The sequence below is a fragment of the Melanotaenia boesemani genome, chromosome 18 (assembly GCF_017639745.1).
Source record: "Melanotaenia boesemani isolate fMelBoe1 chromosome 18, fMelBoe1.pri, whole genome shotgun sequence".
In the NCBI taxonomy this organism is placed as follows: Eukaryota; Metazoa; Chordata; class Actinopteri; order Atheriniformes; family Melanotaeniidae; genus Melanotaenia; species Melanotaenia boesemani.
Window position 1 is genome coordinate 5714348 of NC_055699.1, and position 144179 is coordinate 5858526.

Sequence of the window (144179 nt, forward strand, 5' to 3'; positions counted from 1 at the left end):
TAATGAATATAATCATCATCATCTTCTCATTTTGAGTATTTTAGTTCCATCATAGGTTAATGCATAGCTCAAAGTATTATTATGCTTTTAAACGATGATGATCCTCCCAGATCATCTTAGAACTGTAACTTCACCATGTATCACATGAAAATGAAGAAAAAGCTCAGCAAAATTTAATTACAAGAAAACATAGTATTGCATGACCTTTAAAATGTATCTACTTTTCATTTTTTGTTATTCTGATCTGGTGCTCATGCTGCAGTGTTTACCACATATTCAGTAATTACTCACATTGCAGGATCATCCTACGCATAGAAAGCTAAACGTTTCATTGATATATGAGCATTTCAACCACTAATTATGTCATGACATGCAAGAGGGGATTGTTTGATTTCCTTTTAAAACATTTTTATTAACTTTAAAGCCAACTCGTCAGCATCCAGTCTGACTAAGGAAATGAATCTGGAACTATGCTATTGTTTACAAAGGTTTAATATTTTTGTCAGGTTTTAGGAGCATCCCAGTGGTGTAACCCACACTCCAACTTGCACTTTCAACCTTGAATAATTATCACAAAAAGAATACTTGAAATATTTCTGTAAAGTGGAGAAGTCAGGACTATAGTTTTGAATAACCTTGATGAGTACACCTGCCATCTGTCACACTGGCAGGAACTTGTGATTTCTAGGTGAGGATGAAACTCTTTCATGGCATGTGATAGTGCCCACCAACTCAGAATATCCTGCTGGGATGGCTGCTGATTTGTGTATCATGTGGATTATGTGAAACAAAGCTGCAGAAACTGATTAACAGAGTCATATTTGACAGGTTTGCCACTTCTCTCCAGAGATACAGATTTAGGTAAAGCTTAGCTCAAAGCTGATTAGAAGTTAACTAAAAGATTTTTATTTTTTTATTTAATCTGGTTTTAAAAAAAATTGATCCAACTGTAAATGATTGCTGTGCAGCCTCTGCCAGTCATACATGGACAAAGATCCCCATTTTTGGATGGATCCACATCCATTACATGAAGCTGCGGTAATGTCTTGGGGAGTCAAGTATGTCCAGTCCAGGCTTTACCTGAGCAAACTAGCATGTTGCTAGCACCTGCCAACCCAGGTCTTTCTGCCTCAGTGCCCAGAACTCGTGCTGAGTTTGGGAAGAGGAATTCAAAAAACAGTCAAGCTTCAGGCCCTCGTTAGCCTCCCCAGTTTAAACTCTTCTTACAGACATGTTTACATGGTAAATGTTCTTTGCTTTAATATTGTTTTAAAGTGTGTTTTTATATTGTTAGGTGTGGAAAATTGGTCCTCAAGCATTTGCCTGTTAAAATAAGTGGGAAAATTTTCAGAATTCCCCACCCAATCAAAGTCCTCCTGGTGTGAATGCACACTTAAAATACATAGAAGATAAAATGACAAAAAACAAATCTGACAATAAAACAAGAAAACTATGTAAAATAACAAATTAGTTGATCATAATGCAAACCAAATAAAATCAAAAATTAAAATTTAAATAATACTAAAATAAACTCTCCTGCTAAGGCTAGTCAGAAGACAGTTTTAGTAGAGATTTAAAAATGGACATGAAAGAGGCCTGTCTAACCTGCCACTGCAAAAGTTCTGTCACCTCAGCACCTTCTCAGCATATCACTGACATAAGCTTCAGTTGACATCTATAAACAAAAGAAAAATAAACTTAAAGAAACCCAATAGTTAAAATGAACAAAAAATAAATTACATTTAACTAAAAAATATTTCTTAATATTTGAAGCGTGGTTATGACATACAGACACAAACTGAAAACATATAGTGCAAGTAATAGATGTGCTGACCACAACATTAAAATGTGGAGCTTTGTTAATGTTAAATTCTTTTTAATTCTCCTTTGGTAGTTTGATGCAAACATTGGTTTATTTTATTTATTATTTTTAATTTCCTGTTGACTTTTAATGTCTACATTTAAAAAACAGTAATGAGAGCATCAACAAACTGAAGTAGACCTCAGAGCATATGTACGTGTTTTTAGTGAGAGGTTTGGGAAATACCAGATGTTCTGTGGAAGAGTAGTTCCAATGTCACTAATAATACAAAGAGCCTTGGTAAAAATAGATGCTGACTAATACAGCTCCTGGGTTCAGCTGCCTTAGTGTATCCTGTGTGGGTGTGAACAATGCTATAACTCAATAAAGGCAAGTTTATTGGGCTTGCATGACCCAGCTGCTCTGAAGGAAAAACGTCAAAGCTTGACAAATCCTTTTAAAGCCATGCATCGTCCTTTTACTTTGTTCATTTATAAACAAACAGAAGGTCCCGTTTTCTCCGTATCCTTAAGACAAGTGACAATTTGTCAGATTTACGAAAGCCAATTAAAGAATAGAACCAACGGAAAATTAAAATGTGCATTGCTAATATAATGTAGACAGGGACCATGTTAGCAGATGTGTACAGTTAAATGACTCTGCAACCTCTCATTTATCATTGAGTCATGAACATTAGTTGGACTGTGGAAGATGATATAAAATATATGAGCTTGAACTGAATTTACCCTCAGATTCATCACCAAGCAGTCGCATGATTAGGAGTTATACTGATGACTATTTTGGGGCTTATCATAGGAGCAGATAAGTCACACTGGTAACACTTTGCATCCTGCTGGGAAGAAATGAGTTGCTTCTCTTTCAGTGGAAAAAAAGTTGCATTGTCATGGAAAGCCTTAATTGTCTAACAGTGGGGAAAGCCATTACACAGACGTTGCATTTGCAATATAAACAATTGGAGGACATTACATAACAGTTTTAACCCAATAGAGTCCAGTTTGACATATTTAATACATACAGTTTCTAAGACATTTTGCATCGCTTTATGGTTTAAACTTTATGACTCAAAATCCTGTTGAACACAATCTGATACTTATCTTCTGCCCCCTAACAGATACCAGGAAGCAGAAGATTACATATCACAAAGTAATAAATGGTATATATTATTATTATTATTATTTATTTTGTATTTTGGTAAAAGCCCAAATAAAGATCTCATATTAGAAAATGTGACTTTTCTTACCTTTCTTTTTATTTTTTTTTTTAATTTTATTTATTTATTTTTTATAGGTAAGGCCTTAAAGGGATAAACTCTGCAGTCAATGTTTATGATTCCTGACTCGGGGAGTCTGGCATCTCAGATTTCCATCATCATTGGTTGAAAAACTGTTCATCAAACTCTGTTGCCCCCACAAATGCAATTTTGTCTGAATAGTTTTACATGATGAGTGGACTTCAAAACATGTTGATTGCACTAATGGAGACTAGTGGGATTAAACATCATCTAGTACAAAAACCTCATCATGTGCAAACACAAGTGTAAATGAAAAAAAACACCACAAAAGTTTGGTTGTCCATGTACAATTTCTCTACTGAGTCTGGTAACATGGTGACAAAGATTACAGCCATTTTCTGAGTGTAAATGCAATCCTATCAAAGGAATCATTATTAATGGACCTTTTCATGTCCAACTCTTCAGGAAGTGAAGGTTATCTCACTTGACTTCAAGCTGTTTTAGTGTCACGGAAATTTTTTTTAGAGCAGATTACGTTTTTAATTCTCAAAGGGCACCCTGCTTCATCCAGACTAGCCAATTTTCCACCTGTGAAAAACAGGCTTTAGCACTCTTTTTTTCCACACTCTTTATTTTATTAGTTTCTTTTTAAAGTGAAACAAAATGGTAACCCTATAGACATTAAAAATAAACAAACAAAAACACATGAGGGGGGCATCTTCTAATGCTTGTACTAAGGTGTTAGATGTCGAGCGTCCTATAGATCTGAACAATGAGTGGTGTCTTCTAGTCTTTCGGTAAAGGCAGTCCATTTCTCCCATTTTATGTAAAAGGATGCTCCTCTGGTCCTCAGGCTAAAAGTCAGCTTTTCCATTGAACGAATTTCCTTAACTTTATCCATCTACTGATTTTAAACCAGTTCCTTGTAACAGTTTTTTTCCCTTCTCTTTTTTAAGCTACTAGAAGTGTTTTACGTAGGTACCAGCCTTTCTTATTAAAATCATTTTCTTTCAGGACCCAAATACAGAGTCATAAGTTTACTGGCAATCTTGTAACCCAAGCTGTTACCCTCAGTTTGACACACATTTTCCCAAAAGTTTTAAGTTTTGGACAAAGATAGAGGAGTGATTGGCGCTCACGTTTCCGCTCTGCCTCCTGCATTGTTCCTGTGATTGGGAAAGTTTGCTTTTAATATGAGGTGTAATGACAATCGTATGAGGTTTTTCCAACCAAATATCCTCAACTTCTTTCAAATTTGTGAAAGAATGATGTCCTCTCCTCACTGAATGCCATTTGTCCTGTGATGATATATATTCAGTTCTTTCTTCCATTTTGTTTTAATGTGATTTGTATTATTCCCTTTTTAGATCCAGAGATCCTGATAGATTTTTTAGATAGAGATTTTTTATTTCTTTTCTTCCTGCAGGTTTTGGTCAAAACTTCTATAACTGGATTACACTCCTCAGAAAGTGTTGTTTTAATTTGTTTATAGTGATAATCCCTTATCTGCAAGTATCTGAAGAAATCCTTCTTTTCAAGTCCAAACCCCTGTCGAAGTTCACTAAAACCTTTAAAGAATCCCTTGTGAGTCAGTTTACTTATTGCTGTCATGCCTTTGTCTCACAATGCTTTGAATCCTGTGTCTTTGAATCCTGGTTTGAATTTAGGATCTAAGGCAGGCCAGATTAATAATTTGGTGTCTCCCTCCATGTTGTATTATTTTACCATCTTGGTTCAGATATCCAGTGTTTGTTTGATAATTTAACTATTGGTGTGTTGGCTCAGTTTTTTTCTATATAATCTGATAATGTCTGGAAAAGAAGGGTGCCCATCCTGACTTCTATCCTTCCATCTTTCCTGGATGGGATATGTAAGCCAGGAACCTCCCTTGCACTGCATAGAAGTACTGTTTCAGGTTAGGCAGGGAGAGACCTTCCTCCTCTTCTGGTAAATAAAGTGTCTCATATCTGACCCTTGGCTTTTTACCATCCCAGATAAATCTGGATATAAGTTTGTCCCAGTCTAAATTGAATTTTTGGAATCATAAAGATGGACTGGAAAAGGTACAACAGCCTTAGTAATACATTTACTTCAATTCGTGTCTCTAAATCCATGTTATGGGCTGACCAGCACCCAATGTGTGGGAAATTTCTTGCCAAATTCACACCTAGATATTTAATCGCTTTAGCATTCCATTTAATTCTGTATTTCCCTCTGAGTTCTTGGCCAGGGGAGTAATTGAATGTTAGAATTTGTTTTAGAAATAGCCAGAGTATAAGTCCTCTGGTATCAACATGAATTTGGGGAAGGCTCTGTCCGTATCCACGGTTATGTCGTCAGCAAAGAGTTCCTGGTTCTCTAATTGAATTCCTTTGAGACTGTCTGATCTTTTATGCCAGCAGTTCTACAAACATAGCATACAAAGTAGGGCTAAGACAGCATCCTTGACAGGTCCATCATTGTAGGATGTCTGTCTGTTAGATCTCCATTAATATTAATCTTTCCAGTAGGTTCTTGGTAAAGGCCTTGAATACACTGTTATTGATTGTTAATCCCTAGTTTTTGCTATAATTGATAGAGAGCTCTCCAGTTAACACAGCCAAAGGCCTTTTCTGCATCCAGGCTCACCAATACCGATCTCAGGCCCTGTCTTTGAATCTGGTCTAATATAAGGGGGATACGCCTGATGTCATCCTGGGTCTGCTACACCCCTGAATTAGGGTGGAAATAATCACAAGAATGATAAATACTACTTCCCTCATGCAGTGGGTTTATTGCAATGCTGTACAAGTAAACAATGTCCAACAAATATACACTGCTGTTTTCTTGCCATGATAATCAATGAACAAGAATATTGCAAAAACAAGATATGTTGTATAAAAACTACAAATAAAGTTGTGAACAAAAACAGAAGGCTTCTCGAGGCAAAGGCACATGTCGAGGTAAAGCAGTTATGTCTCAAAACAGTATCAAACCTTGATTTGACTTCATCAAACTAACATGAAACAAGCTATAATATGTTTAAACACTGTAATATTTATAAAGACATTCATATTATTCATTACCTGAATTAGGGTGGAAAGAATCACAAGAGTGATTAATACTGCTTCCCTCATGCTATGGGTTTATTGCAACGAGGAAACAGTGAACCAATTGATCCCAGAGCAACAGGATTTAAGGCCTTTTAGCTGCTCACCCGTTCATAATGACAAAATCCTTATAAAGGAAATATGAAACTAACAGATCTTTAATTACTATTTAACTCTTAAATAAATTATGTTTTACTATTTATTGCAAACCTTGTTACTGTTTTTAACCATTTTACCTATTTTAAAATGAAATCACCTAAAGAAGGTAAAAGGAAGGTAAAGGTACAAAAAGTGGTTATTGGGAGGGTATGCCTATATTATATCAACCCATCACATCTGCCTGCCTGTTATAAAGCCTGACTGATTTTCATTAATCAAGTCTGTCATAAAAAACTTTATATCTTTAAGACAATGTTGAAGTAAAAATGTTTTAGTCCACATTAAGAACTGAGATAGGTCTGTATATTCTTTATCTTTCACTTCCTTTGGAATAAGAAAAATTGTGGCCCGCTTCCAAGAGGGGGGCAATTTACCTTCTCTCAGAGTTTGATTGAAATAATTTAGGAGTAGTAGAGTTAGTTTTTTCCTTAAATGCCTTGTACCATTCACTGGGAAAGCCGTCACTGCTTGATATTTTGTTTGATTTTAGTTTAATGATTGCAGTATCTAGCTTGAAATTAATTTTCTATTGTGCACTTTTCTGATAAATGGTAGGTCCAATAAATTGAGGTATTCTTTCATTTCATGCTCATCTTTTGCTGGTAATCCTTAAAGGTTTTTTCTATTTCCGGAGGTTCAAATAGAAGTCATTTTGTTACTGGTTCTCTAATCTTATGTATTGTGTGGGAGCCATGCTGAGCCTTAAGTTGCCTTGCCAAATATTTAGTTGCTCTACTGCCTGATTGATAGTAAGTTTGTTTGATAAATCTTAGCTTTTTTATCACAGAATGTTTTTTTAAATAACCTCAATGATGTGAAATCACAATGAAACTTACGGAACACACATGACTCATTAAAAGTTTGAAGCAAATAAAAATGTAATGAAAGTCTGAAAAAGCATTCATATTCATGCCCACTTTCAAGTCACCCACTTAAATGTGGATCCCAGCTGGAAGTGAATGAATATGCTGTCCTTCGAGTGTGTGTCCTTGTTGCACCCCTACCTGGGTGCAACAAGGACACACACACGAAGAGAAAAACTATATAAAAAAAAAGGCTTTCAGACACTGAAGGGCAGAGCTGTCAAAGGCAAGGCTTATTCATCAAAGGACAAAATTCTAACCTTTTTCATAAATATATTTAACTTTTATTCAGTCCTCACAAATGAAAATAAAGCCAAATTAAAAAAGAAAGCTGTTGTGTTTGTCCATGCCGGCAATAACAACCTTCAGCATGAAAAATAAAGACCCTTGGTCCTGAGAATGACTGCATGTGAACTGTCAAAATTAAAAATCATTAACACAGGGAAAAAAAAAACATTGTGAACTTGTCATATGACAGACAAATTTGTTGTTAACTACTCAAACAAGATTAATTCATCCAAACACTCAAAACAGTGAATACAATTATGTGAGAAAATGAAAGGAAATTGAGCAATGCTCTCTGTGTCTGCAAAACACCCTGATTGACAGATCTGAGGTCAACTCAAATGAAACTGAGGTATCTAAGCATAGCATTTGTATGGTTCACACTCAAGTTTTTACCAGATAAATGCTATGCTTAGATACCTCAAAACGCACAGCCCAAACGGAGCAGAGATAATTTTAACCTTGTTTTTAACAGGTTTTGATAATAAATCCCAAAATAAACAGTAAAAAATAAATACATTAGTTCACCACAGGTGCCACAACAAGTGGGATGAGAGACTGATACTTGTAGCAGTGTATTGGCGTATCCACTATCGAATCGAGTTAAACCAGAGGATAGCAAGCCCCCAAATCCGGCGTTCTAGCCTCTGTAGAGGCGTGGTCGCATTTGCACGATCACACTCATCTCTGGACACTCCTCATTCCTCATACTTAGCATGCTGACACAGTCACTGAGTCGTCCAGTGGATTTATACACCAAAAGCTACTTTTGTTTAGATTTTTTGTGTGTTGTTGTTGTGATACATTTTTTTTTTATTTTTTTTTTTTAGTTATTTATTTTTTATTTATTTATTTATTTTTAGGAACTCCTTTTGATTGTCAGCTTACCTGCAAAAGCTGCTGTAGGAAATTCTCTGTTGTGTTTTTGTACAGGTGTAGCAGTTGGTTGTCTGGTGATAGTTTGGATTGAAAGGCTGTCGACTCTACCTACCGTATCTTTGTTTACTCTTCCTTTTTTCTACTTTCCTTTTGAGATATATATATATATATATATATATATATAATCAGATTAAGAGGATCCTTATAACCATAAAGCTCCTCTTGGCAAAAAAATTTGTTTGACACAACACAGCCTGACCATCATTCTGCTGCTACCATGCTAGACAGGACAAGTTAAAAAAAAAAAAAAAAAAAAAAAAAAAATGCTCCTGTGCAGATATTCACATCAGGTGTACTTCTAGGAAATCTGCTCATGTATTTAGTAAACTACTTGGTTTGCTACCTGCTCCAAACATGGGGCAACAGAAAGCTGCTGTCTGGAAAAAAAAAATCTTAAAAGTTTCTCTCTCTGAAAGAAGTAGGTGTCTATGACTGTCCAAATAACTGAACAGTCCCACATCTTTAATGTCCTCATCCTCAGTGGCTCCATCTAGAGAAAATCTAAATGACATAATTTATAATGGGTGAAAGGGCTTGTAGAAAACCAAATCCTGTTAACATTATTATAAAATGTTATTAAATAGATGTGTTCATATATTAATATATTAATTAAATAGAAAAGCTTAAAATGATTTCAGTCTTTGGTTATTTGAATTGAAATAAAAAATAAAAAAAGGATAATTTGGTTTTAGCAGTATTAATAGTTACAAAACCTGGACTCACAGTCATAATGTGTTTTATTACAATTATTTTATAAAGATTCCAGGTTTCTGTTCACACCATGCAGAAGGGAAAATGTGTTGATAAAACGGTAAAAGCCCAGATAGGGAGATTAACACTGGATGACCAGACTGGTAAAAACTTTATGGAGATGTTTTTTTTTTTTTTTTCATTACTATTATTATCGTATTATTATGTTTTTTTATTTCTCTCTTCGGATCTCTCCTATTTTATTTGTTTGTTTTACACATGTTTGTAAGGTTTTCATTGTTTTATGTACATTTTGTGTTGTTCTGTACACAGTGCTTTAAGTGGAACAAAATAAGTGGTGGTACTCCCTTAATGACTTGCTGTCAGTTTGTCATACAATACAAATATGGGACAAAAACATGGGTGATACTTACATGTAGATCTATAAATCGATCTATAGATCAATAGTTTCATTGCATAGAAATGACAAATAACAAACTAACAAAGGGAGTTTTAAATCAAATACACATTTGCCAAATTCAAAGTGCCATGGAGACACTTTTATTAACTTCAAGCCTCATGGCATTAAAATGGGCATTAAAAATAAAACTGAAAAGTAAATACATAAAGTAAAAGCTCCTTAAAAACATAAACAAGTGATAAGTCCCGTTTAGACTTATTTAGTTTATTAACAGACTTTTTTAAAGAGAAAGCAAAAATAAGCAGGAAAACATTAGCTATGAATGTGAGGAAATTTCATTAATCAGGAATGTATAAGTCCCATTTTTAGTACTTTAAATAATTACACATACACTATAATGTTAAAAATCTTTTAAAAATTAGTTCTTACTCTTTAAAACTGTAGTCTGCATCTAAGAAATAAGACAGTGGTGATGATTTACATTAGAATTAAGACATCAGCTTACTTAAAAAAGGCTCCAGCAAGTCTTGGATTCTTCTTTGCTTGATTGGTGCTTCACAAGCCTTCTCATCAGCAGATCTCCTTCCATTCGCTACTGCAACATGACGACATACAGCAAGCGTTGTGCGTCCAAATAATAAATTTCTTTTGAGGCGACTTTTTTTCTTTTAAATCAACAAATACAAGCTGTAAACTGTGGTGAGGTCGGAGGAGGGTATACTGACTGCTGAGGAAAGCCGATAAAAGTCCCGGTATGCATTGTACGCTGTTGAAAAAAGTCCCGGTATGCTAAGGGATAACATTTAAAAGTGCCGGTACTGCGTATTGGTGCATACCGGCCCACTTAAAGCACTGTCTGTACATAAAAATGTACTATACAAACAAACTTGCTTCGTCTTAGTTGCACATCATAGACAACAGTATGCTTAAAAGCCTAGCTGTGAAACATGTAGATAAAAAAGTAACATTATTTAAGCAAAAGGTGTATACCACAGAAAGTATTTTTAAAAACATCTATAAAAGGTAACATAACAGTATTTTGCTACAGCACACCTACATTTCTGTACCCAAGTCCAGGAAGTTTGTCTTTCACTGACTTCCTCCAATTGTGCAAACCTCTGAAAGAAATCTTTTAGCATTTACTTTCATGCTTTTCGGAAGTCTTGAAAGTTGTTGTGGTCATGCATCTAAGATGCTTCATACCACTTTAACTCATTGTTGGGGCAAAGTGTGACACCGTATGTCAATGTCAAGTTCGTTTGTGAAACACATTTAAAACAGCCAACGCAGTCCAAAGTGCTGTATATAGGCAATACACAGTAAATTTAAATAAATAAATATTGTGGTAATAAACTAATATTGACTCTAATGCATCAACCTCTCCAGCAGACATGATATTGGCTCATCAAATTACATCAGAATGAGTCTATTTTGCCAATCTGTTTAACTTTGATCACAGATGCCTATTTAGATGAAAATCTGTCATCATAGATTATTAACTCCTACCTGGGTTTGCTTCTTAGGTTTCTTTGGATCTTGCTCATGTCCCATGGTGATTTTAAGTTTTAAAACACTGACAAATTGGCTCCTTTGGGTGAAATTTCACTGAGACTCCACAGATTCAAATGAGTAATTAGCATACATGTTAATGACTACTGTAAGAACATATACCAGCATATCTAACCAGTAATGAAGATAAGTTGTCAGATGAACCTGTTGACATCAGACAAAGTTGGGAATAAGGAGAAATTGTTGCACAGGAGAGCTCTTCCAATCTCTCTCAGCTTTTATTAGACAATCAACTGTTGACAGTGTCCAATTTGCAGTCCAGAATTTCACTGCACATATTGTCTTTGTGGCTATATTATAATGTGCACAATTACAAAAAATATCAACATTGGCCCTACAAACCAGTATAAAATATCAACTTCATTTCTTTCTGTCACAATTCCATCACTTAACATTTTTTTTACTACTACTGCACTTTAATTGCATTTCTAATCTGATATTATCTTCCCCTTTACAATAGTCTTTCCCAGCCTAAGAAATGAAATATAACTGATATTTTAAAATTCTGTCAAACTGGACGCAATGGACACAATTCAGAAAAAAAAAAAAAAAAAAAAACAGTCAAGCCACAGCAGCTTGTACTCCAGTCAGTATTTTTAAAATTTATTATTGACACACAGACTTAATTAATATTAGCTAATATATTAATTAATATTAATTAAAAATTATGATTGATAACCAGTGCCATCGTGAAAGCAGGAGTGCCTAATTTGTCCAAACTATACTGATGAAAATAAAGCAAAATCAGGTGTAAGTCCAGTCTGCGTAGTGGAGTTGCGCAGCCAGGTCTGAAGGTTGAGAACAGTCCATCTGATAAGACCACCAGAGACTGGGAAGCATTCATATTAGCTTAAATGTTGGACAGCTGCTTCTACTCTGATTTTACCTCTTTTATGCTGGAGTACACCACTGTTGAGAGGGAATTCACTTTGTTTTGGGAGAGTTTTTGTTATTTGGCTTCAGTGTTCATAAATAAATCAGAGATTCTGTTTTAAGTCATTGTAAAGCTGTCATTAGTGCACTGGTCACCGTGACCCTTTGTACATGGACAATACAAAATAAAATACAATTAATCAGATTAAGGATATTTTATGTTTCTAAAGCTATGTTTTATAGACCATGTTATTTTATTTTATTTATTTATTAAAGGTCTCATAATTTTTTTCAACAATTCCATAAGGGTGTAAGAGGTCCAACAACATTGGTTTTAAAGTGTATTACCACAAATTCAGCTATAGTCCTTGAGTGGTGCCTGCCCATGCCCCTCTCTGGGAGAGGATCCTGCTCCCGCTCTGTGGTTTTAGAGGACATGCTCAGCTAATTGGGGGAGTGTTTTTTTCCCTTTATGAGGTCACAAAAGGGAAAGATGTCGGACTCACCCATTCGAGCACACATTTGCTAAATATGGAGAAAGCAAGTGAGAGAGGTGACAGAATTTTCTCATTTTGAGGCCTCATACACAGGCTATGAGTACACATATGACTGTTAGGAAACCTTTAGAAAGTAAATTTTGCATCATAAGTAAGTTTTTATGTCTAATAGTTACAATCTTACCAGTAGGGGGTGCTGCACCACCCACAATAGGCTGCAGCAACCCTACTTCCTGCATCCCTATATACATAATAAAACATTACAATGGTATATTTGGTTCAATGATTGGAACACTTGTTGTGGGAGACATTGATTGTGACCTGAAACCTTTTGATTTGTCCAAGCTTACATCATACTCCAGAAAGAATTGAGCTTTAGCTGTTTCTTGATTGCAACACCTACCCAGAAGAGCATATCAGAAGTTTTAACATCATTGGTGCAGATGATGTGCTGCAAGAAGCTCTGCAGAGTTTGTTTCATCATGTGTAAAATTAGGTGCAGCCTTGCAAATGAAGGTGTACTTTTTCATTCTAAGCTTACCTTCCTGTCCTTTTCCCCTTTCTACCATGCAATAACAGGTGTGACTAATATCTGTATGTCTCCTTTAGAGGAAACCCACATAGATTTTCCCTGACTAGTGAAACTGCTTCACTCTCAGGCTCAATTTCAACCATTTTACATGAACACAAAGCTACACGGTACCTTTAACTAAAGTGCTTTATGAAATAGGAAATTCTATGTGTGATGTTAATGTCTTTAAATGCTAGATAATAACACTTTATCAATATAACTTTTTTCAACCAATGTGCATATTGCAAAGAAGGTAACATCTGTATCTGAATTCTAAAGAGAATACAACAATGCAATCAAGTATTCACTTGTCAACAGCTTCAAAAAGATCAATAAACACACCACACACAACCTCCCACATCTAACAAACACTTAGATGTTGTTTATCTCTGGGAGTGTGTACGTACAGGTTTTGAATTGCGTTGCTAAGCTCTATGCTCAATTGGAAGCAGGTGCAGCGTAAAGACCTAATCACATTTGCGGCTCATTACCCAGTGACTGTGTGCACATATTTGCCTCTCTGTGTCCTTATTAATCAGGCACAGACAACCCTAAGTGCTCCTCTCCACTTTTCCATATGACTAGCTACAAGCAACAGTAGAGCACAACAACTTGATGAGACCACCTGCTGCTCTCTGCTTTACCAACACCTGCAATGCAAACGCTCATAATTTCTCACTTGACCTCTAACCGCTCACCAATTGGCAAAGCATCAGCTTCAAAATCACTCGATTGCTTTGGAGGGATTACAAAAACAATCTGTGAGATTTCTTACATCTGTATGTAATAAACACTGACAAGGTCATTTTCTTAATGATTCACAATTACACACTGATATTATAGTTTGTTATTTATAGATAATTACTTATTCCTTCTTCATTGCGTGACAGGTCAAGCTTCAAGTTAAGTTGTTTAGTATTTACATTTATTTCATGCAACTATTTTGGTGCTCTTTTTAATTTATTGGTGTGATGTAAACAAACATAAATGTTTATGAATGTTTATGATTTTTTTTTTTTTTATATTTTATTACAACCTGAAAATTGAGGAAAATGTTTGATTATTCCTTCAATGTCCACATAAAGGAAAGAAAAACTGGAAAAATGTTAATTTGATTCGTCTGGCTGTCCAAAGGAAACAAAAAAAAAAAGTTTTCTTTTCTCCATTTTCTAAAAATGGTTGCGATAACAGCAAATAATAAAGTAACAACATTCAAATAATCTAGAGTAAAAACGGTAATGGAATAACAAATGCCTACTTTTGACATTACATACCCAAACCAAACTGACTACGTATATATATCTGAAAAAAGGTAATAATACAGTGTTTTTCAGGCTCATCGTACATTGTCATATGAACAAGTGTACAACTTAAATTGTTAAATGTTCACTTCCATAGTATAGGCCTACTAATAATTGAATGATTCCCTTCACCTTTGCAAAGAATGACAGCTCCATTATTATATGTCAGTTTGACCTTTAGGGTTTCTAAACTAGTAAAGAAACAAAATGCAGACAGCATATATGGCACGTCCACCGAAAAAGACAGCAGCACAATGAGATGATATCATTAAAAGTCTGTAAATTCTTACAAATGATGGAAATCCATGTGAACTCAGGCATTTCACTGAGTTTCACACAGATGTTGCACAGGTGACAAAAGATTATTATTATAAAAATTATGCAAAATGATCAGAGAGTCGACATACCACAATTTCTGATGACCAACAGATGAGCTGGTAAGATTGTGCCCACTATCAGCTTGTGTCAGCATAAAACATATGTCCATTAACCTGTCCGTATAGACTGAAACAAGAAGTCTTTAACAATAGCAAATTTAAATTTCCAGAAACTATGACTGTTCTTTCATTTTGACTGTGCTTTAAACAGAAAGTGATTGTCCGGAGAAAGTTAGTTCAGTACAGAATGTGCTGTGTCAGTCTGGTATAAATAATCTCATACAGTAATTTAGCATGTCTGTGACATACCCACATTATATTTACATTCTACCTTGTGTCACTCCTTCCCTATCTACTGAATTCTTTCTCTAACCCAGTGAAACTGCTTTCATTTATACATTTAAATGTGTACCTCTATAACAGACCTCTTAAAGACAGAGTACGGTTAGCAGCCTTGATCCCACCCTTCCAAGCTGGAAAGCCACATCTTCAACTAAAATTCTCTGAGTTTCATTTGGTGAGGATTTTGGCTCTGGTTAACTTTGTTTAGGATGAAGGTAAACTAATTTAAGATCTTGTGATTTTCATTGTTGCATGAATCAGTGTTTCATACAAGCTGAAGCAGCTGAACAATTGATAATTCAATTAGGTTATTTTTTGGGCAAAACAAGTCATCTAAAGATGCAAACTGAGATTTATATCATTATTGTTATATCATTCTAAAAATCATCAATCTTATTAATCAAGATAATAATTTGCAAATTCATGATACAAATAAACAGATTAATGTTAGTGTAGTTAACACTATTGCAGAAAGTTCCTTGCCTTTCCAGGTTCTCTCTGTGTAATCCCGCTTTTTTCCACAATCCAAAAACATGCATATTAGGTTAATTGGTTTCTAGGAGCCAGATGAACATTTATGTTCTCTTCTGTCTTAGGCCTGAAATGCACTGGTAACCTTCCCAGGGTGTACCCCACTTTTTGCCCTGTAGCAGTTTGGATAAGCTGCAGCCACAACCCTGATTAGAAGAAGGCAAGTATGAAAAATGGATGGATGGATAGTAAAAAAATAACTGTTTAGGCCCTAGTGTTTCACAATGTTTTGATTTGCAGGACTGAAAGGGACTTTCTAGTACCTTTTTATTGTTATTGGTAGAGAGTACCTCCATATCTCCCCCTCTCTAGTGCTTGTAAATTAATGACATTTCATAAAAGATGTGCCATTAACAGTGAGGTCATTTGTTCTAACAACAACATTCTCAATAACAGGGAATAATTGCTGAAAAATCTATGAAAATGAAACAAATGATCACAAGCAGTTTGACTCCCAGGAGTCTAATTTAGATCTATTTTGTAATGTTTTTGACAAGGGTTTTGCACAACTCTGACACTCAGACAAGTCATTCAAAATGCAGAGAAGGCAATGATTATTTAAAAATGACTTCTTACTGTATGTTGTACATAACAGGAAATCATTTAGTTGATCATAAATGTACCCTGAGATAGTATTCATCTGTACTTTTAGCCAGGGCATGCTTTGATGTGAGATTTTCATGTTACCAAGAATCTTTATCACATTATTGTATTTTTATCAAATTATTGAGTGCAGTCACAGACATGAGAATAATTATGAACTTCAGCACTTAAAAACATTAATCGTCTCATGTGACATGAGATAAATTGCTGGAAAAGACACAATAGTCTTAAGGATGTAATTCAATATTAGTATTTGGATAAGCATCTTTCATTGATGCTCTGTCTTGTTTGCAGAAGGAGGGCTCACTGCAGGGCTTGGTTTCCATTGTTCAGCTGTATTATCTCATATGCTGTGCATGTCACCACTGTCTCCGAAGGCTTTTGTTTCCGTTTTCAGTGTGGCCCCAGAGATACATATGGCACAGTCTAAAGTACCATAAGTGGGACACAGAGACTCAGAGTCCCAATAAAGGAGGAGAAAAAACAATGGAAAAAGAGGCTTAAAATCTGAGATGCATATTTCTTTTTTATCATATACAGCATCCCAAAAAGTCATCTGTCTCTCCTGAGGGGATTTCATGAACATGTTTTATATTCCTCCCCTTTTTCTATGCCACACAGTGTCCAAAAATAAGAAGTACATCAAGGCTTTTCTATTATACGGTTTCTCAATTTTTGTGATTCTTATGGTTCAGCAGGACACTAACATGTTAGTCAGCTATTTGTGTGTCATTTGTTTTTATATGTTCAGTTGGCAGTCCTATGTTTGCAGCTCATTGGCTATCATGAAGGCTCATTGTCCATTAATGTTCACTCTTCATAGGTCTGCTTAACCTTTAGTACAACAAGCTCACTGTGGATCATCCCATCATGTCATTGTAGGAAATGTGTTTAAACTGTCTCACTATGACAGCTGGAGACAAAAAAGGGGGGTTATAAATCTTAATTTAACATGTCACCTAAGCAGAAAAAAAATCACACTTGATTTTACTCAACAATTAATAGTCTCATGTAAGTTTATTGTTTGACTGTTTTAATTTCTGTCATAATTTTTATTGAAGTAAAGAAAAATCATGACAAGTGTAGCTCATGCAGTAGTTGGACCAGGTGGAGCTCTGGCAGTGTGTCTGAATTGGCACTCAAGAACCTTTGGGAGGCACTCTTCCACACTGTCAGGCACTGAATCTCTATCAAGGTTCATTCTTATTCAAATTGCACCGTGGCAGCTCATAAACATAGCATTAGATTATGGAAATGAGGGGTCTGCATCTATTCTCATTTAATTCCTTTTGGGAGACATTTAATTTAAACAAATAAATAAATAACAGCAGCATCAGGTGTTTATTAAGGGTATTGTGTAAATTTAGCCAGGCAAGCTGAATAATAATCACTCCATTTGACTATGCGCGTTCAATCGCCCATCACTGAACACTTCATTAAGGCTTTAATAGTCTTTTAAATATGGGAGACACTTGACTTAAAACGGGTATCAGGAGGATTTTGTTATTTGTCATTCACAGTATCGTGCAAGCAGTCAAACAACCTGTCCATTACCTGTAGTTAAGCTCTGTTGTTATAACAAAAAAAGGAAAAAGAAATAACCAGTAATTCAGATAGCAAATGTCCTTCTAGCTTGCCATAACTAATATATCTTATGTTTATAATCACCAATGGACATGCAAGTACATAAAAGCTGCATCAAAGATTCCCAAAGTTTGTTTTATTCTACCATTGTTGATGTCTGTCTTACTAACTTACAACTTATTAGCAAAGCAATATACATGATTACATGCAAGCAGTGGTTTGTATGCAACATATGCCTCATTGTGGGTATGTTTAATTGATGTATCAACCTCCACCTTGTCATTGTATCTAAAATCATGGATTCTATATGTAAAAAACAAATGGACTGTGGTCACTGTGGCATCATTTTTTGATCTGCAGGCTAGAGAAGACACAAAACACATGGGAAAATAAACCTCCCACACACTGCTGAATCTAATTTGCATTTACAAACATTTAGTTTTCCAGCAATAAAATTAGAGGACTAGATTCTTGTTAAAAATATTAAATAAATCAATGAAACAGACTTTCTTTTTACATAATAAACAGCTCAGCTTCGCAATGTTCAGCACTGTAGATAACTTTCACTGCTCATTATTAACATAAATACATCAATAATCTATATTCAGAATGCTCTTTGGTAAGTTTATATTCATGAGCATCATTCATAAATCATTTCATTCAGTTCAATTCAGTTTTATTTACATAGTATAAATTCATGACAAAAATAATATGTCTATCAAATTCATTTCTTTTGTTGTTTTTTTTTTTTTTGTTTGTTTGTTTTGTCTTTTTAACTGCAGGACAAATTCCTGTTTAATAATTCAATATTTAGCCTGTGTTAGATTGGGTATAGAATATTATAAAAAAATAAATAAATAAAAAAAAGTATTTCCATCTTCTAAAAGAAGAAGAAGAAGAAGAAGAAAAAAACATTTATGCCGACACTTAAAGCTGGATCCACTTGACAGACTCAACAAAAGTAGAATATTTAATTTATGAATAGCAAAGTCAGTCTTGTAATCTTAACCAATAATTACACTTTACAAATAATAGAGTGTCTGAGTTAATGAAAATGATCTAACAGTGATATTATGTGTGATATGTTCAGCAGCATTGATTGCATTTCTCACAGAACAACACAGATGCTCAATGCAGCACAGATGCTTTCATTATGATCTTGTCACTCAATAAACTTACAGATCCCAGTCATGGAGTGTTACGTCCTCATTGGCTGACGGCCATAACATAGAGGAACTATGGTAGAGTAACTAATGTTCAAAACTACTTCAATGTTTTTTTTGAGAAAGGATACAACCCAACCAGATAATCCTGTTTAATTTTGTGCAACTTACTTCTCCTAATTAAAACCATAAATGAAAGATCGGCAACTGGCAATGACCTAACATATGAAAATACTGTCAATAAAAATATAATTGTGACTTACAACACTTTAAAAGTGTGGGGCTTAGTTTCATAGAGCTGCAGACACGTGTACCAGTGGTTGCTGCCTTGTTAGGTCTCATAATGAATCATCCCCGATACTGAATGCAGTATGACACACACACAAAACAATATTATTGTTTAGTCACTTATTATGTCTTATTGTCTGAAGGTACCAGTCTATTATTACTAAAATGAATACCCAGCAACTGTGTGCTAAATAACTGGAAAACTTAAAGACTATAAATATATATAAAACGTGCTGGGCACGTTAACGCGTTAATCGCGCATTAACCCAACGCTTAATTTACGCCGTCAACGTTTTTAATCGCGCGTTAAGGTTTTTTTTTTTTTTTTTTTTTTTTGCTAGCCGCTGGTTTTGATGACAGAAACATGCCGTCCATGTCTCCCTTCCCTGCTGCAGCGGTGCATCTGATGTAATCAGGAGAGAGCGGGTTTATCAAAATGAAGAGACTTTTCTGTCTGGAACTTAAGAAAGAAGAAGAAGAACCGACTTTCTCTTTGTCTGTCTAAACCCATGCAGATGGCAGAACATCATGTTTTTTGGACTGGAAACTGCTCCCAAAAGACAACGAGAAACTTTTTAGTTATTTATTTATTTTTAAATAAATGTGACTTTAATTTATGAAAGACAGCAAAGGTAAGACATGTTTTCTGACTTTTACAAACATAAAGCATGAATCAGGCCTTCTTCTGTCACTGGAACAGTGCACACAGTTACTGATAACTGAGTACCAGTATAAAAATAACAGTTAATTGGCCTTATTTGTGATGGACAGACCTTGCCCCATTTGGCCCGCCCCTAGAACCGACCCTCAGTTCAATCCAAATATAACTGAATAAACCAATTTATTATAATTGTGTTCATTTATAGTCAATTCATAAAACATTATGTAGCTTAAGAAACCAATTTTCTATTTCCTTAATGTGAAGAGCTACTATGAAGTAATACCCTATTTTGTTAACCCTGTTGCAATGCTATACATGAGCAGAGGATCAACTCAGGCAAAGCTGATTGAAAAAAAAAAAAAAAGGTTACTCAGGTCACAAGTTCAGCGAAAAATACAATAATTTCCCACACGGCATTTAAGACAGATAGCCTTCTTATGGCAGCCTCAGGAATCACCTCCTGCCAGCTAATAGACAGAATGCAGGTTTCTGGCGTTTCGGCTTTGGAATTTTTTATTTGTTTGTTTGTTATTACAGTGGAGGCTGTGTCTATTTTTCTCAGTAATAAAAATAAGCAATAATAATAGAACTAATCTGATGATGTAGTATCATTACTTGCTAAAGACACTTTTAAAGGAAAACATTGGATCGATCGTCTTGCAACAAGCTTCATTTAAAGTAAGATAATATGATTATCTCGAATTGTTTGGATATGTTTTCTGAACTGACCAGCAATGCACATTCTCACAAAGTTGGTTGTACAAAAGTGTATAAGATTCTTACTGTACAACTTGACAAGTCAACACATGGGAACAATGGTGATGGCTAATGTGATTGACAGCAACAGGAAGATTTTGTGTTGAAGCAAAATGGATGAGTCACAAAGCACTATAGAAGCATGGCATGGGCTTATGTTGTTCTAGACATACAGCCCAGTTATGTATAGTGGAGGAATTTAAATTAAAGAAAGACCCTGCATGTAACAGCCTGACTGCTTGTCTGGTGAGCTTGTTGGGCCATTATGAAAGAAAGGAAAATTAACTGGTACTAAAATAAATAAAAAAATTAAAAAAAAATATTACAACATGTCTCAGAGTTAAACTGATTTGATATGTTCCATGTGATTAATATCAATATTTTAATCTTGTTAACATACCCATTAAATGCATTTTGTGCTCTGCAATCAATGTTTTTGCTGGGGTGGACCCAAAGAAATGAAAGGCTGGCACAAGCTCGAGGAAGATGACAGTAACGAGGCAACAGAGAAACAATGGGTCTCGACTGGCCGAGTAAGCCAAAAGCTTTACCAGCCAATCAGTAGATGGTGCATTTCTAAAATTGTTAAATACATAGAAAGTAAATACATTTACCATTCTGATCATTCTGCCTGTATAAGTTGTCTTTCTCAACCATTCAATCTATTAGAAATGGCTAATTAAATCAGGGAAAGGCAAAGTAAGTTTATTTGTTTGTCACATTTCATGTACAGGATAATTCAAGTGCTTTACATAAAACATTAAAAACATTACAGATGGTGTAAAGAAAGCATTCAAAGGTAGTAAAAGGCAGAAACAAATATCAAAAATCGAACTTGGTCGGTGATTTTTAGAGCCAATGCTGATCCTCTTCTCATTGCTACTAACAATATATATATATATATATATATATATATATATATATATATATATATATATATATGTATTTATATGTAAATAATTTTGCATTTATTAATAGAAAACTCTCCTGTTTATTTGCTTCAGACACTGACACAGTGCATCAGTATTCTTTCATCTATTTATTTTTTTGTAAATATTTTATTGTGTTATTTGCCTCTGCATCTAAAAAATTAGTCAGCATTTTGTTCAGCTTTGGTTGTTTTGTAAAATGTGTTATACAAATAAATATGATTTGATTTAATTTATTCTGCTATTATGAGAAAACATGTTTCCACAGAGACATGCACTATTATATGACCGGGGACATTTGATGTATTTTATTGAGAAAGATGCAGCAAATGTGGAACCTAATAATGTTGCCCTTTAGTTTTCTCAGTGTAGATGTACCATTTAAAAAGAACCACTCCCTAGAGAACATGTCCCTATATATATATGATGAAAATACAGTGTAACTTAAGATATCTACCTTATGTGATTGCACATTGTGTTATTATACTTAATATGTAGTAGAAGTGTTTATTAATCCTGAATGGAAAAAAAAAATAGAAATTGTTTGAATTCTGTTAACTGTCAATGCCATTAAATCTAATAAAAAAGTGTGTCCAAACTTTGACAGGTACTGTATAATAGAATATAAAAGATAACGTCTATTATAAATAGGTGTATAACCACCAACCTTATTGTCTCAATACTATTATTGTATATTAGGTGTTGCTGTTTCTGAAATATTTACTTTGGGGAAATTAAATAAGAATGAAATGCTTACATTTGTATCCCTCGTCATAAATAAGATATTGCATACTGGCTTTATGGTTGAGTTCACACGCGGTGTTGGAGGCAGCCTGGTGTGTCAGAAGCTGCCTTTAAATCATTGTCTGCAAGCATCTATCATTCTGTTTGTTTATAAGACCTTGTTGGTGACTATAGGCTCAGTGAAATATTATTTTCTGTTTTGCATTGCTCTTGAAATGTAATCAGACACAAGTAGAAAGCATTCATTTTCTCACTGCATAACTAAGTGACAATATTTAGAAGACGCAATACTTTTCATGTTCATAGCTCATATAATAACTGCAACAAAGTTATCCATTACTTTGGTTTTGTTGCTACAATTTACCAATAAAATGAGATTTAAAGTCTCCTTCCAGCAAATATGTAGTTTTTAACTACATATTTGCAGGAGGGAGACTTTAAATCTATATATAAATACATATATATATATATATATATATATATTTTTTTTTTTTTTTTTTTTTTTTCATTCATTTTCTCTTTACTGCTTTATGCATTACAGGTCACAGGTGAGCTGGGGCCTAACCTAGCATTAGCAGGTGAGAGCCAGGGTACACCCTGGACAGGTCAGTCCATCGCACCCTCCAACACAGAGAGAGACAGACAACCATTCACACACACACACACACACTCACTCCTAGGGAGAATCAAGAATAACCAATTGACCTAACATGCATGTCTTTGGATGGTCAGAGGAAGCTGGAGTACTTGGAGAGAACCCACACATACATGTGGAGAACATGCAAACTCTACACAAAGGCCGCCGCCCGCCAGGCACCCCCACCCCCTACCCCCAGCCGAGGCTTGAACCAGCGACATCTTGCTTTATATATATATATATATATCTATATATATATATAGATATATATATATAGTGTGTGTGTGTGCCTGTGTGTAGAGTATTGAAGCTGGGCATTTCTTCTTTGGATCTGCAGAGCAACACCAACACCTTAAGAAAGGTGAAAGTAGACAGGCCACATGTTCTGCATAGAAGATTTCATGAATCAATCCTAAGTACCACTTGCTAACCTATAAGAAACCAACAGAGGAGACGCTAGCAACAGCTAACTAGGGAAAACAGCATTAGCCAGAAGGAAAAGTGTTTATTTCTGAGCTAGCTACTTTATAATTTTGACCTAAACATAGTTCATTTAAAGTCTGATGGCAGGTATAAGCTGTGCCTCTAGTCAATAGGTGAGTTTAGTTCCTATGTATTTTCTCTCAGTTGCATTTGTATTGGCAGCTACCAGGTGCAGGTCATCAGGTGGTGGGTGGAGAAGTGAAGGGTGGTGGAGTGGTGGAATATCTATGTTTTTCAGGAAAACAGAATTTATATGCATTTATATTCTAGTAAAAAGTCTAGGTAACAACTTTTATTGAGACACCCACATGCTAAATATTGTAGAAGACTGATGAAGAGAGAAAATGTGGTATACTGATGTTTGTAGGACACAATGTAATCACATTCTCCAGTCAATGGAGAATTTCTTACACATCCTAGCAACAATACCTTTCTAATGTTAGTCAACTGCTGCCATGGGAACTCTCCCTCCTCAGGGCTGAATCTCATAATTTCTTAGAATAATATGCCCCCAAACCATTTTTTATCTTTTTTTTAAGCTTAACACCATGTTTTTTTATTTTATTTTATTTTACTGTACATCAAGAAGATAACAACTTTAAACCAATGATAATGGTGACTTCAACTAAACCACATCCTATCTGCTATGTGTCTGGACTTACCACTGCACTGTTTTCAAGGCGTTTCTAAGTCTTAATAACATAAATTGTGTGTGAGGCTTTTTATTTTCAGGTTGTGACAGCTGTCAATTCTTCAAACACTTAGAGGAGGTTGATCTTTCTATTATTTAGGGAAACATGTTTTGTAGGCAGATCGTTTATTGTAATCATTCTTATCACCCAGATAAAAGAAAAAAACAACACATACTCTGGCAGTCTTTTATATATTTTTACCCAAATATGTCTGTACTATTACTTTTCAGGAGGTCAAAAGAAAATGAAAAATTTAAAGTTGTATGAATTAAACATGGCCAGTACCTTTGGTACCTGTTGGTGGTGGTGTCCAGAATGTTTGATTGGCATTACATAGTGAATCAGTCCATCAAGATTTGCTATTTAGCACAGTACAACAGCAGAATATAAATGAGACAGGAAGCCATAAGATGCTGTGCTGTATGAATATTTTGCAAAAGCACACAAAATTAGATGCAAATGGTTTGACAGAAATGTTGCATTTTAATAAGCTCGGTTTTCTATCAATGTATGCTGGGTGGAAGATAAAAATGGCAAACCTCACCAAACATGCAGCTTCACCAAATTCAATTAACAGAAATAATGGCAGAAATCAGAAGAGTTCATTAAAGTGTAAAATACTACAAGACTTGGTTCCATCCTTGCTGACACTCTGGATGTACTATTATGTACTCCAATCACACAACCTTGCTCAACATCATTTTCCTTGACAGGTTCCTACTGTATACCGCCGGGGTCAGATTAACAAGATTCACAGCACTTTGTTTACTTTGCACCCTCAACCTTGTATAAGCCATCTGTGAACTTTTCAGTCAGTCAGGGGATCACTGCCAAACAAGGCTCAGCTGTCTGCCACGGGCTAGTTTTCTGCAGGATTTCGCTTTCTTCTTCCCTCTTGGACTTCTTGTCAGTGTCAAAAAGGCCACCCATGTCCAGGTGTGAAGATGTCCTGCCAGGTGGAAGATGTGATATCAATTTGTTGTGCTCATATTGTCAGTGCTCTGTCCATTCGGGACTTTTTTTTTTTCTCTGAACTGTAAACCAATTATCTATACTGTATGTATGTAATTTGCTCAGATCAACAGTATATATAAAGCATTACCATATAAGGTTTTTGAATATACACATTTTACACATGTTAATATAATTAATCTTTTATTTCTTTATATATACACTACGAGTCCAAAGTTTGGACTCATTGAATGTAATGGGAAAATGTGTCCAGACATCTAACTGGTAGTAACTGGTACTACATATATATACAAATATAAAGGGTCTATCTTTTCTTTAAAAACAGGAGTACCCCTAATGACTAACCAACAAAGAAGCACTTAGAAGCAATTATTATTGTATAAGAAAATGTATGGCTAATTTTCTGAGAGCAAAAAATAAGCCTACACAATAAAAGCAGCTCGATCTACGACATACGAATGGATACTAATGGAAGTTGGGCTGCTGCTGTCTTGGTCAGGGATCCCATGAAAGTGATTTTGTAAGAGATTTTGTCATCTCAGTGGGACTTCCTTGGTAAAATAAGGGTTAAATAAATCAATAAATATTAAATTAATATCAAAATATTTAAATTTCCCATTTAATATTGTTAGAGAAAGTCTAACAAATAAATAAATAAACTGCATCACAGAATGTAATAGCTTCCAGTCGAAAATAACATAATTTAGAGGTACAGTTAATGCTGCAAGATTTTAACTTGATGTTAGATGGAAATAAAGAGGCTCAGGCTGAATTTTTCTAATCAGACCAAGGAGGGTCTAAAGAAGTCTACTATTACTGACTATTACTATTACTTTTTTAAACCTAAACGATTTCAAACACCTATGATTACATTATTTTTAATGTTTAAGTTGACAGTAACTTCAGACAGTCAAACATAAACTCTCAAGCACAGTGATCTTTTTGTAATATTTTTCTTCTATAATTAAACATTTTTCTATTCTAAAATTATAATTTTCTACCAGCTTTTATGTCTTGAAAGTATAAAAATGCCTTTTGTATTGTTCCAGTATCAAAGAAATGCAAATGACCTGAGCTCATCGGTAATGTGAACGCATTTTATCCCAATATTGTTTAAGAACTGTGTAAGAAAAGCTCGGCATCAACATGCAAATATGAAACTGTTTAAATTACTCCAACAATACATGATTAGTGCAAATAACTTTGATCCTTAATGCTAAAATAGAAAATGAAAAACTGCCATGGGCAATAACTAAAAGAAATAAGATGAAACATACACATGATGTTATATGAAACTTGGTTATGTCTTACCGAATCAATCTTTAATCATGGCCATGATGGTTATATGTTCTGTTAAATTTGCCTTTCCTTACATCTTCTTTAAGTCTGTCAGAACTAAATATTACATATCGAGATGCAAGTTGTGCTCCTTACCTAAAGTAAAAGTGGAGAGTGATTATCCAGAGCATGATTAATGTCTAATGCCAGAATACCTTGTTTGTATCAATACATGCTGTCATTGGAATATTCCCCCCCCAGGGTAAAAGATGTGATGCTGACAGAAGCAACAGCACATGATGTATTTGAAATAAATGGCTGTCATGGAAATAAATTTGAAAATAACTGCCAGACAGCCTGTCAGTTTCAATATATCCCAGTTGGTCTTTTGTATTACAGTACCTGAAATGTTCATTGAAAGAAAAAACAACCTCCTTGTGTGTTAGTTACAAGCTGTGGGTGTTTTCTGACAGCAAAGGACTTTAAGGACATATTGGCTGTTATGTGGCATGAGGGTATTATACTTTTTCTCTTTTTTTTCTTTACATTTCCCTTATGGCTTGCTTCAATCCTCAAAGCATTTTTTCTGTCATTTCACAGTGGATTTGCAGCTGCATTGTCCAACATGTCAATTATTAAACCTGCACTAATACTAACATAACAGTTTGTAGAATAAGATATTGTTAAGGATCAATACAATGTGGCTCTCTGTATTTTAAAATGCTGAATGATTACACATGATGAAATGACATGGATATAGACATGAAACTATTATAGAACCAAAAATCCCTGGCCTTTCTCCTTGTACCAGAACAGATTGGATGTAATAATGAAATGACAAATGTCAGGTTTTCTTTTTGGCCTGTGTTGCAGAAATGTTTGCTGCCAAGCCAAATCTACACCTGGGCCTTCCAAGGGTAAGCAGAGAAGGCTACAATGGGTTTCATATTCAATAAAGCCACTTAGTCAATGTTGATCTTTTATCATGACCTCTTGACCATGTCTACCTAAAAACAATTTAGCATGTAAACAAGCATAATAATAAGAACAAAACCAAGTTACAATTACTGACATAGATATTTGACAAATCTTTGCACCTGCAAGCTTAAGTTGTGGGCATCTTAAGCAGTGGCAGCTGCTATGTACAGCTGTTGCGGCAGAGTGTTTGACAACATATGGATTCCTAAATTAGAAGTATGTCAAGAAATATAGCAAGCCAAAAACAAATTAACTTTGAAACACTGTGCAGTGGTGAAACATCCTGGAAATAATGGCATGACTAACAGCTTGTAGCACCGCTTCATATGTGCTTCACATGTAATGCTACATTTTCTGGAACTGAACCGAAACAGAAATCCAGCTGATTAAAAATTCTGCTCTGTCCTTTCTCCTTATTTATGCATAATGCTGATACAGACATTCCACTACTCTGATTAAATTAAAATTAGGCACTGTAGGTATTATGTACAATTAATGAGGAGAGATTCTTGGATTTCTAGAGATGTGTATGTGATATTAAAAAGCAAAGGGAGTACAAAAGGTATATGAGGCAGATTTTCTTCAGATTGAGTTCCATAAGAAGTTTCCTAAAAAGCTAAATTTAATGTCCAAATATGGCTTCTGGGAAAAAAAAAAAAAAAAAAAAAAAGGTGAGATTTCTCACAACTATCTGGAAGCTTCTCAGTAACATGATGACTAGTGAAGGTGAAAAGGAGCTCACCACATTGTGAGAGACTGTGTATAATAGTGCCTGCCAGTTGTCCTTGGAAATAATCTTGTTATTCCAAATCACAAATTTGTTAGTTTCAGAGGACCCAAGATTCTAGATTTAAAGATTGCTGCGCCCAGTACCACTTGTAATCTAATGGTGCCTTTATTAAAATCCTCTATAATATATTTTGTGTCCATAAGTTATTAGGCAAGGTAAGGCAAGGCAGTTTATTTGTATAGCACATTTCATGGACAGAACAAAACCATTACAGATAGTAAGAAATAGTAAAAGGCAGCATATAGCAAGAATCACAATAAAATCATAATGTGGGTCAGTTCTTTTATACATTACCGTTCCAAAGTTGCGGGTCACTTTGCCATGGGATTCAATAGGGAAGTGACCCCAAACTTTTGAACAGTAGTGTATGTTGCCACAAACCAAACATGTCCAATATGGAAGAAATTTCCTTGACATTACCATCCGTCATGTTATCTATGTGAATGTTAAAATCCCCAGTTAAGATAAAATGGTTAAAATCAGAGAAAACCAAAAAATAATTCAGAAAATTCAACAATAAAATTAGCAATTAAGTAATAAAACAACCCCTAAATATTCATAAAACTAAAATGAGGGGGTACTGTTTCATTAAGAACGGTAGCACTTGTGTGTTCTGTTAACCATGTTTCTGTCAGAAAAAGAAAATTTAAACTGTGAGAAATGATGAAGTCATTAACTAACAGTGACTTGGTTGGACAGAGATCTAACATTAAGTACAGCTAGCTTTATAAAGTTTACACTGGTCTCTGTTGTATTCTGAGTTAAACAGTTAACAGATTACATCGATTCACCCCACAAGCTGACCGTGTTCGATTCCTTATTTTATGAACTAACACAGGAATCCCACTGGGTCCAGGCTTGATCTCATAATAGCTGTCAGTAGTAGCAAAACTACAGCAAGGACCCTGAACGCATCATGGCATGTCATCTTTGTGGTGATTCTGCTGTAAATAAGAAAATCGCGCTGTTTTGATGGGTTTGTTAGTGAAAACTTGCTCCAATATCTGTGGTTTATTAATCATTGTCACTACAATTAGCTGGTGTTCTCATTGTGCACATTTTTACAATGAATTTGTGCTTTTTCTATTTATAATTTTATAATGCTGTTTTTTATACCACTTTGTAGTTGCTCACAAAGTGGCTGTTTTGGAGGTGTCCATTGTTTCCAAGTTGGTGCAACTGGAACGCCAACTACCTTGCTAATGACGTCACCTTTTCTCAGCCGCTCGGAGTTCCAAGACAAATAAAATGCACCATAATTCAACAGTTTATTAACTATTTTTCCTCAGTGTTTTGCTGAAAAGCAATTGGGGATTTTAATAATCTGTCAGTGGTGTGTATGGGGGACCGAAATTGCCAAAATGAAAAATAAATACAGAAATATAAAAATATATCAATTAACAAATTGATAATTTAATTAGTAATTTTCAACTGTTTTAAACTAACTTAATATTTTTAGTTATTTAATCAAAATATGCTTGGAAAAAAAAGAATAAAAAAAAAAGTCTAAATAAGTAAAATGTTAGATGACAATAAAATGCAGGAATAAATAATTCTAGGGATAGGAAAATGCAAAAGGAAAATAATACAGAAATTAATACAGGCATAAAAATAAAAGGAAAAATAAAAATCACACAAAAAAATAAATAAATAAGATGAACTAAAAATTACATGGAAAAGTGAATTACAAGGAATATTAAAACAAAGTTAAATTTAAAAAATTGACAGTGACAAAAGAAATATAAACTTCTGTCATGTTTTATAGGTTTCTTATTGTAATTTATTTTTAATTCTTTGTAGAATTTATTGGCACAGCAATCTGTTTACTGAGCCATTTTTAAATTTCTGTATTTATTTTTTATTTTGGCTGTTTCAGTCCTTTAAGGTTTGTACCTGGAAGTTGCAAGACAGTTGAAAAATGACAAAAAAGGACGAATTAAATGTCTTAGCAGGCAAATGGTATCTACATTACTGCCCCTATAAAAGTGAACTAAAAACAGATTTTATTGAGTTTTATTTATTTATTTATTTTTTTTAAGTTATTACTTTAAAAGGTTGAGAACCACTAAGCTACAGTACGTGATGGTTAAAACATTTAGAATATCTAGAGAAATCTCTGTATGTCAGTGCAAAGATGAAAAACAAAATTGAGAGTTTGTGATTCTGGGCCCTCTGGCAGCACAGCATTGAAAACAGACAAATTTCTGCAAGAGAAATCATTACACAGGCCCAGGAATGTTTCTCAAAACCCTGTTTAGTTTAGTTTTTCCCACCATCCACTCATTTAAATCTGGCCACTTGAAGAAAATCCATCTATAAACAAGACCCATATGCTACTGATATCTATATTATATTATATTATATTATATTATATTATATTATATTATATTATATTATATTTCTAAACTAAGAAAAATTCTCCTGTTGTCTTCTTCAACTGAAAATAATTTATGAGAACGGTATCCTCCATATTAAAGAGAAGAGAGAACATATGGCTTATTATTCGCACATTATTTAAAAATCAGCATTTGTAATGGTACGGGGGGGTTTTGTGCACATGGTACGGTTAAATTTAACATCTTTAAAGGGGTCATTAATGCTGGATTATGCATACAGGTGTTGGAGTCACAGGTAGTGCTGCCATCCAGATGTTACCAAATGCAGCCCAGTCTCACTGAAAATGCAGCAGTGTCACCATCCATGGTTGTATTTTTCTGCATAGGTTTGTTGTTTTCTGTTATGCAACATTCACATGGGGCAACAGGAACAGAGATGCATATCAAAATGTGTAAACCATAACATCTAAGTATCAGTGTGATGGTAACCTAACCAATCACATTCAATCTCAACCTAACCATTTATTTAAATAGAAACGGAAGTAATTGTGAGTGAGAAGGATTCAGAGAAGTACAGTGACTGCTGAAAACATTCTGCATGATGAGTCTTAGGCAACTGTGTTTTAGCACTTTCCAACAGGTTCGGTCCTGACAGGTCCTAAGTTTTATGTTCAGTTTTGAATGAAAAATACTTTATAAATACAGTCTCATCGATTGATTGATTAAAATGCTGATTAATAATGATGATCCGCTGGAGAATTAAAATGTAGGCATTTTTCAATGCAGGGAACAGAATAACAGAAACATGTTTTCTGCACTCATTTTACACCTTTATAGTGAAGCCACAATGGTTTGTACTTTTCTCCCCTATAGGTACTTCACATCCTGATATAAAGCCAGTTTGCCAGTTAATTGTTAATTGTTTTAAAAACTGGAGGTCATGCAACACTGTGGTACACATCTCATTTCCAAATGATTCCAAAAGATTTGCTAAGCATTTTATTTTTGCTATAAAGTTTAAGAATTTTGAAATTTCATGTATTGCATTTGTAATTTGCTGGTTCAATAGTTCCAAATAGTGTTTTTCTCATGGCAAACAGTTTAATGGAAGGAAATGCACATGTGCATCAACTAGGGCTTCCACTTCTTGGCCTGTGTATGTTAGTTCATTGTAGACAGGGGCAGACTGGCCATCTACCAATTTGGGCATTTTCCCAGCGTGAAGGCTAACACAGTTTTTTTTATTGGTATGACTGGTCCATAAAACTCAGTAGATCGGCAGCCCAACTAAGAGTGGGCCAGCCCACTCAAATTTTTATACACCAGCCCCTATTCTTGTAGTCACTATGCCTGAATAATAAATTCATCCAAATAGTCTCCACTGAACTTTCTTTCCTGACCACCAACCCATGAAACACATTAACTTGCAGCCCATTGGTTCTTTTCCTGACCAACACCAGGTTGAGCCAATCAGATACTTTGAACCTCTTTGGCTCTGCGCCAGTGGATGCAGCTACCTGTAAGAACTGAGGAGAAAAAACCAGAGAGAAGACATAGTGAAGCTGCGTGATAAAAGAAAGAAAAAAGACACTGACAAATTTCCAAATATGACTGAAATCTTTGCCACAACACAACCTTCATCAGCTGCCATGGATGATGATGATAATAATGACAGAAGATGTGGTAAGCTGCACTGCTTCACATAAGTTCTGTTCTGAGTAAACCCTGTAAGTCTGATCTATAGGGGCCAGTTAGCAAGCTGTTTACAAGTTATGTGATGAAAACACGTCAATAGAACAACTGTTTTATTACCACGTTAGTTTATGAAATTAGCTGATGAAGTCAGGGTTTCCAGCAGGAGAACAGCTGGTTAACTGGATGCGATCACTGGTTAACTGGTTGTGTTCACTTGTTAAAATAGCAGTTTTTTAATTTAGTTCTTTTATTTTTTTTTTCCTGAACTAAATTGTCTTATTGAAAGTGAGAACATCATTCATCAACATTAACAGTGACTCAGCAGTTTTCTGATTTTCTTTATTAGCCTGTTTGTTATTGGTTGTGGGGTGATAGTCGGATACTGTTGAGTTACAATGTGTTAGAGGCAGCTTCTGTGTATGTGTTGATAGACAGTAGATAAGAGTGGTTATTTATTTACACTTTTAGCAATATGTTATGTCAATATAGTATAGGGTACGGGTGTAGCTATTAGTCTTTTTTTTTAGAGAATCCAATAATTCTGGATGTGACTGCATCATCATGGTAAACATAAATAAATAAATCAATTTAATCTTTATCTGGTTGGAATAATATCTCCACAAGAGAAGAGCAGGTAGCACACACAGTGATGCTGTTTTTATATTTTGTTCAGAAACAGTTTTCATTGGTTCCATCATTTTTCATATCTGTTCTGTTTTCTTTCTCTCTCAAACACAAAGTAAAATGAATGCTGCTCTAATTTTCATCATTGTGCTGAACTATAGATGTTAACTTTATTAAGAAAATGGAAGCATTTAACATGTCTCCTCTCACTGATAGCTGCTAACTCACTTCATTGTTTTAGTGGTTATAAGGTGCTGCAAGGTTAATTTTCAAAGATTTGTGGTGTGCAAGATTTAAAATGGGCCGGTCTGGGCCAAAATCTCATGGACGTTTTTGTCGTGATCCACCCTTGGTTGGTAATAATTCCTAAAAACAAACCTCATAAATGAACATTAGTTCATTTCTAGACAGTATTGTCTTTATATTCATGTTTTGCAACAATCCAAATGGGTTTTTTGAAAACACTTGCTGCTGGGTAAAAAAAAAAAAAATTAAAAAAAGGCCAATTTAATCAGTTTAAGTGAGTGTGTACTATACATTTTCATTATGCTTTGCACACACATTGATTTGAAGCCAGTATGCTGCCGTTATGCTTGGAAGACGACCATCATAATTGGTGCTGGCTCTCTCTCTCAAATGCTGCCTGAAGATACCTTGTCATTACATCTTTCCATTGCCATTTCTATTGCTCTCTCCCACTAGTGTAAACACCTAACTCCTGAATGATTTGATTTTCAAGCTATTCATGTTCCCATTCATTTCTCCTTTATTGAAAGCAACAGGTCTTTCACCAGGGCCTGTCAAAAGTCCCTCTGGGAAATGAAGAAAGTCACTAATTGGAGTCGAACCAGACAAGACAGGTTGAGGCAAAGTGGATTTTTCGCTTTTGTTCAGTATGTGAACAAAAATATTCAACAAAGCAGAAAATGGACCTCAAATCTAACACTAATAAAGCAAGGAAACCTTGAATTAATTAATCCCCTGCCATGTATTGACACATCTCTGTAGGAAATTTTAATTATGGAAAAATGTAAAATTGACTGAATGAACTGAATGCAATCTTTCAAATTTTAACTGCGATCATGATGAGGAGAGTACTATTGATGGCCTTGAAAGGTTACATGATTTCAGAAGAGAAAAAAAAAATGCTAATTCATTTCATGGAAGTAGCACATTTGGAGAATTCAGATGTCAAGTAAAAAAAAAAAAAGAAAAAGAAAAAAAACTAAAGTGGAGCACGGCTGCTTTTTGCGTGACAGTGGCCATAGAAATACAAAACCCCGGATACACAATCTTTTGAAGGGAATGAAATGCCTGAGTTGTCATAGTTATAAACTAGAGCATCACGTTTTGTGAGAATGGTCTTGACAAAAGCTTGCATTGGAACAATGGGATAGAAAATAACCTTCAAAATCATGATTGTTTTGACAGCTGACAAACAGCAAAATGACAAGTGTAAGGATGTGCAATAGACTGCTCCATGCGATTAATATTTAGACACTTGTCTAAACAGACTCAATGAGTATGCAACCAGATTCGCTCCACTTAGTTAATAAAGAGCAGTCAGGTATAAACTGGGGCTGGAAGTACCAAAAAAGCACGTAAAATGCAATGCCAATGGTTCATGCGAAGAAAATCTAAATCCTCATTAATAATGTTAAAAAAACACAAAAAAGGGAAGAAAAAAAATAACACTTTTTGTGTAAACAAAACAAAAAGGTCACATATACTATGACCTCCACTCGGTACACCTGAGCTCTGCATACATGATTATTGCACTATGCACATGAGCCCTATGATCCTATAACAACCTTATATGGAAAGCTTAAAAGAGATGAGAAACACAGTGACAGTACACTGAACGCTATCCTGTTGAAATATGTTAAAAAGTACATTCAAACATGAATTAACAACTTCTACCTTTAAAAGCATACCATCATTCATTGACAATGTGCATTTATTCTGTAGAAATGATGACTGGAGCTAAAACATAGCATATCGGTGATCAGCAAAACAGCGAACACACAAATAAAATTATGATCTGCGGTGATGATGTGAGTTTAGTGATTCTGTTGTTCTAACTGACCACTGTTTAACACTGGAGGAATGTTAATGCACCTGCTCCAAGCAAACCTTCTCCACCAACATCACCTGCTGCAATTTCCACATCCAGACCTTCAGATGGACAGTGGGGAAGTGGAAACCAGGTGAACAACAAACACTTACTTTACATGGAATGGTTATCTGTCATTTATGCACTATATCTACATCACACTACACAATAATTCACATTTTGACATGCATCGATTTAGGTTTACACTCATGTATGAGAGCAATTCAATAGCCATTCAAAATAAATGTCACAGTTTAACAGAGCCGCTTTTTGCTTTAAAAGCTGATCAGCATACATATATCCCCTACACAGAGTGGCATGCAAGTCTGTTTTTGTAGCTCTGAAATGTGCACCCTTTATGTCAAAGATTACTGAGATGACCTTCGCTCTTACATCCTTTACATTTTTCCAAATATTTTACAATATCGTTTCATGGGACAGCACAGAAATTAAACTTTGACATACATAATATCAAACTATAGAAACTAAATTTAGTTATTCTGTATATCACGTTTAAATCCTGTATGGTTATGTGGAACAGTCTGCCTGAGGACGTGAGGGGAGCACCTAGTGTGGATATTTTTAAAAACAGACTCAAGACCCACCTTTTTAGTTTGGCATTTTAATCATTACTTTTATTATTACTATTTTATTTATTCATTTATTTATTCTTAACACACAGGCAGTATTCAGCTTCTATTTACTTATCATTTATGTATTTGTTTTATTGTTTTGTATTCTCTTATTTCACAGGTTATCTTATTTTATGGGTCTTAGCAATATTACTTTTATACCCAGGGTTGATTTTTAGATTGTTTTAGATTTGGTTTTACAGTGTTTTATCTCAGTGTTTCCCCACACCACAAGACCCCAGAATTTATGACAGCGTTTCCTTGGTCCTTTTAACTTGCTTTTACCCTCTGTGTTGTGTGTGTGTTTGATGGGAAGGGGTGGGGGGTGGGCTTGCTGCTCTTGGGTTGGGGTTCTGGGGGATTTTACTCTCTGTAAAGCACCTTGAGTTGCTATGTTTATGTATGAACGGTGCTATATAAATAAAGTTTGATTTGATTTTGATTTTGATCTGAATGAGGATACATTTACTTTTAGACATGATTGTGCATTTCTTGCTAATATTTAATTACTACAATTTTTCATCATAAATCAATGTTTTCTGATAAACTCTACACATTGTTTCTATTACAATATGAGTGTAGTTGTACTGATGATGATTCTCTGTACACATCTTAAGAAAACACACAGGCAGCAGAGATATTTTTACTTTACTTTTTCAACTTAATGTTACATTAAAATTTATACTATTTTGAACTCAAAGTGATGTTCAGGTGGTCACATTTTTGATAAAATTTTATGCATGGCACCTATGTAATTAAGGCTTTTTCATGTATTTCTCTTACAATCTGTGTTGTCTGGCCACTACATTTGTGATAAAAGTAATAAATATGACCATGAGGTTCATTGCACTTTCACCAGGTTCCTATATACCTAACACACCAGTGTAGTTCATTTCTGGCAGAGATGCATTCTGCACTTGTATTGTTTGAGGTCAGCTATTATATTCAGCCATCTTTCGCACAAAGCTATTACCAGGTTAAATAATATATCAACAGCAACACTTAATACTTCATAATTTCATAAATAAAAAATGTGATCACAACAACTTAGACCTTGCAAAAGGACTGATCGGAGAGCTGTTCTTTTTTTTTTCTAATAAATCAGCCTCCTTTTTTGTACAGGAGTCTGCAAAACTCAATTCAAATAATCAAATTCTGACAAGTCAAAGGGTGACTTGAGGCAAAAATGAAAAAAAGAGAGAAGAAAAACTGAGCAAGGTCTTTTGAGAGTGTTGTCCTTTGTTGTTTTTATAAGAGTCCATTTTCAGTATTAAAATTAAATTGTAAGCTAAAATTTGTGCTGGGGGAGGAATGTTGCAAACTGAAGAAATGCTGATTGTCACTTTGTGTAGACTGTTTGGCACGGATCCTTGAAATAAAAGAGAGGCACTTCCAATAAATCCCAACATTTAAAACCACAGACAGAACAGCACTGATCATCTTGATAAATGGTAACATTCTGCTGGAAGTCCCTGAATCTGTTATTCACTGGGATATTACTTTACTCAAATCATACAAACATGGTTGCACAGCAGTCCATCCAAATGGTACTCCTTGATGCCAGTAGCCAGCCCAGTGATTTGTCCAGCAGCAATCCAAAAACTGTTCAAGGAGCTTGACAATGAATTCAATGCAATAAACTGGCTTCAGGACTCTATATCCCAACCTCATCAATAAGCCATGACTTAGGACAGAACAAACCTGATACCCCATTCCCAAACCCTCGCAACAAGAGGATCTGTCAAAGTCTTGTTGGACACCACTTCCAGAGATCCTTAGAGCTGTTTTAAAGCCTGAACTGGCAAGCAATTGCACGTCATAGCCAAGAATAACTTCTGGGCCTTAAACAGGGCTATGATCAGGACTCAATCTGGGCTTGGGGCCTGGGACTTTGACCCAATAACTATATCATGATCAAACAGGATTAATTGTGATAGGCATGGTTTAGCCATTGGGGCACAGGGGCAAAAGTCTATTAACTCGTTTCTTTCAGGTAAAGTGTTCTGCCCTGTCCTTTCTGACAGTAGTTATTTTTTGTTTTGTTTGCTGTACATGTACATGTACTATTGGTGAGTAGCTGCACACCTAGTATTGGCTATAATAGGGAATTATGTGTGCATGTCATTCTGAAATCTTTTCATTTTAGAAAGATTCAGATTCTGATAATGCAGTCATTCATTGCTGCATTGGATGTAAACTGACGCTCTCTCATATTGCTTCATAATAAGTTGAGTAATGTACACAATGATGCAGTATTCTCCTCCTCCAGCTTTTCTAATTATTAAATAAGAGCTGATCTTAAACCAGATATTTTTGTCTGTTCTACAGGTGGCTGACTCGGCAATTTCCAATGTGCTCTTTTTCTCTGCTGATAGAAGCGGAGCTCACCTGTGTGTGCATGCAGCACAGTATGTACAGACATGATATGATGTAATTACATGTCAACATGAGAATAGGACAAATAAAACTAGGCTGTTTAGTTTTTATAGTAAAAAGAATAAATATAAATCTGTTCTAGAGGAAAGGGGACCTTAGATTGCTTCTTTTGTGATCTGGTACAACATTAAAATAGCCTAAATATAAAATAAGATAATATTTTAATATAAAATTATTGAATTAAAAATATATCAGATATTAATTAAATAATTATAGAAAATAAAATAAACTTGATCTTCTGAGGTTGGTGGGAGTTGCTGTTGGGAGGATGGGGCACCCCTCTGATATAATGGTTGGGTAACACTGAGTTTTATTAAATAAATGAGTCCAGGTACTCAGTTTAAAATAAAAAGTTTATTGAAAATGAAAATTTCGCTGAGCTTACTTAAATCCTAATGGTGTCTTTTTATGCATAATAATGTTGAATTCAATATTTACATAGTTTTTAGAGATTTCAAATTATTGGGATGTACAGTATCGTGCATTCGTGATAAAGCCAAAAAAAATTGTAATATAAGTTTTAAATCAGCTATATCTCTTTTTTTATTTTATTAAATAAGCTGTGAAGCTGTTGTATATTCTGAAGTATGACTCTTCTGCCATCACCTTTAAATAATTGATCAGTACAAATGTTTCTTCCCACGAGTTATACTGAAATGTTTTTTTAGGATTTTGAAATTTCGCCCTATATTTGAAGCAAGGCAACTCTCTCATACTGCTGTTTTGCTCTTTTGTCAGTATGGGATGTTTCCAAACATCCTGAGTTTAAATTCCTGTAAGTGTGGTTTCCTAAAAGAATTTAAAAAATAAAGAAACATTACTTTACTTTGCTAAGTATTGTGCCATTGTCATGTTTGACAGATACCCTCTGTGTAATGCATAGTGCTTTGTTCTATTAAATGAGGATAAAAATAAAGAGAAAAAAATCAGTCATGGTTGTCATGGTGATGGATGCAAGATGCAGTGTGAGATCTGTGCCACAGCTAGAATTCATAGTACCAAGATACAAATCAGTGAATCCATGCTGATATACACTCTTGGCTAGCAATACAAACTGTTTTCAGCCAATAAATACACCCTGATCCCCAGAAAATCTGTCATCCTGGAAGCCTCCACTGTCCCATTTTTTTCCACCTTTTTTTTCACATTTTTTCCTAATAGATGCAGTGGAGTGGCCAATACCAGTATATGAAGCAAAGTTTTATGTTTTGTTTCTGGATAGATAGGTTGTGTTTTATTTTTGCTGACTTTATTTCAGGCTGTAAGCTTTCCTGTTTTTCCTCCGTTTTATATCACCATGCGCTACATGTGTTTCTTTTATGCACTGCTGGTTCAAAAACAAGACATTTCCCAGAGGACTTAAGGGAAATGTAAACTGGCACATTAACAACTTTTATAAACAAATTTATTTCTTTTATACATAAGCATGATCAGCACAGGAAAATTATCCTGGAGACTCTATATATTTTTTTGTTTAAGCTTGCAGGCATTGCATGAAATCAAATGGGAGGTCTTCCACCATGCCTCAGAGCAAAAGCTTCTCCTTATTGTCGACATAGAAGAGATTTTAAGATTAGTAATCTTACACAGAAGAGCTACACCATCCCAAAATAAGCACACATCTCATTGATTTTAAGAATGTCTGGTGATGCAAACATGTTTCATCATCACCTTGTTTTTTTTTTTTTTTTTTGGAATTTGTTGGAATATTCCAAAACTATATTCAGCTCCAACTTTTAAATACGTGTGGCCTTTTTTTTTACCACCCAAAAGGAGAGTGTAAGAGTGTAGTTTAAGTGAGTGTGCAAGCTGTGTGTCCATCTAAGCCTCCTAAGAAAGAAAAAAAAATGATTGCAGCAATCAAGAGTCAAGGGTAGACTACACGGCAGGAGTCGAGGTTTGGAAAATTGGCTTAAATTTATACACTGACACACGCAAACACAAGTCCAGTGTCGCTATAAAGTGTTCAGGTAGAGGTGTGCAGGGGGCAGCGGTGTAGACTGATGTTGTTTGAGGCTTTTCTATTATGTGAAGGCCTTCGTTCATAACCTCCTCCCCTCTCCTGCTGCACTTACCCCTGACTGGGGCTGGAAACAAGACTGAGCTGTTGGTCAATTTACAGATAAGTCAACCAGGTCAGCCCCCATAAATCAGGGTTAAACCACTGCTATCAGCCATACTCAACACCATCTGCACATTAACATCATATGTTTGCTAACTTATTAATTCAGATAACTTCTTTTGACCGCAGAATTCTTTTCTAGGAGACTTCATAAAAGCTATACATACAAATTCTGATTGCACAAATAGTTCTAGTTATTTATTTTGTTTATGTATTTATTCATTTTTTCTAAATGTTGAACCTTGTCTCAAATAAGTCCAAAATTGATTACTTTCTATTCACCATTTAACTATAAAAGTATAGTTTTCTTTATGATTATAAATGTGAAAACAGACCAGTCGAATGCAGCGAGTATGAACTGCTTTCATTTCAAGACCTGGTATGAATTGCTTCATACTGTCATGAAAGCCATCTGATGGACAAAAACTTGTTTTTTTTTTTACTTTTCTACTATGCTATCATAATTACACATATCTGATACTTGATCTACTAAATAATTGATCTGAAAATCTTGCTGATGATATGAAGACTTTTAAGCATACACTGATGAACAAAGTTGGTGGTGTGGTTAGCTTTGATTTTATTTTATAACCACATTTTTTAATGGTAATCCTAAAGTTTTGATATGCAGTGCCAGGTCATGTTCTTTGACATTATGACACTTATTAAAAAAAATTGCTTGCTTATTGAATGAACATAAACCTAAACTACCAATAAAATTCCAAACTTAACAAGTAAACATTAGAAAGACCTGACAAGAAAAGCATGACTTTAATAAGCAATGACTGCTATGCTAAGCTTGATACAGACTGAATGTTAATAACAAAGTTAAGGGACTCTATTTCAGTGTCTATTCTTACAGTAGCTCCACACAGTCAAGGTTAGGTATAATTGATTGAAAGCTTTATTCCACCTTCCTCGTGTGCCCTTTTGCTCCCCGTTGTATTGGTGAGGACATGACTGAAAGACTGCTGAAGGCTTCTTCTCCTGCTGTTTCTGTCTGCTGGGTAGTTCTGTCAACAGATCATCCCATCCCACTGAGAATGAAATCAAACCCGAGGTGGCTCTCTTCTATCTACTGTCATTTCTCATTAAAGAGATATGAATCACTCCTGACACCGTGTAATTGGTAAATGGTAATTTCTGAGAGGAAATTCTGGGAGAGTGAGGAGAAATCACACTTTGGGTTTGAGATCGGAAGGATTATGACATGAAGCTTAACTGCTTCTTCCTACTGTCTTTTTTTATTGTATCTGATAGCCAAGGATTCCACTTGCTCAAGAATTAAAGGCTTTGCTTATCTAGGTACCCTCAAATAATGGCTCCACTGGGTTTTAATATCAGTTCCTATACATCATTGCAGTGTCTTTTAAGTCAAAGTTAAAAGAAAAAAAAAACAGTCCATTGATTTACTCTTAAAAGAAAGACTCAGTTGTTCTTTAAACCTCAAGGGAAAAAAGGCATTTGTACAGAGAATGTATGTATAATTGTGATGTCTATATTTTCAATAATTACCAAGGTTTGGGTGAGCATTGATGATTTCAAGCCTTGATTAAAGTTAGTCATTAATCAACTGAAATTCCAACAAATTAACATTAACATTGCAATATAGAGATAAAAAGAGAGATAAAAAAGAAGATCAGGGCCATAGCAATTAGGAACTTATTGCTGCACAAAGACCCCCGGAGGGAAGACAGTCATGGTGAGAAGCTTAATTGGTTTCAGGTTAGTATTCCATTTATTTGAGTACCAGTGTACTGGTTTTACACCAATCTGCTGCCTTTCTTTTAGCATAATTAGAAGTTAATCAGATTCCTGATGCTTTCATCAGCTGCACATTTTTATTACCTGTGCATACGTTACATATTTACCTTCCTCTGTTACTCCCCTGGTGGCACATTAGTTTTTTTTTTTTTTTTAGTAAAATAACAGAGTAAAAGAGTTTATTCAAAGCCAGGCACATTTTCATAGTATTAACAGGAGGCATACATGTGTGTCACAGATCTCCTAGCAACAGTGGGAGGTGCAAATATAGACGTCCCTAAATGATGAGCTGTTTACAAAGAACAAATAGAAAGTAAAGACTGCATTTTTTACTTGAAGTTAAAAATGTGTAGGCTATTTGTTGTAATAAATTTAAGGTTACAAGTATTTTATTCCTTTTTTTGGTCTAATTCATCAATAGTTTGGCCATCTGTAAAATGCCAAAAATTTGTGAAAAAAAAGAAAAAAAAGCTGAAATAAAGTGTATTCTGGATTCCCCACGTCCAGTGTGTGTGTAGTAACACATATTTCTTTCTTTAAGAGAACAAAACAAGTAGTGCACCCAGAAATGTGTTTTTTTGAGCTGTAAACAACACGGTCTTAATGAATTGTTATGAAAACCACTTATACTGTTGATGAAATTAGTATTTTTACAATTTATTTAAATAAAAAGAGAATTTTGGGGGTAAAAAATGGCTCATAACGACCCCTACAGGGTAAAACTAGATTTTGTTTTTCGTGATGTAGAGCCGTACTTTGCTTCTCTACATCACAAGAAAATTTTAAAAACCTCACAGCCCCCTCTTTCCAGATGCAAATAGGCGGGTCCTCACCTTGCAGGCAAAGAAAACCACCCCCACCAACTCCTATGAAGGGATGTGAACTTATATTGTGTAGATTTGATAGTTTCAGACATCTATTCTTTCACAGAGTTTCTAATGAAATATTCCTGGAATGGGACGGATTTGTGCTTTTGATGGGTGTAAAAGTAACACTGGACTTTATTCTTTACCTGCTGATCCTCATATGGCGACAGACAGCATCTCAAATCGTAGCAGCGGCAACTTCTAGCAGCACTTCATGCAGCTGCCTCGAGTATCCACAGCTTTCCAGAGCTGCTGGAGCTGCTGACAGGCCAGCGTAACAGAGCTAACGGCTCAGACTGATATGCTTCAGGACCAAATCAAATCATATTATATTTATAGGGAACTTTTCATGCAAAAGGCAATACAAAGTGCTGCACATAATAAAAACAAACCATACATATTGAATGCAAAAATTTATAACCTTCACACATCAAAAATTATAACAAAAAATAAAAAGGCACATCTCATAATTGCTCACACACAATCGCACGCAAACTCACACACATACAAATCAAGCTTCATGTCCACACACCCCGCCCACCCATACCCCATTCTGTTAGAGCTGCTGTCTGACAATCATTTCTGCCTGTGTATCCCGACCCGCCCACTCTCCGCTCCCTGGACCCCCCCAAACCCTTGCAGTTCATGCAAAAAGTAGGGTGTGTAGTTACACCTTAACAAAAGCAGACTCAGATAGAACATTTTAGAAATGACAGCCATTTTAGGAAACGCTGACGAAACTAAAAACAAAATTTTCCAAAACAAGTTAACATAAAAAAAAGTTTCATCTTGCACTTTGTGTTGTTCTTTTCCTTAAATATTCATTGTTTTGCTTTATAATGTTCTCAGTTGTTGTTTTCAGCTTTCGTTTTGTCTCTTTTTTGGACAATGCATGTTTTGTTGTGACTTGGTTGTTTTTATTGTTCTGTTTTGTTCATTTAGACCAGTGGTTTGTTTTTCTACCGTTCCCCCCTTTGGAGAAATAAACAAAACATTGTCAAAACATAGTTTGTCTGCTACATTTTCCCAATCGCAGTCATGTTGCTGCACCCCCCAGCTTGACAACCACTGATTTAGACAATCAACACACAACAACAGCGCTTGCTTGAAAAAGGACATTAGTTTAAAACTAAAATAAAAATGTAACACTGATTTGAAAATGCTATGATTTTATAATAGAGACAATATCACTGCATAAACAACATAAAGGAGAAGGGAAAGAAACAAAATCTTAATTATTCAGCATTCATGTTGATTAACTGTTTTTGTCTTACTGGCTGTCAGGCAGCTTATGTTTAAGGAAACATGAACGTACCTTTTACCTTATCTGCTTTTTACAGACAAATTAATCACTTCCACATGACTGAACCAAATTCAGTTAGCCTTATTGAACACAGCCATCATCCATCACTACAGCTACATAACAGATTCAGCTGGTTTGCAGGTAAAGAACTGCCATGCACGGACACTCCAAAGTCACCTGGCAGTCTTTTTATTTATTGCAAATGATAACACTTTTAGACAGATGTTGTAGCTCCTGTGGGATAGTCATTGTAATATAACATTTGCACTCTGTCATTTGTGAGAAAACTCAGTAAAAGCATTCTTAAGTAGTAATACAGAGTTCTTTGTAACCTTGGTGGGCTGAAGGACCAGAGTATCCAAAACCCACTTCGGATGCATAAACAGTTCCAAGTTCACCAAAGAGTGCAAAATAAAAGCATGTGTTATTCTCATTTCCAGTTTATGCACAAAGACTTGTTGTATATTTTCCTTTGCTTTGGAACATATGTTTTCAAACTGGAAATCTTGGTAAAAAATCTTCCAGACGGTTAACAATCAGTGTAGATTGAATTATATTTTATAAAATAAATAAAAGCCAGTAATTATGGAAGAAACATTTTACCTCATGAATATTGATACAATATTAAATGAATAGAACAAAAGACTATTGTTCTTGCAATTCCATCTGTGATCTGCATTAATGTTGTAAAACACACATGATATTTGTTCCTTTTTATTCATTTTCTTTTTTTTTTTTTTCTGGGAAGCATCATCAAGACTATTTGTAATTATATATCGGGACACACACAAACACAATGTCACAGTCAGTGACTCCAAGTGAATGCCCATCTAATGCTTTCACAGAGAGTGGTGAATCCCCCTTCAAACTGGAACTTTCCTAGATTAAGTTCCTAATATGATAATGATGAGGAAAAAAATAATTACAATAAGCTGAGCCAATCTAACCCTTGCACAATGGTTTATTGACATGATTAGAAGTAAATAAAGTAATTACCCATCGTGCAGTTTGACAAAGCTCCTGCATAATAATAGGCATCATTATAAGGTACAGTGGATGAGTTTACAGAGCATTTCTACCTTTGGTGAAAAGCGATTTTGATCTAAATTGATTGCTATGGGATTATCCAGGATTTATTAAATATTAAGGCATTGACTTCCACTAATGTAGATAATTAGGGTTTATTCAAAGTCAGGGCAAAATTGGCATAAAATGTGCATGGAAAGTGATTCATTACTGAGCTACTAGTCGATTCATCAATTACGATTTTCATTACATATCATAATTAAGAATGCTCAAGCTGAATTGACGTAGTTTAAAAGTCTCATTACCCTGCTATTTGGATTAACAAATACATTCTGAAATGTGTTGAAACATACTCTGAACAGAGTGGTATCATCTAAGGCGCAGCAAAATTATTAGCCAATTACTTAACAGCAAAGACCAAGTTAAGCTGATTAGTTACTGCAGTTTGCGCATGCAGTGATTGTAGATATTAAGATTTATCACATAGAGCAACGCATCCCATAACAAAAAAGTAAAACTTCTCCTTTATACTTATTAAGGTAGTAAACTTCTCACTTTATTATAATTAAGATGCATGATTTCTCCACAGAACTGTTGCTGTATAAGATGTCAATGTGGTAGCTTTTTGCTATTTTGCTTCTACAGCATTTTTTTTAGTGTAGAATGGAAATTTGCTAATTCTATGCAAATCCATGTTTATTCAGTTAGATAGTATCTTATTTTTGTATTTAAATATAATTATTTATGTCAAAGGTAAGGCAATGTAATTTTAATACACTTTGAAGCCTTTAAAAATTTGCTGGTAGTGCTTATTCTGTTTTAACTGATGGTGGTTATGCATCACACCCAAGTTAGCTAATCATCATAAAATGAGGAAAAGAAATCTGTTTTACAACTGAGAATAGCAACTTATATCACCATTTGATACATTCATGCATACTAAGCTCAAAAACTAAAATCTAAAGTATTAGTGCTCGTAATAACTTTGTTTATATAACAACAATGCAGAATGGTGTTTTTTGCATTTCCTAAAAATATCAAATTTTCCTGGAGCCTCAGTATCAGTTTGCCACCACTAAAATCATGTGATTCACAGAAGAACTTGGGGCTTTGAAAAACTTGCTGTATTTTAGCTCCTGCGATTGAGGAATAGGTTGCTATTTCCACTTCTGAAGTAATAAAGAGTGTCTACAATATTTAGATAAACATTCTCCTAAAATCTGGCACTAAGGCCATAAGTGGGTTATTGTGAATAATATAATTACATCTGTCAGCTTGGATTAGTCAAATACAGCCAGGTTGTGTTATGCTACATCCCCCCAGGTCTTTTATGTCTTATTATTTACTTTGGACGTCCAGTGTTGAAGCTGAATTTCAGGACAAGGCTAATCGGACTGCAAAATAGCAAGGTTAGCTCTTGTTTGCCAGCCTGGTCTCATCCCAAGAAAATTGCAATAGGTACATTTGTTCAGATGCCTAAAATTTAATAATGCTGCAGTCCAGGATGTTGTTCTTTGTCTGACAAGAAACCCCCCCACCCCCACCCCACCACCACCACATTACCAGCAGAGCAAGTACAGTAGAGACAGGTTTGAGTCCAGGCCTGGGGCACCTTGCTGCTATCTCTCTGCACTTTTCTGTCCTAAGTGCAGTTAAAACAGGCCACTGGAGCTAACAAAATCTTGAAAAACATGCACATGTTCAAAATAAAAAGCAGAAAGACAAGAAAGTAAAACAATTTAAAAAGGAAATATAACATGTAGATTGTTGTACTACCCGACCAAGCATTTTGTGACATGTAGATTTTGCTTTGTACATTAACACTAACCTCACACTAATCTCATTAACTGGCAGTTTGCATTTATTCCCAGTAGACTTAACCATTCAACTGGGTGACAGCATGATAGAAATGCAAGGAATCTTGAGTGGAATAGATCTAGCAATGTATATGTATAAATTTTGAAAACAATGTACAGGTTGAGTTTTATACTCAAGATCTTTCACATCCCCCTACTGCGTAACAAACAAAGAGCATCTACCTAACCTTCATGATGGCAGGTGACATGACAGGTGGTGTGTCTGCTCATATGGAAAAAACAGTACTGACTGCCTGTGCTGTTACTAACATCCATCTAGCTCTTGGAATAAATCATATTCTGGAGATAAAGTGAACTTTCCATGTTCAAGGCATAAACCTGTGGTTTGCATGGTAAAGCACCATAGCAACAGAAGCAAACTGTATTTGAGCACCCCTCATGAAGTGTTGAGTGCAGCTTCACCAGAACGAGAACTGGGTCTCTGAAGAAGCTGGCAGCACATCACTCACATTATAAAGCTGGCAAAGACTTGACAGCCTTGCTCCTGGTTGTGATTGGCGATTAGCAAATGTTTTGTCCCCACCACAGATCTGGGTAATGGGAATGTAGACTCCCCCGCTGGTGCTTGGGAGTTAATCACACAACAATGAGGTTCTGAGGAGGGGAAGGAAAGGTAAAGATGAAAAGGGATGGGGTGCAGACTTCGCAAGACAAGGCCCCGACTTTAATTACGTTGGGATAATCTCATTGTCTGGTGGCCTGTGTGGGGAACTCTCCCTTTCCTATATTCTCATTAGAAGCCGGTTTAAGGAGTCAAGTTTCTTTAAAGATTTTTCAAAGAGAGTTGAGGTGTATGGCAAGTTAAACAGTGGACAAAATACTTTGCATGTATTTGGAATTTTCACAATCAGTTTTGAATTTTATAGTATGTATATAATACTGGATTTACAGAAAAAGTAATGTTTAAAATAGATTTGACTTACCCTGAAAACAGGTGCAGGTTGAATCGGAGACTGAAAACTTCACAATCACACTATTGTCATGAGAGAAAATCTTCTATAATCAGCTGTGTCTGCACTCATCAGTTCAGAGGATCGTAACATGCATGCATCTGGAAACTGACGATTTCTTCCAGTGAAAGGAGATGTTGAACATTAATGTGAATAGTAAGACAACAATTTTACTCATTTGGAAACATTTGACGATATATTGCAGAGGGTATCTCAATATTATAATTGCTCTCTGAGGAAAAATAGACAATTTCTTCATTAATTTTATTCATTCCAGAGCAAGTGATAGTCTACAGAGAATTAAATTCTTTTCCTAACACCATCAGTGCAACAGACTGCACATGCGTGTTCAATAAAATACCATCACCAAATCCATTCTCATACCTGCAAGAAATATCACTCCAGAAATGTCCAAGCTACTCCTTTGTCTTACAGAGCTGGCTGGTTGGCATGCGCATCCAATGAGGAACAGCTGTGATGCATAGATTATCAATACATTTTTTTAATAATAAACATCCACTACTGAAGAAGATTTTATTATAACGATTAGGTTGATTAGATCGAGGATATTCCATGACCTTCTGATAAATAACACCTCTGACAGATCTTCAGGCTCACCTGGAGGTTTTCATTTCATCAGTTGCATACACTCCCTCCATCAACGCACCACATCTTAAAAGGATGCTGGATGTGTTTGGACATTGCAGGAGGAAATTTGCTTTACAAACCACAGAACTTATATAAGAAAAGAAGAAAAAATAAATATATATATATATATATAAATATATATATATATATATATATATATATATATATATATATATATTCTACAGTGTACCACATTACCTTTTAGCCACTACACCACGAGGATGTATGTCCTGATGTGCTCTTAGAACAAGACTGCCAGCTTGTTGTCCAAGCTTGTGAGTAACTAATTACCCATTTATATATAAAGCTGCCTTTATATGACTTAAATCGCACTGTGTAATTATTTACAACCAGCTGTGTCACTTTAAAAGTGGGGACAAATAGGTTTCAGTGTACATCTTTCTTATTAAAAATTATTTTTATTAATTCTTTAGGCAATGTTTTTTTTATTTTGCCTCATTTTCATCTGGCCTCCATTGACCTCTGCACACAGCCTGTAAGTCCCATGACCTTTTATGGGCATTCTCGGGTGTTTACCCAAGTGAATTCAGGCCAGTTTGCACCTCTTATCAATATACATTATTTATTTCTTGATTTATTTATTAATACTATTAGAAAAATGGAACACTGGGCTGCTTTAATTCTGGCATTTTATAGAGATGCTCCTTTGATCCATGTCTTCTAACATTATTCTAAGAGCTTCAGCATCAAAGTGAGTAATTAAAAGAACAGAAAGTGTTAACATCCACAAATTAGCTTTTTAAATGAAACTATAACACCTGCTTTATAAGGTTTTTACATCATATTTATGCAAATCTATAAAGCTCAAGTGTTTTTGAGCTTTTGCTAAAGTCTGCCAAGTATCAAGATTATGCCAGCTAATCAATTGTAATCATAAATGACCTCTATGATCAACAGAGACAAGCCAGTGGAAAAATCTGTCTGGCAGATTTTTTCTCATCTCGCCATTAAGTCCTCAGTGACTGCCAAATCCAAGGAGTGATAGCTCACTGAATAACTAATTCCTTTTCGGAAGCATGCTTGTGTGTAAAAATGAACTCATCAAGGATGCAAATACATCACTTGTATATTTACAATTTGATAAAAGCTGTGATTCAAACATTCAAACACAGTACAATCAATCAAGGTGCACAGGTGTTGCCTCAGCCAACTGTTCATTGTGGAGTGTCTGTGCTGTTTTGGACATATTTCATTACTTATGCATTAAACTGGTTATTCTATTTGTTGGCTATGGCCTGATGTGATGCATTCTTTGTTCGCAAGTAAACATCTGGGATGTTTATCCCTGTCAATCAGCAGCTTGAGCCAGTGGATGTTTATGTTTTATTAATTAAACACAGATTCACTGAATTCTGGTGGGGTTGAAATAGTGTTGTTTTGACTTAGAACAGATCTGCATGCAGAAAACAAACTAGAGCTCAATGATGTGAAAAATATCATGACATTCTTTTCTATATTGATTGAACTCAGTCTTGTTGACAATATATTTTAACGCTGTCAATTCCAAAGGTATACTAATAATGCCCAAAACGTGTTGCTGTAGATACTAAGTCATCCAGGTAAGAGTAACTGTATCCTCCCATCAGAAAGGCAACATCAGTTTTAACCCATAGGTTTCTCATGAGAAGTGTTACAGCTGACTCAAGCACATAATATAACAATGGACACCACACCAGGGATGAGTAGATAAGTGTTGTTTATTGAAAATGTAAAAGAAAAGAAAAACAAAAGGAACCCAAACAGGGGTTTTACCAAGTTGTGGCAGGGCTGCTGGATAGAGAAGTGAGAGAAGAGAGATAGGACAGGGGCCTTTATAGACTTATCCTGTAGATCACAGGTGCTTCTCATTCATCTAATTCAACTAAAACTAGAGACAGGAACCACCACAATAAAACAGAAAGTACATTTATAAAGTACCACCAAAGAGAATTAGATTCAACAGAATGTAACACTTCCCCCCATAAAGACAGTACCTTACAATTGGCATCACTCATGGACCCATTTCCCAGCAACAAGGCACTGGAGGAAAGCAGGGCCCACAAGAGACCTAGATCAGGGGGATGCCTGGGAGGCCGGACAGACGGGGCTGGAACTCTGGAGTACAGCTGGGAGGCCACGACGACTTGAAACTGAGATCAGGGGGGTGGCCAGGAGGCCATGCTGACAGGAGACTAGGCACTGGAGGACAAGTAGACAGACAGGGACTGGATTTCTGGAGGATGGCTGGGAGGCCGTGACGACTGGAGACGGATCTCTGGAGGGCAGCCTGGAGGCCATGATGACAGAAGCTGGTTGTGTTGAGGGTGGCCTGGGGACTGGGTCAGTAATGGCCAAAAACCAGGTGACAGATAAACAGGGACAGCCCCGGCAGGCCACAAGACACCCAGTGAGCAGCAATTCCCTCAGGCACATGAGCAGGAACCAAGGGCGGAAGAGGCATAACCCCCTCAGAGGCAGGGACGAGAGGCAGGGACAAGAGGCAGACGAGCATCCCAACCTGGGACCCCTTCAGAAACAAGAACTTCAGGATGACTCTCCTTTTCTTTACTACTTAAGCTCTCAGGCTTGACAGCAGAGAGTTCAACACAATCAGACTTTGGAGAACGACATCAGGTGACAAAAGCAGGATGCACAACAAAACCTGAACCATGCTGGTCATTATGATCCGGGGGCACAGGGTCGTCTACCACAACAGGCATAGGAAACACCTTTTCACCACCAAGGACATTACCTAAAATAAGACTCACTCCCTCTACTGGGATGTAAGGGTAGAGTCCCACAGACAAAAATTCAAAAACCAATTCACACTGCAAATACACATTGTGAAGTGGTGCTCTGAGATAGGACCTGATTTTGATACACCTGTACCTTGCAATATGCTGATAGACACAGCAGCATCAAACTCTATACTGCAACATAACCCTCCAAAATAAATGGTTCAAAACCTGTAGATGCAGGAGTAACACCACAACAGCTGAAGCTCAGAAAAAGCAGCAGAAGGTGGAAGGAGTGCAAAACCAATCAAAGCCACTGACTTAGCATTTTGCTTTTTGCTCAATCAGCCACAATATGACCAGGTTTCTTACAACAGAAACAACTTCTATCTGAGTAACTACGGCCAATGTGGCCACGTGGAGAGGTGGAAAGATAACCACCATACCTAAAAAAGCGAGGAGACCTCAGCAAGACGCCATCTTTAGGGCCCCCATCCACCTTAGAGCTAAATGCCACTTTGTGAGAACATACATATTCATCATCCAATACAGCAGCTTCCTCCATAGTCTTGGATCTCTGCTCACACAAATATGTTGCAACCACATCTGGAACACAATTTTTAAACTCCTCCAGAAGAACCAACTGCTGAAGCTGCTTTACAGTGCCCACTATCTGGGAACTAAACCAACGATCAAAAAGAATCTCCTTCTCTTGAGTAAACTCCACATAGGTTTGCTTCTCATGCTTAGAGTACCTACAAAGAGCTGCCTGTAAGCTTCTGGCACCAACTCAGAAGCATGTAAAATAGCAGTCTTCTCTAGGGACAACACAGTAAGCTTCCTGAGCTTTACCTGCAAGGACACACTCCAGCAGTAAGGTCCAGCAATCATTTGGCACTGCAAAGTTTTAGCCACACGCTCAAAATGAAAAAAATACTTTTCCACATCCCTCTCATTAAAGGGAGGGACAAGATTAATATGCTTTCCCATATCAAACTTAGCACTATGGGAAGCAACAGGAGATGCACTGGCTACACAAACAAGCCCCCATTATTAGGTTACGGCTGGCTCAAGCACTGAACATAAAAATAGACACCACAATAGGGATGAAATTGATAAGTGCTGTTTATTGAAGATGTAAACAAAAAGAAAAACAAAATGAACCCAAAAAGGGGTTTTACCAAGTTGTGGCAGTGTTGCTGGATGGAGAAGAGAGAGAAGAGAGATTAGCCAGGAGCCTTTATAGACTCAGCCTTTAGATGACAGGTGCATCTCATTCAGCATGTGAAACGTTTTCAGCTAAGAAACACAGTCACAAGTTGCAACAACTCACATTTTCATACTTTCTACACAGCTGTTGTGGTGAAACCTTTTATGAAGATTTTTTTTTTTTTAACCTGTCCTGTCCAGCATCATAACAAGCAGATTGTCAAATTTTTTTGTGCAGCAGCTGACATAACATAAAAAAAACACATCTCACTGGCCGCAGTAATCCAAAACAAGTAGACATAGAACTTGTCCAATCAAATTAAATCAGATTTGATTTTATATTCACTTTGTCAAATTTGAATGACAATTTTGTCACCATCATCCCCTATTGGGCATTGTATGACTCGTCCATGTAGTTCCTGGCAATAAACAGTTTCAGGGACTGATACTCCTCTCCAGCCACTGTTCCCAATTCATCAGTAAGAAAAGTAGCTATTGGCTGCCCTAAAAGTCACAGAAGTCACTAATTTGCATAACCAGCCTAGTACATATAGTTGTAATGGATGCGGTCATAAAGAGGGATGTTGTGGAAAAGGCAAAAACTGATAAAAGACAAGCTAAAAATGTTTAGAACAGCAAAAACTAAACAAATAAAATAAATAATATAAAATAATAATTCTGTCAATTTCTCTTTATTTTTTAGTTAAGTTTTTTTTAAGTGTCTTTTGTTTTTTTAATTAGGAGTCTGAAACACTTTTAATGTTTTAAATATTTTTGTCCAGACTCTTCATTAATAGACATTACTCTGATGGTAAGCCAGCGCAGGATCCTCTAGCAGCAGCTTCGTATGTTTCATTTTCAGCCTGGTCATGAAACAGAGGTGAACATCGTCTGCTCTGAATGCAGCTTGAAGCTGCTGCAAGGAGACCTCGTATGAGTGCTTTTGGACAGGGGAGGGGTCTGCACGGCACCCGCTCCTCATTGGGAAGAGTAAACTACGTTCATTCACATCAGTCTCCAAAAGTCTCCAATAATACCAGAATAAGTTACTAGATTTGTTGTTAGTCGCTTTTTTTTAAATCGCTTGAGTGGTCTGAAAACTCGCTAAATAAAGCAACAAAGTCACTAAGTTGGCAATACTGAAATTCCCCCAAGACCCATCTCTTTCCACACATAAGCCAATCACAGGGGTAGTTTGTCCCGCTCACATGCACATTGGCTGTCGTCTTCTTTGTTGGTGTCTGTCTCCTTTTCTCGGATTGAAGTTAGTTTGAGTTGGCAAACCAGCAGCTAATTTGTGACTTACTGTGAACTACTGGGCTGAAGAGGGGAGCAGAAGTTTGTTAGTGACAAAATAAATTAAATTATACTTACTACAAGTAAAAGACCAGCAAATGTATTGGTCGCCATTGCCTAAGTAGATGAAAAATTCACTTGCACTGTCTCACATTTTAGTTGCAAAATGCAACCATTTGGTCGCAGTCTAGAACCCTGCTATTGGACAACTCAGTGACTGTGTCAGCATGCAGACTATGAGGAATGAGGCGTGATCAGTGATGAGGAGTGGTGAGTGAGATCATGCAAATGCGGTCACATCGCTACTGGGGGTAGAGGCAGACTAAGGCAGCCCAGAGACCTGGGTCCTCAGCAGCGATCCTGGAGCACCGAAGCCCCCCCAATGAAAGACTACCCCAGTCTTACCCAGCGGGTGGCAGAGGAGAGCCCTAGACAGAGCCCCCCGCAGTCATGGGGCACAGGCCCTGGCAGGCCAAGATTGGCAGCCGCCAACCCCGCCAGGCACTGGCCATCTAGGGTGGTTCAGGTGGAGGGCCCAGGGCCCCAAGAGCCCAGAGGCACCCCCACTCCACACAAACACACAAAAGCAGAGGGCCCACACCTTTCCCAGGAGGTCCAGGCTCCCCCAGACAACCACCCAGCATGACCCAGCCCCCACCCCGATGTTCCAGCCACACACCCCGGGAACCAGGGCACTATCGACCACCACCCATCCCCACCCTCCACCTACTCCAACCTCCACCCAATATAACCTCTCACTCACAACCTCTCTGCGTCGTACCCATAAGCACTCACTTTCACACAACCACATCACACATAAGCCTCCCACAATCCCCCATTGGGGACAACCCTGGCAGACCAGAGGACAGCGAGACCCAAATCTAACCCCAGAAGTTGTTTGTGTGTTGTGTTTCTTGTGTTTTGATGTCTTTCTTTCTATTTCTTTCTTTCTACAGTCATTTAGCAGACGCTTTTATCCAAAGCGACTTACATTTGAGAGGAAGAACAACACAAGCATGAATTCAAACAAGATGGGACGTCATAATTAAGTGATAGTCAGACCGCTTTTGAGTCCAGTTGGACCCAGGTGCTGTCATGTAGTGCTAGTGCAGTGTATATAATAATTTTTTTTTTTTTTTTTTTTTTTTTTTTTGTGTCTAAGTGTAATTAAAACTGAGAGGCGAGTCGCCACAGAGTGCAGCCAAGAAGACAACTTAGATGGTCTGCTCCACCCCCCCATGATGTGCACACTTCCTAATATCCTACATGTGTGTGTGTGTGTGTGTGTGAGAGAGAGAGAGAGAGAGAGAGAGAGAGAGGAAGAAGAGGGGACTGGGGATGAAGGTCCAGATGGAAGCAAACTTCCTACTAGATGGTGAGCTGCTAGCTGCTAGCAGCACTAGGCACCTCCACTCCCTGGGAGGCCCCCTAGGGCAAGACAGGCTACCCCAGAACAGGCCACACAACGACCGCAGCCACTGACCCCAGAAGGCACCCACCCACCACATGCCTAGGGGGAAGGAGAGGAGGGGGAGGACAGCGGGAGAGACCCACGGCACCCCACCACCACACAGCGACCCCAATCACAGGCCCCCACAGCCCCCGATAGGGCCGGATGCATAGTTGCCCCCACTGCAGAGCAGCCCGGTTCTGCACCATGGGAAACCACCAAGAACCCGCAACCAGTAGTCACTCCCAGCCATTATCCAATCCCTAAAGCAACAAGGTCACAGTCCTCCACCTACACTATGTGATGGAGCTAATCACAGGGGACCAGAGGGAATAAAATTCAGCTAGCTGGTTCTTTGAGGAGGCAGACATTGTCTCAATACTAATGTGATCTAGTAAGAGATTTCTAAACTGCTGAATACACAGATTATTTTTGGTTTTCCAGCTCACAAAGATAGTTTTCTTTGTGATGCATAACACCGTGAGGATCATGTGTGTAGTTAATTGCCATGTTAATGTCACCCAAGTCACCTAGTAGACACAGCGTGGGGTTTGCAGGAATATTACATTTAAATCACGTTGACATGTCTTCATATACCTGAAGCCAGAACCTGTGAACAGGTGTGCAGGACCACAAGGGATGGAAGTAGTTGTCAATCATGCTGTCAGTGCAGTGTGAGCAAATATTTGATTGTGACAGACCCATCCTAAAGATCGTTTGACCTTTTCTGAAGATTTAACAAGTCAATTATTTTCATATTGTAATCTGGTCTCTCATTATTAACGAATCCAAACTTTTTCAATATCACCGTTCATACAATATCTTTTTTGTCAACTACTTGACAGTTGGGGAAGATAACATTAATTTAGTTTTGTGACTATCTTCGGCTACACTTCTGCTTTTATACATTCTGCTGCTTTCTTCCTCAGTTCACTGGCAGGACATTTGGACTCATTTACCTATTTCTTCCAATGAATCTTCGTAAAATTTTTTCTTAGATTTCAGAGCTGCAGAACTGTTTACAGCACTGTTAAAAGAATGGGATGGCCCCTTGAAGAGTGAGCTACAGAGAGAGAGAGAGAGAGAGAGAGAGAGAGAGATTCGTACAGCATGTCAGCTAGTCTGGCACACAGAGCAGGTCTGAGTCAGAGCGGGGCAGTCGGAGCAGTCAGGAATAAGTGAGCTGTGAGAAATTCTTGTTTAGTGATGAATGGTGAATTTCTTTCTCTGCATCATCTCGAGATTTTAATTCATGCTTTTATTTATAATCGCTTAGACTATTACAACACACATCACGTTAGGATTAGTCAGACCTCCCTTGATTGGCTGCAGCTGGTCCAAAAAGCTGCAGCTTGACTTTTAACTGACACTAAAAAAAATGAGAGCACATTACTCCAGTCTTGGCTTCCCTTCATTAGCTACCCATTCGTTAAGAGTCTATTTTAATTTTTTTTTATTTGTTTTTACATGCCTCCACAATCTCGCCCCACAGTATCTATCACAGCTCCTACAACCATACACACCACCACGTTCCAACTGTGTTGTTTTAAAAGTGCAATATAAATAAAGTGGATTTGGAGTTAAATGTCCAGTATTTACTACAGAGCTTCTGGTTCCAAGCAGGGTTCGTGTCTGCTTTACCACTGGTGTGCAAAGGGTAGGGAGTTAACCCTGTAGCTAGCTACAGCTTCAGCCCAGGAGGAATCACCTCGCCTCCACCTCCCGACTATGGTTTGGAGGCGGGAGCAACACAGCTTAACAGAGTTTCTACAAGAGTTTTCATCTATAGTAGAAGCAACCAACCAGAGCAGCAGTATAAACTATACAAATGGAATTTCACATACATTTTACCATTTTCCATTGGGAATTATTTTTCATTTTATTATTGATTAGTGATTATTAATGATGTCACAATGATGTCTCAACTAATCCATTTGAGGTGGCCTGATTAGTGGACTTCAAAAAGGCCCATCCCTAGTTTTTAGCTAAGAGCAAATCCAAGATAAGAAGATTTTCATGAATTCCACAATCTTCATAGGATACGTTTGTAAGCAGGACTTGTAAGAACGATTAGTGGATCAAGCTAATTGTTGTTTGTTGTTTCATTGCTCAGCACCACAGTAAACCATACAGGCAAGGATTGAAGTTTCTCATAACACAAAATAAAATATACCTTTTCTTTATGCGTATGTGTCACATGTTGTGCTTTTCTATTATTGGACCCTTATATATATATATATATATATATATATATATATATATATATATATATATATATATATATATATATATATATTTATATATATATATATATATATATAGTTTTGTTTTTTGTTAATGTTAGCCACTTTGTAGCCAGTCCATCCCTTATTGCTATAGAAGTTAAAACTGAAAGCATGTAACTGTAAGGCATTTCTCTTTGCATCGGAGAGTGAGAGGGGTACCCTTGTAAAGAACTTGTGACCAGGAATAATATACACCTCGCTAGGAATGACAAGGTGTTGGAAATTGATGCCAGGCAAGTGTTAAAAGAGAAAGAGAAATGCAAACTGTGTGCACTACTTGAACAGAAACAGGGATTTCTACTTGGGGTTACAAAGACTAAAGGTTAAAAGAGATTTAACAGTCAGAGATAAGATTTTTCATAAGAACCCAGCTCAGCGGTTCTGCAGCTGGATGAATAAAAACCCCTTATACACAGAGTTTGAATTAAACAATGGCAGCCGGAGGGTCAACCTCTTCTGGGGGAATAACATGAACTCAGCTGAGTGCTCACGCATATTTTAGTGGCCTGATATCCTACATGTGAACAAGAAAAGATAAGACATTCTTGTTAATATAGCAGTCTTTCCTTTGCATCACTCTATCAAAAGTTTTACCAGATTAATTGAATAGTAAAGAATAATTATTGTACACCTAAAAAAACTAAAATGGATAATGAAAACATTTGAAAATACCATCTCCTTTTTTCACTCATTTCCTTGAAAGTAGTTTTATTTACTTAAAGGCAAAACAAGTAGCATTGACACCTAGCGTTTCAAATCAGAACTGCAGTCGAAAGAGAAAAACACGGAGAGCGTCCCCCCCCCCCCCCCCTCCCCCTAGGAGAGTTTCGCGTAGGTTGGTGGTTTGTGAGAGGACGGTTCTTTCATACAGTCTATGAAGGATGGAGAACATAGCGCCAGCAAACATCATGATGAGGAGCGAAGATGATTCAACACGCCAGCGCTAATTTCACGTGCTGATTTATGTTAGCATAAAATAGAGTGTAAGCAAACGCTACATTAATCAACAAATGCCACGCAGCGGCAGTTTTCCCTTAGTACCACTTAACAAATTAATTTGATACTAATTTTATAAATGCATAAGGACAAACGCAGTAGCCCAAACATCATTACATTTGTTGTTGTAAACTAACAGGCCACCAATTTACTCCACTAATAAATTCATACAGTCACAGAAATTATTTTAATGAGTGCCAAGAAATAAATATGACTAAATTCTTTGTTAATCAAGAAAAACTTTTCGCTTAATTTAAGCAAAATTCCAGTGCTTACCTGTGGAGGAGCAATTTTGCCAGCTCAGACTTCTCCACCTTTTAAATGATTCTCCAATATTGATCCTTGTTTTATTTCATTTTTGGTCGATTGCTTTTTTTAGCAGGATGCTAAAAAACCTAAAAAGGCTTTTTAGGTTTTTCTAAAACTATTTCTGGTTGCTTCTTTTACTAGCTTCCATACCTGCACGCTGCTGCTCTTTTGTACCATCATAAAATACCAAACGCTGCCTTGTTGTTGTTAGGCGACCGTGGGGAGTCATGATTGGTTAAGGAACCAAGAAGCTGGAAGGAGCAACACATTGCACACAAGTTATTCCGGCACAGAACTTTTGTTTTGAAGGAGAAAAACTTGACAAAGACATTGTTGATGTAGGAGACAGATTGTTTATAGGGAAGCTTCCTTTTATCCCTCGCAGCAAATGAGAACATTTTAAATTATTTTTAAGGAAAAAAATCCTAATTGTTCAGCCTTTAATGTCCTCCTGATCTCCTCCTTCCTGATATGTCATTCCATCTTTCTTCTGTTCACATATATAGTCTCTATGACACACACACACAGACACAAAAAGATACACAGAGTTAAATATCATATAAGTCCAAATACTCACTGGATTTGACCAACTTTTTTCCATATGAAAAAAAGTGGCCAGAGGGAAACAGGGATATTTATGTTTCTTTAGAACTCATATTCGTTGTGTTATCATGTGTATACTTGCATGTTTGTGTGTTAATGTGTGTAGGTTAACATATACTCATGAACTAAAAAAATCAGCTAGAGAGTTTGAGCATATGTTAGAGTTTTGTCAGGTTAACTAGCTCGGTAAATTTTCTAGTTGACTGTTATAGAAAAAAAAACTTTTTAGTTCACCTCTGTCAACCTGGTTGTTAGTAGCAATTCTAATTCAAAAAGACTGAAAAATAGCATCCGGTGTAATAGAGAAGGGTTTGATGTCTTCCTCGTCCTCTTTGGAACCGAGGCTGATATACTCGTCCCTAATGTTCTAACAGACCATGGGTTTACAGCATCTGATGTAAAACGAACTGGTCTGCAGCTAGTATGCCAGCTAGCTGCAGCAACTACAGTTTACAAGTTGGAGGCAAACATCTCTTTGTGCAGACAGGAAGTAAAGATGTCAAGTCATGAGATTATTCATACAAGTTACATGAAACTGATAAGATTTAGAAGAGATGACATATTATTAAAACTTGCATTAGCTGCCCAAAGCCAACACAAAATCTTTAAAGGTTAGACGTTAAAGAAAAGGATGCAGGCTTAAATGAGTTAAAAGAACTCTAAATTATCCAAACATCTGACCAAAAAATGAATAAGTTAGTGGTGATTTGTGTATGAGAAGGTAAATTACGTAAGTGTTAAATAGTATAAAAATAAATAAATAAATAAAATAAATTGAGGATTAACTTCACCACAGTGTCAAGTTGGGACAAAGGGAGCCCAGTATTCCCAGCAAACAGTTGACACGTTCCTCCTACCAAAAATCATAACAGTTATTAATCAGTAATTAATATAAAACCAAAAGCAGGCGTAGTCAAAATTGCTTTTTCAGTCTTTTCCTTGTACAGTTATTGTATCTTAGATTTGCAGAACCTGCTTGCTTATTACTTTCTTAATTTCTATAGAAGCATTAAGGTGGGCATATTTTTTTCCACTTGTGCTCTTTTTTTGGCTTTGTTTTCGATAAATAAAGGCACATTGTTGTTCATTTGAGGATGTATTTAACTCGTGTCAGGAATTTGGAGGGAATGTTAATATCAAGGTTAAGTATTGTTTTGGGGTACTTTAGCAGTGCCTGAAATGCTATTTCTCACTTGCATATAGTAACTAAATAATATCTCCACCCATAATTCAAATACTGCTTGTGGCCTTGAAGATGGTTATACTGTTTTTTGTTTCAGTAATTGAAGGTGCTGCTTAGCCAAAATGAGTTTTGGCCTTTTCCCTCTCAAATATATTACTGCTCCTCAGATCTCTAGCACTGCTTTGTTATAAAGAATTCAAACTCTTGGAAAGAGCTGCCACCTGTAGACTTTTTTAGAGATGTTATATTTGGTGAAGTGAAATGTGTTCACGTCATATCCAGCCAAACCCAAGTTGTACATCTCAACAGAATGTCTCGAGTAACTATCTTCCACAATCTGTCAAATGGTGGAGCAGTGGTCTACCAATTACAGCTGTGAGAAGCGAGCAGCTGTCTCGGCTCCACAGACTTCTGTGCCACCATGTCTCATCCTGCATATCACACACGTCCCAGTGTAAAAATGTGGTGTTGTACAGGAAGACATGGGTAAAATACAGAATAAAGATGAAGGAGAAGCAGGATAGAAAAGGGGATTTTATGCCTAATAATCAAAGAGGTTGATTATAACCACCGCTGAAACTGTCTGTCTAATGGTGTTTCAGAGGCTGGGCCAGTATAATGATGGTGACAGTATGATACCTCACAGACACAAAAACACACAGACAACCACTGCTGTACTGAGTCAATTTGAAAGTAACTGGTGTCCAAGCCACTGCTTCTCTGTGAGAAAGTGAAGAATAAAATTAGAGTGGGAGAGATAGTGAAAAGTTATTAGAGCCCACTGTAAACTGCATTATAGAAAGAAAGCTTCTGATATCATGGTAGGTTTTCCACTATATGTTTGTGGAGGTCTGAATTGAAAGAAGCTTTCAAATCCCTTAAATAGAGTCTACAAATGAAGGTTTCCATTTCTGTGAGGGGTTTCTACATTTGTCCATTACACTGGTGCTCAGTCAAACAAAACAATAAATTCAGGGCACCGTAAACTTCCTGGACACTACCCATAGCAGCAACATGTCATCTCATTAAAACAATGTCATCATTTTTCAAAATATTTCTGCAACATTATAAACAAATAAAGTAATGGATAACTTGAAATAAACTTCAGTTTCAAATTAGTTATAATGAGGAAACAACCCCATTATGAAGATGTTGTCTCTGTGTTAAATCACTTTTTCCAAACTGCTGCGTGACTATCATCAGAACATGATTTACTGCACATAAAACTACAGTCAACAAGAAATGTTCCTTAACCAATTTCAATGTTGTTACATAAAAAATTATTTAGGCAAAATTATGCTTCCTTTAAAACATGCTTGCTACTGTAAAACATTTGGAATATAGGAGAGAGAAGCCTACTCCGGTCAAGTAATCACCATAGCATGTGAATAACTCTGATTCTGCCTGAATTAGTCGGTAATGTGTGTCTGCAACACGTATTAGACTTTCGTAAAATCATCTCTAACATGTAGCATAAATGGATCCAAGTAATGTTGGACACACATTGTGGAAAATGCCAAAAATAATTAAACTGTTTATACTTGTTACATTTGGCATACTGACAGTGTTTGTTGCTTGTTTTTGCTTACAAGTTTGACCTTAATAACCTTTTAAAACCAAATATTGCCCTGTGTTTGTTTAGACTGCAGATTATTATTAGGATGTAATTCCCTCTACAGTGCAATCTGCCTCCTTGTGTGAGAGGTAATTGTATTGATCTAGGGTAGTTACAGGATTACTCATCTTTCTGCTGTCCACAATTACCTGCAAATTCACATACGTTCTGTACCTTGAATTGGTGATGAATCATGGTTTGCCTCCTGCTTGCCCTCCACTTGCTTACCAAGTCGGAACATATAGAAACCAAACTGTCTTATGCAGGCCGAGTACATCGACATGCATGCAGGGTTGGACTGGGGCAAAAAAGTGGCCCTGGCATTTTGCCCCAGACCGGCACACAAATGATTATATACACAATAAATTTTTACAACTATGCAGCTCCTTAAAACAACTATAGCCAGAGAGTTAGCAGGAATCAGTAAGAGTGAACATGTTAAATACTTCCAAAAGAGTAATTTGTTAATAAACCTTCTATACTCCAGCACACTTTTTGAGGGAGAAAGAAAACCAACATGAGAAATGGACCATATAAAAACACTTCCTGGACAAAGCTGCAGTCAAACTGTCAACCATATTTGGAAATTTGGCAGCGTCATTCTTGTTTTCTTCTTTTATTGCACATTTTCTGAGCCTCCTCTCTGTTGTCTTGGTTCTTACAAGTAGCTGCATCCACTGGCATAGAGCCAAAATGGTTTTCAAGTATTGGACTGGCTTAGCTTGGTGTCAGTTAAGAACAGAACCGATGAGCTGCAGATCAATATGTTTCATGGGTTGGTGGTCAGGATAGAACGTTCTATGCTGACTATTTGAATCAATTAATTACTCAGGCACAGGTACCACAAAGAAAGAGGGTGGTCCTTAAAAAAATGAGTTGGCAGTTTTAGTTGGGCGGCTGATCTACTGAGTTTTATGAACCAGTAAGGGCAATAAACATGTTGGCCCACTAGGAAAATGCCCGGTATGCCTCATGGCCAGTTTGTCTTAAGTTGTTGTGCTTAAGGGAGCAAATAGCTTGCCATAACAGAATGTCTCAGTCACCATGTGATTAGATTTTCAAATCAATGTGACAAGACATATATGGGAGATATTATAAGTCATGGTTTCTTTGGAAATGCTTGGGGACAAAAACCAATGACACCTTTTTTTTTTTTTTTTTTTTGCTTTTCCCTGTTAATGCCACATGCAGCAGGCAACTGTATCAAAGTGTAGTTCATCTCAGAGCATGCTGTGTTGTTGATAGTTATGGGACATGCTCTGTTCAGTTGGTATTTCAAGGAACAATGTAAGTTCAACACGATCGATCTATGTTTTGCCGTCATGTTGACGAGAATGAGAAATTGAAATTGATTTCTAGAGGATGTTATTAAGATCCAGGCTATGACTTTTGCTACCTTGGTTTTCAAATGTAATTATAGGAATGTTATACGCACAAAGATTGGCCAAAACACTGCAAAACAGAAATAATTCTGTTGCACTGAAATGAATATTTGTATGTGCCAGAATGTCAGCGTTACCAGCAAGTACTGTGGCTTTTCAACTATGTAACTTCTAACTTCTCACTGTTGGTTTTTTGAGGCCCTGTTATTCATGCACAGGCATAATTAGATTTTTTTTAACCTGTTTTTTAACCTTGTGCTATGAACTGGCTTTTACAAGTTGCATGATTTTAGACTGGTCGTCCTGATCTTTTGTTCCTACTTCATTTTCAATTCTTTATTTAGTTTTTTAAACATTTATTTGAAAAGATTTACCAGTTTTAAGTTATGAGTAAATACTTATATAAAAAGAACATTTACATCATCTGCAAATGCCCTTATACCCTGTTTATTCCACTGAGGCAAACTAACAAATAATTTAGTGAGGGAATAGCTGTAAGCTTTATATTTTGTTTCAAGATTCAACCTCTGACACTCATTAAAATTCTCTGTTTTGCTGAGTGTCACAAATGCATTTCATGAATCATAAATGCCATTTTATCCAGCCAAGCATGGTTTTAGCTTTACACATGCAAAGATTTGTCATGAAGCATAGTGCTATTGTTTTCAAAACAGTATTAGAGGTTTAGGGGCTTTTAAGTGTGGGATGTCTTTCATTCTCCAGGGCAGCCAGGGAAATATTTCAGTTTCTCAAGGAGGTTGTTACATGATGTGTAATCTTCTGTAATTCTATGATCACTTGACCAATTATTCACCGGTCTATAATACTCAACAAGAAAAGTGTTTTCTCTCAACACCCAACAGGTATAATTTTCTAGAACTTGATTGGAGAGGTCAGCCTATGGCTAGGGCCACTCATTAACTAGAACTTCTGACAGTTTCAGCTTTCAGATTTCAACCAGTTTATACCTGTTTTATAGTTTTAAGAAGAAAATAATTTCAACATCATATGATAGATGAAGAAAGATCGATTACATTATATTTAGTTGCATAAATAACCTAATAGGCTTAAATATAATTTATTTATGAATACTAGTGAGTTAAATAGTACATCTCCCTTCAGCAGCTGAAACTGCAACTTTATAACACACTTTAAAAACAACAAAGTTGAACAAAGTGCTACAATGTCCAACATAACATTAAAAACTATTAAAAAAATAGCAGAGGAAAGACATTAAAAAATTTAATCATATTTAAATTAAATAAAATACATGAAAATCAACTAAAATTGAATCAAAATAAAATCAGTTCAAACTGTCAACATGTCATTCTGTACTAAAGGCCAAGGTGAACAGATAGGTTTTAAGAAGAGATTCAAGGATTAATAAAGTATTTCTTCCATTTATATCTTACATAATTTAATTTCACTTGCATTACATTACATTTAAATGAATGTGAAACTTTGTTTTGTACATGTTTATGTTTTATTCTTTCTTCCTTTCTTTTTACGTCAGTTATCCCCTCTGGTTTATAGCTTTTGGAGATTAGTAACTTCTGCACATTTCTAATTACAGAGACATGAAAAATATGTCTAACACCATTTTACAGTTTTAAAGAAGGTACAAACGCTGGCTGAACTGTGGATGATAAATACTGAGATGGCACTTTTACAGCAAAACCGGAGTGTTTAAACAGGTTTGAAACACAAGTACACACTAAAACTAGAGGATCAAATCCTTTCCTGGTGCCAATCTGAGATAGCTGTGGATGCTAAAGAGTGAAGTGGAACGCTGTCACTTCCGGTTTTCTGCTGATAAGGAAGGTTCAACAAGGCTGAACGGATAGTTTTAATGAACAGCTGATCAGGGTGGTGAGAAATCACAAAAATGTATAAAATATGTGGTTTGTAAAGACACTTGGGCTCAGCTCACTGTCCAAGTTCAGAAAACAATCATTTAAAAGGAACTTTGTTGACAAATGGACAAATTATTGTAATTACCAATTCTTAAAAAAATAGTTTCATCTCACTGTGTGATTATTTATATTCAATTGTATCACTTTAAAAGTTAAAAGGAACAGGGTATTATCATATTTTTTGGCCTTAACAAGTAGTTATTGCACTGTTCTACCAAAATGAATAGTTTTGGACATGGTAAATTCCTAATTACTTTAACAATTGTATGTATTTACTATGTTTCTGAACTACGCAATGCATTCTGGGAGATTACGTATGAGGGTTGCGTTCAAGACTTGAATACAAGGAGGCAAAGGCAAATGCGAATTTTTGTGGCAAGCTTTTCCACTTAAACGGTGTATCCATAGCAACAATATAATGTGATTCTTGGCTGCTTTCTGAACACGAAGAGGAGAGCTGAGTGGGATAAAGTCTGTGGACAGTAGCCAACTTCCTAAAGACCCATGTTTATGTTCTCCAGATTTCTCTACTTCTTTGAGTCAATTTATTGACCACAGATGCTAACAGAGCTAATGGGGCTGGTGAGTAAAAGTGAAGACTGAAACCAACAACAGAGCAACAACAAGAAGATGTTGGACAACAGTTCAGGCTGGTGGTGAAAAACCCAGAGAGAAACGTCTGTCGGGCTGACAGCAAGATGTCCAGGGAGATGCTGAAGCATCAAACCAACCCTGAACCATCAAACCAACCCTGGACCATCAAACCAACCCTGGACATGGAGGAACCTGAAAAAAACAGCTTAATTTAGACTACAGATCATATTTATATCTACACATCATTTGTATAACTACAGATCATACTGATGCAGGTAAGCAGTCGGAAAAATAATAGGGAGACTGTCAGTCTTGTTTCTCAGTCTGAGACAAACTGCTTAGAAGTTTTTATATGTTGCTATATACACAAAGACAGATGTACGCGCTCACGTAGGTGTGCACACTCCCACCAGCGGACAAACAGAGAGCATGTTGCATAACTAGCAGTTAATAACCAGGCTTCGCAAACCTACCCTCCACCCAAGCAACAGATTGAGGTAACAATGTTTACAGCTACAGTATTTACCAATGTCTCTGCTCTATCGCATTTCAAGAGCCGATAGTGTCGATCTAAAGCTCAAATAAACAATCAGAACATACACTACCGTTCAAAAAGTTTGGGGTCACTTTGCCATGGGATTCAATAGGGAAGTGACCCCAAACTTTTGAACGGTAGTATATGAGACCACCGACAAGTTACAATGTTTAGCAAGAACTTTAATATAACATCAATGCAACACGTATTCAATCTGCTTTTGTAAACATACCTCACTAAGTGACAACCTGATTTCCAGTTTCAGCTGAAGGGGTTCAAAGGCAGTTTTGGCCCCCAATGCTGACGCAGAAATGGGATCAGACACAACAGGAGAAAACTTGATCACTCAGGACAGTGAAAAGCTCAGATTTGGTTACTCTCTTTTTTCTGTTTAGACATGGGAGCAGAAAAATAATGCAAAAAATGGACAATAAATGACTTTTGTGCACTGATCAAACACCTCAAGGCACAGATGTTCCACAAAATTCAGCACAAACCTCATTTCAGAGAACAGACAGTCCACAACAGAACAAAAGAATGACACTTTCATCTTACGAAATGGCACCAATAAGTCAATCAATCAATAAACTTTGTACCACAGTCAGTCCGACATCAAGCACACACACTCAGCAATACAACACAAAACCAACAGGATACAAATAGAATTATAAATCCTGGACAAGCCCCCAAATATCTTATAGACCCTGGCTAAAATAAAAGCTCAAAGAAGTAATCATAACATACAAGACCATCACCTAACAGCACTGTTTCAAAATAATATGACTAATATGAATCCAATCAAAACCATATGAGAGAAAGAGGTCCCAGCCAAAATAAATATAGTAAAAGATAGGAGCAGACCACAAACAAGACAGGATCTGGGCCAGTTCCCTACCTTAAAGCTCAAAACTAACCTAAAGATCCAAAACAGAAAATAGCACTACCAGTGACTCCCAATTCATCTGAACTCATTATCAACTAAAACAATGAAATGTTTCAGGACACTGTCCCTTTTTGGCTTTGTATCCCCAAGTGAGTCTATTTATCCAGTCACTGTGAAGGAGAAAGACAACAGGCTAATCACAAAAGAAGAGAACACCCAGACTGACAGGGCATGTGCAACATCAAGCCCCAAACTTCTCTCTTTATCCATAAGATTTTGCTGTCAGTTTTAGAGCCTCCATGCAAGAAATTACTGTCAGTAAACATGTGTTTCTGTGATAAAATGTAAGCTACGTTCAGTATTGTAGCCAGCAAAAATGAGTGCAAATTAGCATGTGTGTGTTCCCATTGATGCTGAGCCAAGCAGGAATCAATAAAAACCTACAACTACTCAAGTCATACCAGGCCTGAATGATGCTCATAATTCCATACTAAAAAACAAGCTATTAGGAGGTGTTGGGATTTTTTTTCCCCCTTCTTAACCACTGTAGAATATTAAACATGCATGAAAATCATGTTGGATATAAGATAATTTGCATTTGGTTTTGACTTGAGGACCCCACAGCCAAATTAGTAGGCACACCTGTCCAGTCACTTGTTAATATAAAAAATTAACCAATCACACATGGCAGCAAATTAATAAATTTAGGAATGTAGACATGTTCAAGACGATTTACTGAAGTTTAAACTGCATATTAGAATGGAAAAGATGGGGGATTTAAGTGACTTCAATTGTGGCATGTTTGTTCTATTGTGGCCTGCCTGAGTATTTCAGGCACTGCTAGTCTACTGGGATTTTCACACACAGCTATCTTTTGGGTTTAAAAAGAATGGACCAAAAAAGACTAAATATGTAGGTCAATATAATATCTAGCTTTGAAGCTGGGCTCCAGCAACAGAAGACCCCATTGGGTGTCACTCCTGTCAGTAAAGAACAGGAAATAGAAGCTATAATTTGGCCAGGCTCACAAAAAATGGACAATACAAGATTGGTTTATGTTATTTAGCCTGATAAGCCTCCATATCAGCTGCAACATTCAAATGAAAAAGTGAGCATTGCTTATATGTCACAACCTACCAGACTGTTGTTCCTGATCATGTCCATCCCTTAATGAACAGCTTAACCATAATTTGATGGCTTATGGGTAATGCAGCATATCAAAAACTCAAATAATCTCAAACTGTTTTCATGAATATAACAGTTCACTGTATTTCAGTGGCCTCCAGATTTCTAATTGAGCTCCTTTCGTTGTGATGTATGAGATTTGCATCTTCAGAAATCTGCAGCAACTGTGTAATGCTATCATGTCAATATAAACTAGAATCTCCTAAAATGTATCTATAGTACAGAAAGACAATAGAAAATGATGCTGTGTTTACCTTAACCTAACTTACAAAAATACAGCAAATAAATATATGCTTTATCAGAATTCATGTCATGGCAGTATGATAGCAGTGCCTATATTAAATATTTTTAGGTTATTTGTTTATTTTTTTTTTTCTTTTTTTAAACAAGAACAGAACATCAATGAAACTCAATTTCTTAATTTTTCTTTGATTGACAATGCCCATGCAACATGCTGGTAATGAGTTTTACATGCTTTGTATTTCTCTCAGAGCAGTCTGCTTTAGCTGCTGAAGATATCAGGAGTTGCTAGAGACCACAGTAGAGGGAGAAATAGTGAGTGAATGAATGATAATGGCTGTGAGTGCTGGCCATGAATTAACAAACAGCGATCACAGCTTGTTGTACAGGCCTACTGCTGGCCAAGAAGTCAGCTAATGCAGGCTTAAAACCACACATAACAGAAAAATTATGTGGAGAATTTACAGCAGCTTTTCTAATGTTACATGGCTGTTTACCTAATATGTACATTTTTCTAATGATCTCTTGCTGTATTACTACCAGAGTGGTGCATGGTTCCCTATTTGTGCCAAAATAAACACTGGCAGAGATGTCAAAACATTCATTGCAGAGTAACTCCAAAAACGCTATTTTGATACTCAGTTTTTCAGCATTTGGTAAAACTTATTTCAGTGCCTCATTTCCCCTATTTCACACACTTTACCAAATATCAATCATTCTAGCCTCTATGGGTTAGTATTAGCCTAAAGATTCAACTAATGAGTTGTCATATTTTTAAATTGCATTTTCCTTTTCTATCAGTCAAGCTTCCAGGAGTGAAAGATGATGTTGCATTTACTCTCGGTGCTATTTCTTTTTAACCACGTAGCCCGTTTTATTGAAGAAATGATTTTCTTTTTCTTTTGTTACACAAAGCATAAAAACTGCAACACCTGTAAGGGAAAAAAAGAGTGTATTCAATTGTTCTTCAGTTCTTTGTCACATCAGTGAGCTTTTCTGGTGTACATGGCAGCAGACAATAAATTGTTGCTACAGCTTGCAGTTGCATCCTCTCTAGCAGCTATACATCCATATTAAAAAAAACAAAAAACAAAAAAAAACATCCATATTGAACATGATCTAAAGGGTAAAAAATGGGCTGATAAAACAGAAGCAAAGGGTCATTAAGCACCAGGTTGGAAGACAGACAGAGACAGCTCGGGAGACATAGAGTCCCAACTTCATCAAGATTAATCACTGACATCTGGTGCCTTGGAGGACCTAGTTAGTAACCCTCTCTTTTCCCCTCAGCTGGGTGTGAATCATCGATGGCAGGCGGAGACGCAGGAAGCTCAGCCCAAGATGCATGTTGTGTCTTTTGTCACACAGTGACAAAAGCTTATAACGAATGACAGAGAGGCGGCGAAATGTGTGTCAGTTGTATTTGGATGATATTAACCCCATAAACCTGGGAAAGATTATTTCCTCAACAATGAAAATTACAATTATAAAAATGGAGATGTAAAGATCTGCTCAAAGAAGTAACAAATGAGATGGAAGCAACATGGCAGCTCAGTAAAATTTACATAAATAAAAAAATATCCCAAAGACATCCTGGTTTTACACCATATGTGCATTAAATCATGTGTCACTTTATTCAGATTATATTATGTGTGTGTGTTTTTTTTTTTTTTTTATCAAACACATGTCTATATAACTGATTAAAATCTGCAAAACTCGTAGTTTTTGGAAATTCAATCCAAATGGCAATCTAAAGAAGCTGACATAACAAACTGAGTTAAGAATAAGTAAGTATAAGCTAGGAATCCTTGACACCTTATTGGTTGATATAGCAGAGTACTGCTTAACAGATTGCATGTGGGGTGAATTGACAGCAAACTGATAGACAGAGAAGGTCATGCAAGATCGGGAGTAGTGGGAAAAAGAGAGGCGGCAAGGGGGCATAGAGTCAAAGTCTTCTCTATTAACTAGGAGCCTAAAGGAGTCTCTTCTTACCATCACCCTATTCTGGCTATGCTGCATTATTATGTTCAGTTGCGGCCCTTGGCTAAGGCTTACAAAAAAAGAGTCTGACCCACATCCACGCAAGTTTTTTTTTTTTTTTTTTTTTTCCATACACTTATGTTTGTTTCCATTTGGTTTAAATAGGCAGGGCTGGGGCCAATGTTTATGCTTTTATAAGTGGGGCAGGTGAGTCATTTGATGCAATACCAATGGATAATTAAGCCTGAATAAAAGTTAGTTATACATGTATTCTACAGGGAGACAAAAACAAAACAAATAAAAAAAGTAAAATGAATAGAAAATATCTCTTTTTTCAAATGATATCTCCCTTTGGGCCAAATAAATGCATGTTTAGTATAAACCAGTTAGTTATTATGGTCTTCCACAGATATCTTGCAGAATTTAAACCACCCAGCCACCTCTACATGCACAAGTATAACTTTCAATGAAAAGTACGAGCTGAGAAAAAAAAAAGCATCATTAGCAACATAAGGCTTGATGGAATTGTATAAAGCGTGATAGTTTGTTTGATGGTTTGTTTATTTTTTTGTTTTGTTTTTTTTTTCTTGGCTTTTAACATTAAATTACCAACATTATGTAAATCTTGATTTTTCAGACTTTGAGGCATTTGCAATTATTAAGTTAAAATCCTTTGAGAGAAATTAAAAAAGTCATCTTTTATATATAAAAAAAAAAAAAGTTGTTTTTTTTTCTCATCGCCCCAATTCTTATATTGAAAACCACTCATACAGTATGTTGCACATGGTCTCAATGATTTGCATAAATTACAAAATAAGCACAGATGTTCACAAGCCATATTTTTTAAGTCCAATTCAAGTCTCAAATCTTTTGCCTCCAATTCAAATCATGTTACAAGTCACTTTTAGTTGTAATGAGTAATATACCATACAATGCCTGCTGACTGGCCTAATTACAACACTGCATTGTAATATCCAAGGAATTTCAATTTCATATTCACCCTTTATCTACTAGCATTTTGTAACAGCACTAATCATTAGTTTAATAAACCGGCAAATGCTCTGTCCCTCTCCACTGAACAGTTTCTTTGCTTTAATTCAGAAAATCTGTAGATGAATGTGTTAATTTGTTTAGTAAATTAGTAAATATGCTCTTATGAGACTTAGCCAACAAGTTTTTTTTTTCTTTCTTTCTTTTGTTTTCTGAATGTAGAGAAGGGGAGCAAAATGCTACACACTAGTGCTGGATCACCTACTCCAAACCTCTTGGGCCAGTTTTCTGTAGATTTTATATGTTTTCTTGTTTTAACATGCCTAATTCAAATGAATGGGTCATTAAAAGGCTCACAAATCAGTTGTGGCACAGCAGAGAAAAATCTTAAACCTGCACAAAAGGGACCCAGGCAGAGTTGGTGTTTACTACACTACTGCATAAGAATAAAAAAGAAAGAAAAAAACTAAAAGAACAAACCAACAAAAATGTGATTGATTTATTATGAGACCATTAAAGAAAATTAAACTTTTTAAAGTCAATTTAACAAAGTTAATATTTTAATTCATTTAGATCCAATACATGTATTTTATCATATAATACGTCTTGCTAACATTACTTCAAGGGACAATAAGCTGAAATTCATCATTTTCAGATTGAAGGAATTAAAAAAATGCTATGTGGAGAACAAATAATAATACATAATAATATAAATCAAATCCAATAATAATGGATTAGATTTAAATAGCGCTTTTCAAGGCACCCAGCAATTTACATATTCATTCACTCGTCATTCATACTTGGTGATGGTAAGCTACATACGTAGCCACAGCCCTGGGGCAGACTGATGGAAACGTTGGAGCCAATCCGTGCCAATGGCCTCTCCGGTTACCACCGAACATTCATCCACACTCAATGGAGGAAGTAGAGGGAGGTGTGGCGCTTGACATTGTTTTGGTTTACAGCAGTGGTTCTCAAGCTTTTTGTACCATGCCCCCTTATTTGGAGGAATATTCCCAGACACCTTCAAACCCAGGATAGAATGCAGATTAGGGGAAAAAGTCCACTAGCATCTTAATCTAGTTTGGACAAGGCCTGTTCTGTGTGGTCTCAACAAATATAATATCCCATTTGAGTCATCTATCGTGCATTTCCAAGGGCTTCATCTCATTATTGATTGGAGGAAAGTGAAGAGATATGGATATTACCAGGCTGAAGGCCACAGAGGTACTGAAGGTGATTCATGGGAAGGTCTTCCTCATAACTCAGAACCTGGACAAATAGTTAATTTCCAACAGTGTTGGCATTTGAGGAAATCAAATTCTTGAGGTGAATTTAGAGCAGGGCCAGAGGCGGATCTTTACCTTGTGCATGCGTGGTTGACTTCTTCGAGGTCCAGCAGTTATCTTTCACTTACCACCAAAATGTACTCCCCCACACACAAACACCCAGCATTTCTAGTTCACTGTCCTCTAAGTGGCTACGTTTTCTGTTTTATTGCCTTTAACTGCTCTTTTTTTTTTCCTGGTTTTTAGCAATCACTGCTGGATTTTCTATCGTAATGGCTGCTATTGTTGCACAAAATCACTTAAAGATCATTGTTTTGCAGATGGGGATGAAAAAACGGCTCTCTCTGAGCAACTTTTTTTTATACTGCAGGGACTAACTATTAACATTTTTTCTGACCATGCCCTTTCTGGCAGTGCTCCTCCACATAGGTTTTTTTTTTTTTTCTTTCTTTTTTTTCTTTTTTTTTATGGCTGTCAGTTGTTGAGAGCCAATTAACATAATGTGTCCGAAGGAGTCATTCTTCCCAAGACTTCTCAGTATCCCTCCCTCTGTTTTTGTCAGTCTGCTTGCTACTGGCCAGTCACACAAATTAGTGGTATGGGCTGGAAGGCTCAATTACCTTTTAAGGACTTTAGAGGTGCTGTGCATCCATGTCAGCCTGTCTCAGAGCTTCCTCCAACGATAAGGGCATACAACAAGAAGGGAAAGCTGGGAGGGGTAGAGCAGCAGGAGGAGAAGAGCAATTGGTGTGCAAAGGCTGGGTTGAATTTCTAACTGATCTAATTCCTGTGACTGCAGACCGCCTCACTGTTGGCATCCCAGTATCCCCTAGAGACAATGGCAACTCTCTTCTTCTCATCAGCCCACCTTAGTCTCACCTCAGCACCTCTCTTCCCTTCGTCCTCCCACATTTCTACCTGTCTTCTATTGTGTGCCATGGTGAGCAGGGGGACAGCGAGCAGAAAGTCCATTTGAATATGATGGCAGGGGTGTATTCTCAGAGGAGCAGCACCACTCCGAGAGCTGTGCCAGACCTGGCCTTGTTATCCATCTGTGACCATGTAATGGAGATGGATACAGGACCAGTAGCAGACTAAAATGGAAGTGATGCATGGACTAGTAGATACAAGGCATAGAGGAAATATTCTAAGCATTGAATATGCAAAGCATGAAAGAAGCAATGAGGTGCCATGATGTGTAACTGTTGATTTCATTCTTTGGGATGCTGGGAAGCAACTTACCTTTCTATTGATGAACGAGAACTGCTGAAGAAAATCAGATTCAGAGTTCTGTGATTTGGGCCATTGTTTCTGACAGATAACTTTATGAACTTATTTAGAGCTGAAGACATGAGATCGCTGCTACAACAAAAATGGAAGGTTTTACTTCGAAGCTAATGCAAAAAGCTGGAATTTCTTGACATTAGCTGGCACTACAAAATCTTAGTCAAATCATAAATTAGGACTTTGTAATCTTTCTAAACAGTTCCAGAGCAAATTTTTTTGTTCAACCATAAGTTTCCATGGTGATTTAATTTGATAAAGGAAGATTACGCTAATGACATTGAAAACTATTAATTTATACTTAGCATATCTTGCTAAGCTACTAATCCTGCTCTGACATGTAAACTGGTGGCACAATAAACACAGCTTATCACTGGAGAACCATTCATATTAAACCAAACAGTGTGACCATACATTGTATGCGTCACATAAGAAACACAATTTGTCTTTCTATGTTGCCATATTTATGTTTTACATAGACACTTTGCATGTGCAATAGAAGGGCAGAGTTTTTTTTTTTTATTTGTTTGTTTGTTTTTTTTGTTTGTTTTATTTTTTACATTGTTAGAAACATAAACATGGTCCACAGAGATCCCTGGAAGCTCAGCATTTTGTTGCACATGATAGACGTTTATTTGCAGCATCGTGTAGTTAGAAGGCTAGGACATCTGAACAAGTAGAAGTTTATAATGCAAATTATTCTATTCAGTGATTGACAATAAGATTTTTTGTTATATGGTTTGTTGTTTTCTATTTTGGCTAAACTGAATGCAGATTTTTTTTTACTTGCTAATTTATGTGATTTTATGTACTAAAGAAATCTGTAGTATTTTTGTTTTACATCAATATTGTCCAGCCAACAAAGTAGTTTGCACTATGGCCATCAACAGAAATCTAATAATCACATAGTAGTAAAAATCCACTGCTTTAATCCACTTAATGAAACCTTAAAGGAAAATATGCCACTTAACAAATAGAATTGCAAACACTTTGATAAACTATTGCAATAAAGTACATCGTCATCCACACAATAATAAAAACAAACAAAAAAAAAACTATATGTGATCTGACTTATTTTAATTCAATATAATTTCTGATGTTAGAGAGAGCTAATTTTAACATAATTATTATTACTATTTTAAGTGAAAAACATGTTGAAAATGAATATGGTCTATTTCTGCGGGGCTCTGTTCCAAACCAAAATGTCTTGCTTCTAGCCTGTACAATACATGTACACTATAATACGACTGATTAAACTACAAATTCATTATGAATACCAAGTCACAACTCTGAGAACTAAAGCTCACCTGGCACTCCACTTTCCTCAGCATCTCATCCTCTCTCTGAACTGAAGAGCTGCTTTAAATCTGCAACCTTTTTTTTTTCTTTTTTTTTTTATAATTAGATGCTATTATCGCCATTATTAATGTCACTCTATAGCAGCTGGAAAAAAATTCTTTCTGACTTCAACTTTTACATTGACTGGACAAATGTCCATGCTTTCTTTCATTTGCTCCTGAAGTTCTGACTCAAGACACAGTCACTGTTAGCGCCATCTTCACTACTAATCATTGCACTGGACTATATTATTTGCTGGCTATTCTCATTCTTACTGTGTATAGCTAAATATCTCCTTGTATAAGTCTTGTAAATATTGAAATTTTTATACTGTTTTTTATTTTTTGCTACCTTAAGAAGCACAACTGCTAAATGACTGTACCGCTGCAACACCTAAATTTCCCAGCTTGGGATGAATAAAGTACTTCTATCTATCTATCTATTCACCACCACTAACAGCTAGAGCTAGAAGCACTAGCCAGGACTGGCTAGAATCGCCGGCTCTTTGAACAGAGTGAGTGACCGAGGGGAGAGCCATTCACGTTAGAAAGAAATGAAGGCACAGAACCACAAGAAGAATCATATCAGTATAAATGGTTTATGAAGCAGGACTTACAGCAGCAGGGCATCCCTATCCATTTTTATGTCCATGATGCAATGTCATTTGTACTTGCTTTTATGAATCAGAACCGAGGGCCAATCTGTGTAAGTCCTTAAACACGTTTTTTGAACTGAAAAAAGCACAGTCTTAGTTATAAAAAAATCACACTTCATGCTCATACAGTTCTATTCTAATGACAACAATTCAGTATAACATTGTTCTATGCCTCAGATCCAATAAAATGTAATTTTGTTTTGATTAAGCTCACTAAGAAGGCACAGTCAGCTGTTAAATTCACACATTAGAGAGGATGCCGAGCTACGTGTATTTCATTGATATTGTTTGATATATTTAATTCCTAGCTCATGCATTATACATGTGGTCTTACGGTCCGTATAAATCTTTGCATAGCAGAGAAGGTAATGTGATGGCAGACATATAGGCACAGAAATAGAAATGCACAGCCATGATGCTCAGGCTTCATTTTATATAAGCATCGAATTAAGTTGCGAATGAATGTAGATGAAATGAGTAACATATTTATTTACATCTACTGCTGAGATGCAAATGGAATCAAATACAAAATCAGGTTTTTAGATTCCTTATTTAATGTAAATAAGCTCCATACTTAAATCCTAAAATGTGTTATGTCCCTCACTGTTTCATTTATCCAACAAGTTTATGCTTTCATTATAAGGCCAGCTAAGACAAATATCACCTAGTAAGACTGTAACATGTTAGATTTCTGCCTCTGTGTTTGATTAATGGATGTCATTCTGGCTCTAATCCATAAATGTCAGCTGTGCAGTTCTTTTGTTAAAGAACATAAAGCCCACTTTTTTGCCTTGTTAATTTGAAGGAAATCGGTCATTTTCATTCTTGGTGAAAGCATTCCTGCAGTGCTTCTTACATTATCTGGTGCACATGTCTGAGAATAGCTTTGTGTTTTGTCTTAGGAATTGCCGATGGGAAAGTGGTGTTAGAGCTGCATGGAGAAAACTGATTTTCACATGCACTCAGAAGTGCATGAGAGTGGCTGTTGCCTCGGTTTGTCCATTTCAACCACCTAGACCTCTATACTTTGTGTTGCAGTGGGTGCAGAGGTGATACAATATTAATGAATTTCTTATGATCAGTATCTACTTCCACCATTTCAATCTTTAGAAGTCAAATGTCAGTAAAGTTATGTGCTTACATTTGACACAGAATGTAAAAAGTAACTTTGTCGGTGTGTTTTTGTCATCAGTTATTTTTTCTCACTGAAAGAAGATCTGAGACAGCTGGTCTTTGTTGTAGGGGAACTTTGATCCTCCACCAGGGGTCACTGTTGTGCAGGGAGATTGATCTATACTAACCCCCCTCTTGAGAAGATCAATAAGTCCATGTGTCTATGTCCCCACCATGTCTTTTCTGTACATCTCTGTCATGCAGCACATGTTTGTTTTTTATGTATGCGAGAATGATCAAAAAATATAGGATTCCCTGTGTGTGTTCATGTGTACACAACTGTCATTTCACGATACTGTCATTACTATTTGTGTTGAGAATATGTACTGTTTAGTAGTCACAGCAGAAGCCAACTACTGAATATGAAAGTGATGCTTGTGCCACGGCCTTGTCCAGGTGCCAGCATGGACCTGGGTACTGGTCCAGAATGTGAAATGTTTTCTGCACAGTGTACATGTGGTGTCATGTTAGCAAGGTGAATCAGTATAGCCCTGTGCATGACAGATAGTGTCAGCCATGCTGCTTCTCACCATGTGCTCTTAGTCTTCTTCTGTCTGTCTCTCATTGTGCTTCATCATATTGCACAACACAATGTACACAATATGAACAAAGACAAAAGTAAGATAAATCACAGTGTTCTTCAAGTCAGTGACTTTTAATGTAATAGTTTATATGACTTTTTCAATCGATTATAATTTAATAATTTAGTGTGTTCAGATTAATTTAAAAAAGAACAAAACCTATACTCACACACACACACATTATAGATATATATATACACACACACATATATATATATATATATATATATATATATACATGATATACATATATGATGAGATCAGTCTCAGTTTGAAGCATCTGATTGGATGCACAGCTCTTTTAAAGTCACAGCATGTCAATCAAGTTAAAGTCAGGGCTTTGACTGGACCATTGCCAAAACTTGAATATTTTATTTTAATTTTATTTTTAATTTACTTATTTATTAATTCAATATACCAATAATTCTGTTTTAGATTTGGTGCAATTTATTTATTTATTTTATTTTTGTCCTGTTCCATGGCCCAGTTTCAGCCAAGGTTTAGCAATCAGACAGATGGTCTCACAGTTGTCTGCAGAATACTTTGTGATTCAGTTTGTTGTCAACTCAATGAATGGAAAAGTCATGGTCCTGTGGCTGTAAAACAAGCCTAAATCATCACCACTCCACCACCATGCTTGACAATTGGTATGTGGTGTTTGTACTTACATGCTGTGCTTGTTTGCCTCTAAACATAATGCTGTGTATTATGACCAAATATCAAAATCGGCCTAAAGAACCTCATCTCAGAAGTTCAAATTAAACTTTGCAAACCTAAGATGTGCTGCCATGTTTATTTTAGAGACAATACTTTGTCCTGTAAACCCTTCCAAACAAACCATATGTGTTCAGTCTTTTTGTAATTGTACTGTCATTAACTTTAATAAGCGACATGCTAATTGAGGTCTGTAGAGTCTGAGATGTAGCTTTTTATTTTTTGTTTGAAATTTTTTTTATTATTATTATCATTTTTTTTTGTATATTGCACAACTTTAACTGGCTAGGTTTTTGCTGTAAAACAGGGGTGTCAAACTCTGGTCATCGAGGGCCAATATCCTCTAGGTTTTTGTGGTTTCCCTGCTTCAACACACCTGATTCCAATCAAATGGATCCAACAGCTTCTTGTCATCTTCTTCACAAAGACCCATTAATTTCAGTAAGGTGTGTTGGAACAGTGAAAAACAAAAACCTGCAGGATAGCAACCAGAGTTTGACACATGTGCTGTAGAATAATAGACTCCAAATAGTTTGTAAATTGCCTTATTACCCTTGCCAGTTTGATGGACGACAACAGGTGATCCTTGCTCTTTTTTCTCCTTGGCAATGTGTTTAGACACGCCTGAATGCTCCAGACTGACTACGTGCAGGTCCCACTACTTTTATAGAGGTGCTTGCACTTACTGGTGATCAGATAATTTAGCTAATCTGATTAGCATCACTTAGCTGCTACTTACTGTCTTAATTCGGATGTAAGCATTAAGTATGGACTTCAGTCCAGCAGCTGGACATTAATAGTTTATAGCATAAGTAGGTGAATGTCAGTGTAAAAATACCTAAATATTAAATGGTTCAGCATTGTATCATCTAACAGTTACAGTTTGACTTTATAGTTGAGCAGCAGGGTATTTGGTGTCATGTAAAATTAAGATTTAGAAATAATATAGATAATAAATTGTGAGATCAGCAAATGTCAAATCTTACTTTTTTTTTAACCTTGTATGTTTTGGAAACATACACAATCCTTTACTGAATAATGGATCTATATTATTCTTTAGAATGCATGAAAGGGTTTTCAGTTATACTTTAGTAAGGTGACATATTTGGCAAGATCATAGTCAATACTTTTTTCTTCCACACTTTCTTTTCTTCTTAAATTGTGCTTTGTATATTTATCAATCTGCTGGATATACAGAATATAATATACAGATTACTACCTCTGAATGCACAACATGACGAACCTTGGAGCAAATGGACTACAGCAGCAGAAAAATCACACTGCGTGCCACTTCTGTCAGCTAATAACAAAAAACTGAGACTAGAATTCACACAGACTCAACAAAATGGTACAATAGAGGATGGCGAAAGGTTTCCTGATCCAATGAGCCTCCATTTCATCTGCAACATTCGGACAGTAGGATCAGTATTTGGCATAAACTACATGAAAGAATGGATCATCCTGCCTTGTATGAACGGTTCAGGCTGCTGCTGGTGATGTAATTGTGTGGGAGATATTTTTTTGACACAGTTTGGGCTCCTTAGTACCTATTGATTAAAAACCACAGCATACCAGACTATTTCTGACTGCGTCCACCTCCTTATGACCACCATGTAGCCATCTTCTAAACACTACTTCCAGCAGGATAATGCATCATGTCACAAAGTTCAGATCATCTCAAACTGGTTGAACATGACAATGACTTCTCTGTACTCCAATTGCTTCCAAAGTCAGGACGGGACCATTTGTTCTGGATCTCTGTTGTGTTTTCACAGTCAACTGGGGTATCAGCTGTATAGTGACAGATGTGTCAGCTTTGTTATAGCGTAACGTCATGGTGGCGCAACACTTGATTAAATTATAATGAAGAACATGACACAGAAACAAAGGAGGCGAATGGCGAACATACAGCAGTTTGTATCCTTTCTTTTTGGCATGTGGCTTCAAACAACAGGAAAAACCACTGTATATTTTTTCTTAGTGCCCAGTCGCACAAGAAAAGATGATTCTATCAACCAATAAATGGATTGTAATATGTCAACCTTGGGTCATGTTGGGTCAGATCGGTAGGACTGGGAAACCCACACAAGGATCCTAAAATTTAGAATGGGTTGGATTGGATGTTGGATCAGCTGTCCCTTATTTTGCCAATAGAAACTCAAAAAGTTGTGTCCCAACCAGTCCTAGACCCAGACTCATTGGTGGAAACAGGGCTTTATATGAACTGTGATTAGTTTTAGTTGTACTATGGCTCCTAGTTAACCTTATGATAAGTGTTTCAGTCGTACTGATAGATTTATTCAGTCTTATTCTATCCTTTTCCATTTTTGTGAAATCTCAGTGTGAAATCTCAGTCTGACTCAAGCAAATGTAGAACACAACAGTGTTTAAAATTACAGAAGAAAAAAATGAAGTGTTTTTTTTTTTTTTTTTTTGCGAGAGGGTACCTATTAAAACCCCTTCTAAAACTGGTTGGATCTGAATAAAAAAAAATAAAAAATACACTAAGTTTTAATAAAACAGTGGTCTGTAGCTTACTTCAATGGGCAAACCATCTGTGCCAGGTAGCCTGGGGCCCCCTGTTCTAATTGTCCCGTCTGTGGTGTTTGATATGCATAATTAGACTTTTAATAATCTTTGCTGTGCAGGTGCTGTTTGCCATGAGTTCAGAAAGATTTGTATTTCCTTATTATCTCTAATAGGCATTGTGAATCCAGTCTAATCTGTTTATTGCTCTCACCAATAGAGCACACATCATTATTGATGCTAACTGTTCAGTCACATTTGCACAGCCTTTGACGTTCTGGTCACTAATTTTGATGATATAAAAAAATAAAATAAAATAAAAAAAACAGTAAAAGTGATTGAACTTAGTCTGGTCATGACATTTTGCAGCAGATGGTTAGCATTGTTAATGGCTGTGTACTTTAGGCATCGCTATGACGATTTATGGCTGAAATCTTATCATTAGTAATTAAGAAACAAAGATTAAAAAGAGACACTTGTGGGATTAATTGACTCAAAAGCCTTGGTGTACACAATGCATGGGAAACAATGATTCTGGAAGTGCTTCTGGATCCTTTATTTTGATCTCTCAAGGTGCTCTTTTTATTCTTCAGGTAGATTTACATTTTACTCAATTCCTACAAAACATGATCAAAGGCAGTCTTCAGAGTGATTTTGAAACTTATGTAGAAGCCTTTTTTTTTTGCATGTCAAAAAGATAATTTTTTACCTGGTGCACCAAGTCTGACTTGGTCTGGGTCACCAATTCAATCCTCAAACATAAAGGCATCACATCACATTATTTGTGGTTGTGAAACTGAAAAAAAGGAAACCCTGGTTTGACCTAAAATAAATAAATAAATAAAAAATAAAATAAAAAATAAGGGTAATCTATCACACCTAATATTTCAGCGTTGACTAAATGTACATAATTTATTTAGTCTTACCTGATTGGTTTCTCAGCCTGAGGATGCTGCTGGGCAACAGTGGTTCCAGGAATGTACATCAAAAATGGCCGCCTATTCTAACATTTTCTAAATGTAAAATTAACACAGGCAGCACAGCAAATAAATTAAATTCATAACAATAACATAAGGTTAAATTCCTGCGTAATATGAATTTTCTACAAGGCTTTTGAGTCTTTTGCCTTTCCACTAAATTGAGTCCAAGTGATTCCAATAATTAATTTAAAAGAAGCTAAATGAATTCAGTAAGTCTGACTGTCAAGTTGGACAAACTCATTAAATTAACTTAGTGCTACAATTCTCTTAAATTTCAAGTGAATTGAAACCAAAAAAGTGAGCCGTTATCACCAACAAAAGAATTAGAAGGATTAATGTAAAAGAGTGGTTTAGATCAACGCCAGCCCCTTTTTAGATTCAAAACAATGCAAGATAAACTCTTTTTTTAAAGTTAATCTTTATTTGTTTTATGCTGCACCGATTTTTAGTATGCTTTTCAAATTCACAATATTAAACTATATTGTGCTCAAGAACAAGATTAATACAGAAAATATAATTACTTTGATTTCAGCCTCAGCCTCTGATGGCGTTCTCCAGGTGTGTGTTGTCACAGAAGATAGTGAGGTTGGTCTTGCATGCTGTTCTTTTAGCATTTTATTATAATTTTTGCCTTCTCTCATGTGTTTTTAAAATATTGTCAATTTTGAAAGCAACTTCTCCTTGTTTAGTTTTGGACAGAAAGGACGTTTTGGATTCTGAGGACAGAAAGAAAACCTGTTGCAGGTAACTTAAAATGTCTGGAATGTTGTACCAGAAGATTTAATATGCATAATTTGCCATAAACCATTAAAAGCTTTAGAAACCAGCAGCAGTATTATAAAACCAAACCTTCAATTTCCAGGAAGCCAGTGTAGAGACCTTGGGAGTGGAATTATATGATTGACTTTTCAGGTTTAATGAGGAACCACGGGGAGATGGTCAAAACCTGAAATGATGTTTCTAATTAAAACTGACATTTTTAGATGTTTACAGTAAAGTGATGGAATACAACATCAAATATATTCAAAAGAGGCATAACACTGCAGATCTCTTAACTTTTTAAAAAGCTTCTCAAGAATCAGCCAATATGATAACTGCTTCTGCCTCCAAAAACACCAAAATAACAACAGTTGAATGCTGAATTTTAGGCGGTAAAAGCAAAAAGTAACAGAAATTCCAAGAAGACAGCAACTAGTCTTTTAGCTACTGAGCAGGAGATTTACTCGTTGGGCTTGAAGGCTAGCGTTTGGACACATTTTGTTTTTTATGGACATGAGAACGGACAAGGCGTAGACAAGATTTACATCATATGTGAGTTGTTTAAAGCCAAAATAAAATATAATGGTACTACTGCAAACATGCAACAATACCTCATGCAATCCCAGCCCAGGTTAGAGGAGGCGAAGAAACAGCCGGTGTCCTGTCGGTTTGGCATACCATAGCCTTGTCTATCGGGACTACTTTATTAAAACGGCAAAGCTAAGTAGGCTGTTTTAAAGGCTTACAATCACATTTAATATTTTATTTAGCAATAGTTATTTTAAAGCTATCATTACATGTTCAGTCTCATGCAGTTTAGGATAACGTACTAGATGCAAAAAGGATGATGCTACAACTTCTGTTTAAATGACATTACAACCTCACTTTAAAAAATATTAACAGAAAAAAAACTCTGTATTATAAGTAGAGTCACACACTTCATCTGGGTTTTTAATGTATTTCCCTTTAAGCTTAGTGCAATTAATATGCAATAATATACAGAAAACCAACTACTTGTGGCTTCACATTCAACTATATGCTGTCACATTTTCTGAGTAGTAAGTGCTGATGAATTAATGGATCATTTCATCATAAGGGATAAGCTTGTATGGTTACTTGAATTAATGGATACCAAATTGATTTAAAATAATATGATATGATATGATAATAATATGAAATTGCTGCAAAGTGAGAAAAAACCCCACAAATGGCCAAAAAGATGGAAATTCTAATAATCATTTAATAATTTAAATTAAGCAACCTCAATCATAATCAATTTGAATCGTGACAGACGATGCAACGCCCTTGTTCATCAAGTCAGCTACATAGTGTGTAGCTGACAACAGCACAAAATAATTCTAATTCATACCAAGGAAGCACAATATCTTTTGAAGGAAGTACATAAGTCTTATAATTTTCTTGGAGGACTGAAGTCTCTGCGGAATCATTCAATCTTGCTTTCATTTGAGGCTTTCCAGTAGAAGGCAGTTAGATCATCATCTCATACAGAAGATGTTGAGGGTAATTAAAAGCAACAGTTTGTCCGTTAGGGGAGCTGTCTCTGAAAAATGCAAGTGGTAGGAACAGGCTGGAGATGCATCCTCAAACTGCTGTGTTTCAAAAGTAATGTTGGACAAGGTGGTGTTACACACATGTTCCACTTTATTCAAGATGATTTAAGCTTAGTAAGGCATTAAAGGAATGCTGTTTGATCGCCTGGCTTCCTGTTTTTGTGTGCTCTCAGTGAGTTTTATTGTGCGAGAAGCTTGAGCACAATGGTAGAGTTGTGGCATTGCTGCTGATGCTTCCTGAATGCCCACAGTGGCAGTAGAGGTTTAAAGAGCACACTCAAAGGACTTGCTGATCAAAGGAGTGTTTCATCTGTGACTTCTGCTGCTACACCAAACATGTTATGACAGAAATATGATGCTTAGAGAGTGACAGCAAAGTCTCTGATGACCTCTCTGTACAATGCAAGAGAAAATAAACAGGAAAATAAGGAATGATAACAGATATTGTACAAATTACAGTGTTTATAACAAAAAAGGATGATGATTTCTCTTAAGTGAAATATTAAAGTTATGTATGGATGTACAACCCTGTTTCCAAAAACCAAGGGATATGAAATTAGATTTTAATGCAACACAGTGAGTAATCCAAAGCTAGTATTTACAGGAAATTGTACTCAAATAGAATATATCACATCTAAAACCTGGTATATTCTTGTTTGCTTATTTTTTTTAATTCAGTGCCAGCTAATATAGTTTAAAAAATCGGATGAGGCAACACAAGATTGACAAATTTTAAATTTAAACTCTACCATGTGTCTACAGACATAATCTAGATTAAGAAAAAATAATGGTTTCCTGCTCCGTTTACTGAAGATGGACAGAGGTAAGGCGGAAAACTGTTCCGTGATCTAAGGGATTAGATGAAAAATGTTTATTCAAATAATGTAAGACAACAAGGTTTCCAACGATATCCTGGCTCTGTCGCTCAGCTGGTTAACTTGCAATCTTGTTATTTAATCAAGAAACTAGCATGTCAAAACTCAAGACTTGTACTGTAAGTTGTAATTTGATGGTTCTGAACATTTTTAAATGGTAAATGGTCTGTATTTATATAGAGTTTTACTATACCTGGAATGAAAGTCAAAGCACATTACATCATATGTCACATTCACCCATTCATACACTGATGGCAGAAGCTGCCATGCAAGGCATCAGGAGCAATTTGGGGTTCGGTGTCTTGCTCAAGGACACCACGACTTTAAATCGACCGGCCTGAGGATCAAAGCGGCAACCCTCAGACTACAAGACAACCACTCTACCCACTGAGCCACGCAGCCATTTTTAGAAATATACTTTCCAGTTGTTAATGTGTAATATATATATATATATATGACAGGGTGTGAACAACCATCGTGATGCTGTGCTTCGTGTAAAAAGACAAACTTTTGGTGAAGTTCACAGAAATTTGAGCATGCATGTAGACAAAGTTGTATTAAATAAACACCTATTTTTTGTTTTAGTTTTTTTTACACTAGTGTAAAAGGAAGCATGTAAGGGAAGGAAAAAGAAATCCCCAAATCTCAAAATTGACCAGCTAATGACAAAACTGGGTTTGTGCTTGCCGTGTCTTGCACTAACAATATTAAAGGATTAGATTTCAATAGCACGTTTTAAGGCCACCAAAACAGTTTACAGTGAATCCATTATTCATTCACACTTGGTTTGTGGCAAGCTACTTGTGAGGCTCTATGACCACCACCAGACTCATACACCAGCGATGCTGACACTGGAGGCAAGGATGGTGAAGCATTATGCCCAAGGACACAACAACATCTTAACTGGGGGAGTGGGATTCAAACCACCAACCTTCCAGGATGAACTGCTCTACCAGCTGAGTCACAGTTGCCCCAGTTTGGTTTTAAATGAGCAATCCTTGCTAAATTTAGCAGTGCAAATTAATCACTCCTGATGAGATCCATCTTCTCTCGCCACCTCTTCTCTTCCCCAGTAGACTATTTGCTTTTAGCATAACAAACAAAAATATAAATAAATAAATAACCAGGCAAAAATGGTCATAAACATTGGTAATGGGCATATATTCCTTGGCAATTCTCTGCCAGCTTCCAACATAGTGTGACATTCATGCACGTTCCCTGTTGAGGGGTGCATTATCATCCTTAAAGATCCATTCCCATTTGGATGGAAATATTTCATCACTTTTAAAACTTACTACTAAATAAACAAGTGGACCAAAGCCATGTTTGCAGAAGTCCCGCATGAGCTGTAGTGGTCAGAGGTTCAGTTTTTTTTTTTTTTTTTTTTGTCATGAGTTTGTAATGCATTCTTTGCATCCTAATTTTAAGCCCTATGAAATCACCATGGAAATGTTCCTGGACTCTCAAGAGCTCTGTCTCTTTCAAATATTTTCACAGAGCACTCAGAACACTTCTATTAAGTAGGGAATTATCTTCCCCTGTAAGCCACTACTCTAAATTCATAAGCTGAACCATCATGCCAGAATATGGTGATTCATTGCACTCCATGACCTTAGTTCACAAACCACAAATAAACCTTTGTTATTTGAGACAGTTCATTAAATTCCAGTCCACCTTTAACTAATGCCAAGAGCCTAACAGAGGACATTTTTTAGCGCACATGCAACAGGTTCACATGCTAAATAATGCAGGAAAACAAATTAACTGTCACATGACCAACAAGTCATCCATCACTGACCCTGAGCTGAAAAGGTCAGTTGTAGTTAACCTTATTGCCTTTAATTGTTCCCATGTGCAATCAGCTACTCTCAGATTCTCCGAGGGCAACAGAATACACATTGTTGAGTTCACAGTGGGTCTACTTCGCTTCCAGCCCTAGTGCATTATGGAGGAGATTTCATCACCACTGTGTTGTAAAAAGTTAGCTGCAAAGTTAGAAAGAGGTAACCAACTGCTATTAAGCAAAATTCCTTCTCATCAGTTATGTAAACACATTTTGATTGAGGAAAATTCCATGTCATTAATCAGAATAAAAGGGTGAATGCTAACAACAACCACTCAGAGATTTTATCAGTTTCAAAACTTCTAATTACAAATGTTTAAGGAAGTTAAATGACATTCAATAAAAATCTTAACGGTTTGTTTTGTTATATTAAAATTATTTATAATATCAGGTTGTCAAGTATTTTGAAAGAGAGTAGTTATACCTTTTAGTCAAAATATTCCAAAGTTCTTAAGTTTGGTTGCATTCATTTATGATTCCTGTTTCAGGTTATTTTTATTATTTTCACACAATGCCCCGTTTTTGTGTTTTTTTTTTTACTAAATCCAAAAACATATTGTTTTATTCCCACAATTTTTTTTAGATCACTCAAATTCTGTATAACCCCCTTCCCCCACCAATACTAGTGGAGGTATATAGAGGAGTTGACTGACTCAATGAATGCAAGTTTTCCAGGTTCTCCAAGATCAAATCATCAGCCCTCTACCACCATGCTTGGCTTCAGATGCTGTGTTTTGTTTTCACCAAATGTGCCGCTATGCATAATTACCTACTTATCTCCAGTTCAGTCTCATCTATCCAAAGGACATTGAGCCTCATTCACCAACCCTTCTCACAAAGGACTTTGTTCTGAAGTCGTACTTACAGCATTGAACAAAGATTTTGGCTACCCTGAGAATTTCCATTAGTGGATTTGGTCTTAGGTAAGAACAAATTCTACGTTCACTCATCAGTACTCTTACTAACATTTGAGTTCTTTCATGTTTGAACAAAGTCAGTGTCATTAAATAATATATATATATATATATATATATATATATACAAAAACTTAAGTTAATTTACAAAGCATTTCATTGTTTTAAAATAAGGAGGTTATTGCAGTTCTTGTCCTAACATTATAATTTTTCATTTATGTTATTAAGTTTGTTTGTTTATTAAGTTTTTTTTCACACATAAAAGAAAACTAAGCAAAATTAAAAGAAGAAAAACAAAGAACACTGCAATAAATAAAAATGGAAGACAATGGCACAATGACAAAAAAAATTGAATAAACAAAAAAACTCAATCAAAATAAAAAAAATAAATAAAGAGGGGATTTTATTGGTTGGCCCTTCTTACAGTAATAGACTGCACGCATAAGCGCAGCCCTGGCCAGATTCATTCCCTCAACCACAAGAATATCACTTCATAAACACTCAGATGCACCTGAATAACTTTTTTTTTTTTTTTTTTTTTTTTACATGATCAGTTTTAGTAAGAGACTGAGGTTATGCCATTTACTGACCTTCAGACTCACATGGCTTAATTTCATGAGATGTAGCTCTGGCTCCACTGGTGCTCCACACATTATAAAGATGCTGGATGTGTCTGACACAGCTAATGGGAATTTACTATACCAATTGCAGAACATTCAGTATTTAAAGAGAGATAATAATTTAGTCTATAGTTTACCATTTTCCTCCCTAGCCTCTGCACCATGAGGATGTGCTTCCTGCTCATGAGATCAGACTGCAAACTGCTTTCCAAATTCAGGAGTAATCAATTTTGTACAGAAAGTTGCTTTTAATATGTTTTGAATCTCACTGTATTTATCACCATGTGTATCAATTTAAAAATTAGGACAATCAGGTTTCAATGCACATTATTAATTCTTGTATTTTTACTAATTCTTTTGGCATTACATTTGTTATTTTTCCTCATCTGTGTCTCTTTTCTATGTGTGTTTGCATGGCTCACCATTCTTACGAGCTTTTATCGGTATCAACCTATGCAAATTAACGCCATCTGGCATGTCTTTTTAACTTGTCAAGAGACATCCAGAAGTCTAAGTTGAAAGACAAACAATTTTTTGGTCTATAAGCACGTTTGTGAATCTGAGAAGAACAAATTTAGGAAGATTCTTAATAAGATATTAGTGAACTAAGCCCCTTGCTCTAGATGTCTTGTGGTTCGATCAGGTGCTACTTACCATCTGATGGAACCGAGAAGTGGATACCATTTCCCCTGCATTTTTACTAATTTATTTATTTATTTATTCTTCCTGACTAAACAATAACACAATACAATGTTGAATTTCCCTAATTTTAAAACTGGGTTAGGTCTTAAAACGTGTGTGCAGGTTGTGGGAACTGGAGTGTGGTGCACTTTTGAGGTTAACTATCCATTAAAATGCATTGCTAAATTTACTGTTTTGATGGTGTGTCCGTTTTTCCACACAAGCAGACACTGAAAACAGATAATCCCAGCAGACCTCATTTATTTAATTCAAATGAAACACAAGGTCCATATTGTCATTATATCTGCTTCAATTTTCAAGTTTGCTTAAAAGAAAAAGGTAGCACCTAACACCTGACACATATCCACCTCCATACAGTCTATAAACCCAGCATTTCATTACAGCAGGTTAAGAGAAGTGCTGCAAAAAAGCAAGAGCAGAAAAGGCAGAGAAAGTTGTTTTGTTTAGATGAGAAATACACTTTTGGTCACTTTTACACGGAGCTAAAAGCAATCAATCTGTTCAGTCCATCACAGGTTGAAATGTTGTAATTTACCTTTTGGTGTGTCTACCCTTTCTCAGTTTGCCTCGTCCACTTCTACTTTAGTGAATTTGTACACCTCAGAAGGAGGTTATGTGTACTGCTGTTGTAGAAAGGGGTACAGAGGGAGTAATGCAGTAAAAAACTTGCCAAAGGAGAAAACATCTCTGTGGTGTTTGCACTTCTTTAAATTCTGATCCAATAAAGAGATTGTAAGTAGATGTAGACCTTTCCATTCATTGACTAAATAAATAAATAAATAAATTTATATATAAAACCATACATGGTATTTGGCCGTACTGTTCTTTGGCCAAACTTGACACACCTCCCCTCTTAGTCTTAAAGTAAGTAAAGTTTATTTATATAGTACTTTCCACTACTTAAAAGCCACAACAGCCAATAAAAATAAAAGAAGAGGAGAGAGTTAAAATTAAAAGAGTAAACATTGAACAGTAAGAAGAGAGAACATTGAACTGACTTTTACTGGCTAGAGAGAGCTTAGAGGAGAGGTTGGACGCACAATGGATGCTGAATTAGCCATTGTTAGGAGTCGCCTCACTAAGACAAGTCTGCCAAAGTCTAGTTGTGGTACTTTTAAGACAATAGCTTCTTGAAATGGCAAAAGGAATGAGTTCATACAAGTAATGGTTGGCTCACCTGGTTTTCTTATGCCTTGGTTTCCTTTGTACTTATATAAACTCCTGTTCTATAAGTAGTTGGTATTTGCTTAATCTTCTTTTTTTAAGGCTTTCTTTTGTTATATATGTTCTAAAGTTTTTTTGGCAACATGCCTACAGCTGTGACATCTTTAAACTGTGACAGGCTGTAAATGCTTATAGTATGTCCTTTATTTTAAAGGACAAAAATATACTGATGCTGAAAAGTTTGTGAAATATTCAAGTCCTATGCATATGATCAATAACATAATCAGTTTAGAATTCTAAAAGAAGATGGCATGAACCAAGCTTAAAAAAAAATTGAAACTATAATTTATTTTAATGTCACATATCTGTGATTGACATTCAATAGTATGGGCATGAAAATCTATAATGAGCAGTTATTGCTAAAATTTAAATTAAATCAGTTATTCCCATCAATGTGATTGGGTGTGGGTGTTTCTTTACAGAGCATGGTATCAAGACAGTGTATTAAACAAAGGGGAATTATATGAACCCCAGAATATGAAATGTTGATGCTCATTAGCATAAAAAAAAAACTATAAAAGTTGAAACTCAACTAATCCACATAAAAAAGTTTAAAGTAAAACAAAAAAAAAGGTATGTAAATATTTATAAATCTGCATGTAATAAAAGTTAGTTGCTGCCCACCTGCAGTTTGCTGAACTCAGCATGACAAGCCAGAATGCTGCTGACCAAAATACAAGTTGCAGTGACAGAGGGGTGGCATGGCTCAATGAGTAGAGTGGTCATCCTGTAGCCCAAGGGTTGCCAGTTCGATCCCGGCCTGGAAAGCTTTTGTTGAAGTGTCCCTAAGCAAGACACCTCAGGTTGTGGTTGAGCACCTTGCATGCCATCAGTGTGTCAATGGGTGAATGTAATGTACATGTGCTTTGGATAAAAGCACTATATAAGTACAGACCATTTACCATATAACAAAGGAAGTTTATTTGATCATAATGGATCCCCAAATGGAAGGACATCTAAGGTAACCTATCAAAATCTAGAGTTTATTTTGGTCTTCCAAATGTGTAGGATTGATTGGCAATTACCAGATATATGTACTTGCAACTGTGCTACACATAGAAAACAATAAAAACTGGTTTTGTACAAAGCTTTAATGGTGATTAAACCATTCTAAGGCTTAAATTGTTATCTTCTGTGTCAATTTAAGCACAACCAAGCTACAATTCAGTCTCTGCAAAGACTAACCATGAATAAGACTTTGTTAGCATAGCTCTTGTAGACTGACGTACAATTAAAGAGAAGCAGATTGAAGATTTTCCTTATTAGCTTCAAAGTAAGGTCATACATTGTATCTCATAGTAAAGATCCCCAATGAATCTTTAAAAGCAAAACCAAATCAAATGGAGTTCCTCAGACCTACATTGTAGTTTGTGGTTTGGAATTAAATATAAATCCAGGAGAATTTGTTCTTGCTAAAAGTTCAAATGCAATTAAGGACTAGAAAACAAGCATAAACGTCTGTATTGCTGACATCTACAAGCATGCATGTCAATTATTTATCAAAGCAACCAGGTACCCCATAATAAATTTATAACCTCTATCCGTTTAATTAAGTTCTTGAAAATTCTGCAGTGTCTAAACCCCATAAACATTTGTGTAGGTGTCAGAATACTCTTTCTAAGGTGGGACAGTTAAAGAAACAATATGTGTCTTGTTGAAATTGTTAATTCTCCACATTGATGTGATAAATGCACTTATATAGTATTTATAGTATGTAGGATATATAGTATGTAGGATTCTACACAGAAAACAATAACAAATCTGGCTCCATTCTAAATCCCTTGACGTGAATGATTTTGCTCTAAAATAATACCTAAAGGTGATTTGGGGTTTATGTAAGCACTGCATTATTAAGGCACTCCCAATAACATGCAAGAGGGAGCCTATACATTTGGAAAACATTAAAATGCAATGCAGTGTAGAAAACTAACTTCAGTCACAATGTCCATATCAATAATTATTAAGAAAAATTACCCTTTTAACAATGTTAAAAGTCTGAAAATGTTTGGTTTATTAAACAGTTTTATTTAAAAAAGAGAGTTTCTTAATCCTGAAGTTCTATTCTACAGTCATTTAGCAGATGCTTTTATCCAAAGTTGAATCAGAATGAATTATATTTTACCTGGCAGGTTAGTATGTTCTAATCATTAGCACTGAATGTAATGCAGCTTCAGACCAAGAGACGTTTCCCCTTGGGCCGAAGCAACAGCTAGCTTTGGAATTAAAACCTTCTTACCCAGCATTGGAAAAAAACACACTGAACTTGGTGTGCAACCAGAAGAGCTGTGGAATTTATTGTTGAACCTTGGAGCAAAACCTATAAATTCCCTGCTAAAAAAGACTATTATGATTGCTTGCTCTGCCCTTACTGAGACATGTATTTAGCCTCAGAGTGCTGTCTTCTCTTCCTCTCTGCTGGGCACGTTAACGCGTTAATTGCACGTTAACGCAACGCTTAATTAACGGCGATAATTTTTAATCGCGCATTAAGGTTTGTTTTTTTTTTTGGGCTGGCCGCTGGCTTTGACCACAGAAACAAGGCATCCCTGTCTCCCTTCCCTGCTGCAGCTGTGTGTCTGATGTAATCAGGAGAGAGCAGGTTTATTAACATGAAGAGAGGTTTTCTGTCTGGAACTTAAGAAAGAAGAAGAACCAACGTTTCTCTTTCTCTGTAAAAACTCATACAGATGGACAGAACATCATGATTTTTGGACGGGAAACTGCGCCCAAAAGACAATGAGAAACTTTTGATTTTTATTTATTTATTTATTTTTTTATAAATGCGGTTTTAATTTAGGCAAGACAGCAAAGGTAAGACATGTTTTCTGACTTTTACAAACGTGAAGCATAAATCAGGCCTTCTTCTGCCTCTGGTTCGGTGAATCTTGGTCATAGCGAGATGAAACTTCCAGCTGTGGAATCTCTGAGATGTGAGCTTTCAGTGGAGGAGTTGTTTGTTCATGTTCATGGGGAGACATCATCTGTGTTTACATATTTTTCGGACTTTGTGAACCTGGTCTTTGAATTGTTAGTTGTCCATAGAAATGGTTTTACTGAGCTGGTAGCTGAGATTCTGGATTTTCTGTGGATACCACACATATTTATAGTTAGATTTACAGACCTGACGCTACACCCAGAAACGAGATGTTAACCCCTTAACTTCAGGTAGCTAAAAATGCAAAGTTAGAGAATTTATAGGCCAGAAATCTGGATAATGATAACCATTTTAAGGTTTTAAAATAAAGAAAAACATAAAACATTTATTTAAAAAAAAGAGGATAGACAAACTTTCTTCTAAGGGATGTAGATATTTGTGGAAAATTATGTAAAAGAAAAAAAAGTCCCTGGTTTCCAACCTAATGACAAGAAAGATAGATTTTAAAAAAAATATTTTAAACACGTATTTAGAGACATTGTGGAACGTCCAGAGAGCCACTTGCGGCTCCAGAGTCACAGGTTGAACACCCCTGATTTAGTGTTTGTAAACCAAAAATTACTGTGTTTTCTTTATATAACAGTAGGCCTTCTTATTAAACACTTTGCTGTTTACATAGTTGAATGTGCACAAAAATTATCAATGGAAATCAAATTTATTAACACAGGTCTGGATTTGGAGTCACACTCAAAGTGGAAGTAGTGGAAAAACACACTACAGGCTTATCCAACTTTAATGTAATGTCCTTAAAACAAGTCAAAATGAGGCTCAGTAGTGTGTTTGTGGACTCCATGTGCCTGTATGACCTCCCTACAGCACCTGGGCATGCGCCTGATGGCAGATGGTCTCCTGAAGGATCTCCTCCCAGACCTGGACTAAAGCATCTGCCAACTCCTGGACAGTCTATGATGCAACATGGCGTTGGTGGATGGAGCGAGACATGATGTCCCAGATGTGCTCAATTGGATTCAGATCTGGGGAACAGGCGGGCCAGTCCATAGCATCAATGCCTTTGTCTTGCAGGAACTGCTAACATACTCCAGCCACATGAGGTCTACCATTGTCTTGCATTAGGAGGAACCCAGGGCCAACCGCACCAGCATATGGTTTCACAAGGGGTCTGAGGATCTCATCTCGGTAACCTAATGGAGGGTTGTGTAGCCCTCCAAAGAAATGCCACCCCACACGATTACTGACCCACTGCCAAACCGCTTATGTTGGAGCGGTTGTCTATTCCATTTGCATAACAGCATGTGCAAATGGAATGTTTGTCAATCAGAGTTGCTTCCTAAGTGGACAGTTGGATTTCACAAAAGTTTGACTGACTTGGACTTACATTGTGTTGTGTAAGTGTTCCCTTTATTTTTTTTTGACACCTCCATGTCCCATCATAATAACAGAGAAATGACAGATGTACGGGGCTTTTCATGCCACGCACGTGCTAATTGCATTAACAATATTAACACATTTAATTACATAAATTAGTTACTGCCGTTAATCAATCAATCAATCAAACTTTATTTATATAGCACCTTTCATACATAAAAATAGCAATTCAAGGTGCTTTACAGAGAGTAAAATCCCCCAGAACCCCAACCCAATAGTAGCAAGCCCCATCCCCCCCCCACCCCTTCCCATTAAACACACACACACACATCACAGAGGTGACAGGTAAGTGACACTAATGCTGTAGGTGACGTAGTTCTGGGGAGACGGCAGATTCAAACTCGGCGCGCCCAAACATTTATGTTTTCATTCAGTTGTATGTTATGCCAGCCTAATCAAAATATTCTTTAAAGTAGGAAAATAGTGTCTTTAAAAGGTACACTCTGGAGCACAGCGGGGAGGATTTGGCCAGCCTGACAGATTTTATAGATCGTTGTTACGACAGAATCATCATGGGAAAACCATCGAGTCTGGAAATCCTAAGAAACTGTAAAACAGTACATGAAGGATTTTGGTCTCTGTGATGCTTGGTGCTGTCACCATCCCACACTAAGAGAATACACCTTCTTCTCTTCAGTTCACCATTCCTATTCTAGATTAGATTATTTCTTAACTAGCAGTTCGCTGATGAATGACATATCAGAAATCAGAATCCATCCTATTAGTATTAGTGATCACGCACCAGTATCATTCACTCAGAGAAGTAAGATCAATAAACCAGCAACTAGAAACTGGAGATTTAATACGTCATTACTTAAAGATCCTGAGTTTATCAGCTACTTTAAAAGAGAATGGTCCTTATATCTAGAAAACAACAACTTGCCAGAAACTTCAGCATGTGTTCTTTGGGAAGCAGGAAAAGTAGTAATTTTCTTCTCATAAGAAAAAGAAGGAAACTTTGAGAATCTCAGAGTTAGAACTCAGAATTAAATCCTTAGAGGATGCTTACCATGTCTCCCCAGAAGAACACATACTAAATGCTATAAGGAAAGCTAAACTTGAACTTAATGAAATAATAGATAAAAAGATGCAATTCTTGGTGCAAAGACTTCGCTTGGAGAACTTTGCGCATGGCAACAAATGGCTAATCAGTTAAAAACAAACAAGGAGAAAACAACCATATCCTCTGTCAGAGATCCAGAAGGAAACATCAGCCACGACCCTGACAAGATAAATAACACTTTCAAAGAATTCTGTAAAACATTATGTAAATCACAACTAACTACAACAGTTGACAATATTGATAAAACATCAATCTTCCAAAATTAAAACATGAAAATAAGATGGTCTTGGATTCCCCCCTTTCAGTTGACGAACTCCATGAAGCTCTCCAGCATATGCCCAACAATAAAGCTCCAGGTCCAGATGGTTACCCAGCAAAATTCTACAAAGAATTCTGGACAACGCTGGCACCCACCTTCTACAATATGATATTAGAAATATGGGAAAAGCAAGAAAAACCTTCAAATATGAACCTAGCTAATATTACTCTACTATTAAAACCAGGAAAAGACCCAACACTTCCATCCAGTTACCGTCCAATTTCATTAATAAATGTAGATCTCAAAATAATTAGCAAAGCTTTGGCCAAAAGGTTAGAAACAATAACCCCTCTAGTAATACATCCTGACCAAACAGGCTTTAATAAAGGTAGACATTCCTCTACTAACATGCATAGATTAATTAACATAATAGATTATTCAACTCTACATAATCTGGAATCCACAGTCATTTCTTTAGACGCAGAAAAAGCATTTGAACGAGTAAACTGGAAATTTTTATTTGCAACATTAAACAAATTTGGGTTTGGGTCATCTTTCATAGATTGGATAAAAATATTATATAACAACCCAAATGCATGTGTGAAGACCAATGATCAAACTTCTCCAAGCTTCTGTTTGCAGAGAGGAACCAGACAGGGCGGCCCGCTTTCTATCACTCTTTGCTATTTTTTTTAACCCCTAGCTGCTGCCATAAGACAAAATAAAGAGATTAAAGGTATCCATGCCAAAAATATAGAACATAAGATTAGTCTTTATACTGATGATGTATTACTTTTCCTCCAGAACCCACCGGCATCTCTCCCCAGACAATCCTTTAACACATTCTCATCAATTTCTGACTACTCTATTAACTGGTCTAAGACTATTGATATGCCAATTAACTGTGACCTACAAAACACACCCAATACTACAATACAGTCTGGAAACATTAGATATTTAGGCATAAACATTTCCCCCAGGTTATCAGAACTAACAAAGCAAAATTATGTCCAGCTTCTTAAAGCAATACAGGGTGTGCAGAATTATTAGGCAAGTTGTATTTTTGAGGATTCATTTTATTATAGAACAACAACTATGTTTGCAATGAACACAAAAGACTCATAAATATCAAAGCTGAATATTTTTGGAAGTTGGAGTGGGGCTTTTTTAGTTTAAGTATCTTAGGAGGATATCTGTGTGTGCAGGTGACTATTACTGTGCATAATTATTAGGCGACTTAACAAAAACCAAATATATACCCATTTCACTTATTTATATTCACCAGGGAAACCAATATGACAACTCAAAATTTACAAATATACATTTCTGGCCTTTAAAAAACAAAACAAAAACAAATCAGTGACCAATATAACCATCTTTCTTTGCGAGGACACTCAAAAGCCTGCCATCCATAGATTCTGTCAGTGTCTTGATCTGTTCACGATCAACATTGCGTGCAGCAGCAGCCACAGCCTCCCAGACACTGTTCAGAGAGGTGTACTGTTTTCCCTCCCTGTAGATCTCACATTTGATGAGGGACGACAGGTTCTCTATGGGGTTAAGATAAGGTGAACAAGGAGGCCATGTCATTATTTTTTCTTCTTTTAGACCTTTTCTGGCCAGCCACGCAGTGGAGTACTTGGATGCGTGTGATGGAGCATTGTCCTGCATGAAAATCATGTTTTTCTTGAATGATGCTGACTTCTTCTTGTACCACTGCTTGAAGAAGGTGTCTTCCAGAAACTGGCAGTAGGACTGGGAGTTGAGCTTGACTCCATCCTCAACCCGAAAAGGTCCCACAAGCTCATCTTTGATGATACCAGCCCATACCAGTATCCCACCTCCACCTTGCTGGCGTCTGAGTCGGAGTGGAGCTCTCTGTCCTGTACTGATCCAGCCACGGGCCCATCCATCTGGCCCATCAAGACTCATTCTCATTTCATCAGTCCATAAAACCTTAGAAAAATCAGTCTTATGATATTTCTTGGCCCAGTCTTGACATTTTATCTTGTGTATCTTGTTCAGCGGTGGTCGTTTTTCAGCCTTCCTTACCTTGGCCATGTCCCTGAGTATTGCACACCTTGTGCTTCTTGGCACTCCAGTGATGTTGCAGCTCTGAAATATGGCAAAACTGGTGGCCAATGGCATCTTGGCAGCTTCACGCTTGATTTTCCTCAGTTCATGGGCAGTTATTTTGCGCCTAGTTTTTTCAACACGCTTCTTGCGACCCTGTTAACTATTTTAAATGAAACGCTTGATTGTTCGATGATCACGCCTCAAAAGCTTGGCAATTTTAAGAGTGCTGCATCCCTCTGCAAGACATCTCACTATGTTTGACTTTTCAGAGTCCGTCAAATCTCTCTTCTGACCCATTTTGCCAAAGGAATGGAAGTTTCCTAATACTTATGCACACCTGATATAGGGGGTTGATGTCATTAGACCACACCCCTTCTCATTACAGAGATGCACATCACCTGATATGCTTAATTGGTAGTAGGCTTTCAAGCCTGTACCGGTTGGAGTAGAACATCATGCATAAAGAGGATGATGTGATCAAAATACTCATTTGCCTAATAATTCTGCACACACTGAAGAGGATGATCTCTCACGGTGGAGGCGCTTACCCATATCACTCATGGGGAGGGTTGCCACAGTTAAAATGATGGTTCTACCTAAAGTAAACTACCTGTTTTCAATGATACCCACTAAACCATCCTTCAGCTGGTTTAAGTCACTGGAGTCATATATATCTAAATTTTTATGGAAAAACAAGCCATCACGTATCAGTCTAAAACCTTTGAAACAGACTAAAGATAGAGGTGGATTGGAGCTACCCAACTTTAATCACTTTTTCTTAGCTAACAAGCTGCAGTATATCTCCAAATGGCTTAAACCTAACAGTCTGGATGAACCATGGTTAGATGTAGAGCAAGCATTATGTGAGGATCTGGTTATCTCTGACTTGCCATTCATCAGCTCAGCCATCAAAACACATAAGTGTTTTAAAAGCATCAATATCAGTTCCTCTGTAGTGGCTTGGTGGGAATTTCTAAAAATAACCAAATCCTCACTTTTTCCATGTAAGTTTACACCTCTCTGGAACAACCCTGACATCCTGCAAAACAAAAAGCTGATCAATTTCACTCAATGGAAAAATAAAGGAATAAAACACTTAGAACATATAATTGAAAATGGAAACTTCTTCTCATGTTACGACCCCACCTCGAAATCCAGGGGATCAACCCAACCCAGGTTCCAATTCAAACACAAAAACAAAACAACCAAAGGTGTCCAAGGTACGGAATATCTTGTCCGGTTACAAAAAAAAAGAAATCTAATTAACTAAAGGTGTCCTCATTTGAGGTAACAATTAACAATTACAAAATAAATAGTTCTCCTTACTTATTTTTAGCTTTAACAGTCTTTACCATCATAAAAACCAAAGTCTTACTAAACATACTTCAAGCTTCTTTTGAAAAACAAACCAAAATCAATACCACAAAATAAATCAGAAAGCTATTTAAACTACAAACCAAATACAGCTACAAAACTTACCAAAACAAAAAACTACTCACAAACGATGAGAGTGAACAATCTCAATTTCTCTTAACTTAAACACAATTGTGTAACTATAGGGAAAACTAAATGCTCTTACAAACAATCAATCAATCAACCAACACTTCACTAACAATCCCAGATGGCAAGCTGAGGGCCTAATGACCAGCTGCCCCGATTGTTGGTGCTTCCTTCCTTTTAAAAGCCAGGTGTTCCACTGGTTGGTTTGTCTGGAGGGCAGTCATCCAATCAGGGAGTCAGAAGAGCAGGGAGGTCTCTCACACAGCCACAGCCAATCGCAGAGTTGCAATCACCCAGGTGGATTTGCATTAACACAGAACCCGGCCACATGCCGCTGGATGTGACACTCATTTAATATTCTCACTTCCCAATATGGAATCAGTGGCAAAAAACTTTTAGAATATCACCAGCTTAAATCTATTATATGTAAAAAATATACAATTAATCAATTAAACTTACAGCTACCTATTAGGGTGGCAGAATTCATGAATCTCAATGCCCCAAAGCTATTATCAAAAACATATAGACTATTATCTAAACTAGAAGACTCAATCTGTCTTCCAACTTCAAAATGAGAGGCTGTCTTTTCCATTAACTTTAATAAAGATAAATGGTCACAAATATGTTTAAACACCTTTAAAATGACTAAGAATTCAAATATGCAACTGATACAATTCAAAATTCTCCATAGAACTCATTATACAGAACAAAGGACGTTCAGGATGGGTCTGTCACAATCAAACATCTGCCCACACTGCAATGAAAACACACCTGGCAACTATCTCCATGCCTTGTGGTCCTGCACACCTGTCCGCAGGTTCTGGCTTCAGGTATGTGTGGACATGTCAACATGGTTTAAATGTAATATTCCTGCAAACCCCGCACTGTGTCTACTAGGTGACTTGGGTGACATTAATATGGCAATTAACTCTGCACACATGATACACACAGCATTATGCATCGCAAAGAAAACTATCCTTGTGAACTGGAAAACCAAAAATAATCTGTGTATGCAGCAGTTTAGGAATCTCTTAGTAGACCACATCAGTAGTGAGACAATGTCTGCCTCCTCAGAGAACCATATAGCTGTATCTCATTCCCTCTGGTCCCTTGTGCTTAGCTCCATCACATAGTGTAGGCAGGTGGAGGACTGTGACCTCGTTGCTTTGGGGGTTGGAAAATGTCCGGGAGTGACTGGTGGTTACGGGTTCTTTGTGGTTTCCCATAGTGCGGGACTGGGCTGCTCTGCGATGGGTGTGGCTCTGGGTCTGGCCCTGTCGGGGGCTGTGGGGGCCAGCGGTTGGAGTCGCCTCGTGGCGGGGGGTGAGGCCACTGGCGGCGCCTGGGTTGGTGGGCGTCGGTCCTGGGCCGGGCGGCCGGGCTATTCCGAGGCAGGCTGGGTGGGGGTTCTGGGCTCTGGTGCCTGGGGGTGGTCCCCCTCCCTCCGAGGTGGTGGGGTCCATATGTGCTGGGGGTCTAGGCCTGCCTGGATGTGCTGCCATGAGCAGGAGGGGTGTGCAGGGGTTTGAAGGAGGGCTGAGTGGGATTTGGGGGATTATAGTGCGAGGGGCTGGGGTTTGAGACAGGTATGTTTGTATGTTGTGTGTGTGTCTATGATTTGGATGATGTGGGTGTGGGGGTATGTTTGTGTGTGTGCATATGCATGTGCTAGGATGAGTGGGAGTGTGTAAGATCATAGGTGAGTAGGTGGGGTGGGGAGGGGAGGGATGACATGACCCTTTGGGGGGGCCTGGGGGTGGTGCGCCGTGGATCTGGGCTCTCCAGCTATTCTCCTTCCGCTCTTCTACTTCCCCCTTGGGTGTCTGGTGGGTGGGTGTCTTCTGGGGTCGGTGGCGGCTCATTGGCTGCAGTCACTGCGTGGTCTGGTCGTGGGGGGCGGCTGCCTCTGGCCTGTCTTGCCCTGGGGGCCTCCTGGGGAACGGGGGTGCCTAGTGCAGCTGGCAGCTCACCATCTGGAGGGAGGTTCTCTTCCCTTCAGACTTACATCCCTGGACCCCTCTTCTTCCCCGCTCTCTCTATCTCTCTTACATACACACAAAGACACACACACATATGGATTTGATGGATTTGGGAGGCATGCACGTCATGCGGGGTGTAGCCGAGGGGGCCACCCAAGTAGCTTCCTTAGCTGCACCCTGTGGTGACTCGCCTCTCGATCGGTCAATGGTGCCCTGGTTCCCGGGGTGTGCGGCTGGAACATCGGAGTGTGCTGGCCTACGCCAGGTGGTTGTCTGGGGGGGCCTGGTCCTCCTAGGCATAGTGCGGGCCCTCTGCCTTTGGGGGGTGGGGCGACCGCCTCTTGGCCCACTGGGACCTGTGCCCCAAGACCGCAGGGGGCTCTTGCTGGGGCTCTCCTCTGCCGCCCTTCGGGTGGGGCTGGAGTCGTCTTCGTATTAGGGTAGCTTGGGTTAGTGCTTCGGGGCTGCTGCTGAGGGCCCGGGTCCCTGGGCTGCCCTGGTCTGCCTCTGACCTCGGTAGAGGCGTGGTCACATTTGCAAGATTTCACTCACCACGGTGTGTGTTTGTTTTTATTTTTTGTAAAAGTTGAAGGAAATTTTCTGGTGTGTTCATGCACAAGTGTAACAGCTTGTCGTCTGGTGATGGTGTGGATTAAAGGGTCGTTTCTTTCTGTCTGTGATGTTTTTGTCTCCTTTCTTCTTTCCCTTTTGCATCTTTTTGCTATTTTCCATCTTTTTCTGTCCCCTCTGGTCAGGTCCAGCAAGATTACATAGATTCCGTGATTCAAAGTGAATAAATAAATAAATTAATCAGATTATCAAGAGGAGCCTTACCCATAGGCCTCCCCTTGGCAGAGCAAATTTGTTCAGCACGATACAGCAACCAGATTATCATTTTGCTTGCTATAAGGCTATGAAAAAAAAAAAAAAAAAAGTTGGCCTCTGACGCAGCAGAAGTGTCGTCAAAAAGTGTAAAAGGGGAGAGGCGTGGCAAGTAGGGTAGTGCTACCTGGACACAAGCTGGGGCCTGATCAACCCTGCCTGGGTCGCCTGGGGAGGGGGTCTGATTGTTGAATAACCCAAAACCCCCTGTGATCCTAGGTTACATCACTGATGATGTGTCCATAGGCACCATAAGGTGTTTCTAAGAACTGTGTTCTATCACATTTGCAAGTGTTTACATACACTAACTTTTTGTAAATCAGTGAGTGTCTTAGCAGGAGATTTGACAAATTAGGTTGGAAATAACAACATGCTGCGAGAAATGCTTTGGTTGGTTAGCATGGAGCTTATGCATGTCTCACCCTGCACAGTGATACAGTTGATTGTTTAATTTCTTAAAAAATGAAGTACCTCAGATTTAAAACTACAAGAAAGTTTGTGAAAGTTCTTGAAGAACTTAGATCACAATTTCTGGTCAGAGTTTCACTCTGTCTCATCATATTGAGAGAAGACAGAGATCACTAAAACTTAGCAAAAGGCTAACATTGAATCCTTCCAGACGGATACATAGACCAAAGAAAAAAAATAAATTGGATTTGGAGAAGGACTTTTAAGTGGACTAGCAATTATTGCCCTGAAATTCCTCACAATATATATAAATATTTCCATGGGATTTCCAAGTCTGTGCTGTCTAAAAATTGGATTGTCAAAAATTTTGCAATGACTGTCAGTTCAATATGTGGCATAGCACAGTTGTGGGATTTGTCTACATATTTGCAGTCAAAGCTCTTTTTCTTCACACTGCATATTGAGTGATTAATATTCCTCTGGCTGACAAGGGTAAACAAAATGAACTTGTCGGGGATGGCAGTTCACTGCCTCAGGACAGCTAGACATGGATAGCCGCTCTGACAAAATACCCTTAATCCTCATCCCTTTAAACTAAGGAAACAATGCTTGTAAGAGGAAAGGGCAAAAAATAAATAAATAAAATTGCTGACCTGACAGAGTTAACATGAAAATTGCTTTTGGATTATATTCAAAATCATGCACTCAGATATGTGATTTACCTCAGATGATCGTCTGTTGTAATTTTATTGTTAAAACTGGCATTGGCCAATATGGAAAAGGAGGACACATTAATGTAAATCTAAATTGTGTGCCTTCAACTTACATTTTCATCCAGTTTAGCTTCTAGGAAGAGTCTGAGCCCAGTTTGTTGCTGAAGGGGTTTGGTAAAGAAATCAGGCATTCGGTGTTGATCGTACGAAATCATACAAATCTGTTTTTTGTTTTTTTTTTCTCTAGTGTTTACTTAAAGATGGAAAAATGGTATGATCCTAATGTATTTTAAATTGACATTTATTTCCCTGTTACTTTTGTATGTATTCTTATGTCGTTCAAAAGCAAGTGCATAACAGCACACTAATGTTGAAATGTGAAGATAAAGGGCAGGACCTCATGGAAAGCAAGGGCATATACAAAAAAAAAACCAAAAAAAAAAACACAGGTACCCAAGAGCGCAGTTCATTGGAATGCTAAACGGAAGCAGGACTCATTCTCCCTGTGTTTATCTGCCAGGCAAAAGTTATCACACCCGCTTACTTCAGCTTAGAGCCATTCATAGCATGCATTTCCAAGTGCTACTGATCTAGCCCCACGCCAAAGGTTACGCAGATCAGCGGAACATACTTCTATAATACAAATGCTGAATGAGAAATTAGAAATAAGACTGGGGCTGATAGATAAGGTCCCACTTGTCCAATTTAGCAAGTTGGGGTGAAAATTATCACAGGAATTTCTATGGTGACACTGAAAACCTTTATGTGTGATGTTGGCATTGAAGATTTTTTTTCTGTAAATGCAAACACCACCCACAACAGCATGATTTTACCAGCAGCTTGGGACAAGACTTGATCATAAGGTCATGGGCAGGGAGCATTTTAACACAACATAATGATTTTTTTTTTCTTTTAAATATAAAGAAGAAATACTTGCAGTTTAGTGGCATGTGGAAAAGAAGAGGGCACAGCACGGTGATATGTTGGACAGCACAGATTTATTAAAAAATAGAAAGATCATGTTTCTACCCAGATCCATTTCAGCAAACTATGAACTAAATGTCTTTAAATAATCTATTTCTAATCTCCAGTTTTTCTCACTTTATTGCACAAGGTCAAAAGCTTGCTCATGCACATGCATTTGGGTTCCTGACTATACATCTGCAAGACAAAAAAGGAGAGATTAATCTATGATGTTATTTTTGCAGACATTCATCTTTTAATCTTACAAGTAGATCAAATCCATTTGTCTGAAAATAGATCTGGTGTGCTACATCATGATGTCTTTATCGCTTTAAATGTTGTGAAGCAAAACTAATGCAGGAAATAGTAAAGAGAGAAAAAAAAACTCTTAATAATAGATGAGCCTATTTAGGACAGTGTCCCATCCAGCCACAGGGGTTTTTGTCCTAATATTTCAGCAACAAAGTGCACATCATGCACATGCTGCGAAATAGTCAACGATTCTGGTTCACTACTTAGTATCTCTGTTTTCTCTCTCACATGCATGTACAAAAACACTCCCACCAGCACAGCAGGTTGGCTTAATCATTGCTGCTAAAAATGAACACACAAACACAAACATGAAACAAGAAAAAGTTTCAAAGTGTACAAATGAATACTTCAGCAAGGAGCCATTGTTTTGTGGGGGTGGAAAGAGAAACAAAGAGCTGCAAGGTGTTTTCAGGCTTGGTTCCTGGAGGTTGATTGAATGCTTAGAAGATAAGCTCAGCGACATTAGATATCCCAGTGGGCGGAGAATGGGAGGCTAATCTCATTGTCCATGATGATGTATCCAAAGTGACTCTTTTTGCCAGAGGTATCGTTTCTGAACACTCCTTGGGCTTCAAGGGCAAGAGAAGTGTCCATTGGAGCTGGTGCATCGATTGCTTCAAGATTTGATTAAACTCTCGTCTGTACTCCAAATGTAAGACAATATCTTTGAGATAATCCCACCTTCTCTCCTCAGGTCAGTCATAATGCGGTTTAACAATATAGCTTTGCACTCCAATGAGCTACCTCTGGACATTTCTTGTTAGCTTTTAGTTTTTACGAGCTATGCTACTTCTAAACTTCTTCTAAAAAAAAGAAAAAAGAAAAAGATGATATAAAAGCTTATGCGAATCATCTTTACCTTTATTACAACACATGAAACTTGTTGCTGTAGGATGAAGATCCCAAATGGCCACACTGATGATTAAGATCTAATAATTAGAAAAGGGTATCAAGGTAAACACCCTAACAACCCTGCAGTCATGAACAGGTCATCTCTTCCCAAAGGGCATGTCCTCTGACTCTTAAATAGGACACCAGTTCATCCTCTGCAGCCCATGGCTAACGTCTTTATTAGGCCTCATTAGCAGCCATCCTATACAAATTTATTCAATGCAGATTACAAAACCAGGCTCTGGGGTGGAAAACCACAGCCCAGTAAATCAGTAATTGATGATCCTGCAATTCCAGGCCTCCCAAAGTATTTCTCCAAGCTGCAAAAGAGCAGATTCAAACTAACAATCGCACACTTTTTTTTCCTTTGCCTAAAACAATCTTCATACTGTAAGATTTTTTTCCTCATGGAGGACTATAAGACACAGCATTTGTTCTGCATGGATTTTTAAATGACCTTGTCACAGCGCACTCCTCCCTAAAGCTGGACGTATTTATTTCGCTGTGTAGTCTCAAAGTAAGAAATTGCAGCTTAAAGGAAGATGACTTTTTCAGAAAGGCCGCAGGTTTAACAAAGGGTGTTGAGATAATACTGTCTTCAATTGTTTATAGTCGGTGAAGTAGGGGGTCTGAAAATAGTGAAATGCTACTTCTGCCTCCCGATAGGAGAATAATTTTCTTGACAGAATGGGTTCTATGAACAAAAGATGCACGTTTTTCATCTCTGGCAAAGACATCTAATTTAAAAACAGTCAAATCAGAGATCCTGCTGAGGTGAGATGGTTGTTCTTTTACTGTATCTCTGTTTTTTTTACTTACTTCACAATTTTTCTCTCCATTTTGCCTCTTCAGCTCAACTCCATTAATCCCTCAGATGCTCCATTGAATCATCCCGTAATGACGACAATTAACCTGGAATCCCAGTAATATTAAAGAGTGGAATCAGTGCACATCAGCCAAGCAGGAATGCTAATTGACTTGATTGTTATTAATTTTGACATTACGTTCTAATTAAAGATAGCAAAACACTGATTTCATTTTCTTTTCATTTTATGGTTGGAGATTAAGGGGGCATTGAACACACCTGAATGGCTTAGTGTGTGTGGTGCTAATTAACGACTGAGATTGCAATTAAGATAATGAGTCTAAGTTTTCAATTGCAGCACACAAACAATATTTTTACCCTGTCAGTCAGAAGCTCAACCATATAGAATTTATAATATGTACGTAGGGCATTCCCTGAAATATGCATAATAGATACACTGTTTTTCTTTTCCTTAAAATGTTAAAACAGAAAAAAGGCTTCTCTGGTTAGACCTTTTTTAAAAGTGCAAGAGACCCAGTTGTCTTTTTTGTTGTTGTTGTTGTTTTGTTTGTTTTTTTGCAGGATCTTTTGTGTCTTTGCATGCATTAATCTCAGCTCTATTTTTCACATGTGAAGGGAGAAACTTTGTGGACTTAAATAAAGTTTAAATGGAAATAGTTGTCTCCCATAAGATTGTAAAATCAATCTCAGGTCAAACTTTTGAAATCCACCACAGTTTTTACAATTCTTTATAGTCACCTGAGGAAAAATGTATTGACAGGAACTGTAACTCATGAATTCTGAACACTTTCACAAAACTTTATGAATTTTGTATAAATTCTTGATTTAGTCCTGTAGCAGTTGAATGTAGGAAGTAAAGACAGTTTAACATCGTGAAATGTAGATGTCAGTGATCTTCCATGTGTTAATATGATCATTTTTGTTTTGTCCAAAGCCATCATTTTAAGCATTTCTGTTTATTATATTAATATAATAAATATAATAAAGGAAATGACTGTGGTAAGGTTGAGTACTTTATGAGGTGCTCAGGCTAGCAAATTAAGTCATCTGTCTTTGGAGGACGACTATTGTTAGGGTTAATAAAAACCATAAAAGGTAATTGCAGGTCAGTGATGGGACCTTAACTATAATTACATTAAGCTAACAGTTTAAATTGTCACTGTATTTGCTGGACACAACATTCCACATGTCATTCAACACTTTGGTTGTGCAGTAACTATGAGGTTTTTCCTTAAAAGATACATTTTTTTGTTTCTTCCTTCTAGAATTTGTCACTTTCAAATTGCTCTGATGAAACAAATAGTTGGACTGACTTATTTTTAGGTTTTCATCAGTATGATGACACACACACACACACACAAATGCATTGAATTTATCTGTTGTCAAAAGCTTAAGTTACAGAAATCTGAATCGGATTGCCTCCTCCTGCTGCATAATTCTTTGACTTGGTTTAATTGCAAATTACTGTAGCTGAGTTCAGTAAACAAGGTTCCCATGACTACATGCACTTTGTTCAGTCACCCAGCTGTTGGTGATTCGGTAGTGTGAAGTGAAGTTTAGCAGAAACATAAATGCAACAAAGTGACTGTTTTTATTCTAATCAAAAAGAAAAAAAAAACATTTTTACTGGACTATAGACTGAACAGATGTGCCAGCACTGTTTTGGGAATGTCAACACACTATCAAACACCATAATCAAAACTAATTTCTGCAATCATTTCCAAGTTGTTTTGTTCTTTTGCACAGTTTTCAGTATTCTCTTGAGTTGTGAACAGAGGCCACTGAACCCCTCCTGCAGTAACTGGAAATAATACAAATCAGAATTTCTAATTCGAACTTCTGCCTGTTGTTAGTTGTAAATAGTGAAGCCATACCACTCATCAAGCCTAATTTAACAAGTAATTTAGTCATGTGAATTTTTTAGCTGTTTATTCTAACATATCGAAACAGGACATGTGTTGACTTTTTTTCCCCTTTATTCATTCTTTCTGTAATTAATGCATCCCATGACTTTATGCTTTCTTCATTTTTCCTTGTTAAGAGTCATAGTCTGCATGTGCTCTGAGGTTAGATTCTTGTTCTTAGCTTGTTGTCTTGAAATAGCTCATTAAAAACAATGCTGGATACATGTGTGTAATTACATATTTTGCCTTAGATTTCCTCCAGATGCAAAGACTGACCTGGTTTTCCTAATGACTGAAAGCTCGAGTCCATGCTGGTCCCGGAGACATTTCTGCACAGTGATGTTGCAGCACAGTTGAAAGGGATCTGGCCTAATTAAAAGGAATATCCTGATGCAATGGGGCATCCTAAGTACTGTGCAGTGGGTTGTTCCTTTGATTAGAGTGGCAGTTAATTTATTATTGGACAGAACCAGCTCACACTCACCTCTGTTTAAGTGTTGACGCTAACTTTCTCTTCCTAATGCAGTGAATATGATTTGAAATGCATTATTTATTATTTTAGCTATAGCACTACTCTCCATAGGATAAAATTAATGAGGGAGAACAGACCTGTATAAAGCAAATTCTTGACAGGAACAAAGGAGCAGCTTCAGTCAAATTTTTAGTTTTTTTTCAGTCAAGTTTTTAGTGCTACATCTGACCACAAGTGCTGCAGAGTTTTCTGCTTACAAGATTTTTTTTTCTTTTCTTTTTCCACATACTGTTTCCTGGCTCACTTTGGTGGTGAGTTAGAGCTTAGTTGTGATTTGTGGATTGATACTGAAATATAAATACCACCAATACCAGCTTTCTACGTTTTAGGATAAATTTTCATGTAAGGATATTGATATTGGGGTAAATGTGTAATTTATCATGAGTGGAAAGTAAATATAATAGCAGGATCTTGTCTAAATTATACGCAGTTGGTAAGAACTACTTTTTCTTCCACCTGCCATAGCCATATTTAATATACGGCATAGTATATTTTGGATTTACCACATATTCTCTGAATAAACATTACTTTTTGCATCTGGTTTGTAAACCTTTTAAACGGGTTACAAATGCCTGAAAAAGATATGTAGTTCACCTGAAGAGTAAGCTATCAATCACAATTTACCCCACAGTTACAGCCGTTACTGAGACATTTTTGACAATATAAACAATGGGACTTGAGGGTGCTAGTGGAGTTCTAAGGTTTAATGGAGGAAATACTGGCATTACACTGGAATAAGCTTTTGACTAGCGACACTAAGCGTGTAACCAGCTAGATTAGATACTGCCTTCATCAGACATTAGTATGGATTGGCTGGGCATTGGCACAGAGACGCTGGCAACCATCAGATTCAGAAAACTTTATTCATGGCATATGGGCAATTCATTTGCAGCTTACCACAGACACAAATCAGCATTCAAAGTGCAATGTGTCAGACATAATCAGCACAGAGTACCCCATGAGGTCATTCGAAGACATGATAAGTAAATACATTAAATAATCAGCAATAAAAAAATAAATACCAATACAAGCTAAGGCACCTGCTAGCTTAGCTAAAATAAAACCAAAGACAAAATGAATGCCATTTAAGATGACTGCAGTCAGAGTTAGGATGTGTGACAGCTGAAGGAATAAAAGATGTAGATAATCTATTAGTTCTCCTATGAGGAACATGGTAGCGCAGGCCTGATGGCATCAAAGCAAACACACTGGACAACACATGCAAAGGATCACTGATGATGGTCTTCGCTTTTTTAATAACCTGAAGCGCCCAGAGGGAAGACAAATCTGTTTATCTGACTCTAATAATCTTAGAACAAGTTTTAAACATGGAGTGCAGGTTGTTCTTGTCCTTCAGAGTTAAACCACTGAACCAACAGATAAAGGAAAATGCTAAGATGCTTTCAACGAAGGAAGAATAAAATTTCTTTAAAATGGTCACACTGTGTCATTAAAAGAGTTAATTCTCCCTCATCAGATGGATTCTCTGGTGGCCTCACTTAACCACAGACTCAGTATTGACATCAAAAAAAGTTCTACAGCTGTCATTGCTCATAATGAACAGAAGTGGAGACAATACACAATCCTGATAATGTCCTCCTGGACATTTGGACTCTCTCTGTTAGAAAAAGAAGCCAACCTCTCCATTAAAATTGTGTGTTTTGTTAAAAGCAGAAGAAAAGTCAGCAAACAAAAGTCTTGCATGAGATCCTGGTTTCTCAGGGTTCTTGTACACAGGCAAATTGTAAAGGATCAAGTTTCCCATCTATCAAAGACATAATGATGAAGTTCCTCATTACAAGAGACGTCAGTGCCACCGGTCTAAAATCATTGAACTCTTTTTTTTTTTTATTTGGGAACCAGTATAATATTTGATGTCTTCCAGATGGTGGGAATCTGTCCAAGGTCTGCACACATCTGGAACAAGTCTGGTAAAGACCCCACAAAGCTGATCGCCACAATGATGAGTATGTCTACAAATGTCATTAAGATCCAGGTGCTTTTTCTAATTTGATCCTTCTAAATAAGGTTGTGACACATTCCTGAGAAATAACTTAATTTAGATTATTAAAGGATTCACTGAGCCTCATACTGAGACAGACAACCGCTGAAATTTTTCACAGGTTTGTACTTCTCATGATAAAACTAAATAGATAAGTTTTCTCATTATCACTTTTCCTTTTCTGTTTGTTGGAAGATTGTGCAGAAACACTTCTGCAGCCTCCTACTGTTGACATCATATATAGAGCACAAAAAAGGTCTATTTTTCTTCTTGGATTTTTTTTTTTTTTTTTTTTCTTCATCGGTAGCCAGATATAATACAACTACAAGTATGGAGCCAGTAGCCAGTGCTAGACTTGGTTTTGGTCGTTGATTTATTGTCTGAAAACTATTAAATCAAAGTTTTTAGTAACATAATCTGAAAACATAATCAGATCAAAACTGCTTATAAATAAATCCAGCCAAACATCAGAAGTAGACCCTCTGTCATCGCTGTGGTGGCATTTCTGTATATGTTAGAACAGAAGAGTTAAAAAGCATACTTTTTTCTCAACCCATTGGTAAATAAGTATGTATTTTACTCAGTCTCTCTTCCAAGTACCCACATGTTGTACACCATTGGAAAGCTAAGATTCTTAAGAGCTGAATGATGTATACCATTCTAGACTACAATCATATCTGATCCATGCAATGCATTTATCTTTGAAGCCATATTGTACTCCAGTAGCAGATGATAGTACTGCAACAAGAACACTCCTCTTACATCAGCAAGGGTCCAGTAAAAGTAGACCAGTAAAATAGTAAAAATGAATCTCTTTGAGATTAATAAAGTATCTATCTGTCTGTCCATCTGTCCGCCCATCCATCTAATTGGTCCATAAAAAGTCTTTTATCCATAAAATTTCAGGTGAAAATTGAATGATTTTAAGGGGTTAACAATGTCAAGAAAATCTAGAAGAACTTATGTAGTTCTTAGCTGCTGAACAGCAGCGGAAAACTTTAATTGTGGTTAAAAAAATAATAAAAAAAACAAGTGAATGCAAAGAACTGACTTTTTCTTCAATAAGATTGCTGCTGTTTGTGTGACACTGAGGGGGGCAGTGACAGACGCTGTCTGTTAGCAGACCTCTGGACTTTAATAGAGCCAAGGTGAAATGACATTCTGGCATGGCAAAGGAAATGCTGGATTTTATTCCCAACAATAAAAGCACAAAATTTTTACAAATCCAGCTGAATGTGATGGAATGGGCAACATTTGTTATGCTAGTTAATGCTAATGGGCTAAGAGACAAGGGTCTGCAGTGTAACAGTAAATAATTAATGTAGGAGATACTGTGAAATGTAACATTATTTGCTCTCATTAGGGCAATATTGTGACCTAAAAATAAAAACTATTCAGTCAGTAACACATAGAGATCATGTACAGTAATGTACTGCAGAGCTAAAGATGTCAAATATCTGACAAAATACAGAATTAGCCTCTGCAAAATTTGAAGCTATTTCATTACCAACTTTTGAAAATTTACTGTCACAAGATTTCAGTTTCATGTTTCAGAAGAGTTTGTCAGTTATTAAAGCAGTTTCTGTTGGATGAAGCATTGTTTACATTAATGCACTGATGCCCAACTAAAATGAAAGACCGGCAGTTGGTTTATTCCTGCTTTCTAAAAAATATACCCACACATAAGAATGTGACATTTTTGTGTCTTGGGGCAATTTTTGGTTTACCAAAAATCAAAAATCTTTCTTGGTTTCTGTAATCCTCCTGGGAAAAACACATTTAACCTCATTCCCTTTGGAAAAATCTAATGTATCAGCCTCTGTCACATGTAGGAGTAATTAGGGTGATTTCACGGTTAGAAGATTCTGGTTGTGAACTGATTACACTTTTACTATTACTGGATTTATTAAAAATGCATTCCCCACTTATCATCTGGAATATAGGCTGTCCAAAATCATGTTGTTACACTTGTGGGTTTCATCTGGGTCGTGGCTTCAAAATATGTATATATTAGAGTCAACTTTCACATAAAAGGGGGCATTGTACAATATGCTTTGAGGGAATATTGTGTTGGTTGTTAAATTGTGAAATCTCTGTGTGAATATGATTCTTCATAGGTGTCACATTTCCTTAAGTTTTTCTCTCTTGGTAATATTTTTTATCATGTTCTTTTTTCATAGGCTTACAGAATGGCTGTTCAGAAAAGAGTAAAAAATAATTATCACAGCTTTGTGCTGAGGTAATTAGCACTACTAAATTAATCAGAGATTGAAAAAAAATTGCAATTATACTTGCTCTTAATTTCCATTATTTTCTGGACCACCATGAAATTATTTTTCCTTGTATTGCATTCCTTTGTATGATTCTTTAATAACAGTATTGTGGTCTTCTTTATAATGTTTCATTCTCGAAGTAATGGGTTACAATTCAACTTTTCCATTTTTCTTTACAAGGTCAGTCTAACACAAAATCTAGGCTGCAATGTGATACACAAGTGGGAACCATAAATTTGGAAAGAAGCAGGTTTCAGGAAGATTTGACAAATAACACCCAGGTGTATCCACCAAAACTCACATCCTTAAATAAATAAAGACGGTTGTTTCAGGCTGTGAAGGACAGAACTGAATGCTCAATTCATTCACTGTTTATAGAAAAGATTCATACCATTTTAAAGTCAATATATGAAATCCCTGAATGCAAATACTTCTACAATCCTCAAGCTGATGAGCAATTTAGAGTGTAGGCAGCCTCTTGCTATCCAGATTCATTTCAATTTAGGCTGTGCCAAAAACAAAATTAAACATTTCTGTCCCTGTTTTGACTGAATGCTGAGCAGGTTTATTTGACAATGACTCATTAAGCATAGCTGTTACTATTGCGATAGTTGTTTAAAAATCAAATATTGAATCTGTTACAGTTTTATAGTGCACACATGAAGGGTATGATGTATGGCTGGATAGATACACACTAACGCTTTACATAAATATCCCCTAAAATTTACATTGTAGGAGGAGAGGTACAGTAAAAGTTCAAATATAAATAAGAAGTCATTTGTCTATCAGTTATCGTGTCAGAACACAATGTGTTTCAGTTTCAGTTAAGCCTCGTTTCCACCAAAACGGTTAGGTCGGGACGGTTAGGGTCGGATATGGTTTCTTAACTGTAATCTCGTAGCATTACTATAACGTTTCCTGAGAGTTGGAATATCATCCGGATAGCAATAGATGCCTCAGCTACGTAACAGCAAGACGCCATCACAGTGCAACACCTCCCTTAAAGTAAAACAAAAACACCACTCCAAAACAAAAGAAGAGAATGATAATTATCTAACAGTTCTTTCTTCTTGGATGTGCTTCGTAACACCATTTTAAATGTAGATTTAAAGAAAAAAATAAAATAAAAAATTTTTTTAAAAATGCTAGGTTGCATGGGAAGTAACTTTTTTTAAACCAGTCAGCGGATTGCAGTGTGTCAAGCTCCACGCATCTGGGTCGGATTGGTTAGATTGGTACCCCAATGGAAGGGTCCCCAAAAAGTAGGAAGGGCCGGGTCAGATTTCAGGATACCTTTTTCGTTTTTTTACGATTTGATAAACCAAAAAAAAAAAAAAAAAAAAAAAAAACCAGCCACTGGTGGACATAAGGCTTAAGACTAGTGCTAATTTTGATGCAGGTAGAAGAGTAGAATGGAATAATCAATAAATAAACAGACAGAAAAGATTTACATTTAGATGAAAATTGTGCTTGCTGAATGTAAAGAAAACAAACAAGTATAAAATGTCAACCACACAGTTAACAAATTTGCAATGACACATTCTGATAAAGTATCCAGCCAGGCTTTATAACATCGTCAGTGACTTAACAAGAAATTATTACCATAGGCTAAGACCACCAGCCAAAAGCAATTACTCAGTTACTGAGCTGTTTTGGTTTTGTTTGTAACATACTTTTTTTCTTAACTTTTAAAACCTATTATTTTACATTTATAGCACAGCCCAAGAAATAAATATCAACCAGCCCCTTAACGGTGACATCAGCTACATTGCATATACACAAAATACTTCATTTTATTTTTTACAACTTAACTTTTAGCTAGCTCTTTTCCTCACTGGTCAGTGGCACCAGCATGGTTGGTACCTTTAGTGTCCATGTTCAATGAAGTTAAACACTTCTCATCCAGTAATTTGTTTTTCAGAGAACCTATTTGTATAGACTTGTCAACACGTCAAAAACATTTCTCTCATGCATCATGTATCAGCCCCTGCTGAGTAGCCTCACTGTGTAAGAAATCACAAACAACTTCAATAGTCTCTGTTTAATTTATAAAGTTTTAAATCTAGTTATAACTCTTAACCATGATCTGTGATGACCTATTGCTGATATATCTATCAGTTATGCACACACTGCACAGCATGGGCTCAACCAAGCTGCAGATTTCCCACTCAGCGGTTATGTCTATAATTAGTTTCATAGTGAGAGGAAATTCATTTCCACATGCCTAACAGCTTCCAACTGTCAGGCACTGCCAATGGATATAGATGGACCTTATTTAGCTAATTATCCCAAAGCAAATTTTCCTTTTTCTATGCCTTAGCAATAATCAAAGTAGTACCTTTAACGAATATTCAACTAATAGCCTCCTTCCCCTGATAAAATCCATACTTACACAGAATACACTATAAATGCACAAAGTTACAAAATGGCCTTTTAGTGTATATGTATAAAAAATGACCCAGTATGTTCCTTTGAAGCTTTTTGAACCACTTGGGAGTGCTGATCATGTTATGTAGATTTATTCAGTGTTATCAAGCTGTGCTGACCACATGCTAGGTCACTGCCTGCTGAATGCTGTACATGTCATTTGGGCTCTGTTATAGCATGAGTCATTTGGGCCTGATGTTGGAGGTAATTCTTAACAGCTCAATACCCAGATTACATATATTTTAAATAAAATATGTTACATGGTTTCACTTGCTTTTTTGCAAGTGACAAAAGGTCTGGATTCTTCTGAAAAGGCATAAAAACATGCACATATTGCAACCAATCTGTATAGGTTATTTAAAGACTATTCTTAACATAAGATGGCTTAGTTTGTAAGAATTTAATATGTTTCCCCTTTTAATTACATTGAATACATCTTGTTACTTGAAACACTACTTACTTAACTTAAATACGTTTTCCCAACAAACTTTAAATCTAACGTATTTTTGCTTTGAGTTTACACAAGTACACTGAATGTAATACTTTAAAAATTATTATGGTTTTGCTATGCAATTATGCACAAATCCCCTAAGTCTAAAGGCCCATGTTTGCATTACGCTAAAGTTGTTAAGGATAAGGGAGGATGACAGGAACCTCACAGAAACCGGAATGATGATAAAATTTGAAAACAGTTTACTAACACAGTGAAATAGGCTTTGTCCCAGCAAGTGGGCAGTGGTGGTGCAGCTGTTGAATCCTGGGTTGTATCCAAAAAACAGCCTTGCGTATATCTCAATTTGACATTTCCTAACTTTCATTTTTCTTATAAACTGAATGACAGAAAACTAGACCTTGAATCCTTCATTTGAAAAGATGTAGAGCCTTACAGATGGAGTACAATTTGCAAACACACATACACAGACACATAGTTTATGCTGATACATGGCCGCATTTTAGAAGCAAGCATAACATATACAGAAAAACAGCAGGAAATTTCAGATGTAGCAATAGAACATTTTATACTTTTTTTTAACACAACCCGTTTGCTGTGTTTCATCAGTATGGGTAAAACCTTTAATCACCTTCAATGAAGACATGCTTTTTTTCCTTCCACAGTCCTCACAGTTATGCAGGTGTGATTTACATTACTGTGCACATGTAAAGTCGAGGTCCACTTTGATCTATAATGCGACGTAATTTCTTACAGGGGACTGCTGATGAGGTTTTCAGCCTCATTAGGCTGAGCTCTAAGAATCTTCAAGGCATTCAGCTAATAAAGTCATGGACAGAGTTATCAGCAAAGTTCTCTGTACTGCGTAAAAATGCAATGTAACCACTGAAGTGTCATCAACTAATTTGACTTTAAGTGGAAATGTGCATTTAACTGCCAGTGGATATCCTAATGAATGATTGTATTCCTGAAACAGGAGTTTAAATTTACAGAGCAGAGAAGAGAGTAGTAAGGACAGAGGTTGTTGCAGTTTGTTGGCACTTAACCTGAATGTTGTTTTCCATGCAGTCAAGAGAGTATGTTCAGATACAGATTGAATATACGGTAAAAATATTCATTTGTGAAATATGTGTATGAACAGCAACTCTGAAAAAATGTACTGACCAAATTGTCCAAATATACTCCTCAAAATATCTGCTCTCAACATGTGAAAAAGATCTGTGAACTATACTATTAAAACTATAATAAATATAAAAATATTGTAAGTTACTAATAATTACTTTTATTAATTGCCTGGCTGGTGAGGTACAGTTTGCCCATTAGGTCCATAGTTCTCAATTTTGGTACCCAGACAACTAGTGGTAATCACACTAACGCTAGTGGTACACTGAAGAATTATCGGATATCAACCAATTTACAAATTATGCTGGACTAATGAGTAAATTACGGATAAAATTTTCATCAAATTCAATCAGTGATATCGTTGGTTTTTCTTTGTGCATCAGTTTCAAACAAAAACTGGGAGAAAGTTTTAGATCTGAATTTTTTCAGCAGCACTCAAGGTGACCTAGTTTTTTTGTTAAGAAGCTGTGAAAATGTCACGTTATGAAATCATGCCAGCATGATCTCAGACCCAGAGATAATGTCTCTGTCCTTTGCATAATCTACAAAGTCTGAAGCTTTGTGATGAAGGCTTCTCTTCACTTTCTGTCATAAAAAAACAAAATGGATGGAGAGTCAGATATGACTGAAGCTTACATGTAATGATCCAAGGACTGTGTTCACAGAAGCTGGAGCATGGCTGGTAACTGGTATCTTTCTTTACTTTAACACAATTGTTAAGTAACCAGATATAAGGAATGCATGACTAATCATCTATTTGATTAGTTGAAACGGCCGCAAAGTTGATGGTTTTTTTAAAAGTCACTGCTTCGTTTGGATGGATTATGTCTCGTGCTGAGACATGGTGGTGTTTACAGCCCTGTGTTAAAAGAAAGTTTGGCCCCTTTTTAAAATGGTCGAGCTGGAGAAGAGGAGACAATTTTACTTTCTGTCAATATTTGGCTTGTAGGAGCATAATTAGCTACACCACTACATCTTCATATAGCAAACAACTATTTATGGGTCTGCTAAGGTTTAGAACATTGTATATTAGAATATTAAGCAGGTCTTGCTCTCAGTGACAATTCAGTTGTATCTTTTGCAAGCTATTCTTTAAAGTGTACTCTTTGCCAGAAAAAGAGATTTATATTTTCTTTCTTTCTTTATTGTTTGTGTGCTTTTTTAACTGCCCAATACGTATCTATTGCAACTCAAAGGTCAAGTCAAAGCCAGAAGGTTCATCACAACAGTGAGACAAGTGGTAAAAGCTATTGAGTCGCAGCTTTCATGGATGTTTTATAAAGAAAAAAAATAAAAATAAAGAGGCACGTTCAGCTCGTAGGGGCACTACGGAAAGTGAACAGTCTTTGACAGCACTTGCCTTAAATAAATGAATAAATGCTCACAAAATAACCACTGCTTCAGCAGAATTGAGATTTTTTTCATTTATTCTCCAGCACACTAGCAATGACTCCTACTGTTCTTTACCAGAAAACTACTATTTTTTTATCTGTCTGTTTTTCCCAAAAATAGTTGAAAGAAAACTTTTTTTCTGGAATAAAGAAATAGGTCTCATTTTGTAAGAATGTGGGATTCTATGAGTAGCTGTTTACAACATATTAGGTTTATAGATTGAAAACTTTTTATGAAATAAAGTTTAAAACTGATCTGACAATGCTGGGGATCACAAGGAGTCTGGTTTATGACTTCCATTTCCCAAGAGACAAAAGCATTTTATTAGTTTGTTACATTTCTGCATCGTTTTATGAGAAAGGATCAAAGGAATGAGGGAAAGACAGTCCTTTGCAGCAAAGATGTATATCAATAGATGCTGAGACAATCACTGAATTTGTTGTAAAGGGCACCAGTTTTGACTGCAAAGTCTGCCATAAGTCACCTGCAAGCCCTCTATAACACAGCTGCAGCTGTGGCTGTCACTCTGTGGATGGATTAATGTCTTGTAATCACACTTAATTATTATCCCCACCTGCTTGAAGACTGCTTGAGACTGTGGGACCTTGTAAAATGCAGAACCGAACGCCAAGAAACCCTCTCTTGAGGGATGGTTGAATGTCACCGTGCAAGCTTTACCAGCCAAGGAACATTCAAGGCTGTCAGGTTGGCCCAGTTCTTTTGGAAACCTTATAAAAACAAAAAGGTTGCAGGTTTAATGGCAGCAGAAGATAATCTGTCTTTCTACACTGGCGTGTGTCGCAGAATTTTATTTATTTATTTTTTTTTAAGGAACATCTGTCCAATAAATAGCAATTTTGTTTGCATATTGTTTGATATAAAATCTCAATAAAATCTCAGATAAACAGTTTTTTTTTGTTTGTTTGTTTGTTTGTTTGTTTTTTTAATTTTTCTTTCAGACCTGCAACATTGATTTGGGCCAAAATTATCAACAAAAGAAGAATTTGAGAGAGAAAAAAACTGTAAATAAAGAAAGAATTTGTTTCTAAAGTAAAACCTGATATCAAATTATTAGTTCACTTGTCTGTTAACCCAAACATTCCCTGCAGACCAGTAGTATGGCATTTTAGCTGGTAGCTAATGTTGTCAGAGAAAAGCTACTATACATAATTAAAATATTTTTTTAAGCTATATTGAACCTCAAAGTGTGGAAGTACAGATAGAATATATGATCAATACTCACTTTCGATTCTCTAAAAATCCAACATAATACCAATTCATCTCAGTTTTGCCAGTTGCATTTTTCCAGAGTTTTCCTGGTATATATGCAAAGATGCAACATTAAAAGATTGGCTTAAAAAGATGTTTCACTAGGTTCAATGTAAGTATTTGGTTACCGTCAGATTAATCAAAAAATTATTTTGGATCAAGTTTGGTCATTTAAATTGATTTTACATGAAATTGAATCAGATTATTCAGATTCTTTATTTGAAAGAGCTACACGATTCAAGTTAGTCTGACTTCAGAAAGTTGGTTAAAAAAACATGGAGGTATAAAGAAAATTTGTAAAGTGAACTAATGATTTTTAGTAAAGACTAATGATCACCTATGCTGATGCAACTTAACCTGTTTAGCTTCAGCATGTGCAAGGAACGGCAGATTTCTAGTTATCTCAACTAATTTGGGATTATAGTGCACCTGAGAGGTTTGTGCCAAAAAAAGAAAGTATTCAAAAAGTTAGGGAGCACAAAGGAGAGTTGGGAAGTATAGCTAGAAAGATGGCAGCTTGAGCAAAGCTCTGATCAACGAGAATGAAACAGAGAAAACATAAAGATATACTGTCTCATAGATGGTACTAAGCAGGGGCCGGTTTTTACTTGTAAACTCAATCCTGTTTGCGCTATGTGGTTGGGGCAGTGGTAGCCTTGTAGTTACAGAGGTGGGCTCGGGTTTAAGTTTTTGGGCTGGCAGCTGAGGTGAACCTCTATGGGCCCCTGAGCAAGGCCCTTAACTCTCAACTGCTCCCCGGGCACCGTTCTGGCAGCCCACTGCTCCTACTGTAACTAGAATAGGTTAAAAATACACAGAAGGAATTTCCCAGCTTAATTCCCAGATTAATAATAATAACAATGATAATTTTAAATAAGTATTGTACTGAGCTGAGCGCAGCCCAAAGTTTTGCATGCTGTAAATGTCAGCTGTTCTGAACTTCAAACAAGTTCAACCAGCATTCTCTAATGATACCTCAACATGTCCAATGGGAGGAGCTCCTGGACAAGCCTAAACTCTATTAAGTTCTGTTTTACCCTGAGAATAGTATATGAATCTACATCCCTTTAGTTCCTGCTCATCTCTTCCTCCAACACGCCTGCAGTAAAAATGCCTTGGCTTTCCTCTGACAGATACATCCTGTATCCAAGTTTGCAACTTGTAAAACAATTTACTGCATTTTTCTTTTCCTTTTCCTTTGGGTACTGGAATCCAACAGGAAGTGATTAGCTAATGTGTGCATGTGTCCTTCTGTACTTTGGATCCTGTGAATAGAGAATTGTAACCATTAATTGCACAATATGATATATCTTAGGTATTGGTTCACGCTGTCAGCAGTAAAATGAAAATTAAGATGTAATTATTCATCTGTTATCATTGCAATTTGGTAAGCAATTGATCTAAAGTTTAGAACATATGCATATACTGTACCATGGCAAGTGTAATATTTAAATGTCCCCAATGTTAACTGCGCACTATTAGTGATGTAAAAGAATATAACACATGTTGCCTGTTTACCAAACAGTTAGAAGTAGTGGAGGAGACTAGTGGGGCAGAGAAAAGTGGAGGGGCAGTGAAGAAAAAACAGCAGTAGAATAAAGAGCAAAGGAAAAACTAAGCACAGCGAATCTGGCTGGGAACCAAAGTGGACTGAAAAAAGACAAGTTCCCTCCATGGCTGTACCACACCATCCAGGGTGAGTATTGATGATCACTATAGTTTTCTTTAAACCGGATTTTAATTTAGCAATAACTACCATTTGACTCTGTGCCTGCAGAAATGTTTTGTTGGTTATGCCGACAACATAAAGAAACCCCCAAAACAGGACTGGCTAAACATTCCTTTATTGAGGCAAAGTGGCAAACCTACAGATTAGATTACCTTGACAGGCAGAAGAGAACAGAGCGTCACAAAAACAGTGTTAGGTCTCATATTAAGTTAGCTTAATGCTAAATGTCTCTGCCATAACTTTTTATTTTAACAAATATCTGAGATTAAACCTTTCTCTGGCTGCTTTGCATAGGTTCTTCTGTTATAACAGCCTTTGAACTGGTAATGAACATGGAGGATGAGGCAATCCTGGGTGACTTTACATGCCTGTATTACCTCACCAAGAGGGAACAGGCAGATCACACCAATTACCCAGCTCTTCTGGATCTGGTTGAATTGTTGGGCTGTGGTTATTTAAAAAGCTCAAGGTAATGTCATATTTGTGTTATTTTATGCTGCATATAAGCAAAATTTAAATATGAAATGTATTCAATATTTTGTTTAATTTACTTAGATGGTGAAACAAATTGCAGATCTCATGTAATTATTGATGAGATGGTGGCGATTGGGCACTGTAATGGAGGAGCCAGTCGTTACAGACATCCACTCCTCATATCTCTGTGAAAAGACAGTTGGATCTGCATGTCAGGTATAAATGCAAAAGGAAATTATTTATGACTGAATATATGTCCTTATTATATTATGTACTTGTTGTGTATGTTTCAAGATATATTGACAAGGAAGGAGAGCTTTCCGACCAGTTCCTGGACCTGGTTAATGTCAGTGATGACAAAAGGCAGATACCGCTGTGGCAAACATAAAATAAGCGCTGCACAAAAAAAAAGAAAAGTTTTCTACTGAAAGGCTGTATTGATTAGGAATGGATGTATCTGCTGCAATGACTGGTATGAACACGCAACATAAAGTAAAATATTAGTCGGGGTTCTGTTCAAGAATTTGTTACTGCATGTTCTGATTTTATTCTTGAAACAGCTCCAAGCTGCTCTTGCATGTGATGCCTATCACCTTGCCCTGGCATGCAGGGATGCTCATCTGAATCCACCTAGATGCCCACCTTGTTTGACCTCTTGCAGCAGCTCCATCTTTATTTCCTTAACAGTGCCAGGAGAACTGCTGTTTAACAGCTGCCGCACAGTCCCTGAGCTTGGAGGCATCGAACATGAAGCTGAGATAACAGAAAACACCTTTTTTTTTTTTTTTTTTTTGTATCTTGTAATGAGAAGGCAAATCTGTCTCTTATTGTGCATTACAGATCACATTGCAGCGAAACCTATTGCTATTCCTGGCTGCCATGGCAAAAAAGACTGAGCAAATGCCCTTTAGCCAAGGTTTTCAATGCACCTACCAGTTTGTAGCAGCAGTCTACCTGCAGGCAGATGTTATCTAAAATAAGATACAGAATATGGACCAGCTCAACATGATGATGAAACTGGCATCCCAAAATGATGAATGGGGACAACTAACAGCCACTGACATCACAGTATCTACAGTATCTCACAGAAGTGAGTACACTCCTTGAATTTTTGCAAATATTTCATTATTTTTTCATGGGACAACACTATAGAAATTAAAATTTGATACACAGATCATCAGACTATAAAAACTAAACTTTGATATTCTGTATGTCAAAGTTTAATGTCTATAGTGTTGTTCCATGAAAAGACATAATGAAATATTATGAAAAATGTGAAGGGTGTACTCACTTTAGTGAGATGCTGTATATCTTTGGTGAACTGTGAGCGAGATTTAAATGAACAGTGAACAATGTAATGTAATATATTTGGTTAATAGTAAACTATAAGTAAGACATGGTTTGTTTTCTTTCAATTTTCCAAACTCCTCACTTCTTGTTGCACAGCCCTCCCCAGGGAGAATCCTGGAAGAAACCCTGAGTGCCGATGACCATTGGCACTACGTATGCCTTTACCTTCCAGGCTTTCTCCAGCTCTATTTCTTCAGTTTGCCATGTTCCTTTTTCATAACATAGATATATATGTAGGAACTGTCCCCTTCTCTAAAACACACAAACAACAATAATGAAGGTGATTTTACTATTCTGTAAGTACATATAAAACAATCAAGATAAAATATGTCATTGATGTTTAAGAAGGCTGTTTTTATTATCTTCTGACAGAGAAAAGTCCTAAAAGCGTGCCACTATATATTTGTGTTAAGGCGCCAACCGCAATAATAAAACAACACAACGTCACAGAATAAAAGAAAGATTTTAACAGAATTTCACAAACCATAACCAAACTAAAAACAACTGGCTTGCATCGCCAACAGTCAGCCAGAGATCCCCAGAGTTCCTTCTCGCCAGCCACCACCTTCACCACCCTTTCTAAAGGGACACTAAAACATTTCCAAGCCATCCAGGAGATATAATCCTCTAAAACAAGTCTTGTGGCTGCCAGGAGGACTTCTACCAGTTGGATATGTCTGGAACACCTCTCCTGGGAGAGATCCAGAAGGCATCCTGTACAGATGCCTGAACCACCGTATCTGGCTTCCTTCCTTTTACTTGGGCCAACAACCATTCAGAGGAAGCTCATTTTAGCTCCCTGTAGTTGCAGTAACATTGTTTTGGTCAGTACCAACAGCTCATGACAATAGGTGATGGCTGGAACCTATACTGAGGAGTAAATCAACAGCTTTAAATTCTAGCTCGGCTCTCTTTGCCATGATAAACTGGTTCAACATCTCAACAACCGCAGACGCTGCTGCTTTCTGCCTATCAATATCTGTTCCATCCCCCAAGCCCCAATACTACTGAGGAAGCAGTGATAATGTTGCTTCTGAAAGGCTGCTATGTAAATTGTTGTGTTTTATTAAATTTTATATAAAATTTTATATTGTGTTTTTAAATTTGTGAAAAGCATTATATTGAAGTGACCATGTAAACTGTGTTTTTTTTCCCTTTTTTTTATTTTATTGTATTTTTATTACTTGTCCTGTCCAGCATTGTGACAGCAGAATGATAGTCTGACTGTTGTGTTCTGCTAAACAAATTTGCTTTGCCAAGCACCTGCAAAGCACCTGCAGGAAGACAAACTGTAAATGTCAATAAAATCAACAACCACACATATATAGGTGTGGGTGTGTATGTGTGTGTGTGAGAGAGAGAAAGATATGAGCAGTCACTTGTGTCATGCAAATACAATCGCACCATATCCAAGGATGAGGAGCTGACAGAGAGGCTCCCAAGCTCCAGGCAACCAGCAGCCACTATAGAGCACACAACCTAACAGTCCCAGGTGGCCGTAGAAGACCAGGGACAGCAGCCTGCTTGCCCCGCCAGTTACCGCATCCCAAAGACGTGCCAGGATCCCGACAGCCACCCACAACCCTGGGTAAGGCCCCACTCAGCAACCGGGAAGGCCAGGCCACCCCAGACAAACACCCACCACAGCTAGGTGCCCACCCGAATGCCCCGGCCAAGTGCCAGAGGTAACATAGAGACTATGCCACCTATGCCCCCCCCGACCCCGACCCATCCCTTACACAACTGGCAGATACTGTAAATGTGTGGAACATTGTCAATGAAACCTGGAACTATGCAGATTTCGAAAATAATGAGGTAATAAAGAAAAGTTACATAAATATGAGACAATCAAACAAATATTGCAAGAAAATGTGTAAAACAGCAAAAAAAAAACTTGACAGTTTTTAACAGCTGGAATTATAAAATATCCATTCTGACTGGACTCATACAGGCTATGTGCTTTGCTCCACCCCTGGTTCAATCTTGGGACACTCTTATTATTTCTATATCTTCCCCCTATTGAGTCAGTAGCAGTTATGTGAGGCAGGCAGTTACTTTGCAGAGATAATTAGCTTCACATTACAGAATATCATTCCAGGCTCTGGATTTGCAGATGCAGAAAAAACTAAATTTGCATCCATTTCCAGTGATCAAAGGTATATGAGTTTTTGTCTGCTTTCCTGTGAATTTATGTAGTATCTCATTATAAGTTGTTTTGTTTATCTTATGCAGTAACGTAATTACCGCCTGTGGAAACAGATGTCTCAACACCTTTCATTATGAAAGGGTTGCCCACAATATCCAACAATCCTGCTCCACAGGCAGCCAGAACAGAACATGAATAACAATTTGCAGGAGGCATAGAAAGTAGTTCCATTAGATTAACAACTCAACTGTGGAAACAAAAGTAAAACATAAATAGAAACTTCATTTAGTTTTGAGACTGGTCAACAACTGACTATTTTTTACCGTGGGGAGCTTGATAAATATTTTTTTTTCCTTTTTAGTTTAGTGCATCTTAATTTTGCATATTCACTGTGGGATATGGGAACGCCCTCTATATAGTCTCCTATACACTCATGCTTGAGAGTGTTGCATGAGGGATCAGTAACTATTTTAGTCATACTTGTCTGTTTTGCTCATTGCATTTCTTGAAGAAAAAGTTGTTTAGTGTAGCTAATGCAATGTTTTTTTTTTTACTGTTAGCATTTTCTTTGATACTTTCTCTGTTTTAATGAGTTTTGCATTTATTTATTTTTATGATGAAAAGCACTTTGGTCAACTTTTAAGTGTTGTTGGAAGGTGCTATAGAAATAAACTTTATTTGATTGACTTATTACAGCAGGTAATTGCAACTGCTCTCTATTTCTGACACATTTTCAACTTGTCACACATGCAATCAAATTAGCTTCGTTGTTTGTGTGATCGTTTAAATACACGCATGTACACCCACCTCTAAAGACACACCACACCAATTGACACGTGTCAGAGAGAACATACAGATTTGCAAGATGTAAACAAGGAATAGAGAAACAATATGTGAGGTTTTAATGTCAAGTTTAAATTAGGCCTGTCAAATTATTAAAATCTTTAATCACATCTTTCAAAATAATTAATCATCATTAATCACACCTTACAAATGAATCAAGATTAATCAGGACTATGCCTAAAATTTGCCAGTTTTTACTGCATTTTATCAACAGAACGAGCTAATCCATACAAATATTTAGTTCTAGATCATAATTTGAATCATTTGAATTGTTTTTATATTTGTTTATGTTTGACGACGGTAACAATGTCTCTAATGCAGAGGGTCCACCCACCTGCATGATATAACTGATACATCAAGCCAAAGTGACATTTTGTAAAGATTTGCTAGATAGTAATACTTCTGAAAATCTGGTAAGACTAGACCTCCCTCTGTTTTCTTTTTGCACAAATATGCTTTCTTAATCCTGTGAAATTTATAATTCCACATTAAATCCAGAAGTAATGAATCTAGTTTCTAAAAGAAGCTGCTAGTAAGTAGTATGTTTATTTTGAAAGACACGAGTGAGGTTTTTATGTCAAATGTACCTCAGGACATTAAGGACATTTCAACTTATAATGTTTACACCTTGTCCACTTTCCTGTGTTTGAAGTTTTATGTGTAGGCATATCCATGTAGTCCATTTAGCACACTATTTTCTTTTTAATGAATTTTACTCCTGTAATTTTGCTTCAGTGACTTACAATAGTACTCAATCATAATTTAGCTGCAAGATAAGATACTGAAAATCCCCAAATTTGGGAATGTTGAAAACAGATGGCCAAACTTTGCTAAACTGTATGTCCTAAAACCTTTCTAATTTTCTACTGCTTTACTTTATCAGGAAGCCGTTGCAGAAATAATGTTCACATATTGTGATTTGATTGAGGTATTAGGTGATTTTCTGTATTTTTTTTCAGGTGTCTGAAACTTTTTTCATTCATGGAATGTATTATCTTCATTTATTCCATGTCAATCACATGTATGCTATTTGTCACACATCTTAACAAATCTCCCTTTAATATAAAGTATTTGAACAGACTTTGTGACTGCAGAGATATATCCATTATGGCTATGCAAATTTCAAGCAGATTCCTAAAAATGAACACATGGCTCAAAGAGTTAAGCAGAGCAAACTTCTCTCAATTTAACTGACACGAAACAAAGACCCTACTGGGAAAGCTGATTCCCACTAAAAAGTTTGAACACAAGTTGTTGAAACAAAACATGTTACTGACCCTTCTGGGTTTTCATTTTTTATTGGGCCCATAAAATGAAATAAACGGTAGGTAGAGATACGGGTTGATGTTCACATCATACTGGTCTTTGAGTAAGCTGACATTTGATAGTATCAAATATTGACAAATCTTTCTTTGCTTTTGGCTACTCCCTTCTTGGTATTCTACTTACAATAAAGTTTCCCAACAAAATTATTCTGATAAAATATTCGTAAAGGATGCATAATTTGATACAGAAGTGATTAACAACCTAATGTTCAGTCTTTATTATGAAAATTATTACAATACTTTATTAATCCTTTGTTGTCCCACTGGAGAGCAAAGAAACATTAGATTATCAGACATTTAAAAGCTCAAGCAATGTCATAAGTTATGACATTAATTATTTACTCAGTTTAATCTTTATTATGATGGGAAAACTTTTGAGGCTGCCGTTTTTTTCTGATTCCCCTTTTTGCACTGTATGCAAAGAAAAGGTGAATTATGGCAAGGTTATTCTGGTCCTAGAAGGAATGAGCTATAGTTCTACACTTCACTACAGGTGTATATTCATTTTATTAACCTTTGTTCATCTTTGCTGATTCTTATTACCCAACTTTTTCAGTACTTACTCTACATTATAAATTTTGCAGGTCATCATTGTCAACTCCTGATTAAAATATGTCTTCCTCTTTTGCATAATGCTTTTAAAACATTTCCTCGTCCTTTCCTGGTTTACTGTGAAAACAAGTCATCTGGGTTGCCCTCTTTATCAGTTTCCCACTCAGCACTGTTTGAGATAAATCCTTCTCACTCTTTTACCATGCTGCTTATCACTTTCTGTGCCATGATGTGGTCACAGCAAATACAGCAAAAAGAAGATGAATCTGCTTGTCTGCGAAAGTCTCTGCTGCAGATATGCCTGAATTTTAAATTTACCTCAGAAGTTCACTGAATTAAGTCTGCCAGATATTAAAGTTTTCAAAGTGCAGAGTTACCATACACTTCCGATGGATTTTTTAAGCTTACATCTTAATATTGCACAAGGAAAAAAAAAACCACCTGGATATAAAATTCTGAGACTGAAGTCCCTTCAAAATGAATTAAAAGCTAAATAAACAAGCCCATTATTACTTTATAATAAACATTTTCATAGAAACTTTATTAATGGTTGGGTCTTTGTACATTATTAAAATACAATGATACATTACAAAACCTATTTAAAACTAATTAAATGATTAAATGAAGAATTTCTCAATTGGGATGAATAAAATAAAAATACTAATAATTATTATTATCATTATTGTTATCATAAAGTTGTTAGAAGTCACACTTTGTAATCTTTTGACTTTATAACTCAGCGTTCCTGACTCGTTTAATGGTACACTGACATTTATTATGTACATTTCTGGAGTGGCCACAGCCAGTTGCTGCCGAGTTTTGCTTTACACACTGATTCACTCTGTAGTGGGACATGTACATCACCCCCAAAATAATCACAAATCCATCATGGCCACCCCAGTGAAAAGTTTCTGGCTCCGCCCCTGCATTCAAGGAGCTTTGAAAACATGGGTGCAGAGTAGATAAGCAGTGTAATAACTGATGTAACCATTGGTTTTACCAATGCATTTGTACTACATTGCAAAATTATAAGATACATTGCACATTAAGCCAGCAGCTGTATACGATGCACACCGAAGCTGCCGGTGCAGTTGCATCGGAAAGGTTTGTCTCAGACCACAGATTTAAATCTGTGAATCTCTCCATCCATATCGTACACAGAATGATAATGTTTTATCATAATCATATATATATATATATATATATATGGTAATTGGTTTGTATTTATACAGTGTTTTACTGTGCGTGTTTCACATGTGTGAATTGGTGAATGTGCATGGTGAGCGCCTTGATGGAGGAAGCTGCCATGCAAGGCGCTCACCACGACCCATCAGGAGAAATTTGTGGTTCGGTGTCTTGCTCAGGGACACCTCGACATGAGCGCGACAGGCCGAGGATTGAACCAGCAACCCTCAAGCTACAAGACAACCACTCTACCTACTTAATATGTATATATATATATATATATATATATATATATATATATATATATATATATATATGACAGCTCAATATTCTGCTGATTCAACAGTGAAATCCTCTTAAATTGATAAAAAAAAACACTATTAATGTGTGCTGCCTTTAATGTGAATTTGATAAATTAATAGATTTATTTTACTTCAACAGTTTTATGACCTCCACAGAAGGATAAGACCATAAAACTTTAGCTTCATACATCCAACGCACCACCGCCTGCTGAAACTCCCTGGCAGATATTTGAATTGAAATTGTCTTGTCTTTTCCCAGCGCTTGGAAGCCACATCTAGCATGCTTCAGAGACTTTATTTTTCATTTGTATGAGCTATCTAACCTTGTGACAATCACATTGCCACCCATGTGTATAATAGTTGTTTTGACATCATTTCACAAAATGGAAGTTAATATACCCAAACGTGTTACTGTGCTGCTGTTACAAGGTCATACTTGTCAAAAAAAAAGGCAACAAAAAAATAGAAAAAAAAAGAAAAACTTACTGAGCTGAATTATATCTGGAGGTTTGATGCTTGATAGAAAAATTAAATGACCATGCTGTTTAACTGCTGCATGTATACAATGCATGTTGCCTGCAAAATGTCGCTTTATAAAGCTTTACAATGAACGCAACAGCTAGAGACAACTCCAAAACTTTTATTGGGTTATGGACAAGCTGAATGAATATTTTGTGTGGATTGGAAGGTTTACGTGTCCTTAACAGAGCACTACAATATGTTTGGAATTTTTGAGGACATGAAGCATAAACGCATGTTATAAATTTAGCCAGTGTCTTGGCCTTCTTTCTCCCCCTGGTCCTCCTGACAACCAAGGCCAGGTCCCTGCTGATGGAGAGAGAGGGGTCAACCCTGGCAGCAGGAACAAAGTGGACCTGACAAGTGTGAAAGATTTAGTGCTGGGCATTTAGAGTGATCATCTTTTCCCCTTTGTCAGCAGGTAGAGAAATTTCTCCACCCTTATTTTGTCCTTGACTCGACTGTGATGGCACAGAGGGAAATCCTGTCTTGGTGCTTGTCTTTCCTTTTCTGTGATTTGAAGGCCAGCCACATGGATGCATTGTCCCGGTAATGGCTGTTGTTGCATATTACCTCATATCTGACTTCCTGTCTGCATGAACTACATTTTAAAGGCTTCAGATATTACAATACCAGGATGTATTAGTGGGCCATTGGGACTTTAATCTGCAGATGGCTATCAGTCTAAAACTAATAATGTCCACTTGAGAGGAATTGTCATTTTTCTGTTGCCAGGTTTTATTGGAACCTTTTCATTCTTTTATCCTTATTTAATTTACTTTTGTCCTCTAAAACTCCCCCTTGTACTCTGTGAGCTAATTTTTAAAGAATATCAAATTTTACAGTTCACTGAAATCTGGAGGATTCATAAATCCCACAGAAAATATGTCTGAAAGATTTCAGTAAACTATGAAATTAAATATGGTACCTCTACCGTGAATAGGATTTAAACATTCCTATTATAGCACTAATTTGAAAAAAGAGCAAGATTAACTTTTAAATGATGAGAACCCTCCTGTGCTACCTCCTCATAATTAGGTCATTAGTGCAAGCATGGTGCTTTGTAATCCCTCCCAGCATTAGACTTGATACCTCAGATCTATATCACCCTGTTATCAGCACTCCAGAGAAGCAGCTATTGCTGTTTTGCAGGATTTCACCCGGACAGTGAGAACAAACAATAATGAGCCTTAAATCCACCTCCTTTATATACAAATTACCTTGATGTGATGAATTTTGTTCAAGTGAATATTGAACATTCTTAAAGAAACACTACTAAGCTTTGACAGATTTTCTCAGTAAAGTGCCCACAACAGCTAATTCAACATCCATCTTGCATCCTACCTGTACTCTGAGTTCTCTCCAGCCAGTAAAAGTCAGTTTGAGGTTGACTCTTTTCTATCTTTTTTTTTTTTTTTTTTTTTTTGCTTTCTTCCTCTGCTAATGTCCTCTTGATTTTTTTTTTTTTTTTTTTTTTGATTAATCAGCCATGTTCCACGTTCAAAACAGTATGCTGATATGTGACAAGGTGCTGGAAAGTGAAATGCTGCTCCAAAGTGATGCAGCAAAAAATAAATAAATAAATGTGAACGGTAGTTTCTCATCCCCGAGCTGCTGGGCACTGACAGATCCAGGAACATTAAATACAGAATGAATATTAACCAGAAAATATATTCACACTTAATACATTTCATCCACACAAACAGTTATTTACTCTCAAATTATTGCAAAATCATGAACTTTGTTTATTCCTTCACTCTGAAAAACATACCTTTGTTGTGGAGTAAATCTTTTCTGAAGTTTTTAGAATGAATGAATGCTTAATTACTATCTTTTGCTGTTATTGTTGTTGTGGTGTGCTACCAGGGAAGAAGGAAACCGTCTGATTTTCTACTAAAACATCTGGTTGCTATGTTAATCAGTCATTTGGAGCGTCAATCATGATACAGTGTTTAAAAACTGCTTTCCTAGTTGAAGTGGTGTGCTGATGTTTTGTGATGTCAGTTTTGTGTGGACAGCAGGGTGATGTGGTGGTGGGTACTGCTTCCTCACTGTAACACTGTTATTGCTTCATGTCAAGGGTACCTTCTGCTTCTCTGGTCCAGCCTTCTGAATAGAACAAAGCAGTAATCTAAAATGAATAAATGCCTTTTTGTGTAGTAGCAACTGGCCTGGTTGTATATGTGGATATGAGTTCCTGCCACGAAAGCAAATTTCTCTATTTCTCGCTGCTTAATAAAACACATCTTTTGGGTAGGACTCCCAAAATGAGACACCTGAAAGCAGTATTTTTATTATTGTTATCATTATTTTATCCCTTAAAAAAACAAAACACACAAAAAAAAAAAGATTTTGGAGCAGAAGGTTCCCCTTTTGATCGTGGCACAGTTTTTAAGGATTTGCTTTTTGTTGTTTGTTTGCAATACCTAGTGGAGTTCTAACCTTGTTCAACAGTCCATTAAATATCATTGATGTGTTAATTAAAAAAAAAAAAAATATATATATATATATATATATATATAAATACGCACGTTGAATGTTATTATTTACGTCCGGTAATCCCGCGCATGCGCACTACGCTGGAGGGCAAAAAGATTTGCTTTCATGATGATCAAAACATTGTAGTGTACAAGTATATCGTCATTTTGACCAAATCTGTTCACATAATGAAAACTAAAGATTTAGGTATTACTAATTTAGATCATCTTTGTGCAGATGATCGCGAAAGGTACAGTGCAAAGCTAACTGTAGTTGGCGAAAAGCTTACAGACCCATTTAAAATAGCTGACGATCTATGGGTTGACAGTCCTCAGAAATGACCGCCAGTTCAGTATGGCGATATCTACAACTACCTCATTAACACGCCAGGAATTTATACAGCAGAGGCGATGAAGGCATGCAAGTCACTAGATGGCTATAACTTCTTTGTGTCTACACATGTGGGGCAGATATTGTACCACAGCAATGAACGCATGAACGTAGTGTGTTTCTTAAAGTGTGCCGTAATGCCATCACAGAAGATAACCGACAAGAAACGAAAGCATCAGGTGTGGATCTGCTTGGAAAAATTAAAAGGCTACGTAGTGTCTGCCCACTGCACATGCAAAGCAGAGTAAGAATTCACATGTAGTTGTAATTCTCCTCATGGCTGTTATCCACTGCTTTCGGAGTTTTACATCCGCTGGAAACCTATGAAATTTGACATGATTGTCCTTCTTTCGTCTATTTGTGCAGCCTACAGCGCTACACATGTTAACCATACTGATTTAATAATATTTCAGGGCGAGATTTAGATTCAGCATAACTTGCTGTCAACTTCACGTCTTCTAACAGTGGAGGGCACCGGCTTTTCTTGCCCTCCAACTGGAAACTGGGCCAAAGAGCACGTGGGCGTGACGTCACTTGTCAACGTGCGTATATATATATATATATATATATTGTTTATTTATTTTTTTTATTTTTTCTTCCTTTTTTTCATTGGACCAGTAAACATTATGTGCAAATGTTATAGTTGCTGCTAGTAATAGAAGAAGGCTAGTATAGTCATGATTAGTAGTACCAGCAATAGTTTGTTGTAGTATCAGATATAATATTAGTCATTGCCCGTGTTGAGAGAAAGGCAACAGAAAAAATGCACACTTGAAAGAAAATAAGTCGTTATCTTTGACTGATTTATTTGAATGCCCCTGGAGAATATTTTGATCAACATAATATGACCAGCTTGATCAATGACAAAGAAACCACAGTACCACAGCTAGTGTTGCACAAAAGGAAAAAAAAGAGCATTCTGAGGCAAATATAACTTTTCTATGTAGACCTGAAATATCTTTGAATACCAATATCAGTAACGTTGATGCTGATTGTTAAACAGTACCCCTCAGTAAAATGTCCAAATGGCTTCCAGCTTTCCACACAGACAGCTGTCAGCAGCATTTCTACAGCCACATTCACCTAAAAAAGAGCCAAGAGAGACTGTGAAAACAGTCAGGATAGGGGACATCAAAACCAGCAAACACACACACACACACACACTTAGAGAGACAGACAGAAAGACAGAGAGAGAGAGAGAGAGAGAGAATGAGAGAGAGAGAGTGAGATGATCAGTTTGTACCTTTACAATCAGAAGACATAACACCACAAAATATTATTAGTTAAGGAGTTTTAAAATATGTGTGTACCAATAATATCATGCTGTACACAACAAATATTTTCATTTCGTGTGGCAAACAATGTAATTTTGCTTTATCTGAATTTTTTTAATGAATTAAGTTATTTTGTTTATTGTTTATTGATGTATGACATTTTAACAATTTGGAAGTAATTTTGTTCTCTAATTTTTTTAATTTACTCGTTTTGATTGACAAAACAGGTGAAAATTAACGTATGTTTACTCACCAATCAGTGAGAGAAGAGAGAGCGACAGGATGAGGGAATCTTTCTGATGGTGGGCTTGTATTCTGTTCTCACAATCTTAAGGCACTGTCCAAGATGTGTATTATTGAGTCTGTTTCTATCCTGACTCATGAGAGTTCATTGAGGAAAATGATGACTCACAAATAAAGTATATCTGGAGGGGAAAATTGTGACTCAGAACATTATTACAGCTCTGGTGTTTTTGAATCAAGCTTGTGGAACAATGTTGATCCAAAACTCACTCATCCCAACATCCTTGTGCTGTGCTTTGAGCAAATCAGAAGTTGCCTTCCCCAAGACCTCCATCTGAAGTGCTGTCTCATCAATAGAAGGTCCCAGTGTTTTGGCCTCTGCAGTCCACTGGCCATCAGCCGGAACAGAGAATGGCAGTCTCAGGAAGCAGAGGATGTCAAATGAGAGTTTAGGGGAGCTTTCAGATCATTCCTTAAAGTTTTCTGCCAGACTATACAAAATCCTTCATCACTGGATGTTCCCACATGTTGTGCTTTTCACAATGTTCCCACAGACATGGAAAGTGTAACTTTCTTCGCTTAATGTCTCGTTCCAGGAGGCCTTGTGGTGTCCCACCATCGATGGAGCCCTCTCCGTAACTACTAAAACAAGTTTGTTTAAATCCAAGCCATTTTTTTCTAAGAACTGTGTCAACTCACGGAAGGTGATTTCCTTCGGTGTACGTCCCGGTAAAGGAAGCAAACAAAGAAGTTCTTTCGGAAATGTCTTCCTATCAAAAAATCTTGCAAACACAGTATCGGTTTTTGTCATAGGATGAATCTGTGGCTAGTGATATGGCTTCTGTTTTCTTTCGACTGGTGAGTAGACAGGAAAAAACCATTGCTCCGCTAAAATATCTACTCTTCTGGTTGCCACATTAGCTGACAGTGGTACTGGCTTTAACAGCTCGACAACAGTTTCTTCTTTTTTTCATCACGACTTAAAACTTTAGCTGCCATTACAACTGCACACTGCACACTAGGGCTGGGATATACTTGCTGTGAACGCAAGCGTACACGTCGGCGTTCTGCTACGTTTGTGTATATTCATCCTGCAAACTATGGAAGTATGACACGGCAAAAACGTCAATACTGGAGGTCACCACAAGGGGAAGTACACAGCACTTGGACTTTGAAATAGAGAAAAGGTCGATCTACTGGTCACATTGTATTTCCGGGTCATCAACCCCCAGAACGCTTCCAAATTGCTCCCAACTGTTAAGGCATGAGTGTTTATCACTGTGCAACAGGGAAGAAAAATCATATAGATGTCGGTAATTGCAGACAAAGTCAGAGAAACAGTCTTCAAAACTATTCACTTTTGTGTTAACCTCGGACCTGTCAAATTCATGCTCTTGTTGCCATGAGTGCCATTAATGTTCAAGTCAATATTACAACTCATGCATGCAGCATGCTACTTCACGTCAACGCGAGTGGCCTATGTGCTTAACAAACCCTAGGAATACATGCCAGCCACGATACGTACGCAGATGCATCGCTAACAGCAAACATATCCCAGCCCTTAGTGGGATTTTCTGTTTCCTTAGAGGTGTAGCTAATTGTCTGTTTTTTCTTGTTTAGATTAAACAGCTCTTGCTGTTTCTTTCTATCTGGTGTGTGCTTTTTGCTTTTTTAGTGTTTGTCTCTCTTTTTCTCTTCAGGTTTACTCTCTTTTCACCACACCCCCTTTGTCAGGACCAGAATTAATATGTAAATTCAGCAACAGGCAAATCTAATAATAAAGAACAAAAATGATCAAGAAGGGATTTATATACATTAATATCTTGGCAACACAAATTTGTTTCACACAACACGGCAGCCAGACCATCATATTACCTGCTCTGATGCTGGACAGAACAAGTATAAAAGAGAGGATGAAAAAAACATTGCTTTGACTACTTTTTTATCTGTTTAGCATGCATAAATGAAGAGGATGTTACACAACACTTGTAGATAATGCCAAATGCAGAAATTTGCTTTCTTAGGTGGCCTAAAAAACTTTGACATCTATCTTTGCTCACCTGAAACCTTCCTTCTTAGTCAAAGAGGTTTAGGCAAATGCTGTATTGTACCAGCACTATTTGGAAACAAAAGATTTTGAATGTAATGTCTCTCAAAATTTAACAATGCACTGTTTGTTTTCACTTAAGTCTGTCAATTACTGCATTATTTTTTAGAGTGCCTTTTGTATTCCTTATTTTTATGATCCAGAATAGTCTTGGCAGCATCTTTTTCCTTGCAATGTGTAATTTCAAATCACTGAACTGAATAATATCCTATCAAAAGAAAGGACACAAGGGGAGAGTATGATGTATTTCCATATATCAACAAATTGAATTCCCCTCAGGGATCAATACAGAGCTACAGTTAAATGGAAACAAAGGCTGCATTTCATTTACTATTTGCACTTGATGAGCCATATCACTGAAAATAAAAAAAACAAAAAAAACAAGCCATGTCTGCAAACAATTCATATCTTACCAACAAAAAATAGAAAATGTTTGATTTGGATTTAACAGCACTGGCAAAGATGGTTCTGTAAGTGGTACACAATGAAGACTACAGAGCATGATACATCTGAAAAGTAATATCTTATCGCCATCACTCTCACATTTTGTTGTCTTTTCTCCAGGACTTCATGGTTATGAAATAAAAAGAGCGTGCAGCAACTAAAATACCAGTTGAATTGCAGAGTACTCCTCCTGGTTTTGTTCAGCTGTCCTGCTGGTATAGAGATTACTGTGCTGAGAGAACAGCACTGAATAATGCAACTTCTCCAGGGAAGCTGCTTTGTGGCTGACTGGTCTCACTATAGATGACTGGTTATACTGGCAGTGATATTAGAAGTAACTGTAAGAAGGAGATAAAAGAATTCAATATTATCTGACTATACACCAGTGAGTGGAAAGGGTAAAGGTTACGATTTACAATATCATTATACTGAAGTCAGTAGAATGAAGTCTTCTTTCCTCAAGAGCTTTTTTTTTTTTTTACTTTAAAGTGCTTCAAACAGAAATATTGATATCTATACAGCAACAATTTTTTAAGGCATAGAGGAAAAAAATCATATTTGCACTGCGAGATGAAGATGAGAGACTTGTTGTAATGACCCCTCAGTAGCTCTTGGGATGAACCAAGAGAATATTAGACACTGCCATAGTTTCTGTTGATGTAGCTGTTTAAAGAAACCTTCAAGCAAAATATTTTAAAAGTAAATGAATTCACTGAGCCACTAAAAATCTAGATTTGATAAACTGTTATTCATGTAGGCTCATTGTAAACCGTTAGAAAACATAAGTGGAAATATTTCTTTCTAGATTTGATTTGACAGAGCTATGGTTAAGATGCCTGCACGGTATGAATGGAACCATGAAATCCTGTATCTCCCCAGAAAACCACTACTTCAAACTGCATTTGAAACAGGGGGAAAGCACTCATTATAAATAAGGGGAAACACTGTAAACCCTCATCAAAAGGAATTTTTATAAGTCTGGGATTTCTAATAAAAATCAGTTTGAGATCCAAAATTAAGGGTGCTCTTTGTGAGCTGGTGGGAGCTCTTCAGAAGCCCATTTTGAATTCCTATAGTGGAGCATTATCTTTAAAAAAAAGCTTTATGTTTCAAACAGACGGCCCATGAAATGAAAGCGTAAGCATCAGATAAAAGTCTTACTGTTGATAATGGTAGGAAAGCCACGACAGCAGAAAAGAGTCAGCCATGTCTCATTTGGGCCTCGTTCGAACTAAGCAGACGATGGGCCATTAAATTGTGACATGTTTACAGCTTTATGTCAAGCATGAATGATATACAGTATGTAGTGTTACATTTCAAGGAAAATGGCAGGTTAGCACTGCAGCACTGTAATGCAGCAAAAATGTGCAGATTCAGCAGGAAACAATATCAGTGACAAGTGGCTAAGGACTTTTGGAAATGGCTCCATACGTCTTTTTTTGTCACTTCCATATATGTTCTCCCATGTGATCCCTTATGGGAATGATTGGAGCTTTTGAATCCCAGGCTGAACCAGCAGCAGGCCCCTTTAAGGTAGTTCAGACAGCAGGAGACTTGGCATGAATGGCCTGTTTAAAGGTGATGTAAACAAGCCCTGATGGATGAAGGACTACCATCCATCCATCATCCGTCCATCCTGAAGGGCCTTAATCTTCCACAAACACAGTCCTGCCACTGTGCCCCTCATCTCGTCCGCCTTGTCTCTCAAGTCCTTAATAATATCCCTACGTTTGGGGGCCTTGCTCCTGCTGTATCCAGCACAGGCTCAATGGAGAGAAAGAAAATGACACTGTTAAGAGGTTTAAAGCCATGAACAGGAATGAGGAATGAGCTCTTAGGATTTTTTTTCAATTTACCTGGCTCATTATTTACCACAGCTCTGAGATGAATAATGCAGGACCAAACAGTTGACATCTTGTTAATTGACAGAGCCTCAGCCACTACGGACTGCTATTGGCAGTTCTCTGAATAAGCTTTCACTGACTTTTTCTTGCTTCAAATTACCAACAGTCCAACTGCAGATTTAACACATTATATAAAGCAAGGTAGAAATATAATTTAACAGGTGTACAGATTTAATTCTGAGGTTTATTCTGAGGTTTAAAATATCACTTATGCTCAATATAGTGAGATAACAGTAAATCTAGAATGACACTGCATTAGTTGACAGTATAATCAACTTTATTACCATATATTCCCATTATAGAACTGTATATGCCTTTGACGTTCAACTGATTTGGTTAGGTTTTTGGCTCTTTGTCAGTTTTCATTGACCTTCCTATTAATGCTGGTGCTGCCAAGCTTATGTCACAGCCAAATAATGTAAGACTTCAGAGTCTGATGGGAAATTTTATAAACCGGTGCCAGGCTGGCCACTAGACCTCACTAGATTTTAGTTGCCAACGTTGATAGAAGGGTTGGCTTATCTTGATAAGTTTTAGTATGGCTGATAATGGTGTAATGATGTGCATATTTTAGCACCAGCAAAGTGATAAAGAATAATTAAAGGGATTTTTTTCAAAATAAAAGTGTTCTTTCCTTGACCATCAAAGACACAAGCACATATGTAGAACAGTAAAAAATTATATAATTGTTATCAACAAATGACATAATTATTTGCCTGAAGGTGCTACAAGAGTACAGAACACACTTGTGACATGCCAGAATTGCATAGAAATTAAACATGTGCCCTTTAAAATAAAATACTGGTCTCTATTTAAAACTGGAAAATTTTCATTTTCCAGCTTATATGTATTTGTTTTATGACAGGGGTTGAAATTAAAGAAAACAAAAGTTAGAGTTGAGTGAAATATTGCAAACAATTTTTTAGATCAATATGCAGTTGCCAGTTTGATTACTTGTTCACTAAAAGAAAATAAAGTAAAAAGGGAAGAAAAGAAAACCAAGAAATATAAGTTCACACCAAAATCAGCGTCTCTCACTGAGATAATGGCAAATTCTGATTTTTATGGTATGAGTAATAACTGTTCATGTGTTAATGTCTTAAAAAGAAAGAATTAATCCCACAGATTAATATCCTAGCATTAGCACGTTCATTTTGATAACCCTATAAAAACATATTGGCTTCGATGATACTGGCCCTTTATTTACTTGTAATCAGATCAATACCAAATAATGCCCACCCTAACTACCCCCTATTAATATTTTAATGTTTTTAAATTAAAATACTTGTCAATAAATATTCAATGTATTGCACAAGTCTATGGAAATATAGTCATACTGCAAAACGTTAAATAATTACCTTGTGTCTTTTGAGACATTATTTGCCAAATAAACTGCTCACTGCTCAGTCCTTTCTTTAGTTTTGAATGTGGGTGTTACAGTAGCTTATTGTAGCATATTGCTAGGTTCTTGTGTTGCCAGGCTCAGTGCCAGAAATTAGCATTTTCTGTATTTAGCAGAAAAATAGAATTTTGACTTACCGTAATGTAATTATTACAAGCATTGCTCTGCTGATTTAAAAAGATCAATCTTTAATTTGATTTTTTTTCTCACTCAATTGTGCAAAAAGTCTTGTTTAAATGTTAAATGAAAGCATTCAAGTTTATTGATTTAGCGGTTCAGTGTATTGTTGGTAGTTCATATTTTCCTTTTATAAACTCATTTTTTCATCTCTCATCACATTTGTTTGTACCCTTCCACCACATTAATGCAATATTGAGCGGGTAGTTCAGCAAAATCTAAAAACACTCAAAAGAAAGTAAAAACATCCCTCTGCTACTATCCCTGTTATAGAAGGTTGCAGCATGCAGTGCTTATTATTCCATTTTCTTTTAATCGTTGATGTATAATGTTTTTAATCCAGATTATTAGTTGCTTTTATTGGCTGTTAAGATAAACTCAACCAAATAAGCCAATGAGTGAAGTCCTAAGACAAATTTTAGGAAAAGGTAAGAAATAATCAACCTTGGGTTGTCATGCACTTCAGCTTTGTGGTGGCCTGTGCTGTATTTTTATTCAAAGCTAGTATATTGGAAATAAAATACTGACTGGGAGAAGAAATTGCCTGGAGAGTTACACATTGTGAGAGCTTTATTTGGCAAAAGGAAGACAGATATATTTAGCAAGTGGGGGACACTGAGTACTTTACAGAAATATTTATTGCCTGCGAAGAGACGTTCGCATTTTAGTACCAAGATTCCACAAAAATCTTCTGAAACTGTGATTCACAATGACTGATATTATGAACTGTTTCTTTTATTATTCTGTTGCTCTGCTTGACTTCAGCATGTGAGAGATAAAAAGAAACAACATACAATTTGTCATTCTGTTGCAGGAATATTAACTCGGAGACAAAATGAAAAATGAAAAATGATGAGCGTTGAGAGAAAACAATCAATATGACAAGAGTTTTTTCCTCATCTTGCCTGAAAATCCTTGTAAGGGTGAGGGATATTGATAGACAACATATTCTTTTGTCTAAGCCACAGTGGAGAAGTTTACTTTTAAGCAGAGTGAATTTAAATAAGGCAACAACAACAGAAAAAACTTTAATCGGCATATGCATGCTTAGCTGCAGGCAAAAGAAAACTAACAACTGCGGCCAACAATGAGTCTGGACTGCAGCAGTGAAATTTACATGGCAAGCTACCATTTATAGGGTGAGTGGCCCTCTCTGACTGCTAATCAGAGTAGGTTTTAAGCTACTCCACTGGTGTAACCGGAGTAAAAAGCTTGTTGGAGTCCTAAGAGCCACCTGGTCTGCTCCCTAATCCCTTAACCTACCTTGCACTCCTCACCAACACGCAGATCCCTCATTATTGACAGCCATTAATCATCCATTAATCTTCATTTCTGTTTGGTCCCACATGAATAATGGTTACAGGCCTAAAATGCACTAGGCACTCTCACATTTTCCTGCTTTTCTCTTGTGTCTTTTTTTTCACTGCGATTCATATTGTAATCATCAAGGCGTTCGCTTATGGGCGTGTTGTCCTGTGAGGGAAAAATAATAGGTATAAAACAGACTCCCAGGCCTTAGATAGATGTTTTGTTATCGTTCTGTTAGTTTTACATGCAAGTGAAGTGTAAAATCACAGCAAATACATTTGAACCAAAGCTTCACCCCGGGCTTCAATTCTGTACCAGGTCTGGGGAAAAATATGCTAAAAATAAACACGCATACACATACACACACACACACACACACTGTGTTCTATCTGTGAAATCTGTTAATGACACAGTAACATGTTGCAGAAGTGTTTTCACAGGTTGCAGATGAAATCACCCACAAATGGAGAACTAATCTTGAACAACACCTTTTTGTTGCCTTAAAACCATGTGACAAACAGCAGTAATTTAGGCTTTAGTGTTTGATCATAAGTTGCCCATCTCAGTGGGTTTTTGTGGTTTTGTATGTTCCTGACTTGGCTTTTTAAACTCTGTGGAACTAAAAGATGATTAAACTCTCACTGCTGGTGTAGCTGACATCTCTACACCAGAGGTCATCATAATTCACTCACAAAGTCAATACTGCTGTGCTGTCAAAACAAGGACTATATAAAGCAGTATTTTCCTCTCATGTAGAGGCTCATCAGTCCTTATCACTCTGACTTTCCAGATTAGTATTACACTACTTTGGAAGGTGAGATGCCCATAAACATGACAATTAACTTGTTTACAAGTACAAGTTTGCAAATCCAGACATCTCTATGAAAATGTTTCATATAGTTCTTAAAGCACTTGTCACATGTTCATCAAACATTTGATGGATTGAGTTTTAAATCAGCTAATGCTAAACAACACATGCTGCTTTTCACTGAATGAGATTGACTTTGCTCCAACTAATTTAATTAAGCTGTGGATTTAATTAATAAGTGGAGTAACTGAAATAGCAAGCTGTCGGAAAAGCAATAAAATGAAAAAAAAAACAAAGGGACAAAATGATTTGAAATTAACTATAAGTCTTTAAAATTGCAAACAATGGGACTCATTCATCAATATCTTCTTACAAATCTTCTTACATTTGTTCTGAAGTTTAACTTTAGATGTTTTTTCTTTTTTTTGTTACAAAAAAAACCTCTGTTAGATTCATGAATGTGTAAACTGCATAGTTAGTTGTATCTTTTTATTAGATTGGTGAATGCCAACCTATCATAAGTTGAAAGGACGTGCCTAATGGCCTTACTTTGCATAGGTAAACACTCCTAACAAAACAACAAAAAATTAATAAATAACAAAATACTTTATAAATTCTCTTAAATTATTTAAAAAATCTGACCAACTGTAATTTTGTTATTTATTTCCATCCATCCATCCATCCATTTTCTTCCGCTTATCCGGAGTCGG